This window comes from Arachis ipaensis, chromosome B3, assembly GCF_059453495.1.
Source record: "Arachis ipaensis isolate K30076 ecotype BB chromosome B3, ASM5945349v1, whole genome shotgun sequence".
Taxonomy (NCBI): Eukaryota; Viridiplantae; Streptophyta; class Magnoliopsida; order Fabales; family Fabaceae; genus Arachis; species Arachis ipaensis.
In genome coordinates this window covers 28,323,230-28,467,408 of record NC_142438.1, presented here as the reverse complement: position 1 = coordinate 28,467,408, position 144,179 = coordinate 28,323,230, and the positions used below count along the sequence as shown (strand labels likewise).

Here is a 144,179-nt window from a genome sequence, read left to right as displayed (position 1 = left end):
TTTTAATACTTTTTCTTATCTTTGTATATATATACACAATACAACATATAATATTATTATATATATATAACAATTATTGAGCTAATTATATTAATAATAGAGTCTTCTATTTATACATCTTTATTTTATATATCTTTTATTTATTTTACAACAACAGACTCATAATTAACGTTAACACATCTTGTCATTTCTTAACGATATAATCATATAGTTTATTTTTTCACATTAAATCTTAAGGCAATGAATCAAAAGTGTTTTTTTGGTCAAGGAGACTTCGATGATGATCCTACCAATGAGTTTGAGGATAGCCAATATTTTGAGAACAAGAAAGAAGTTTTTATGATAGTTAAAATATCTGGTATTAGAAGGTCCATGTAGTATAGGATATTACAGAATAACCATTCGAAATTTGTTGTAAGTGCATTCAATTTTGAAGAGTTGTTAATGGAGCAAGCATATGCGTGAAAAATAGGAGGTGAGGAGATACACTAATCCACATTCTTCTATGCAAACAACAATCGGTCAGGATCATCGAAAATTGGATTCGAAAGTAATAATTCAAGCGATCTTCACAATAATAAAAACATATCCAACCAATATATAAGAGTTCTGCAAAGATATATTGAAAACTACTTCGGTTACAAAACATCTTAACAAAAAAATTGGATTGCAAAATAAAAAATAATTACTAGAATATACGAAAATTAGGAAGAATCATCATAAACATTTTGTAATTATAAAAAAAAAAGTTATTTGACATTATCTTTTGTTAGTGTGTAATATATATCCAAAAAATAAATAGTGTTATTACATGTCGTAATTAATATTATTATTAATAAAATTTATATCTAATTGTGTATATATAAAATTAATAATTAAAAATTATTAAATAATTTATTATATTTAATTAAATTATTATTTTATAATTTTTATTTATTAATTTTATATAAAAATAACTATGTGAACTTTTATAGTTATTGTAATTAGCTGACCTTTGAGACTAATTTTTTTTGGTAATAGATTAAATTTATTCATAGTTACAGAAAATTGATGTATTTTTTATGGATATGGAGATAATTTTTTTTAAATTAAATACAAATCGAAAGCTGAGATTTGGGTGGGGGTAAAAAACTGAAAGTCTAATTTTAAGTGGAGATAAAAAATTAAGGGTCAATTTTAGGTAAAAAAAATTAAAATATTCAAATTGAAGGATTCGATTTGCATATTTAAAAATTTTTTTAGCATTGAAATAGAAACCTAACTCTAAATTTTTTTTAAATAAAAATAAAAATTATAAATCTGACTTTTAAATTTATAATATCCATATAAAATAAAAATATACTAAATTTTTACATTATTAAAAAATACTACCTGTACTATAATAAAAAGAATAAAAAGCCAATCTTTGACTGTGAAATGTAAGTTAAAAAATCTACAATAATTTGCTGACTACTAGAGCGAGTAAGCAATAACCACAAATTTTTATCCGTGACACTTGCTTTATGTGTTGTTATTGTTTGATGTTGAGAATACTGGCACGTGGAAACTCTTCCATCGTTGCTTTGTGCGTATCATTGTTGGGGTCGTCCTCAATGTATATAACTGCGGGCCACCATGCTCCCCCTTTGTAACAGATGAGTTTCAGCAAGCACTCCTTTGAAAAGGATCGATCCCACTTATCCTTGTATGATGGAAACGAAGAGGGTAACAGTAAACTTTTACATTCAGTTACGAACAAACAACAGATAGATTTCTGATCTTTTTATTTATATATGAATATATTTTTAATTAATTAAAAATATAAAAAGATTTTTTATTTTTAAACGCAAAATATTTTAATTTTTATAAAAGATTATTTATTCTCATATTTTAGACGAAAAAATTATATTTTTTATTTTAAAAAATAAAAAATATTTTTATATTTTTAATTAATAAAAAATTTATTTATATTTAAATTTAAAAGTCAAAAATTTATTTATTTATTTATTTTTTTAACCGAGTAGAGGTGGAGCTGTATGTAGGAATTATATTGTCATTTCTATTTGCACTATAAAATGTATAGTTGCTTCCTGTGAAAGGTGTGTGATGCAAAGTCAGCCGTTATTGTTTCTCTACTACAAGAACAAGGGAGTACATATACACTACTCAAATGAGGGAAAGCATGCTCTGCATAATGCATGCTGACACACGATATCATATACTGGATTATTAAAAATGAGTCAAATTAGTTTTCGAACTATTTAGTAGCTCGAGTGAGCTGAGTTTGAGTTTCGAATTGAATTTATAAATTAAATTAGTCGAATTTGAGCTTGAATAAACTCAACTTATTAATTCTGAACGAGTTTAAATATATATATGATATTAAAAGTATAGATTAAATAAATAATTTAATATATATATAAAATAATAATATATATTTTTACATATATTAATATTTTTAATTATTTAAAATTTTATAATACTTTTTTATATATAATTTTGATGTAGGACATAAATACAAAATTTATAATTGATAGATAGATAATATATAAAATTTATTTTTTTTTAATATTTTTAATATATATAATTTATAATTTATTAATATAGAATCATAAATTATATTCCTATTATTCGAACCAATTTGTGAATTTTTGTTGAATCGAATTTGAGCTTACAAAATAAACTCAATTATTAATGAGTCAAACCATGAATCAATCTTAATTTTTGTGAATTGAACTTGTGGTTCCTAATTCGACTTACTTCCAATCCTAAACATATTCCTAATTGTTAACTAGTATTCTCTACACTTCCAGCATCATCCATATTTGGCAATAAGATGGACACCGTGGCAATCTTATTTTTAGATTTGTTACTTGTGGATGACAGATTAGGTTTTAGGATTTGTACTTCATGAATTGGGTCTATTTTAATACAGTAATTTTTTTTTATATTGAATAAGATGAATTTTATGGTGCCTTTGTTATAATATCTAAATTGCTTAACTTTTTTTTAAAGTAAAAAAAATATTTAAAATAATTAAAAATAAATCATATAAAATTTATTAAATATTATTTATTTACTTTTTTTAGTAACTTAGGTATAAAGTGATAGGCATCATAACATTCACCATTATTAAATAATTATTGGTGTAATGTTTTGTTATTGGATGTTGCGGTACGGTATTTTATAAGGTTCTAGGAGTTAATAATTCATGTCCGACAGATTGCTTTAGACAGATTTTTTTTTTAATTCAAAAACACAATACAAGAAGGGTGTATTGCCACATGTCAACTATGCAAGTATTTTATGGGAGGCGAATTGTCAGAAACAATATAAGGGGAGCGGATTCTTGTCCCATCAAAACGCCCCCAGCTAGGGCTGAAAGTGAGTCAAGCCAACTCATGAGCCAACTCGAGCTCGACTCATTAATAACTCGATAAGCTAAACTCGTGAATTGGTGAGCACAAACTTGAAATTGAGCTCATAAATTAAATGAGTCGAGTTTGAGTTTGGATATGCTCAACTCATTAACTCATGAGCTGGCTCGATTATAGATTATGTTCTTATTATTTGATTCAACTCGTGAGTTCGAGCCAACTCGTGAGTTCGAGCCAACTCGTGAGTTTTTAGTGAGTCGAACTTGAATTTAAGAAATAGGCTCGATTGTTAACGAGTTGAGTCGTGAGCCAAACTCATTTTTTGTGAGTCGAACTTAAGTTTGATCTAATTCAGTTCAGTTCAGCTCACTTCCAATCTTACTCCCAGCCTACTGATAAATATTATTTATAGACATTTTCAAGTAAAACTCCGTCTTCTCATCAATAATAAAATAAAAAATTTTGAAAATATATGTGGATAGTGCAAAAAGGAATTTTCCGTGTTTTGGGCAACAAAGAGCTTGTGGAAACCAAATCCTCGCCATTATCAGTTTTAGAGTGTTTGCTTTTTATTTTTCTCAAGGATATATTATTTTGCAAGTGTTTGTGATGTTTTCTCCATTCAATTTTATCTATGTACAAAATCATTTTATGCTTAATTAATATTTTAAACCAAAAATAAAAATACATAAAATAACATTGTTTATCGTTAAATTACTTTTGATGCACAGTAGTGATAACATTAATTAACATATTTTTTTAAAATTCTTTTTTTATCATATAAACTTCATTTTCTAATTCAAAATAAACATGACAATATCAAAATTTTTGGGTAATATCTATTTCAATTTCTGACAACTTTTTTAAAGGATTAGGAGACTTTTAATAAAAAAAAATATTCTTTTTGATTATTGTTTTTTAATTTTGAGACTAGTTAGTCTTTTTATTAATGATTTTTTTTGAGTTAACAAAACATATTTATACGACACGTTAATTAGTTAATCTGTCCATTAAATATTAACTAAAATTGATAGATTCTTTTTCTTAGGGGCTTTCTTGTCTTTTGAGATAATTGGAGAGGTTATTTAAGATTTTTTTTTCTCTATTTTTTGTTACTTTTTTATATATATTGACTAAATTTATTATGAAAGAACTGAAAAATATTAATAATTTTTAATTTTTTTATAAAATTTTAAATAGAAGATATATATATTAATAAAAATGACATTATTGATTGTTGTTATTAGTCTTATCTATTTGTTATTATTTATTCTAAAATGTTAAACTTTAAATCTTGCTTTGATGTTATATATACCTGATTAATTGACATAAGTATTTTTATTTGTTGTATTATTTTAGATAAATTATTGTGTCAATTTTTATTATCTATTAATAAAATAAATTATATACTTTTTTTAATAATAATGAGTAGTTTATGTGAATTATGATGGTTAATTTAAATTGAGTACCGCTAAGACTTAATTTAATTTTAATAATATAATATTTAACAACTTTTCTAAGTAACAGTGAAAATATTAAAAAATATATCTTTTATTTAATTTTTATAAGTAAAAAAAATTAAAAATCACTAATATTTTTTAGTTATATATAGTAAATTTAGTCGATGTATATAAAAAGGGTAATAAAAAATAGAAAAAAAAAATTTTAACAATCCTAACAATTACCTTCAAAAGATAATGAGGGCTCTAACCAAAAAAATCTATCAATTTTAATTGGCACTTAATTAATGGATTAATCAATAATTAAACGTACCACATAAGTTTGTTCCGTTAATTTAGAAAGAAATTTTTAACAAAAGGGCTAACAAATCTCAAAAAATAAATATTAAGGACCAAAAGTAATTTTTTTTTAAATTTCATTATTTTTTGAAATAATTATCCGTGTTCGTTTAGAGTTTTTTTTCCAAAAATTTTTTGGTAATACAAAATTTGATTTTAGACTTTGATTTATTGAGTAATTAAGTTCACGTTTATTATTTTTGTTAATTAATAATAGATTCATTTTCAAGTACTGATTTTCGGGTTTAATGCTTTTATATTAAATATTGATTTCGGTTTAACTACAATTTACCTATTCTTGATGTTTGAACAAATGATTAACATTCAAGTATTAAACTAAATATTTATTCACGCATGCACGGAAAAAAAATAAAATATTATTTTGGTCTTTAAATTTGGTCGAATTTTAATTTAGTCATTAACGCTTTAGACGTCCTATTTCAGTTCTAAAAAGTTTTAAATAAGTTCAATGTGGTCCTACTATTAAAATTGACACTAATAGTTAACGGAATGAGTAACGTGAACGTTAGTATCATTACTAGTTAAGTCGTATCTTCTTTTATGTGTTAGAAAAACATAACCAAAATCTTCTTATAATATTTTTTAACTCAATTTTTTTTTGTACAAAATTCTAAATCCGCTCCTAACAATCAATTATCAACACTTAAAAATTAAAGAAAAAACTTTTATATTAGTAATCATTGGTGGATCGATTTTACTTAATCAAATACTATTGGTTCTTCAATATATGAATTGTTTGTGTCAAATTTAATGGTGGGACAATATTGAATTCGTTTAAAACTTTTTGAGATTGAAATAGGACGTTTGAGATTTTTTTTGGATAAAAATAGACTGTTTAAAATGTTAAGGACTAAATTAAAATTCGGTCCAAACATTAAGGATTAAAATAATAGTTTACCGGATGAAAAAATATGTTTGCTACTTACTTAGCTTGTGTTTTTTACTTTCTTCAAGGATACATTGATTTTGCAGGAGTTATATTGTTGTGAAGTTGGTTAATTTTTCTTTAAAGATGGGGTAGTTAGAATTAGGGTTGGAAGTGAGTCAAGCCAACTCCAACTCGATTCATTATTAGCTCAATAAGCTGAATTTGTGAGCTGGTGAGCTGAGGTTGAGTTTGAATTTGAGCTCATAAATTAAATGAGTCGAGTTTGAGTTTGGATAAGCTCAACTCATTAGCTCGTGAGCTGGCTCGATTATATATAATATTAAAAGTATAGATTAAATGCATATAAGATATGCGTATTAATAATTTAATATATATATAATTGTAATATATAATTATATATATATATATATATATATATATATATATATATATATATGTTCTTAATTGTTTAAAATTTTATAGTTATTTTTTATATATAATTTGATGTAGGACATAAATAAAAATTTATAATTATTGATATAGAATTATAGATTATGTTCCTATTATTTGAGTCAGCTCGTGAACTCCAGCCAGCTCGTAAGCTTTTGTTGAGCCGATAGCTTGAGTTCACGAAATAGACTCAATTATTAATGAGTCGAGTCATGAGACAAACTTAATTTTCGTGAGTCGAGTTTGAGTTTGGTCTAGTTCAACTCAGTTCAGACCCGTTTCCAGCCTAGTTAGAATGATGTAAGTATTGGTGGTAAATGAGTTGTTAACGTATGTGCATGTATATATGTCAAATGTGGCAACTACATACATTAAGATTGAAGCAGAGATACAAGTATAAATAAGAGCATAACCTAAACTTATAAATACACAACATAAACAAAAAAAATACATCATATTCAGTATATATCTTCTTGTAATTTTTTGTGAGAATTTTGTTGTTTTAGTTACTCTCATTGGTGAGGAATTAAATTATACACTAATTAGTTTAGTATGGTGATATATTTTGGGTGTATTTATTTAGGATTTAGGTTTGAATATTGTTTATCACTTTGGTATCTCATTAAAAATTTTTAATTTAGATAAAGTTATCACGTATTTTGTACTTCTACCTTTTATAATGAAATATTTTTATTGTCTTTGTCAATAATTAATAAGAAAAGAGAATTGTATAAAAAAAAAATTAGTCATACATTTTGACTTTTGATGACTTTTGCTGGATGTTTAAAGAATGAGATTTGATGGAGTTATCATTGGTATTAAAAATTGAAAAATACTTAAAAAACACAAAAATCAATTAAAATAATCAACTTAAATCAATTTTGACTTTCAACTTAACCAAGTTGGACTCGAGAGTAATATTAAATCTTGCAATCAGTAAATAGGAACTAAGTTGAAGGATTAGAACACACTAGAAATTGAAATAAGACTTGGAAGAATTGAAAGGGAATATGCATTATTAGTTTTTATGCCATTATATGAATTCATCAGTTGAAAGTTAATTTTGAAGGGAAATAATTTGGACTTGTTCGGCTCTAAATAATTGGTTTGCTCATCAACAACGTGTATTTCTTATAATTTAAGTAAACATAAATGTATTTGATACTTATGAATTGTTGTAAAAAAATTACTATTGATTTTCTATTTGTAACATCTGCATCAAATGGATAAGTCATACACTAAATAAGTTGACAATCACAAAGTATTTCTTCTTTGGAAGTTGGAATACAATCCATTAAGGAATTAAGGCATAAAAAATTTTTCTTCTTTAAATAATTAGTCATTTTGATGCTCATGTCTCAACTTTAAAGCTGGCTATTTTAAAATAAATTTATCAATGTTATATTTAACCAAATAAATTATTTCTGGCAACATTTTTTGAAGTGCTTTGCGATATGTACGGTTTTTAAATTCTCTCGTCTAGGGAGCTGAGTTGATGTTTCTCTCTCTTTTAGTTTGGATTTACTTATTTGTTGATATTTAATGCTGTAAAAAAATTTTTCTTTTTAATTTGATAATAGTATAAGTGATATTTTTGGTGGAACCCAATTTATTAAGATATCCAGGATAGGTCGTTACATGAAGAAATTAAAGTTAGACACAGCATGTCAACAACTTCAAATAGGATTTGGTGCGGCTTTATCCTCGCATCAAGTGGACTGCCCAATTCCTCCATCCAGTGGTGCTGGTGCGCATTACAAGAAAATAGAATATTTGTGACAAAAATTTTATATCAAATTTAAAATTATTACGAAAAAATATTTTTTTGTAATAATAATTGGTGGTTGTTACAGAAGAATAATATTTTGTAACAACTTGATTTTTTTTGTTACAAATTATATTAGTTTTTATAACGAACTGTTGTTTTGTTACAAAATATTATAATATTTTGTAATAAAGAATAAAGTAGTTGCAAAAATTTAAAATATTTTATAACAAAATATCTTTTTGTTTTAAAAACTTCAATTATTTTGTAACAAAAAATTAATTTGTCACAAAATTCAAAACTCCCGTAACCTCATCTTTGCGCCTCTTTCATCCGCCCCATACCAAACCACTGCTTGCTCTACAGACTTGCATGAATGGTATTCAAAACTCGGAGCTAGACGATGAAGACTTAGACCCAGAAGCAGATGACGTAGATTCTTTTGAGCAACACATTGACAACTTGTTTGTTGCATCGGAGGCTCAGAAGTGCAAGCGATGCAAGACCACCGAATTTTGGGTTGTTAAAACAATTGGTATACAAGAATTTAACGAATAACATTTTTTATGCTTAATTTTTCTATGATTTCATCGCATCTTGGCCACAATGGTTACTCACACAGACTAACTATGATTTACAGAGTCCGATGGGACATTCAATTAATTTTGTCTGAGTATGAAGGAGGCTATGAAGCCAGCTAACGGTAGAAAGATCGTACTCAGGTTCAACGAGAACCTACAACCAGTTGGAGATGAAGCTGGTATACTGAGCGGCATTCTCGGATTGCTAGGATCTGACTACACCAAATTTTCAATCTGCAAGAAAGACTAGAAAAAAGTTCGCTCCAAGGACAAGATCTATAATGAATGTATAAAGGTAAAAAGTTATATTATATTGTTGTAGAATTCGAGAATCTTGATTTGATACCTACTAACAAGTTAATTTTACTATTGCAGGAAATGTTCCATTTTGATAAATATAGTGGAAGAATTATCAAGCGTATAATATTAAAAATGCTAGGGAGGGCTTGGAAGGAAATGAGGAATAGGTTGTATCATGATTATTATGACCTAGAACTGACTATTGAACAAAATATTGAAGGCCGCCCATTAGGAATTACTGTGGATCATTGGATATGGTACCTTGATTATCGCAATACGAAAGACACAAAGGTAATATATTTTTATTTCATAACAGAAAAAGTCTATTTACGTTATATTTAGTCAAAAAATTGTGTCTAGTAACCTTTACTTTTGATGGCATATAGGAGAAGTGTAGGAAAAATGCTATGAATCGATCGAAGCAGCTATACACTCATACTAGCGGATCAAAAAGCTTGGCAAGGTTCGGAAAAGAAGAGATAATTTACGTTTGATTCACTTTTTCAACTTTCTCTTCGTCTACATATTCACTATTAAAACTATATTGTTACAGTCGAAATGACAAGGGAGGAGGGTTGTGGACCTTAACGCACAAATGACCTAATGGCTCCTATCTCCATGATGCAGCTTGGGCTATTGGCGTAAGTAATGTGTTGAGAATCGCTAAGTTGTTTCTCGTAGGTTTTATTTTTTAAAATTATGTTGAAAGTCTATCCGGTTAGCAATTAGCTAATAAATGCTTATGTTTGCTTATCTATGTGTGTAGAAAAGAATTACGGAGATTGAGCAACATGATAAATCATCTAGACTGTTGTCTCAGAATGATTCGCTTGCTCTCAAGCTTTCGGAAAGGAGCACTCAGGTAGAGTGTGTGGCATGGATATCGGACCGACTTCTAGTCAAGTCTCCAGTACGAATTCCTATCAGCTGAGTAATGGAGCTCAAAGAGAAGAGACCAAAGGGTGCTGCTTGAGCTACAAGTAGAGCTGGCGGCCGAGAAATTAAAAAGGAAGGCAATGGAGGATGAAGTAGCAGCTGAGAAGACAAAAAGGCAGGCAATAGAGAGTGCTCTGAGATGCCTAATTCAAGGGCAAGGTGGGGAGCATGGATGAATTCATTTGAGAGATAGAGTAGAAAGTAAATCTTAGGATTGAATTTTTTTTTGGTTAAATATACAATTTTTTATTGTTGACTATGCAACTCTTAGTAAGGAATACACTTTATTAATATTTAGATAAATATATGAATTACCTTTATAGTTTTGCTAATGTCGTTTATCCATCAATTTATTTTTTCAGATACAAAATAATTAAGATTTATAACATTATGAAAAATTCTAAAAATAACAAAAAAATAAAAAATAATACCTAATACATTTAAATTAAAAAAAGCATTGATTGTCGGTGCAAAATACAGTATTTTTGCGGCCATTTAGCCAGGCAATTAGCAACATTTACAAAATGGCCGAAAATAAATTTAAAAATACTGAATATCAGATAGCGGTGATTTCTAACCGCCACTAAATAAATTTAAAAAAATACAATGGTAAAAAAATAGCAACGATTTATGACCACCGAGAAAATGTCGTCGAATTCAAGGTTGGCCAAATAGCTGCGGTTTTAAACTGTTGCTAAATAAACCGACACTATTCCAAGAATTTTGCTGCGGTTGTGCTAGCAATTCATCGAAACCGCTGCAAAATCAAATCTCTACACCCTATTCTACAACGTTTCTTGAAGTGCTGATAATTCGCTTTGCGACAAATCCGCATAAAAACCGTCGTAAATTTTCGATTCTCTTCTAGTATATTTTGTATATATTAATTATTATAAATATTATATGTAAAATTATGAATATTAAATTAAATAAGATTATTATATTAGTGTAAAATTTGGATTACAACATGAAAAGCTAATTAAATCTTAAACGTAAACTCAAAAAGAAAGAGGAAAAATTAAAAAAAGATAAAAAAAAGTTTTATAATATATAAAAAACATAAAAATAGTCAGATAATTAGTAGCTTATTTTTTTAATATAAAAAAGATTGGTGAAATATTTACAGGTGTGTAAACATTGTAAGAAGAACAGGTCCAACACGTAGGTAGTGTATTGAGCCAGCACGTAGAATATGTGTATCAACACACACTAGGAGAGTTGTTTGAACATGTGACCTGTGTATCGAGTGCTCTTTGTGTTATCCAAAAATTCTGCCTATAAATATAAAATTCATTATTATTTTACTTCAATATGAGGAGAGTTGTTTTAACTACGACTTTCTAAATTAAAATAATATAATATTATCCTAAAAATGATTCAAAAAATAAAATCCAAAATATATTTTTTTATTATTTGCAAGATTAAAAAATTCTAATTATTCATTAAATATAATATTTGCAAATTATAATACCATAAAGAATATTTTAAAACTTATGAAATATTTTTAAAATATTATAATTATTTAGTTATTATAATATTTATAGATTAATTATAATTATACAATTATTTATGTGATATTAATAGATTTAAAAAATAAAAAATTCTAAATATTTACAAATTAATCATAATATTATAATTTTTATTTAATAATAATATTTATAGAATATTTATAATACTAATATAATACATTAAGAACAATGTTAACCAACTAATGAACTCTAAACAAGAAAAAAATAATAAACTTACATAATTGGGATGACTCAAATGATTAATAATATGTTTCTGTTCTCGATGTATAATCAAGTATCATTTCTTAATCAATAAAACTAGCACTAATCATTCTAATATTTAAAAAAAAATTATCATTCTTAACCACTCTTTTTATTTAAACTCTCGGCACTTTCCTTTTTTCTTTCAAATAGTTCTGAATGAATGCGATGTTGAGAGATTTTGCGGGACTAAATTTTCATTTTGGTCTTTAGGATTCACACGATTGCTCATTTTGGTCCTCGAAATTTAAAGTTACCTATATTTACCTATACTGGTCCTCTAGATTCATATCCAGGTATCAAAGTGGTCCCTCGTCCCTTTTCGGTGATGACTCAGTAAATGGAATGCTAAGGTGGCACCCTCTCTGCCACGCTGGATGATGAATGAACGACGTCCTTTATCCTTTGGTACCCAAATAAGTAAAAAATATCGTCGCTTTGTATATAAAGCAAGAAGAAACGATTTTGACCGAAAATAAAGTATTCATCTTCTTTTCTACCTCCATCATTCTTCTTCATCTTTAATCAATGGTATCAGTGAAGGGTTTCTGAAATCATTCGTCACCCAGGTTGAACTAATGCATGGCTAGGTTAGAGTGAAAATCACAATGTTTTAAAGGAAGGAGGTTGTTTCCCTCTCATTCTTAGTCAAGGTAATCGTTAATGTTGGGGTTTAGTGATTTTAATTTTTTTTTTATTTTTAAAATGCATGTATGATTGTGATCTATGGTGCTGATGTTCTTGTCAATGGAAAAGCTTTATGCTTTGTTGCTACTATTTTTTCTAGGATTTCTTTAATTGCTTATACGTTGGGTTGGGTTATTGGGGGTGCTCTGTTTTTTTATAAATGGAACAAGAAATGATATTGATGGAGTTAGGACTATACAATTTTAAACTGGTTCTTGAATTTTGGTTTTCATTTTTGAGTTGTTTTGAAACTTACACTGAATATGTAAGTGGATGGGGACATTTATTAACAAGAGTATATAAAATGGAAACTAGAAAGTGCTTTGCATTTTTGAAGAAAATAATTGCAGTTAAAATCTTAAAAGAAAATCATTGTTCATTATTATGATTAGTTACTATTGCACTAATGCTTAGATGCAGTAAATTTTGATAAAAATCAAAATTTGCATAACAAATTTGGCCATCAAGTTTGTTGCACTTATCTATAAAAATTTTTACCACAAATTTTATCCATAACTAAGCATGCTGCTATATTGTCCAATTAAAACTATATATATTTTCTTCTTCTATTTGAGACAGTTCTATTAGAAAAAAATAACTAAATGTATACTGAAAAAGAAAAGAAAAAATACTTCAAGTAGTAAAAACTATGTGTATACCTAAAGAACAATGAAAATTTAAATAGTAATACAATTATGCACAAGTTTATGTTAGAACTTTTAGCAATATTCTACTTTTTTTAAGTACTAATGTGCAATAATCTATAGAACTTGCACCAACATATATCGAAAAATTATATTAAATGTTTTTAATGTTCATCTAAAATTTAATTTTGTCCAAAGTTTTAAAAGATTTAATTGTGCTACTTACATTTCTAAAGCATTTCAATTTCTAAAATAAGAGTATCAAATGAATACTTAAAAAAGAAGCCAGACAAGATTTTATCTACAATTTCATGTAAACCTTAATTACGTTATATTCAATTTCCAACAAATGGGTACTTAAAATGTTAAAACCTTTATGGAGAACCTTTATATTTTATAAGAAAATATAAATCTCTGTTTGTTTTTATTTATTTATTTTTCTTTATTTTAGGGTTATGCAATTTTAAACTGATTTTTAAATTTTAGTTTTCTTCTCTGAAGTATGCAAAAAATAGTGTATAATGTATAATATTTGTCTATGACTCATGATGTTAATGATACATAATTTTAATCTAAGGTTATATTCTCTCTTTTTTTATTGTGTAGATGACTGAATTGATTAATATCATGATACATCACGGGGTAATTTCCAAAAAAATGAAGACGACAGATTGGTTTATTCTCCAGATAATAGGGCTTGTCCGGGTTATTTTGATGTGGACACTCTGGATGTATTTTATGTGAGGAACTACCACAAAGAACTTGGTTATGATGAGATACAGAAGTGCTGGTGGTTTGTGCCTGGAAAAAATCTATAAGTTAGTTTGAGGAATCTAGACATAATTTTTACTGTAATGTATATGATTCTGAATATGTTTGGGCTATACTGTTTGTGCTTCATACATATAATTCTTAATATACTTGCTGCATGGATATATTTTTGGTATTATGTGTTGCTGTTGTCTGATTTGACATGGACTGACGTGATGTACGATAATAAAAATTTAAGAACTTTTATATACTTAATTGTTGAATGTGAGGGACCTTTATGGGGGAGTCTAATTGAAAGTGAGGGACTGTTATGGGGATCGATAATATTAATTAGGGACTGTTCTGGCGAGTTTTATGCATATGAGATTACGAAAATGATTTTTGTAGCAAGGTCTATTCCTGCATTGCATTAGGTGATGCCTAGAGTGCATCACCGATTTTGTGTCTAGCATTTGTGGAGAAACTTCAACAAGAACTGGAAAGACTTGGAATTAGAGGGTTTACTATGGGAATGTGCTCGGTCCACCATATTTCAAGAGTTTAGGGACACCATGGACAAGATCAAATGGATCAGCGAGAATGCTTGGGCATATCTAGCCAAGTGGCCAAGAGACTTGTGGACTATATGCAAATTTAGTCATAAGCCAAAGTTGGACAGCATATGCAACAATGCATGTGAGGTGTTCAACTCTAAGATTAAGGAAGCAAGAGCAAAGCCCATCATTACTCTTTTGGAAGAGGTCCGAATGTTTGTCATGAGAATCATCGCAAGAAATAAGGTAAAATTGAGCAGTCATGTTGGGAAACTACCACCAATAATCAAGAGTAAATTGGAGAAAATGAGGAAGGAATCCAAGAATTGGCATCCCATATGGACAGGAGATAATGGATATGAAAAATTCGAGGCTCATGGATATCTCACAAACTATGCTGTTGATTTGAAAAAAAAATTATGTACATGCCAATGCTGGATGCTAACAGTTAATATTTATAATGTTGATCTGCTTCATTTTCTTTTAGTATTATTATCTCAATATTTTTATATTTGTTGAATTGTTGTAGAAATTCTCTGTGTGCATGCATGTGCTGCATTGTCTAAGGTGAACAAGCCCCTAAAAGATTTTTGTCATCCATTGGTGACCATGAAATCATACAAGGCAACATATAACCATCCGATAAATTCAATACCTGCACAACCGCTATGGAAAATTTCAGAATTTAATAAGCCACGTGCACCAAAGGTTAAGAGGCCACCACGAAAATTAAATATGAAAAGAAGAATGGATTCTGATGAAAAATATGGAGGAGGCAAGAGATCAAGCCTTGACACTAAGGGCAACAATAACACTCATTTGAAAAGGCAGCTTGAAAATTTTACTTCAGTTATTGTGGTGACAAAGGTCACACTTTGCAAAAAGAAGAGATTGGTTGATGCAGCAGTTGTTGCTACTGTTATTGTTGTTGAGGCTGAGGCTATTGCTACTACAACTGAGGTTGTTGCAAAAAACAAAGAAGACGAAGGGAGAAGGGAGAAGTGATCCACCAGCCGATCAAACATGTGTTGCTACCTCTAATGGAATGAACCAACAAGGTGAAGGAGGAAATGTGCCACCTACTGATGCAACACCTATTGCTGCAACAGCCAATGATGTCCAACCAATCGAAATTGAGTTGTCTCAACCTACCTGTTCTAAAAAAGAGGACTTTTAGCAGGTAAAGATATAATTGACATTATTATATCATAACCTATTACTGTATTTTGATTTTGAAATATGAATATTTTTACATGATATAGGTTGCTGAAAATATAAGACCTGCAAAGTTGTCGGCAAGAAGAAGTTCTCCACTACAAAGTTCTGCCACATTCAATCCGTTGCAGTGTGCTAGCTCAGGAACAACATCAAGGATGGCAAGTTTAATAAAGTTTGTGCCTACTCCCGGTTTCAAGACACCAAGAAAAAAGACTTGAAGAAATTAATTAAATGTATTTAGGGAGGTTATGAAAATTAGTATGTGGCATTAGGCCTTTAATATTTTGTAAAAATTTAGACAATAACTACTAGGATCAGTCCTAGTTATTTTGATATCACACTGGATCTTTTGATGCTAATACTTATTATGCTTGGTTATACATCTTTTTTGTTCAACTATGATAATTACTTTAATATAAATCAGGTTTGTTGGTTTAAGTTTTTTATTGCAATCTTATTTAAATATAACTCAGCTTTGTTAGTTTATATATCTTTTTTTCCATGTTGTTGAATCATGTGTGAGTCACAGGAATAGCACAAATTAAACTATTCATTATATTCAAAACTCCATTATACAATATACCTTCCATTACATTACATTACACATGAATTCATCCATAACTTTTTCTTCAAAATTTGTAACACATCACTAACAAAAATACTACCATCATAAACACAGCTACCAACAACAAATGGGTCATGAACTTTTGACTTCTTACATCATTTTTCAACCTCCCAAACCTCCATACTAGGTTCATCTTTATTTCACCATTGACTCTACCAAAATCTGCTATTCCAACACCTTCATCTTGTCCAATGTCAACCTAAATAAGCATACTACACCAAGTCTTCTCCCTTGTCTGAAATGAACCAACAAAAGATGAAATAAAGTAAGAAAGAACAAACGAACAAAATGATCATATCTTTAACTTACATTATAATTGGGACATCTAAAAAATGGATTGTTTAGATTTGATTATGTTCTAGACCATCTCAGAACTGGATGGTAACTGCACCTACACCATTTCGGCACCCTCGCACTTCTGTTCTGGCTTTGCGACCTGGCATAGCTACCACTTGAAGGAGAGCGAATCAAGCTTCCAACTACGGTGCTTCCACCACCCGCCATGGTGTCGCAACTAATAACGATGAATGACAAAAATTTAACAAGGAGAAGAGCAACAAGAAGAAGAAGATAAAAAGGAATAAGAAGACAAGAGGAAGGAGGATGAAAGTTGAAGAAGAACCTAACTTAGATAAATGAGAGAAAATTAAGGATTTAGGGACTAAATTGGGTACAAATATAACCCTCGTCACGTCAGCTAGCCGTTGTAGTGTCCAGCGTGGCAGAGAGGGTGCCACCTTAGCACTCCGTTTGCTGAGTCATCACCGAAAAGGGTCGAGGGACCACATTAGTGCCCGGATCTAAATCAGGAAGACCAGTATAGATAATTTTAAATTTCGAAGACCAAATTGAGTAATCACATGAATCTCAGAAATCAAAATGGGGATTTAGTCGAGTTTGCAGAGTGCCAATTTAAAAACCTAAGTCATGTGTCTCCTGTTTTCCATGCACGCATCCTACCCCTACTTGCAGACACCACTAGCCCGCGGCATACGTGTTGTCAGTACACAACTGGCATGTTGCAAAAAACTGGTAAAACTGGTCCCAAGGCTCCTAAATCATGCATCTTGTGTATTGCGCATAAGACGTCGCACCATGTAAGTAAAACCAGCACATTACCTGCATGTTAGCTAGCACGAAACTTGCATATTGTGTCAGGAATACATGAATCTTTCTACATCTGATCTCTACAATACTGTATATCACCTCAAAAGCCAATATAAAAAAAAAGTACACCAATTATTTTTTATATAATAAATAATTTCTGGCAATTAGCATATTATTCAAAATTGTGCCGCCAAAAAGTACCATTTAAAATTGGATAAAAAATTTTATAAATATATAAATCCAAAGTAGTCAAACAACCAAAAATGGTAGACAAAATATGCTAATAATAATTAATAACACTACAAGAAAAATTACTTTTAGCGACTATTATTTTGCTTTTAGCGGCAATAAAAATAGCAACTAATACATTTATCGGCAATCAGACATTAGCCGTGTTATGCTTTGTTGCTAAAAGGTTTTAGTGGTAATTATAACATTTACCGGTAAAGGCCATTTTAATGGCTACAAAAAGTATATAACTTTTAGCGGCTATATTCTTGGCAATTTATATGGCCACCAAAAATAATTCTAAGATTGCAATGTTATAAAAATAATTTATATGGCCAAAATCCATTTTACCAGCAATTTATATGACTACTAAAAATAATTATAAAATTGTAATGTTATTCATTTTTAGTTGCCATTACTATTGCCGCTAAAATCTTAAGACTTTTTTAATTATACCCACTCTTTCAAAAATAACAACCTATCCTTTTTCGAAAATTTTAAATTATTTTTACCAACAATTATTATTATTGTACATAATATAAATATACTAAAATTAATTACTACAAAATATAATATTTTATTAAAATCAAAATATTTATACACAAATTTCTCTAGAAAAGTAATAAAGCATTAAACAACACAAATATTACAAGTTTATGTTATATCAATGATTAGCACGTAGCTAATGATCAAAAGTAGATGACTATTTTATATCATGATCCGTACTTGATTTGAGGAACATCAACTGGCGAACTGCTGCAAACTGCAAAAAGATTGACAGATATATAATAGTGCACATTTCTCCTCAAGCAACCTCTGCATCCTCCACGTTGAACTTGGTTCCTACCAAGTTCAGTGTGAATTGGAGAACTTCCAGGAAAGCACTTGCTACCTTCTCCACGTTGAACTTGAAAAAAGCCAAGTTCAGCGTGGAGCTTAATGAATCCAATGTCCCCATTCACTCCAACAAAGGCTACACGAGAATCTAATTTATTTTTTATTAAACTTTTATTATTTTTATAATTAGGAAAAGATATTATTTAGTTTTTAGGAAATATATTTTACATTAATTAGGATTAGATATAAAAGAGAAAAGAATCAGCCCTTCGGGCCTTCTCCTCTCTTCTACCTCATTCCATACTTTACAGTATTTTTCAGAATCCTTATTTTTTCTCTGAACCATAAGCAACTAAACCTCCACTGTTAAGGTTAGGAGCTCTGTCTATTTGTATGGATTGATTTTATTGCTTTTTCTATTTTAATTCATGTACTGATTTATATTTCAAGAATTGTTTCCGTTCTTTATCTTATGAATTTGGGTGGAACGGAAGTATGACCCTCTTTCTAATTGAGTTCTTGTATAACTTGAAAAAGCTCTTTACTTGAACAACAGCTTGAAAACATATTCTCCTAAATTTCTAATTATCTGGACTTAACGGGATACGTGACATATAATCCTCTTATATTTGGGTAATTAGAATTTTTGTGGCATATAAACTAGAATTGAACTTCATCCTCTAATTGGAATTAAGTGACCAAGGAATTGGCGGTTGATGAAAGTTAGAGTAGACTAAGAAGGTCTAAGGAATTAGGGCTTAGTCATATATAGTTTGCCATGAATTAAATCTTGCATGATTAAAATAGTTAGTAAGAAAAGTCAATCCGAAAAATAGATATCTCTGAAGCCTTAACTGTTTCTCCATATATTATTCACAACTCGTTTACTGCTTGCTTTCTAATTTACTGAATTTACTGTTTAATGCTTTTGAACTCTTAAACGCCATTTTCTACTTGTCTAACTAAATAAATTAATCAACCATTGTTGCTTAGTCCATCAATCCTCGTGGAATCGACCCTCACTCATCTGAGGTATTACTTGGTACGACCCAGTGCACTTGCCGGTTAGTTTGTAGTTATAAATTCTGCACCAAGCATCTTGCATAATGAACTAATATTTAAACTTTCAACAGTTGTGCCAACAAACTCCATAGCTTTATAAGGTGCATCCACTGTAGTTCATTTATCAATTACCTGCAAGGTAAACCATTCAATCATGTCATGTTGTATCAGCTACACGCAATCAAAGTAATTAGACACCTCATGATTGCGATATATGTATAAGTATAAAAAATCCCACAAATATGGAAGTATGGGATCAAGGTTACTTACCTGCAAAATCAGATCCTTTGTGTAGTCAATAGCCAAGTCAGCTCCCAAACTTTTCAACAGCTCTAAATTTCTGATACTTGAAGTGGCAGCAACTCTTGGAGCCCTAAAATCTTGCTTAGCTAACTATTATTAATCATTGAAGGTACACATAAAGTATAAAATTTTAGTGTGTAAACCTTGGAGTAACTACAAATTATCAACTATAAAACTTCAATAAATTCAGATATCAGGAAAAGAATGTTCCAACATGGAGTAACTCATGGTATATAATACCAATGTGACAAAATGGAGTCAATAAAAAAATGAAGCAAAATCCAGGAAAATAAAAAAGATATAAGGCCAAAAATAATGAAAAAATTTTTCAAGAGAGGAGCACACTTATCAATAACTCATGGATTTCTCCACACCCAATGCAAATTCAGTGAAACCACTATCGGTCAAGCCTTCGCAAAATCAAAGATTCAAGTCTTCAAGTTGCTTGCAACACTGTCCAATAGTAGCCAGACCTTGATCTCTAAAAAAAACAACCCTAAAAATTCTCAGCAAATTATAAACTGTATTGATAGGGGAAATCAAATCAACATTAATTGAATTAAAGAAAAACATGATGAGAAATTACCTGCAAGTCCAACGATTTTAAGAAGGTGCATTTGTAAGTAAGGAATTTCAAACAGTCGCTAGAGATGTTAGAGCACCAGATCAAGCTCAAGTGCTCAAGACTAGAAAGGCCTTCGCTGAGAGCGGCCAAACCGGCATCAGATAAGCAGAACAAATTGGGATTGTGATGGGAGAACTATCGTCGGTCTAGAATTTCATCAACAGAAAATCATGTCATAGTATAATCCTAAACCAACAAATAATTCTCTTGGTCAAATTTTGATATGGTTGTCACAAAGTCAACCCCAATAAAAAGTAACTGAGAGTATTGGTCTCGGGTCGTCCTCAAGAGAATGGGCAAACATGTGTATCAGTATTGGTTAGAATTTCGGGGTTGGGAGTCATGAGCAAGGATTTAAACTACTAAACTTAACATGCAAGAAATCTTAAAGTGCAAGAAACTAAATCAAAGCAATTAAAGCAAGGTGTAAGTAAATGCAATCTAACAAGATAACATATAAAGCTACTTCTATTCTAAGGCTAAGTGAACAACTAAACTAATTATAACAAGAATCAAGCAATTGGGATTTTTGGGTTTCAAATATGATTTATAAAAAGGAACTCTTGGCTAAGCATAGGAATTGGGGTCACTATCTTGGGATGATCCGTGACAATCAGCTCTGTTCTTCATACTAAGACCACGTGCCTGACAACCACCCGTGTCTTCTTGGGTTCGTGTGAATACGTAACTGGAAAGCATCAAACCGCCATCTTGATTATACATCTCTTAGACGGCTAATCCACGACTTCGTTGGGGACTTCTCGAGACACCAGTTTAGCCGAGGTATGGGGAGATTAGGGTCTCTGTGGTAGAGGCTAGAACCCAAAGGTGCAGCATTCTCTGATCCGGAAGATTCGACCTTGTCTGTGGCGTTTTGAGTAGGATCACCAAGGGAATAGACTGCTAGAGCTTCACCCCCGTTCAGATTGGATGACCGCGGCCATACGGCATTTTATCCGAAGCAAAGGAGATTGGCGACCGCGGCCATACGGCGTTGATCACATACAGCCTGCCATAGAAGAAATCATTCATAATTGAAAAAGACAGTAAGACCAGAGTTAATCCAGAAGGACAAAGCAACTCCAAGCCTTAACCATCTAAGATTTAAGATTTTCATTGTAAACATATCAACCTAGTTCAGATCTAACAAATCCAACAACTCTTCTATCTGCTTGACTAAGACCAGTAAGATAACCATAACTTGCTTCAAACCACAATCCTCGTGGGATCGACCCTAACTCGCTCAGGTATTACTTGAACGACCCAGTGCACTTGCTGGTTCAGCTGTACGAAGCGTGGGATTCTTACACCAGCGCTCGTTGATGTGGAGGCTGCAGAGATTGGAGAAATGGGAGGGGAGGAGATGGAGGAAGATGTCAAGGGAGGCGGAGGCGTCAATTCGGAGGGTGGAAATGACCTAAGGCAATGATAGCGGTGACGACGGTAACAGTGAGTTTAGGATTTCTGCGATGAGCTCTCCTTTCCCTCTGGATCTGTTTCTCGTACTCACTCCCTCTGATCCCATTTCCCCTCTATTGCAATTGACCAACAATTATAAATAATACTGGCCATAGTACTATAATCACTAAAAATTTCTCACTAAAAAAAAGTTTTTCTTATAATTTTAGTGGCAATAATAATAATTGTCATTACAATATATAGTATTAATGGCAAATATATAATGGCCACAAAAACATAACTAAAATTAAAAAATAGTGGGCATTATATTATTGCCGCTAAAAGTTTATCACTAAAACTATATATTCTTGTAGTGTAAGTGCCTAACGAAAAATACTAAATGTGGTGCAACGAGAATAATAACTAATAAGTGACAAACGAAAAATCCTATCCGTTTAAAAATAAAACAATGGCTAGATGTGGAGTCAATAGTGTGCTGGACATGGGAGGACCGGCCATACCCCTATAATTATTGGACTTTGCTAGGTAGACAATGGCTTTTGTGAATAATATGAACAATGGGCTCTAAAATTAGTCCAATAAAGTAAAAGCACACTACACCCTCAAATTATCCACCTAAATCTTAATATTAGGATAACTATCCGCACACCTAGTGAATTGAACATTCGATATATTCATTGTTCACATTATTTAATATTTTCATTGTCTACCTATACTTTTCGATAATTATTTTTTGGTTTTTCACGGTATCCCCCAACCCGACAAGCCAACGACTAACCCATCGCAAATCGGAGCTCTATTTAAGGATTTGTCGTAGGCCAATAGATTGTTGTATGCAAAAGATAAGATTTAAACTCTCGACACTTATTTAAGCGGAGTAGTGAGTAATCAATAGATCAACCCAACTTATAATTATCAGCATAGCTAGATTATTTACTGAAGTTAGTTAGAGCAATTGTATTTAGTTAGAATTCAGTTACTGTTCTGTACTTGTATATATACCATCAGCTAGAGTTTGAATCAATATAATTAACGCCTTTGGATAAACAATCTAATTAAGTTGTTTTTGAAAAAGAGTTTAAATAATAAATAATTATATTAAAAGTAGCTTATAAATAAGTTATTTTGTGTTTGGTTGTTTAGTTTTTAAAATATTTATTTTAAAAGAAGAGTAATAAAAAACTTTTTATTATAAGAAAAATCATTTTTTTAATTTCTCCATAAATATTTAAAAAAAATTTTAAAAATTATAATTTAATTTTAAAAATTATACCAAACATTAATACTATAACTTTTTATAAATTAAAAGTTTAAAAAATTATTTATAGACTTATTCAAACTTATCCTAATCCATTTTCTTTCCCTTAATTCTTCAATCTCTCTCATCTTCTAACAATAATTATAAATATGCAGAAACAATAGAATACTAGATAGATAATATTATATAATTATTTTATAAATTTAACTAATATGTATTCTTAAGATATATATTAAAATTATTAATCAAAATATTTATTGTAAAAAATTATGTAAAGTGTCATTTTTAATATAATTATTGTATATTATTAAAACAAAATATTTAAATTTTTTTATTAATATTAATTTTAATTTGTATCTTAACAATATATATTAATTAAATTTTATTTTATTTAATTTAATATTCATAAGTTTATATATATGATATTTATAATTATATATTTATTATATTTAAAATTATTTATTTATTTCAGTAATAATTAAAAAATAGGAAATAAAAAATAAAAATATTAAAAAAGCAAATTATAGCTCTCTATAATTTTTAAATTATTGCTCCCACGTAAATATTAGGGGCACGGCAAACAACACCTTAACTGTTTCGCTAACTTTCATCATGATTTTACAAGTACCGAGAATTGACTAATGGATTGGGTTATTTACTAGTTTGTCTGGGCAGGACTCATGAGTAACCAAGGTTCTGAAAACCGAACCGGTCATCGAACCGCTCTAGCTACTGGTTTACTGGTTTATAGGTTCAACCAGTTTAACCGTAGTTGAACCGAAAAAATCGTTTTATAATAAAATAATAAATAAAATATAAATAAACACATTAAAATATAATTATAGTCTAATATAAATCTTGAAATATCATCCAAATTAAAAGTATTACATAAACCAAAATATAACACCCTGGTATTTTCAGAAGACTCGAAACAAAAATATTAGTGTAACACCCCAAGAATGAACAAACACATAAGCATAAAACAACATGAAGTTAAATAGCAGAAAAAGCTGACTCTTACTCAAACCAGAAAATTAGTTGCAGAATTTCAATTTCAATTCAAGAGAAATAAACAAACAAAACCTACCTATCAATTAGTTGCAGAATTTCAATTTCAATTTCAATTATTCAGTTGAAAAATCAGTTGAAACAAGCAAACAATTATTCAATCAATTACTCAAAAAACCCCTCATGTAAACAATGGAAACAATGTTTATTCACGATGAGTTGCTTGCAAGAAATTAAAATGTGCATATACACAGATAGAGTAGGTAGAAAGAGATGTAGAGAGTAGACTAAAAGAGTTTAATTTGGTGATTAAACTGCAGAATTCAACAAAGTAGCAAGACCTCTTCTGCAATTAAGCTCACAATCTAAACTCATATCTAACAAATAGCTCAAAACTTCAGGCCATCAACACACACCAATACAGGCAACAAAGATCAAACAAATCATCAAATTGCTGTGTGTAATAGTAACAATGCATGTTGCAATTGCTCAGATACATTCTTTTAACTTTGACAAAAACTTCATTCAACTCAAGAGAGGGATAATAAATCTTGAATCTTCCTCAGCAAATCCAAATCAGCCATAAATTTTTAGCAAAAAAAATTTGTAAATATTTAAACTATGTACAGAAATACTGGCTTATAACACAGCATCAGAACAAAATGAAACAGGAATTCAGCAAAAATCCTCACTGCACAAGCAAGCAACACGAATCCACACAAATGCTCCTAACTGAATCCAGTGATTAGGCTCAAATTAAAACAAGACTCAGCATCAACAGACAGGACAAGGCAGCAATAAATCAGTATGCAGCAGCATCAATCAAGCCAAATTGGCACAGGAGCAAACCATACAGCACAAACAAAGCAAGAAAATCAATAGAACAGCAACACTTTCAGTCATCATCATTATTCAAAACAAACCTAAATCCACTATCCAGCTCAGATTCGCTAATCACTTAATCAACTAACATGCATTTCTAACTAACTAAGCTAATCAAAATTAACTAGCTATAGCAACAAAATGAATAGAACAGGGGAAGGGCAGAGACCTGGAAGACAGAGAAGAAGCAGAGATGGGGGAAGGGAGAGTGAGAGTGAGGCAGTGGGAGACAGCGAAGGCACCTTCTCAGTTCTCCACGGCTGCTGCGGTGGCTCGACGGCGGTGGCTCGACCCGTGTGAGAGTGAGGCGTTCTCACTTCTCAGTTCTCGATGGCTCTAGGTGGCGCGACGGCGGTGTCTCGACGGCGGTGTCTCGACGGCGAGCCCTCGACCCGTGTGACGCGGTGACGCCAGTGACTTCAGTGAAGCAAGCTTGCTCGAAGAAGAATCATCAACAATGGGAACCACTGAAGCAGAGAGAGCAGCGAAGCCAATTAGGGATCTCAGTCTCAGCCTTGGGAGTTTTCCTAATTTAGGGGCAGCGTTTTGTTGCTAACTTAAAAACCGGTCGGGTCACGGTTCGGTTCGACCGACCGTCCGGTTCACGGTTCGACCGGTCCGATTGGCCGGTTCGAACCGGTTTTCAAAACATTGTGAGTAACATACTAATAGTTCCAATTGCGCGCCACGTATATACGTAAATAGCTAAAACATAAAAACCGGAACAATTGTACAAAATAATTAAAAAAATAGAAGAGCGACGTGTGTACATAGTTCATATATTTGTATTCTCAATCATACACTTTTTTTGTTTAAAAAAAAATTGCAATTGTTTTGTGTATCTGTCAAAAAGAGTTGTTTAAACAGGATTAAGAATTGGCCAATACTCATTTACAGGATATTAATTTTACATATATATATATATATATGATACAAAAAGAACTAAAGAAGACTTATTTTGAGGTAGAACTATATTTTATTTAAAAAATGGTAAAATTCACGCTACACTTATCATTTATGTTTATTTTTTTATATTTTCTATTCATTTTTATTTTGAGTTAGGGAGACTACAAATTTAGTATATAAAAATATGGCTTCTAGCCACCAATAAAACCAGCTATGTATTACTTTATCAAACGATATATATATATACACACACGAATATATATAATAAAGGAGCAATAGAAACTCCGTTGATACTATTCTTTCACTTTCAAAAACATATATTTTATAAGACAAAAATATTATTCAGGTAGAGATGAAGCCTTTGATGCAGGGGTAGAACTAGGTAAAATTTTAGAAAGAAATCAAAAATAATTTTTGTTTCGATTCGATCCAATTGGCATAATGTTTCTATTCGGACGGCCGGTCAAACAAAATCGCCGAACTTGATCCGAAAAATCGACCCGGCACTTCCACCCCTCCAGCGCAGCATCTGACAGCTGGGGAAAAAGGAAACTTCCTAAAAGGTGGGTCTGTTTTTGTGGGACCCATCCTAAATATAGGGTATATAGGGGGAGGGTTCTATCCCTCTCCGAGATATGTCACTATCCCACTTTTACTGTCATCTATACAGATTTTTGACTTGAATGTCGGAATCCTTTTTGCAGGTGACTCCCCCTCCAACACTACAGCCTGTGAGATTGCAAGGTCCCAGCTTTCCACTCTCCTCCTACAAAAACCCGGGAGGTCCGTTCGTTCACCAACAACCAGGTCTAGGCTCCCACCATCTCTCACCCATTTCGCTCGTTCGACCCATTTGGTACTCGGCATACTGAACAATTTTGTAATAAAAAAAGTAAAATAAAATTTTTAAGGGAATTAAACTAAAATTTATACATTATTTATAAAAAAAATTTAAAATTTAGTAGGAATCATTGTCCCTCTTTTATTGTATGAGACTTCGTCCCTACTTTGACAATAATGATATCTAGACATTAATAAAAAAATTACAATTATTTATTTTGTTTTTAATAGTAATAAAAGTATGCTAATATATTTATTATAATTAGACATTAGTCATCTTATATTTTATCGCTAAAAAAATTTTAATAACAAATATATAATTATTAATAAATTAAAAATATATTTAATGACTGCAAAAAAATATAATTACTATTATAAAATGTAATAATAATAACAAATATATAATTTTTATAAAATTATAAATTAAATAAAATATATAATAATTATTATATTATTGTCACTAAAAATAATTTTTATTATAGTGAAAAAGAAGTTATGAACATTGTGTTCATACATCACTTCTATATCAAAATTAGCTTGGTTAATAATATTAACCAAAGATTAATTATACGACTTTGCCTATGTACTACAAATTGATAATATATATGTTATTTTAATTATTAATAGAATTTATTTTTGACAAAATAAATTTTAAAATAAGAAATAATATCTCTTGACCATTAGACATTATTTAATTACTCATGCATATGATCATTTTTTTTCAGACGTTTGAATCTATTATATATAATAAATAACTAGTAGTTATTTAAAAGATGAATACAAAAATAAAGGCAAAATTTGATATCTGAACTAATATTCATTTTCTTTATTTGAATAAAAAAAACTCGTCAAAAGATAAATCAACTTATATTAACGTACAATCATTAAATTTAGAGAATGAAAAGATTTAATTTTTTCGAATAGACCTGTAAAAAATGGTATCGAAATTTGATTTGTATCCAGAACGTTTTAGGTTATATCTCCTTATATTATTTGTGCTTTGATTTTTATTAGAGAAAAATAATTGTTAAATAGGCAAGTTGTTATTTCTTTCTCTTGAAATTTATTTGGTTAAAAATTAAATCTTTTTGAATTGCTTATATGTGTTCTGTGGATTTCTTTTAAAATAATTATATATGTAAGAGAGAGAGAAAGATATTTCTTTTTTTTTTTTGGTTGTCTAGAGAGAGATATCTCATATCACTAACAATACTGAAATTAATATGAGAAAAAAAATAAGGGAATTAATTAACTATGCGTGCTCTTTAATTTCTCCATTTTTTATAAAAAGTAAAAGTAAAAATGAGATTGTTATTTAAATGATGCTAAAAATTGTTAGTTAATAAATATTTTTAAGAATTTAGCTACTTTGTGTTCTAATAGGATATTTTAATATTACATTAATAATTATTTTTTAAGTTTTTTATTTTGAGGTATTCAATGTAGTAAAAATATAAAAAATTTACCCTTTTACAAACTTTTACTAAAATATTCATTTTATTGTATTTTTAAAATATTTCGTTAACACATATGTTAGGAAGATTTATTTTTTTAATTATCCACTACAAAAAAAATGTTGAGTACCGTCGAAAAAATGAATAAAATCTGACAGTAAATTAATTATTGACGGAAATAATCTGACGATATAAATTTTGCTGGTAATTATTTACTGTCAAATTTTTTTATCCGATGATAATTATCATTGAATTCTACGACAGATTACCTACCCGAAAATGTAAGGTCCCACATAGGTTAGGGAGGGGAACGAAGCATGCCTTATAAGGGTGGATACCTCTCCCTAGCATGACGCGTTTTGACGAGTGAGTGTGGGGGGCTTCGGCTATCAATCTATCGTCAAAGGAAAAACCGTGAGGTCTTGTGTGCCAAAACGGATAATATCGTGCTAGCGGGTGGTCTGGGCTGTTACAGATGGTATCAGAGGTGAGGCCTTGTGTGCCAAAGCGGACAATATCGTGCTAGCGGGTGGTTTGGGCTGTTACAGAAAAACTATTTGGTTATCGACAGATGTTTCTGACGATAACGTTGGCACCACAATATACTATTTTTCGCACTATTACCCTTGGATTATGCCTTCGGTAAATCTGACGGTAATGTCAATTTTTTTTAAAAAAATATTATAACACAATTTTTTTATTTTTCCTTTTTAATTCTAATTTTTTATTTAAACTTATCTTTTACACAATTAGTGGTCAAATTATAAATAATAGAAATCAATTATGTAATATTATTAAATATCAAATGTCCAAATAAATTAAAAGACAAATAAATCAAATACAATGAAATAGTAAAACAAAGCCCTAAACCCTAAATATCTTGGTAGTCGTCGTTGTCATTCCCGTGGTCCTGCTGAGGCGTCGAAGAAGTCAGTGATGTCTGTGTCCCACCAGCAGCGCCGCTTCCACTGGCGCGCATTTTAGCCTGGTACAATGCCATCTGTTGCTCCATCCGTTGAAGCCGCTTTAGCCGCTCCCTTCACTCCAGCCCGAGCTCATCCGTGTCCGTCACGTGTGTAAGGATCTCGTGATACCTCTCCCGAGTCTCATTCAGCTCCTGAGCATATTCATGAAGGCTCCGGGTGAGCTCCTACACCTGCAGCTCAAATCAACGCCTTCCTCGGGATCGACGGTTCGACTGGTGGCAGAGGCAAATGTGGAGGTGCGGAGGCTGCTGGCGAAGAACGATCCCAGCCCGTATACGTGGTTTTTGTACGGCGCTAAGGCGGTCTCATACCAAACTGCATCGGGATCGATGATTGAAGCAGCAAAGCCACTGGCATCCTCCCCACTTTGCTGAGATTGTTGAGTTGTGGCCTCCAGTCTCTGCATGTAGGACTCCTGTGTAATATATGTTATTATGATTAGGACGACAACTGTACAGTTAATTGAAAATTTTATATAACAAGATCAGATGTTTACTCACATAATGATCTGCAGACCGCTGATCAGCATATCTCTCTTTGTTCTCCTTCAAAGTGTGGGTGTACTTGAAGGTCTTTGCCAATGTCGCATCGCGATCCAACGACTTCGACTACATATGTTGCATTGAAACAATATGTTAGGATGCCTACTATTGATATGTCAAAGAATATAACTAAGTTAATAACAAAATTAGAGAAGCTACATACCAGCCTGGCCTTAGTCTTCATGAAGGTCGCTGAGCTGCCGATATACTTGGATGACCTGGCCGATGCCATGTTAGCTCTATTTGTGAGATGCTGATGTAGAACCCCTCATCAGTCTTCCAATGAACGTACAGAGCCTTCTTGATTTCGGGCGGAGCCAAGAAGTGAGGTGGTCGCGCCTCTCACGTACATCCTCCAGCATCTGTTGTATCCGCCTACCCATACGATGGTCGTGTATCTTCTTGATGATGAGATCGTGCTCCTTGTCTCATGTAAATTTCAACTGCAGAAAGAAACTTTAAAATTAGTTAATCAAAATATATCGTATTAAACAAGTTAGAAGATATAAACTAGCTAAGAAGGTTTGACTATATTAAGTTCTTATTGCCCACTTCTCGCTCTCTGGTCTCATAGGGAATTTTCTTGTAGCTCGGCCATAGATGGTCGTACATCAGCTTGATGATGTTGGTCATCTCCTGAGTACATGCGTTGTTGTTTGGTGCAAACTGATGAGCGGATATTTTATACGCTTTTTGGGGATAATTTCATATAGTTTTGAGTATGTTTTAGTTAGTTTTTAGTCTATTTTTATTAGTTTTTAGGAAAAATTCATATTTCTGGACTTTACTATGAGTTGTGTGTTTTTCTGTAATTTCAGGTATTTTTCTGGCTGAAATTGAAGGAGCTGAGCAAAAATCTGATTCAGGCTGAAAAAGGACTGCTGATGCTGTTGGATTCTGACCTCCCTGCACTCAAAGTGGATTTTCTGGAGCTACAAAACTCGAAATTGCATGCTTCCAATTGCGTTGGAAAGTAGACATCCAGAGCTTTCCAGCAATATATAATAGTACATATTTTGCACAAGGATAGACGACGTAAACTGGTGTTCAACGCCAGTTCTCTGCCCAATTCTGGCGTCCAGCGCCAGAAAAGGATCAAAAGCTGGAGTTGAACGCCCAAACTGGCATAAAAACTGGCGTTCAACTCCACAAATGGCCTCTGCACGTGAATTGCTTAAGTCTCAGCCCAGCACACACCAAGTGGGCCCCAGAAGTGGATCTCTGCATCATCTATCATAGTCTACTCATATTTTGTAACCCTAGGCTACTAGTTTAGTATTTAAACAACTTTTAGAGACTTATTTTGTATCTCATGACATTTTAGATCTAAACTTTGTATTCTCTGACGGCATGAGTCTCTAAACCCCATTGTTGGGGGTGAGGAGCTCTGCTGTGTCTCGATGAATTAATGCAAGTATTTCTATTTTCCATTCAAACACGCTTGTTCCTATCTAAGATGTTCATTCGCGCTTAACTGTGATGGAGGTGATGATCTGTGACACTCATCACCTTCCTCAATTCATGAACGTGTGCCTGACAACCACCTCCGTTCTATATACGATTGAATGAATATCTCTTAGATTCCTTAATCAGAATCTCCGTGGTATAAGCTAGAACTGATGGCGGCATTCATGAGAGTCCGGAAAGTCTAAACCTTGTCTGTGGTATTCCGAGTAGGATTCAAGGACTGAATGACTGTGACGAGCTTCAAACTCCTGAAGGCTGGGCGTTAGTGACAGACGCAAAAGGATAGTAAATTCTATTCCAACCGGATCGAGAACCAACCGGTGATTAGCCGTGCTGTGACAGAGCACGTGAGCGTAGTTTTCACTGGAAGGATGGAAGGTAGCCATTGACAACGGTGATCCACCAACACACAGCTTGCCATAGAAGGACGTGCGTGCGTGAACAAGAAGACAGAGGAAAGCAGAGATTCAAAAGACAAAGCATCTCCAAAACTCCAACATATCCTCCATTACTGCATAACAAGTAACCTTTAATCCATGCTCTATTGTTTATTTGCAATTCAACTGATAAACATAATTGCCTTCCTGACTAAGATTTACAAAATAACCATAGATTGCTTCAAACCAACAATCTCTGTGGGATTCGACCCTTACTCACGTGAGGTATTACTTGGACGACCCAGTGCACTTGCTGGTTAGTGGTACGAGTTGTGAAAAGTGTAATTCACAATTCGTGCACCAAGTTTTTGGCGCCGTTGCCGGGGATTGTTCGTGTTTGGACAACTAACGGTTTATTTTGTTGCTTAGATTAGGAAAAATTTTTCTTTTTTGGTTTAGAGTCTTTTATTATTTATCCCTTGTTAAAACACTTTAAATTTATAGCTCAGTTAGTTAGAACGTGGTGTTTATGTTCATGGTAATTGGCTATCATACTTTTCAAAACCTTCTTTTTCATAAATAATATTTTCTCTATTAAATTTTGTGCCAAACTTTAAGTTTGGTGTTTTCCTGTTGATTTCCCTTGATTTTCGAAAATTTTGTTTTGGTTTTCTAAAAATTTTAAGTTTGGTGTTCCTTGGTGTTTTCTCTCCAAATTTTTCGAAAACAAGGAGCATTAGATCTAAAAATTTTAAATCTTGTGCTATTTTATTATTTTTCTCTCTCCTCACTAAATTTAAAAATATCTTTTTTCTCTAATTTTAAAACAAATTTTCGAAAATTAATTTTTAAAAAAAAAATAAAAAAAAAATTTAGATTTTTTTCAAAATTTAAAATCTTTTCCAAATCATATCTTTTTCAAAACTTCCTTACCACTTTTTCTCTCCTCATTTTTTCGAAAATCTTCACATATTTTTATTTATTTTATTTTAATTTATTTTCGAAATAAATAAATAAATAAAAATAAAATTTTTACTTGACATAATCTCCCTTTCTCCATCATGGATCTAAGTGGAAATGAACAGTCCAGAAGGACTCTGGGGTCATATTCTAACCCCTCTACTGCTTCATATGGGAGTAGCATCTACATACCCTCCATTGGAGTCAGTAGCTTTGAGTTGAATCCTCAGCTCATTATCATAGTGCAGCAAAGTTGCCAGTATTCCGGTCTCCCACAGGAAGAACCTACAGAGTTTCTGGCACAGTTTCTACAGATTGCTGACACAGTACATGATAAAGAAATAGATCAGGATGTCTACAGACTATTACTGTTTCCATTTGCTGTAAAAGATCAAGCTAAGAGGTGGTTGAATAACCAACCTAAGGCCAGCATAAGGACATGGAAACAGCTGACAGAAAAATTTTTGAATCAATATTTCCCTCCAAAAAGGATGACACAGCTAAGGTTGGACATCCAAGGCTTTAAACAGGGAGATAATGAATCCCTTTATGATGCCTGGGAGAGATACAGAGAGATGCTACGAAAATGCCCCTCTGAAATATTTTCAGAGTGGGTCCAGTTAAACATCTTCTACTATGGGCTTGCAGAAGGAGCTCAGATGTCTCTAGATTACTCAGCTGGTGGATCTATCCACATGAGAAAGACAATTGAAGAGGCTCAAGAGCTCATTGATACAGTTGCCAGGAATCAGCATCTGTATCTAAGCAGCAACCCTTCCATGAATGAAGAGGTTAAAACAGCAACTGCTGAACTCAGTCCTGTAGAACAAGCTGCTGAATTCAATCAGCAATTGGACTTCCTAACAAGGCAGTTAGCCGAATTCAAAGATAGATTACAAGAGACAAGGATGGCTAATATACATATGGAAGAACAGTTTAAGCAAACAAAGCAGCAGCTGTCAAGGCAAATAACAGAAGAATGCCAAGCAGTTCAATTAAGAAGTGGAAAAACATTAAATACCCCACCTCAAGGCATCAAAAAGTCAAGAAATGAGCAACCCACCAAAGATTCACCTGAGGACAGTAAGAGCCCAGGGAAAAATAAGTCTGGCGCTAAAACGACAGAGAATTGGTGGAAGGCTGGCGCTGAACGCCCAGACCATGCCCAAAACTGGCGTTCAACGCCAGAAACAAAGCAGGATTGGCGTTCAACGCCAGAAATGGGCAAGAATCTGGCGTTGAACGCCCAAATAGGGCAGAATCCAGCGTTGAACACCCAAAATGGGCACAGTTCTGGCGTTCAGACGCCAGAAGCAGACAAGGAGCTGGCATCCAGTTTCACTCCAGCTTCTGACTCTGGCACTCAATTGCCAGTGAGGGATCAGACACACACAAGTGCTGATAACAACCCCTCTAAAAAGGCTTCTTTAACCACTAAGGTTGAAGGATATAAAGCCAAGATACCTTATCCTCAAAAACTCCGGAAAGAGGAGCAGGATAAGCAATTTGCTCGCTTTGCAGATTACCTCAGAACTCTTGAAATAAAGATTCCATTTGCAGAGGCACTTGAGCAAATACCTTCTTATGCCAAGTTCATGAAAGAAGTCTTGAGTCATAAAAAGGATTGGAGAGAAACAGAAAGAGTTCTCCTCACTGAAGAATGCAATGCAGTCATTCTAGAGAGCTTTCCTGAAAAGCTTAAAGACCCTGGGAGTTTTCTGATACCATGCATATTAGAAGGTAATTGCACCAAGACAGCTTTATGCGATCTTGGGGCAAGCATCAACCTAATACCTGCATCCACTATCAGGAAGCTTGGCTTAACTGAAGAAGTTAAACCAACCCGGATATGTCTCCAACTTGCTGATGGTTCCACTAAATACCCATCAGGCGTGATTGAGGACATGATTGTCAGAGTTGGGCCATTCGCCTTTTCCACTGACTTTGTTGTGCTGGAGATGGAGGAGCACAAGAGTGCTACTCTCATTCTAGGAAGACCCTTCCTAGCAACTGGACGATCCCTCATTGACATCCAACAGGGGGAAATAACCCTGAGAGTCAACGATGATGAGTTCAAGTTGAACGCTGTCAAAGCCATGCAGCATCCAGACACATCAACAGACTGCATGAAAGTTGATCTCATTGACTCTTTGGTAGAAGTGATCAACATGGCTAAGAGTCTCGAATCAGAGTTGGAAGACATCTTTAAAGATGTTCAGCCTGATTTGGAGGATTCAGGGGACATGAAAGAGCCTCTGAACTTTCTTCTGAAAGAGGAAAAACCCCCTAAACCCGAGCTCAAGCCACTACCACCATCCTTGAAATATGCATTTCTGGGAGAAAGTGACACTTTTCCAGTGATCATAAGCTCTGCTTTAAATTCACAGGAAGAGGAAGAACTTATTCAAGTGCTAAGGACACACAAGACAGCTCTTGGGTGGTCCATAGGTGACCTTAAGGGCATAAGCCCAGCTAGATGCATGCACAAAATCCTATTGGAGGACAATGCCAAACCAGTGGTTCAACCACAGAGGCGGCTAAATCCAGCCATGAAGGAAGTGGTGTAGAAAGAGGTCACCAAGTTACTAGAGGCTGGGATTATTTATCCTATTTCTGATAGCCCCTGGGTGAGCCCTGTTCAAGTCGTCCCAAAAAAGGGAGGCATGACAGTGATTCATAATGAAAAAAATGAACTGGTTCCTACAAGAACAGTTACAGGGTGGCGCATGTGTATTGACTACAGAAGGCTCAATACAGCCACCAGAAAGGATCATTTTCCTTTACCATTCATAGACCAGATGCTAGAAAGACTAGCAGGTCATGATTATTACTGCTTTCTGGATGGCTACTCAGGCTACAACCAGATTGCAGTGGATCCCCAGGATCAAGAGAAAACAACATTCACAAGTCCATCCGGAGTGTTTGCTTATAGAAGGATGCCATTTGGGCTATGTAATGCGCCTGCAACCTTCCAGAGATGCATGCTCTCTATTTTCTCTGACATGGTGGAAACATTTCTGGAAGTCTTCATGGATGACTTCTCAGTATATGGAGACTCATTCAGCTCCTGTCTTCATCACTTGAAACTTGTTCTGAAAAGATGCCAAGAGACCAACCTAGTTTTAAACTGGGAAAAGTGTCACTTCATGGTGACTGAAGGAATTGTTCTTGGGCATAAAATCTCAAACAAGGGAATAGAGGTGGATCAAGCAAAAATAGAGGTAATTGAAAAATTACCACCACCTGCCAATGTGAAGGCAATCAGAAGCTTTCTGGGGCATGCAGGATTCTATAGGAGGTTTATAAAGGATTTTTCAAAAATCGCAAAACCTCTAAGCAATCTGCTAGCTGCTGACACGCCATTTGTGTTTGACACAAAGTGCCTGCAAGCGTTTGAAACGCTGAAAGCTAAGCTGGTCACAGCACCAGTCATTTCTGCACCAGACTGGACATTACCATTTGAGCTAATGTGTGATGCCAGTGATCATGCCATTGGTGCAGTATTGGGACAGAGGCATGACAAGCTTCTGCATGTCATTTATTATGCCAGTCGCGTTCTAAATGATGCCCAGAAAAATTACACAACCACAGAAAAAGAACTACTTGCAGTGGTTTACGCCATTGACAAGTTCAGATCATACTTAGTAGGATCAAAAGTGATTGTGTATACTGACCATGCTGCTCTTAAATATCTACTCACAAAGCAGGATTCAAAACCCAGGCTCATCAGATGGGTATTGCTTCTGCAAGAGTTTGATATAGAAATAAGAGACAGAAAAGGGACAGAGAACCAAGTGGCTGATCATCTATCCCGGATAGAGCCAGTGGAAGGGACGCCCCTCCCTTCTCTTGAGATCTCTGAAACGTTTCCTGATGAGCATTTATTCGCCATTCAGGAAGCACCATGGTTTGCTGATATTGCAAACTATAAAGCTGCAAGGTTCATACCCAAGGAGTACAACAGGACACAAAAGAAGAAATTAATTACTGATGCAAAGTACTACTTGTGGGATGAACCTTATCTCTTTAAGAGATGTGCAGACGGAATTATCCGTAGGTGTGTGCCTAGAGAAGAAGCACAGAGGATCCTGTGGCATTGCCACGGATCTCAATATGGAGGCCATTTCGGAGGTGAGCGAACAGCCACCAAGGTCCTCCAATGTGGCTTCTATTGGCCCACACTCTATAAAGATTCCCGAGAGTTTGTACGTAATTGTGACAGTTGCCAAAGAGCTGGTAATCTGCCTCATGGTTACGCCATGCCTCAACAAGGAATCTTGGAAATTGAGTTGTTTGACGTATGGGGAATTGACTTCATGGGACCTTTCCCACCATCATACTCAAACACTTATATTCTGGTGGCAGTTGACTATGTATCAAAATGGGTTGAGGCTATTGCCACACCCACCAATGATACTAAAACAGTGCTGAAGTTCCTCCAGAAACATATTTTTAGCAGATTTGGTGTCCCTAGAATACTAATCAGTGATGGGGGCACTCACTTCTGCAATAAACAGCTTTACTCTGCCATGGTTCGGTATGGAATTCGCCACAAGGTGGCCACTCCATATCATCCACAAACCAATGGGAAGGCTGAAGTCTCTAACAGAGAATTAAAGAGAATCCTGGAACGGACAGTAAATACCCGTAGAAAGGATTGGGCAAGGAGCTTGGATGATGCTCTGTGGGCTTACAGAACAGCATTCAAGACCCCTATAGGGACCTCTCCATACCAACTGGTGTATGGTAAGGCATGTCACCTGCCCGTGGAACTGGAACATAAGGCCTACTGGGCAACCAGATTCCTAAACTTTGATGCCAAATTAGCAGGAGAAAAAAGATTGCTCCAGCTAAATGAGCTAGAGGAGTTCAGATTCACAGCTTTCGAAAATGCCAAGCTATATAAAGAAAAATAAAAAAAGTGGCATGACAGAAAGCTGTCATCTAGAATCTTTGAACCAGGACAGAAGGTTCTGTTGTTTAACTCTAGACTCAAGCTATTCCCTGGGAAACTGAAATCCCGGTGGAGGGGACCATACGTGATTACAAGTGTATCACCATATGGTTATGTGGAGCTTCAAGATATTGATTCTGATAAGAAGTTCATTGTCAATGGACAGAGAATCAAGCATTATCTAGAAGGCAACATTGAGCAAGAATGCTCAAGACTGAAGCTAGATTAAAAGCTCAGCAAGGTCCAGCTAAGGACATTAAAGAAGCGCTTGTTGGGAGGCAACCCAATTTTTATTTACTTTCATGGTTTTTCATGTTTTATTAGGTTCATGATCATGTGGAGTCACAAAACAAATATTAAAAATTGAAAACGGAATCAAAAACAGCAGAAGAAAAATCACACCCTGGAGGAAGCACCTGTCTGGCGTTCAACGCCAGAACAGAGCATGGTTCTGGCGCTGAACGCCCAAAATGGGCAACATCCTGGCGCTGAACGCCCAGAACAAGTATGGTTCTGGCGTTCAACGCCAGAAATGGCTAGTAAATGGGCGTTGAACGCCCAAAATGGGCACCAACCTGGCGCTGAACGCCCAGAGTTGTGTGCAAGGGCATTTTGCATGCCCAAATTGGTGCATGGATGTAAATGCCTTGACACCTCAAGATCTGTGGACCTCACAGGATCATTTCAAGATCTGTGGACCCCACAGGATCCCCACCTTCCCTCCTCATAATCCTAGTTTTTTTTCTTTCCACATCTTCTTTTTCATCTATTCCCTCTTCTTTTGCTCGAGGGCGAGCAACATTCTAAGTTTGGTGTGGTAAAACAATTATGTGAAGGATCTATAGCTCAGTGGTAGAACATGTGGCTGCAAATCAAGAGATACCTCAGGGGATGCACTTCCCTCCACATAATTATTGGAAGCAACTGAGGATAGAAATACCAAAAATCACTAGGAATCAAGCCACAAAGGCAAGGAAGAGACATAAAAGAGCTCAAGAACATCATTGGTGCCTCAAGAAGGAAATGCCATCATCACTAAGGTGGACTCGTTCCTTGTTCTTACTTTCTCTGTTTTTCGTTTTCTCTATGTTAAGTGCTTATCTATATTTGTGTCTTCATTACATGATCATTAGTAGTAATTAGTGTCTAGTTTGATTTTATCCCCAATTAAGTTATAGTCTATTTTTCTCATCATCAGCAAACATGAATAAAATAGTAGATCTTTTGAATAAGAGGCAATAAAATTTCGAGTTTTTAATAAGAAAAATTCTAATTAGTAACATGTGGTGGCAACGCTTTCTGTCTTCTAAATGAATGCTTGAACAGTGCATATGTCTTTTGAATTTGTTGTTTAAGACTGTTAAATATGTTGGCTCTTGAAAGAATGATGAACATGAGACATGTTATTGATAATCTGAAAAATCATAAAAATGATTCTTGAAGCAAGAAAAAGCAGCAAAGAACAAAGCTTGCAGAAAAAAAAATTAGAAAGAAAAAGAAAAAGCAAGCAGAAAAAGCCAAAAGCTCTTAAAACCAAGAGGCAAGAGCAAACAGCCAATAACCCTTAAAACCAAAAGGCAAGGGCAAATAAAAAGGATCCCAAGGCTTTGAGCATCAGTGGATAGGAGGGCCTAAAAGAATAAAATCCTGGTCTAAGCGGCTAAACCAAGTTGTCCCTAACCATGTGCTTGTGGCGTGAAGGTGTCAAGTGAAAACTTGAGACTGAGCGGTTAAAGTCAAGGTCCAAAGCAAAAAGAAGAGTGTGCTTAAAAACTCTGGACACCTCTAATTGGGGACTTTAGCAAAGCTGAGTCACAATCTGAAAAGGTTCACCCAGTTATGTGTCTGTGGCATTTATGTATCCGGTGGTAATACTGGAAAACAAAGTGCTTAGGGCCACAGCCAAGACTCATAAAGAAGCTGTGTTCAAGAATCATCACACTGAACTAGGAGAATCAATAGCACTATCTGAATTCTGAGTTCCTATAGATGCCAATCACTCTGAGCTTCAATGGATAAAGTGAGATGCCAAAACTGTTCGGAAGCAAAAAGCTACTAGCCCCGCTCATCTAATTAGAATATGAGCTTCATGCAAAAAACTCTGAGATATTATTGCTTCTCAACCTATTAGTCTTCTATTTTATTTGTCTAGTTGCTTGAGGACAAGCAACAGTTTAAGTTTGGTGTTGTGATGAGCGGATATTTTATACGCTTTTTGGGGATAATTTCATATAGTTTTGAGTATGTTTTAGTTAGTTTTTAGTCTATTTTTACTAGTTTTTAGGAAAAATTCATATTTCTGGACTTTAATATGAGTTGTGTCTTTTTCTGTAATTTCAGGTATTTTTCTGGCTGAAATTGAAGGAGCTGAGCAAAAATCTGATTCAGGCTGAAAAAGGACTACTGATGCTGTTGGATTCTGACCTCCCTGCACTCAAAGTGGATTTTCTGGAGCTAGAAAACTCAAAATGGCATTCTTCCAATTGCGTTGGAAAGTAGACATCCAGGGCTTTCCAGTAATATATAATAGTCCATACTTTGCACAAGGATAGACGATGTAAACTGGCGTTCAACGCCAGTTCTCTGCCTAATTCTGGCGTCCAGCGCCAGAAAAGGATCAAAAGCTGGAGTTGAACGCCCAAACTGGCATAAAAACTGGCGTTCAACTCCACAAATGGCCTCTGCACGTGAATTGCTTAAGTCTCAGCCCAGCACACACCAAGTGGGCCCCAGAAGTGGATCTCTGCATCATCCATCATAGTCTACTCATATTTTGTAACCCTAGGCTACTAGTTTAGTATTTAAACAACTTTTAGAGACTTATTTTGTATCTCATGACATTTTAGATCTAAACTTTGTATTCTCTGACGGCATGAGTCTCTAAACCCCATTGTTGGGGGTGAGGAGCTCTGCTGTGTCTCGATGAATTAATGCAAGTATTTCTGTTTTCCATTCAAACACGCTTGTTCCTATCTAAGATGTTCATTCGCGCTTAACTGTGATGGAGGTGATGATCTGTGACACTCATCACCTTCCTCAATTCATGAACGTGTGCCTGACAACCACCTCCGTTCTATATACGATTGAATGAATATCTCTTAGATTCCTTAATCAGAATCTCCGTGGTATAAGCTAGAACTGATGGCGGCATTCATGAGAGTCCGGAAAGTCTAAACCTTGTCTGTGGTATTCCAAGTAGGATTCAAGGACTGAATGACTGTGACGAGCTTCAAACTCCTGAAGGCTGGGCGTTAGTGACAGATGCAAAAGGATAGTAAATCCTATTCCAACCGGATCGAGAACCAACCGGTGATTAGCCGTGCTGTGACAGAGCACGTGAGCGTATTTTTCACTGGAAGGATGGAAGGTAGCCATTGACAACGGTGATCCACCAATACACAGCTTGCCATAGAAGGACGTGCGTGCGTGAACAAGAAGACAGAGGAAAGCAGAGATTCAGAAGACAAAGCATCTCCAAAACTCCAACATATCCTCCATTACTGCATAACAAGTAACCTTTAATCCATGCTCTATTGTTTATTTGCAATTCAACTGATAAACATAATTGCCTTCCTGACTAAGATTTACAAAATAACCATAGATTGCTTCAAACCAACAATCTCCGTGGAATTCGACCCTTACTCACGTGAGGTATTACTTGGACGACCCAGTGCACTTGCTGGTTAGTGGTACGAGTTGTGAAAAGTGTAATTCATAATTCGTGCACCACAAACCTATCAACAATTCACAATCAAACCAATATGACAATATAAATTAAAACTTCAGAAGAAAATAATAATATATAGAGAATTTTTTAAAAAATTTGGCAGAGTTTCATCTATAATTGGAACGCGCCACAAATTCAATCCATCAACAATTAACTTAAACAGCACCAGTTGTCAACAATCAATGAACATGATATATCAAACACTTTTAGCAATTCAAACCTACAACCCTAAATCAAGTAAAACTAGAATTAACTATCAAGAATCACTAATCACAATATATAAAACACTTCAGTAGTTCAAACCTACAATCCTAAATCTACTAAAACTAGAATCAACAATCATACATTTTCAGCATACAGAAGACTTAAAGTAGTACTTACATCGTTCCGCCATTAGGCCAAATTGTCAACCATACGATCGGAGGTGGTGGAGGGACATCAGTTGGGTTACTTTCATGAGAGGATTCCGGGGTGACGGTGTCCGTCGCTGGAGGCAGCATCGCCGAAACATTGGGTTACTGAGCGGATGGAGGCGGCATTATCGCCATAGACGTAGGGACGTAATTGGGTTAAGGACCATGATAAACGGCTAGTCCGATGCACCCACAACCTGTGACATCATCGGGGTAGTCGGAGTAGAGGGAGAGGATCCAGAATTCTCAGGAGTACTGGAAGAAACCCTCCCTCTACCACCATGATGACCACGACCACTAGGCTGATCCACAACACCTCTACCTGTCGTCATGTCTGCAAAGAGCATACCAATTAAACAAGGAGAACTAAATCGACAATAAGCAACACAAATCAACAATAATCAGAAATTCAGAACAACAAATCAACCTTATAAATTATAATAACTAATTCATAACAAATCAACCATAATCAAAACATGTTTTAATTAGAATCGGAACAAATTTAGTACCCTATGTTCAAAACAAGTTCAGTACCCTAAGTTCAAAACTAGATAAGGAACACAAATCTGCCAATGTTCTAATTAAAATTGAAACTACACAAGTTCAGTACCCTAAGTTTAGAATTTTAGAAAAGCATAAGTTCAAAACAACTTTATTACCCTAAATTCAGAACTAAATCTATTCTATTATATAAAAATTGGATTTCTGCACTTAATGATGGAGTTGACGTGGCATGCTTCGGAGAGTATTTCCCGATTTAATTATTTTAACTCATTCAATATAATTTATTGCAATGACTTAATGATTTCAACTAATTGATTTGATTAAATATTTAAATATCAATATAATTTAATATAATTTATATTACTTAATTAATTATACTACATTAATTGTAATTCGTTATATTAGTGAATTAGTTTTTTTATTTATGAAGTCTAAAATAAAATAAATAATTTATTATTTATTCTAATTAAATTTATTAAATTTAATTATATATTATATATGAATTAACGTTAATTTATAAATTATTTTATATTATAATATTCAATCAAATAAATTGTAAATTACTTTAAATTATATACGCACGGAAAAATAGATTTAAATGTGGTTTATATAGTATAGATAGTATTTAATTAAGAACAGTGCATTTTTAAGTGTTTTGATATGACTTAATTATATCAACTAATTGATTTGATTAGATATTTAAATATCAATGTAATTTATTATAGTATATAATACTTGATTAATTTTATTATATTAATTGTAATTTTTTATATTAGTTAATTGGTTTATTCATTTATAAAGTTTGAAATAAAATAAATAATTTGTTGTTTATTCTAATTGAATTCATTAAATTTAATTATATTATATATAAATTAAAGATAATTTATAAATCACCTTATTTCTTTAGCCTTTTATATTTCATAGATTGTTAAATTTTAAGTTTTATATTTCTATAAGCAAAAGTAATATAAGGCAAAAAAAAATTTCATTCTAAACGGAATTATTCTATGTATTATTAACTAATATCATTAGATTTGATTTATTAAAAATATAAAATAATTTTATATAACAAATTATTAATTAAACTCATTCTAAAACATAAGAAAAATAAATTAATTTTTTAGGCGGCCCAATGTAGATTTATAATTTATACAACAATCAAACAAAGCATAGAACTTGTGAATTGTAATAAAAAGGGAATGAAAAAGTAGGGCCTACACCATGTTGGCTTGCTTGCCTCCATTGCATCTTAACAAAACATGGGCCTATGGAGACTAATCCCGATTCTAAACTGGGTAGATAGAAAACCTACCCAAATCTCATACAATTAATTTCAACCCGCACCTAAACTCATGTTTTAGTCTTTTTGGGTCTTCTCTCTCTCAGCAAGTAAGCATATACGCCAGCAATGGAGAACGGCATCTTGGCACTGGCAACTTCAAAATGGCAAAGATGAGAAGACTGGTTGCTTATACGGCGACGGGATGATGATGGAGTTGTGCCGGTGAGGAGGTCGACGAAGATCAGAGATGCTAATGTGACCAGAGAGGTTAGATAGTGGACCAGCAAGAGAAGACTTTCACTGATGTTATTATCGTTCAGATCGCTGTCGCACCGGGATGCTCCCTATCTGTAACTGATGGAGGTGAGCTGCTGTAAGGAAGGCATGGATTCAGATCTTATTTTAATTATTGTGTTAATATATAATTAATTTTTTGTGTAAAATATAATGATATTATACATTAAAGTATTAAATATTTGAATCCATTATATGTATATTCTTCCTTTTGGGTGAAAATAAATCTGTTAGTTAATACTTAATACTTAATATTTTGGAATTAAATCATATTTTTAATTTATTCAGTTATTTTTGTTGAAATAAATATTTTATAGAAATTTTATTTGTTTATTTAGTTGGACATTGGTACTGTGTGTAGAAAGTGAATAATAAAATATTTTGCTTTGTAAAAAAAATAGGGAACAACTATGCATACTTCTGTATATAAGGATCTGATATCTGTATTCAAATCATTGATATCGGAGGGGGCTATGTATGTTTTTACATACTTTGGAGTTAGCAATAACTGTGGGTTGTACCGCACAGCATCACATCATTTTCGATTATTTTTTCAAAAAAGAACTACTGTCTTATCCTCTTTCTGTGATGCAATACTGTTATATGGTATTAAGTTGGCTCCTTTTAGAAAAATTATGGGATATTCTCCTCAACATCATTTTTTGGTTGGTAAGTGTATGATTTATGACAAGTACATAAGTTGATTTTTCTTTTGTTTTTATGACAAAATATCACTAAGACGGGTGATTTGTGCACAATCTTCTGTTTGATATTTATTTTAGACGTTGCTGGAGTTATGACCGGTGTAGAGGGTGAAAGGAAATATGTGAAGGATGGCAAACTTATTGACATATTGGTCATTCATATTGAGAATGAGGAGTGCATTTTTTCGATGCCCTTACTCAACACTTAATATGTTTATATAAGCAATTTTTTATTTTCTAAATAATTTACATTTTCTTTGCAGTTTAAAGCTTAATATTGTTGTTCTTCGAGAGATAGTAGACCGGATCAAGGGTCTTGTAGCAGTGGGTGAGCAACAGCTACCGGTAGTTATTTTTCAATTTGCAAAAGTAAATAATTTTTGAGGTATGTGAGGATTTTACTACTATCGAATAGTTATATCTTATTGTAGCTATTTCTACTAATTATTGAGATACGATTCAATAGGTATTTTTAGTTTTAAAATTTTATGGTGTGATGTTATATATGATAGTAATTTTTTTTATTTTTAAATTTTAGAGTGTGATACTAGATGTCATAGAAGCAAAATTATAAGTACTGTGTTTTGTGTTTTAAACTTTTGATCATATGAAATTACAAGTGAAATTATAGAAAATAGTAATAACAATTCCGGCAAATGACTGGCGTTCTAGAAATTAAAATTTGAAATGATAAAAAATATTATTATATACACGTGGATAAATTGTATCACCAGTTTTTTATTTTTTTATTGTAAATTCTATGTTGAATTACTCAACAATTAATTAATCAATATATAATTTTAAGCTATATTTTTGTTATTATTTTATATTTACAATAAATATTTTTTGTATAGCTCATTGCTAAAATAAAAAAATTTTACTAATTAATTAGGTTCATAATAGATTATAGTTGGTTTTTTAAATCTAAGGACACTTTTGGTTACTTTCCATTTGATAATTTTTCTGTCATGTATAATTGTACAACTCATTTAAGCAATAATTATTGTACATAGGTACCAATATTTTACAGAACATTATATATGGTACTAGGCTCTTGATAAATCCAGATGTTCTTGAGATTGTGATGCTTCGAAAAAAGTATTGTACCAATATTGTGAATTATTTATGGTTGTGTATATTGACTGTATTTTTATGGCATTGTGATTGATAAGTAGCGTGTACTATAGAGAGATCTCGCAGTATCTGTCTGTGCTTTCTAGCAAACTGGCGTATATTAATGAAGATAAAGTTTTATATTCCACTGAGAGGAAGACAATAAAGGAGTTACGTGCGGCTGTGGATGTGAGTGCCTTATAGAAAACTACTTTTTTATGTTTGGTTCATTGTTTGTTTTTTGGACTTTCAAACTGTTCCTATGTAGGTTGGATTCTATGTTGTTCTGGCCACTATTCTTAATGTTAGAACCCGTTCTAAGTTGGTGGTATAAATCTTGTGTTTGCAGCGTGAAGGAAGAAGCTAATGCGGATACATACTTCATCGATGGCTGTAATAAGGACGTGAATAATGTGGTTGATAGGTACGACTCTAATTGGACTTATTTGTGCAATCCTTTCATAAAAAGCAATAAAGTTATGTAATTGATTATGTCTCTTTTTAATTTATTTAGCAATATCTAGCTTAATACCAACAATTAGTAGACAATAAGAGAATAATTTATTAAAAACAAAAACTGCTTTGATTGATGAAAATATTGTCTATCCATATAAAAAAAATGACAAAATGAGATAGAGTGCATAGAAAAAATTCATATACCTACAACAATTTTATACCAAAGTCTCCTCTACTAGACTAAAATCTAGAAAATTGATAAGCCTAAAAAGATTGTGTTTAAGCATTTAAATTATGTTGAATATAATTTTTATGATTTTATTGTAACTAAAGGGTGACATACCAAGTGTTAATTGATGTTTTTGAAAAAAAAAGCACCTAAGTTGAATTTATTGGTTTTTTATGATACTGCTACAACAACTTTTATTGTGTTCGATAAGGAGACCGCAGTTCTACTCGGACGGACCTGTACTGAGACGGTGAAAGAGTTGAATGTATGTGGTTTCTGCTGTTGAAACTATTTGAATGGTTATGATGATTCAATGTCGGATGTGAATATAGAAGATAATTTTATACCATCCTCAGAAACTTTAGAGTTTAGACGGTATGTAAAAATTTTATCTATATGTTTATTTGCATCTTTGTGTACATCATGGACTAAATTGCATCGGTATGAAAACTGAGTATCTAAAGAGAGTTCATTCGGCAGATGTGTGGGATATAAAAAATCCTATTTATCAATGTCAACACCGTAAAGCATGGATGTGGTCTGAAGAAAGGCTTGCTGAATTCAAACAGTCGCCCCAACCAAAGTTTTCATTATGTTGTATGGAAGGAAAGATCGAGCTTCCTCTACTTTCTGTGCCTCCTGATGAGCTCATTCAACTTCATACTGGTGGAGATCAAAGAAGTATTCATTTCCTAAAAAGTATAAAGACATTCAATTTAATATTTTGTTTTACATCAATGGCCGGAAAAATTGACCGTGGGAGTGAACAATGGGACTGCTCCTCCAATTTTTAAGCTTAGGGGTCAAAACTACCATAGCATTGGTAGCTTACTTCCTCCGGATAGTCTGCGACCAACATTTGTCCAACTATATATCTATGACACAGAAAATGAGATTGATAATCGGATAGGCACACTTCGGTAATTTTCATGCAACCAGTCAAACATTTTAGTTATTTTTTATCTGTGAGAAAAAATAACATAAAATTTATTGTGTGTTTTTTTTTTTTTTGCAGTTCCAATAAAGCTATAAATGAGCAGGATAAGAAAATTGTGGCAATATTAAGAAAAATTCTAGAAAAATATAATAGTTTGGCAAAGAATTTTTGCTATGCAAGAGATAGGTACCAACAGAAAAATTTCACAAACATAAAACTTAAGTTGATTAGTAAAAGGACTACAGATGGCAGGACATACAACTTACCATCTGCATCTGAAGTGGCTGCATTGATTGTTGGCGATGTTAAACAACTAAGCAAAAATAGAGATATTATTATAGAGAGTCAAACTAAAAAACTCCAACAGATTGATATTTTTCACCCATCTTATTTAGCCTTGCAATATCCATTGTTGTTTCTATATGGGGAGAATGGATTTTGTTTGGGTATTGCAACATCAGATTCTATCTCCGCTAGGCCTACAAAGAAAAACAAAACAATCACTGTGTAACAATTCTTTGCTTTTCAACTACGTACAAAAAAGGACGGGTGAATCTCTGTTAATTATGATATCAAAGAGATTATTCCAACAGTTTCTGGTAGATGCCTACACAATGGTGAAATCAGAGAGGTTAAAATTCTTTAGGTATAAACAACCACAGTTGAAGGTTGATAAATACAAATGTCTACATGAAAGTCTTATAAACGGGGATGTAGATGCTGCAAGGCTTGGCAAAAGAATCATTCTTCCCAATAATTTTTTCCGGTGGACCTAGGTACATGATGAATAATTGTAAAGATACATTTGCAATTTGTAGATATACAGGATACCCGATCCTAACTATTTTATCACTATGACCTGTAACCCTGAATGGGATGAGATAAAAAGAGAAGTGACTCCCATTGGATTGAAGGTAGAAGACCGCCCTGATATATTGTGTCGAGTTTTCAAGATCAAACTTGATGGTTTGATTGATGACCTAAAAGAGGGAAAAATCTTTGGCAAAATTTTGGGATATAAGTCTGTGTTTATGCAACACCTTATTAAAATCTTATGTTGTAATGTTTTGCTCATTTGTCTTTTTCAATTTTCAGATGTTTACACTATAGAGTTTCAAAAGAGAGGGATTTCGCATGCACATATTCTTTTATTCATGAGTATCGAGTTCAAGGCACAAACACCAAATGACATAGACAAACATATAAGAGCTAAGATTCCTGATAAAAATGAAAGGCCAAATCTACATGGAGATGTTCAAAATTACATGGTACATGGTCTATGTGGTCCGTACAACAAGAATTCACCTTGCATGAAGAATGGATCCTGTTCAAAGTTTTATCCCAAAGAGTTTAGACATCGAACACTCATTGATGAAGCCGGATTTCCCAAATATAGGCGTACGGATAACGGCCGAACAGTGAAGAAAAGGGAATGTATACTAGACAATAAGTTCATTGTTGCTTATAATCCAGAATTGTTGCTCAAGTTTGGGTGTCATATAAATGTGGAATACACATGCCAAACAAGTTCTATTAAGTATCTGTTTAAGTATGTACATAAGGGCAATGACCACGTAAAAACTACCCTATACAACACTGGTGATCCGTCAGAAGCCACACAAGTGTTGACAAAATTAGGAATTACTATGATTGTAGGTACATTTCGGCATGTGAGGCAGTCTGGTTTATTTGGATACGAAATCCAAGAGAAAGAACCATTTGTGATTAGACTTCCATTCCATTTGGAAGATGAGCAACCTGTGGTTTATAGTAAAATTTCTAATGTGAATGATATCGTCGAAAGAGCAATATCTCAAGTCCATGTTTTTAGGATGGATGGCGGCGAACATGTCATATCCCTATGTTCGAAGTCTGACTTATGCTGAGTTTCCAACCAAGTTTGTTTGGAAGGACGATGCTTCAAAGTGGTTTCTTCGAAAGCAAGGCTTCACAATTGGAAGGTTGACTCATGTACCTGCAGGTAATGACGAGTTTATATTCAATTTCGATCTTATTTATTTGATGATTTAAATTTAAAATCTTAACAGCATGTACCCCATGTCCATTTTATTCGATTTATCTACACTAGAAAACAAATGTTCAAATAACTTTTAGCAGTTATAATCTGTAGATTACACAATTTTAGAATTGTTCTATATTTTTTAGAAAAATTAATCTTATGTGGATGTGTAGCTACATAATAATTGAAATCGCGTAGCCTAATCCATTTAGCAATTTAAAAGTTGGATTTTAACCAAGTTTTTTACAGCAAATACCGAAAAATATTACCAACGACTTCTCTTGAATACTCAAAGAGGATGTATGAATTTTTGAGATATAAGAACAGTAGGAAGAACAATTTATGCTACGTATAGAGATGCATGCTTCGTCCTTGGACTCTTGCAAGATGACAGAGAATTCATGGATGCAATTAAGGAAGCAAGCTCGTGGGCCTCAGGATCATATGTTAGAAGGTTATTTGTTATTCTATTAACATCCAACAATATCTCAGGACCAGAACATGTCTGAAATAGATGTTGGCATGAACTCTCAGATGATATTTTGTATCGACAGAGAACCGTGATGAACATAAGGGGTGAGTTTTTATAATTGCAATTATAAAAGTTCTTCATTATTGATCATTTTTAGTTTGATTGAATTTTTACAGTATCATATAATATGCAGAGTTAACCATGTCAGATGATGAGATTAATCAGTTGTGCTTAATGGATATAGACAAGATCTTACATTCTTATGGTAAAACCTTGAAAGACTATCCTCCTATGCCTTTAGCAATTGACGTTGATAGTTCATTGTTAACCGAAAGGGTTATCAGCGAAGAGCTAAACTTTAACAGGGATGATTTAAAGAAAAATGCCTCAAACATGTTAGCCATCACAATACCTGAGCAGAAATATGCATTCGATAAAATTGTTACAGTTGTGTATTGTGATGAAGGGATTTTTCCTTTGTGTATGGTTATGGGGGTACTGAAAAAATATTTCTCTGGAACCTTATGTCTGCTGAGATTCGCTCAAGGGGTGATATTGTGTTAAACATTGCTTCAAGTGGTATTGCATCTTTACTTCTTTCCAATGGAAGAATGGCACACTCAAGGTTCAAAATACCGCTGAATATAACTGAGGATTCTGTATGTAACATCAAACCTGGTTCCCCTCAAGCAATGCTGCTGTCGAAAGCCAAACTTATAATTTGGGATGAGGCTCCAATGGTTAGTAGGTACTACTATGAAGCGCTTGATAAATACTTAGGTGATATAATGAGATTTTCTCCAACATATAACAAAGATTTGCCCTTTGGAGGAAAAGTGGTTGTACTAGGTGGAGACTTTAGACACATTCTTCCTGTCATTTCACGAGAATCGAGACAAGATATCATTCATTCAACCGTGAATTCGTCTTACCTTTGGAAGTTCTGTTAGGTGCTCAAACTAACAAAAAACATGAGACTCTCTGTAGGGACGACTGCTTCAGATCAAGATGAGACAGAGCAATTTGGTGAGTGGTTATTGAAAATTTGTGATGGTCTAACATGTGACAATATGGATGGTGAATCTGAGATATGTCGTCAAGGAGATATTGTTATTCCTTTTTCGGACTAGGAATTTGATGAGTTGGTTCATTTTTCTTATCCAAATATTTTAGATAACATGTCCTCAAAGGATTTTTTCAAAGCAAGAACTATACTGGCTCCCACACTGGACATCATTGAAGAGGTCAACAACCATCTGATGACTATCATTCCTGGAGGGAAAAATTATATTTTAGTTCAGATTCGATTTGTATGGATAAAGGGAATATGGAGAGTCAACTAGATCTTTATGGTCCTAAATTACTGAATAGCATAAATTGCTCTGATTTGCCTCGACATAAATTAATACTCAAGGTTGGTGATCCGGTGATGTTACTGAGAAATATTGGTCTTTGTAATGGTACAAGGCTACAAGTTAGGAAGTTTGAAAATCATGTCATAGAATGTGAAGTCTTAACGGATAACAATGTTGGTCATATTGCTTTAACTCCAAGAATGAATATGGTACCGACAAATGAAACTGTCCCAGTTAGATTCCAACAAAGACAGTTTTCCATAATAGTATCATTTGCCATGACAATTAATAAGTCTCAGAGACAAACTTTATCTCATGTTAGATTGTACTTGCCCAAACCAGTTTTTACACATAGCCAACTATATGTGACACTTTCAAGAGTTAGGAGTAAGAGAAGTTTAAAAGTTTTACTTATGAATCACGTAGGAATGTCTGCAAATTCAACCATCAATGTTGTTTATAGAGAAGTATTTGAAAAAATAGAATTCTAATATAAATATTTTGATTTTATTTTAAATTCTGTATCAATGTATAATTATTTTACTTAAAAAAAGTGTAAAATAATTATTACTCACTATTTTTAAGTTAAACTTTGATTTTGATAATAATTTTATAAATTTCATAACAAAAATTATTTTGTGTTTTTTTTTTTTAAATATCCAAACATATAATATTTTTTTTACTTTTATAAATTTTTCCGTGTTGAGCACGGGTTCATACACTAGTAAGAAACAAAAATCGAAACATGTTTTAATTAAAATTGAAACTAAACAAGTTCAGAATTTTAGAAAATCCTAAATCCAAAACACGTTCAGTGTCCTAAGTTCAGAACTAAATAATCAACAATAAATTCAAACACCAATATAATTCTTATAACTAATAACACAAAATTAATTTCAACATTTAAAATTCGTTCCTAATATAACCCAAAACTAATTAAACTTACAAAGTTGATATAATTGGGTTCAAAAGAACCAACTTAATTAATCTTGTACTATTAAATAAATGCCTCGATCATTCAAAAATTCAAAAGTTTTAGTCAATTAAAAATAAATCAAATTCCAATATTAATGCATAACAATAATAATAATAATAATAATAATAATAATAATAATAATAATAATAATAATAATAACAACAAGCATTGATTTTTAAGAATTAGACGAAAAATTATATTAAAACCTTTGAGGTATATTGACGAACACTTGGCATGCACAAACATAAAATATGCAAAATCAAGATCAAATAGCAATTCACAGCTCTAATTTCAAATCAACAATCAACACCAACAACAAATAATTCAAAACCAATAACAACCAAGCATAATCCAAATAATCCGGCAATCAAATCTCAGTAAAACCAGTCGTAACATAGTGAATCAATATAATTCAGACAATTTCAAACAACTCTAGCAATAATATTCAGCAATTCAGTTCAATAATGCAAACACTTTTCAACAATTTAGAATCTAATAACCTAATCTAACCACCTAAAATCCACTAATAGAAAATTAATTCTAACTAACTAGAAATCAGATTAATGAAACTAAAATTAACTAAAATAGAAATTAAAAATAGAGTAGTAAGCTGGATTGCCAAAATAGAATGGAACGAAAAAGAAAAAATGAGTTGTAGCGGCATTATAATGTTGCCGATGCGAAAAGCGACAAACGAATGGTCGCCGGAGTTGGAAGCTAGTCGGAATAAGGAACAGAGGCTGTGTTGTTGCTCTGTTCTGTGAATGAGAATGAGAGACAGGGGCCGAGCTAGAGTGGGTTAGAGAGAGAAGGGAAGAAAGAGAAGATAGCTGCAACGACTTAGGGTGGCCGGCGGCGACAGGGAAGGAGGAGAAAGAGAGAATGGGTAGAGGGTTATAAAGAGAGACAAATTCGAATGAGGGGGGAAGAGAGTTCGTGCTTCAAATTTATGACACAGTTACTGTCGAAAAACTCCGACGGTAAACCATTGCGAGTCACCAAAACGCAGCGTTTCACTAAGTGGATTTGCTGTCAGATTTTTCTGATGATAAATCCAACCCTAAAAGACGCGCCAATTTATTTTTGTTTCTCTCTAATTATTACCAGTAAATTTACCGTCGGAAACATAAATTCGTCGGTAATTACTTAACCTTATGTATTCGACGCTGTTATCACCTATAAATCCACCGTTACTTTACGACGCTAATTAAATTCGAATACTCAACATTTTTCTTGTAGTAATCCCAACTATAGTAGTACATAGCCAACTAGTAGCCAAGTAATTTAAAAAGTGAAATTTAGGTTTTGTTCGGTTAAAGTATTTAAAAATTAGAAAAATTATTATAAAGGACCATTATGAAGATTTAATTATTAAAAAGAATTTTTAATATTAAAATTATTTAGCAGGACTAATTTTACAATATCTAAGAAAAGGACCAATTTTTTTTTTTATGAAGAGACAAATATATCTTTAGATTATTTTCTCATTTATTTCTTTTTTTTGTAAACATTTTTTTCTAATTATCTATCATACTCAAATCCTTATCCTTCATCTATAACTCATAGAGACATTTGTTGTTGCTCTTACTATTATCATATATAGAGTAGTCAACAATGAATTTCAAACAAATCATTCAAAACTTATGGAATTTGTCTCGAGAGATCTCTTTCTTCAATTATTCAAGGCTTAACCCTTGAATCAAATGCAATAATTGGTGCTGATCTAATTAGTCTCTGGCGTAAAATATTTGTATACTTTTGTGATAGACACCCAGCTCCTGGCAGGTAAGTTGATTTTCGAATGCTGCATTTGGTATACCTTGCAGAAACATTGCTATTGAGTAATATCAAAGAATTTGAATTCAATGTTTTTTTTATGCATGTTTAATTTTTTTATATGTTATTTATATAGTATATTTTTAGTATTCTTAGTACTCTTTTATAGTACGCCATAAATTTTTACTATTATTGTTGTTTATAGTTAATTTTTTTTGTTTAATTTATTTTACCTAATGGGATTAATAAATCATATTATAAAAAGATAATAATAAATATAATATACAAACAATTATAAAAATATATAATATCAAACAAAAAATTAATAAAAATATAAATAATAAATAATAAAAAAATTCATACAAAGAGAAATAATAAAAATTTCATAAATAATACAATAACATATATAAGGGATAAAGTTGGTAAAAGAAAAAATAAATGTTGAATATCAATGGCTAAAAAGCTGTTAGTGAAACGCAAAAGCTCAAAATGGTTGCTTCTTGTAAACGTGATTTTATATACAAAATCACTTCTGTGTTTATAAAGAGAAAAATTAGCCGAACAAAAAATTGAAACTTTCATGAAGTTAGAACATGCTTTTTCTCTTCTAATGTGTTTGCCAAACACACTTATACTTCTTAACACAGTTGGAGAAGGAAAAGTACGTTCCAACTTCTTGAAAGCTTCCATTTTTAGTTTGCCTAATTTTTTGCTTTATAAACGTAGAAATGATTTTGTACACATGTTATTGTATTATTTATAGAATTTTTATTATTTCTCTTTATATGAATTTTTTATTATTTATTATTTATATTTTTATTAATTTTTTGTTTAATATTATACATTTTTATAATTGTGATTTTTGTATATTATATTTATTATTATTTTTTTATAATATGATTTATTGATCTCATTATGTAAAGTAAATTAAACAAAAAAATTAACCATAAATAATAATACTAGTAAAAAATTATAGCATACTAAAAAAAATATCAAAAATACTAAAAATATGTTATATAAAGAACCTATAAAAAAAATATAAAAAAATTAAACATGCATTAAGAAATAACGTTGTCAGATTTTTTGTGATAGATGATACATTGTTTTTTATAAAGTGGTTATATATCATATAAATCATACTAGGGTGTTGAGATTATAGATTTGCACGTAAATCGTACTAGGGTGGTGAGAATTAGATAGTTACACATAAATCGTGCCAGAGATGTGAGTTTTAGGTGACAAATATGATGGGGTGCAGGGATGGTGGGCATGGTTTGGATTTTTATAAATCCAAACTGGATCCACTTCAGAACCAGTTTTATGGTTCATGAAACCAAACCAAAACTGGATTGAAATGAGAAATCGGTTCTAAACCGGTTTGAAAAATAAAAACCAATTTTAAACCGATTTTAGAATTTAAATTCGGTTTTATTTATAAACCGATTTTAAATTCGGTTTTACGTACAAACCGGTTTTAAATTCGGTTTTTTTAAAATCCAAATCTAAAATCCAGTTTTTTTTTTTAAATCCAAATTTAAAATTTAGTTTTTTTTTTTATAAAATCCAGTTTTAAAACCAGACTTTTTAACTAAAAATTTAATTTTAAAACCAATTTTTGAAAATCCAATTTTAAAACCAATTTCTTAAAAAAAATCTAATTTTAAAATTAGATATTTTAACAAAAAAATTATATTCTATTTTGTCCTTAATTAATTTAAAACAAAACACAAACGTATGTCCAAGTTCCTATAACATATATGTGACTGTATATAAGAGAGAAAGCTTTTGTTTGTAGTTCACTGTTTGGAAATTAAATAAATCTGCATAAAGTGGTGGGGATCTATGAATAATGAACATGATGCATTATGGGGGGCCGGCTAAGGTAGCAGAGTATGGTGAAAAAATAATATATAATTAATTTCATAGAGAGTTAAAACTACTAAAGGGGCTGTCCTACACATACATTATATTGTGTGATATTGTTCTTGGGAATCCACGGTGTGATAATATATAATGAGATAGATGAATTCTTATCCATGGATCCACATAAAATTTTTCAACCTACATTAACACTTTTAATCATGAAGCTGAGTAAAGAATCAAATATCCATAGCCGTCCACTCATCTTAATTTCTCTTTCGTTATTATGAGCCAGGTCCCACCGTAATAACTTTCAATTTTCAAATTCGGATCCTAATTTGGATTTGGATCCGGATCTAGATTTAAATCGGTTAATTGGTTTGGATTAAAAAACCAAACCATAAAATTGATGCAATGTAGTTTAGATTTTAAAAAAAAAAAATTAATTTTTTTAAAATAGTTTGATTTGGATTGGGTTTAAAATCCAGAATTTGGATTTTTTTGCCCAGTCCTAATAAGATGTGCGATTTATGTATATGTTGTGAAGCACACGAACCTAGACGATTTATGTGTTTTTGTCCAATACATTTCAAGTATAAATCGTCTTAACGTAACATATTTCATGCATTATATAACACATATCACCTTGGGACGATTTATATATTATATGATTTAGGAGATTTACGTTTTTAAATTTCATTTAGGAGATTCAGGTAATTTCGACCTCCTATTATTTTATTTAAATAAAAAAACCTTAAAAACATATAAAGTTATACATCTAAAATGCCAAAAAATTGATTTTTTTTTTTCAAAAGACAAATTTTATTGGTGTAATAAAATAAAAGGCCCATTTTGGGCTTACAGCAACAGAGAAATGGGAATTCCCCAACTAAGTAAAAGTATTAGATGTTATCTCCTCATTAAGACATAGAACTTGAAAAAGGGTAAAGTGAAAAAGGAAGAGTTTTTGGAGAAGGAGTGTCGTTCTTGGAGTTTCATCAATGGAGGTGAGTCACTGCTTCCAAAGTTCCGGATCTTGCAATAGCTACTACTTCTTGAGGAGAAATGACTTTGGCTTCAAAAATTCTCAAGTTCCTCATCTTCCAAATCTGCCAGGTTAGTATTGCTGCCAAATGAGTTTCTTTTTGCATCTGCCTACGCTCTTTGAGTTGTTCTTGGAGCCATAACCACCATCTCCATGTTTCTGTTTCTTGGTTTGTCCAGGGAAGGTTTGCTATTTTCCAAGCATTCTCTGATTCCGGACACTGGGTGAGACAGTGGAGAATTGATTCTACTGTAGCATCACAACGATTACAGATTGGGTTCACCATTTGGATTCTAGAGTGCAATCTTTCTTTAACTGGTAAGCCTTCATGCATTACTTTCCATAGAAACATTTTAATTTTGGGCTGGCATTTTAACTTCCAAATTGAACTCCAGACTTCTCTTCTTCTACATTGTTCCGACAAAAATTCAACTGGTGCATGGTAGAACTGAAAGGCCAACGTATATCCAGAGGCAACCGAGTAGCATTCATTCTTCTCTTTACTCCAGGTAACGATATCTTCTGTTGTTCTGATGCCTGTGTTCATGATTGCCTGCGCTACTTTTTGTGTGAATGTTGAGGTGATTAGCTCTTGATTCCAATTTTGATCTGGTAGGAGTAGTTCAGAAACCCAAATCGGGTGATTGTGTGAATGGTTGATAATTTGAATTTCATTTGGTTGAATTTGCTTTATCCAGTTGTCCTCTAAGATTTTAACTGAATGTCCCCGTCCAATCTTCCAAAAAATGCCTTTCTCCAAAACTTTTCTACCTTCCAGAACACTTTTCCAGCCCCAAGATGGATTATTACCTGTTTCTGCACGTAGAAAGGTTGAAAATTTAAAATATCTGCTTTGATAGACCTTGTAAATTAGAGAGTGAGGTCGAGAGATCAGCCTCCATCCCTGTTTTCCTAACATTGTCAAGTTAAAAGCCCTGAGATCCTTAAAATTCAGACCACCTTGGTTCTTTGGTCTACAAGCAATCCGCCAATTAATCCACTGCATCTTCCTCTCTGCGTTCTTTTGGCCCCAGAAAAACTGCATTATTGACTTTTGGATGTCCTCTAATAGTGTCTCGGGGAGTTTAAAGCAGCTCAGTGTGTATAGAGGCACTGCAGTTGCCACTGCTTTTATTAAAACCTCTCTGCCACTAGCCGACAGCAAAGCTCGCTTCCAATGCTGTAGTTTTTGCAAAACCTTGTCTTTGACGAAGTTAAATGTCTCTTTTTTTGATCTATTGACTACTGCTGGAAGGCCTAAATACTTGTTCTGGCAGCCAACATGTGGTATAGACAACAGGGCAGCTAGCTGATCACGGACTGATAGGGGAGTGTTCTTGCTAAAGAAAACAGAAGACTTATCTAAATTTATCACCTGACCACTCACTTCTTCATAGTCTCTAAACAACTTTAGTAAACTTTCGCAATCTTTCATTGTCGCCTTACTGAACAAAATAGAATCATCTGCAAAGAATAAATGACTGACCTTAGGGCATCTGGGGTTCAGTCTCAAACCAGAAAATTCTAGCCTCCGTTCTCCTCTGTGGAGCAGACGGGAAAAACCCTCTGCACAGAACAAAAATAGATAGGGAGAGAGAGGATCACCCTGACGTAATCCTCTACATGGTTTAAAAAAACCATGAGGTTGACCTTCCACAGTAACAGAGTAAGAAACCGTTGTCACACACTCTTTGATCCAGTCCATCCACTTTTTGCAAAATCCCATCTTGCTCATAATCTCCCACACAAAAGTCCACTCAACCCTGTCATAAGCCTTGCTCATATCAAGTTTTAGAGCCAATTCATAGTCTCCATAACTCTTATTCTTCAGAAAATGCATAAACTCATGCGCAATTAAAATATTATCGCTAATCAATCTTCCTCTAATAAAAGCGCTCTGAGTATCACTTATCACCTGATTCAGTACCAAAATCTTAGAAATGATTTTATAGAAAACACTACTAAGGCTGATTGGTCTAATGTGCTTCATAGTGTTAGCATTTTTAATTTTCGGAATAAGGCAGATATTTGTATGATTGAAAGCTTTCAACAATTTACCTCCTGAAAAGAAACTCTTGACTGCACTAATTACATCCTTCTGAATTAGCTCCCAATAAAATTGAAAAAACTTTCCTGTAAACCCATCATCTCCCGGAGCTGAAAATGGATTAATAGAAAACACTGCTGCTTTAATTTCACTGTCTGTTACTGTTCTAGTGAGCATTCGGTTTGTGCGAGCATCTACCTTCGTAGGAATTTCTTCTAAAACTTCCGTAGGTTCCCTTGGGTTGTCAGAAGTAAATAGATTAACAAAATATTCCTGAACTACAGCCGCAATACCTTGTTGATCAGAGGCCACATTACCACTGTCATCTACGAGTTCTTGGATTTTATTCCTCCGGCACCTTGACTGAAATTTAGAGTGAAAGAACTTTGTGTTTTTGTCACCCCAATTTAGCCATTGCACCCGAGATTTTTCCTTCCAAAATCGTTCCTCCTGCTCCAAGTTCTCTGCTAACTCAGCCTCCAATATCCTTATTACTGTGCCATCTGCAGCTGCTCCTTTTTCTTTTTCTTCTTCCAATTTCCCCTGCACTCTTCGGATCTGCTGTTTTGAATTTGAATCTGCTGATTTTTGCCATTCAAACAGTTTATGCCTGCAATGTTTTAGTTTTGTAGCCAATTTGAACATGGGTGAGCCCACTACTTCCAAGTCCCAAGCATGTTTAACAATATTTGATACCTCTTCTTTATCGCACCAACGCTCTTGGAACCTGAATCTTCTTCTTGACCTTCTTTCTTCCTTTTCTGAATTAAGGAGCAAGGGGCAGTGATCAGATCCTGTACCATCCAAATGAGACACGAAACCGTTTAGATATTCTGCTCTCCATTCCGTCGACACAAGTGATTTTGGACGTGTGACTTTTAATTTTTGAATTATATAAAATTATAAATTCAAAATCTTAAATGTGTTGTTTTTGGATTTTGAATTTATAATTTTATATAATTTTTATACAATATAATTAACTTAGTCCTATGAAGCATAGATACTTCACCGAGTTATCATATTCATGTATCGGACACATTTTGAACACGACACTCATTGACATTCGTCTGATATGTGTATTTTTGGTGGCCAACCGTGTCTTAATAAAAATGACATTTTTGAACACATTTAAATATCATCATGTATCAGTGTGTCCAATTTTATTCTTAATCTGTATTTTTAAAATAAATTTAAAAATAATATATATTATTATTTATTAAAATAAAAAATTATTTTATATTATATATATATATATATATATACTAGGTCTTATAAAAATTTAAAATTCATATGTCACTCCACGTCTTGTGTTAACCGTGTCCAAATATGTACTGTACACCTCTAATAATGAACTGGTATCACTATAAATAAGTGAGTTCATTGCAAGCATCGATCATTCCCACATCCATTCTCTTGCTTATTATATTATATATAAAAATGGAGTTCCGATGTGCTGTTGCTATGCTTTTCTGTGTAAGTTTTCGTATTCTTTTGCCTTTTAATTTGGCTTATATATTCGCCAAAAAGAGTATAATAGTCCTTCATTCACTCGTATTTTACCCTCACTGCGGGAAAGTATCTATATTTCACTTTCTATGATCTCTTACCACAACTTTAGACCAACTTTCTTCATCCAAAACATTTATTTAATTTGGCTTTCACTGTTAACAATATTATAGTCAAGATTAAATAAAATCAAGTAAAATATTAAGGCAGTGATGAGTTAACAAGAACTGTAGCAGGCTGATTCCTTAAATAAGGAGTATATATGTATGCGTATATATAAGTAATAATTGGCTTTTCCAAAAATACAGTTTAAGAGAGTTACGTTTATATGCACATGCTATCTTGCATGTAATGATGGTGATTACAGGAGCTATATAATTTTAGCAACATTTAAAAAGTGTTATTAAAATAAATAATATTTTTAACTAAAAGATAAAAATAAGAAAGTTATCAAAATGTAAACAATATAACTTTAATTTTAAAAATAATTTTTAAATATTACTTAAGTTGTTTAACCATCATAGGCATTATAGTTATAGCCACCGTATAATTATATATGGTTTGAGTTTCGTTGATTTACGTAAAGTAAAATAATTATATAATAGAATTATGATATCTTATGTTTGGAAGACATGGTACGGTGCAGCTTGCTTTTGCAATAGGAAGCCATGGGCGTGAATTGATACCTGACGAAGATTACTGGCAAGCAGTTTGGCCAAACACTCCGATTCCTAACACTCTCAAGGAGCTTTTAAAGCCTGGAGCCCAAGGTCCATATAACTCCTTAATTATACAGTCACATATTAGAGTTGGATATGGATTATGGTTATGAGAACCAATCTTAATCCACTGATTCAATTCGATTAATTAAAAATTGTTTGTCAAATTAGTCGGATTCAAGATAAAAGAATAAACTAATTGATGAAACAGGTATGATTTTTTAATTGTTAACCTACTAAAATAATACATTATAAATTATTTTATTATATTTAATTTAAATATAGTTAAATTTTAATTAAATCTTAAACCTTTAATTATATCGATTCGGTGATACCACAGGTGTGGTTTTTAGAACTTGGTATAGATCTAACAAATTTCCACCTATTCTGCTCCACATGGACATTCGGTAACCAAAGAAAATTAGCCAAAAACAGCCATAACTTTCCTTATTTAGCATTTATTAATTGTTACGACAATTAATGAATGCTAAATAAGACAAGTTTTGGCTGTATTTTTTGTCTCCATAGCATTACCCATATAATACACCCATCTGCAGAGCAATAATTGCAATTCTTTTATAAAAAACATTAAAAAAAATGTTATAATTATTATTATTATTATTATTATTATTATTATTATTATTATTATTGTAACCGCAAGCGTAATTTAAGAGTTTGATCTTATGAATGATTAATAGGGTAGAATTATCCTAAAATAAGAGTTTTTTGCATGATACTGCGTGCAGATTCTGAAATAAATGATGTTCCGATGAAAGTGGACGACACACAGTACCCAAAAACCTTCTTCTTCGAACATGAGCTATTTCCTGGGAAAAAGATGAACATGCAGTTCAGCAAAATCCCCTTTGCTCAACCATACGGAGTATATACATGGGGCAATGTAATTAAAGACCTCGAAAAAGAGTCCTTCACCTTTGAGGATGCTTGCATAAGAGAAGCCGGCAAGGGCGAGGACAAGTACTGCGCAAAATCCTTATCAACTTTGATCGGTTTCGCCGTTTCCAAGTTGGGAAAGAACATTCAACCGTTTTCAAGTTCTTTCTTGGACAAGCAGAGTGACTACACCATAGAAGGAGTGCACAATCTTGGAGACAGGGCTGTTATGTGTCACAGGCTCAATTTTCAAAGCACCGTGTTTTATTGTCACGAAATCCATGGAACCACGGCATACATGGTTCCAATGGTGGCAGCCGACGGCACCAGAACTCGGGCGTTAGCGGTTTGCCACCACGACACTTCCGGCATGAATGCGGAGGTTCTTTATCAAATGCTCAAAATCAAGCCTGGAACAGAGACTGCTTGCCACTTCCTTGGAAACAAGGCAGTTATGTGGGTTCCCAACATGGCTGTCAATAGTGTCTACAATAATGCCAATGTGGCAAGTTAATTAACTATGCCTTTGTTGAAGCCTTTTGGGTTGTACTATAATTAAATAATAAACCCATGTAATGTTGAACTGTCTACTTGTACTGTTGAAGCTCTAAACTACATGTGCGCCAATGATTATGATGTAATGGAATTGTGCAGTATATATGATTATATGCTGCTCAATTTTAATGTCTATCTTCTTGTTTGATATGAACTTTCAATATCATATCTACATGGTAAGTAGTCGACATCCAGAAACAACTCTTTTTATTGATTTTTAACTTTTATTAAATGTTCACAATGGATAAAAACCTGGTTTAATAGTTTGATCTACAAGAAAAAAAAATATTCTATAAAAGTTATAAAAGTTAGAAGCAAAAATAGTGCACCAAGTTTAACAAGACCCTGGTTGTTAAAAATTCCTTTGTTATGGTTGGATTCTTTCACCAGATCTGATGGCTCAAGTCTTGTTGGTAATTTGTAAAAGAGAAAGTATAAGAATCAACTCTACTGTGAGTCAATTTGAACAATTTTTTTAAAAATTAAGATTTAAAAAAAAAATAGGATTAGAATATGGGGATGCTCCCATAAAAATTCACTTTGATGAACGGTTGCGGCGGAGGGTATAGCGGCAGTGTGATAAACGGTTGATGACGAAGTACCACGACATAATGAGAGAGGATAAGATGGAGCTTCACGTTAATGAAGTGGTTACAAATTAAAAATTCTATTTTTAAAAATTCAAAATTTTATTTTGAAAAGTTATTCAAATAAATTAGTTAGTATTCTAGTTGGTCATCTAAGGAAATTGTTTATAAAAAATAAATTTTGACTAATTATTAATTGTGAAAAAATTAAGAACAAAAATAGAATTGAATCTTATTTCAAATATTAAGTGTAAATTTAAATTAAAATAAATATTAAAAATAATTTTAAAAAATTTCAAAAATATCAAAAACGAAAAACATACTTAACTCATTAAAATAAAAAGGACTAGCATTAAAACGAGTTAACCACAAATCATATTAAGTACTATTGTTTAAAATGTATTACTACTCTACCTATGATAGCCTGAACGAAAATTCTTCAAAATTTGACGTAGATGATCATAAATGAAATTTATATTGATATTACGGGCAAGAGCTATGGAAGATGTTCAACAAAATAAGGATATTGCCTTGTATTTTTGAGACAGAAAAACGTGTCAGAAAGGAAGAGAAAATGACTAAACGAGAACTGGAGAGAAAGAAAAGAGTGCTATGTTACTATTACAAATGTTGGTCAGCACCAATCACACTAACCTAATTTCATATTCAACCGCTCGTTTTTGTGGTTAGCCCAACTTTTAAAAAACACCAGTTTCTTAGTCCAATTTCAATGCTTATGTTTTTTTTTATCTTCATGGGCTCTTGAAAAATTTTGTATCCTTTTAATATTTCACATTATCTATCGCATCTTGTTTCGATATACGAAGGCAGAGAGGGTTAATACCCAAAAAAAAGGCAGAGGTTAATGTATAGGACTGGAAACTGTTCAATTCAGTACATGAAACTGTTCAATTCATCTAAAAAAACGCCGAAAATTTTATTGCTCATTCAATCTGAGATTTTCTTATTTTATTTCACAATACACGTATAAATACTAGACTTGATTAACGTCTGAACAAAATTATACAAACATAAGGGATTAAGGGCTACAAATCAAAGCCCAAACATGTTTTTTATCAGTCTATTTTCCATTTGTTCCAATACATAAAGGCTTTTAGATATTCACCGTTCCTTCAACAAGGGACTTAAAAATTGAATTGTATTTAATAAATAAATTTTATTAATTTATGTGTATAAATTTTAAAAAATGTGATATAAATTATATTGATTCATATGTATCAATTTTAATAAATATAGGTATAAATTAATTTTTTTGTATAAATTTTTTGTAAATATAAGTGTAAATTATTGTTAATTAAGTATAAATAAAAAATAATAATATTTGTTGGTCATTTAATATTATTCCATTTACTTATTCAGCTAATCAAATCAATAAACAAAATATTGATTGTATAAATAGAAAAACACACGAGTGAGTACAAAGCGCTTTCTTTATAATAAGAAGCAATTATTTCTATGTAATAATACAAACTCAATACATTACATGACAAATAACTACTAGTGGACTCATCAGGATTCAATATCCTAATTTATGGATAGCTTCATTCTTTCTTAAGCTTCTTAGTGATGGTGGCAATATACTTACCTTGGTGAAATGCTTGCTCCAACTCAAGTTTAGTTGGTTGTCTTGATCCATCACCACCAGCATAAGTTCCGGCACCGTACGGATTGCCACCCTTCACTTCATTCATCTCGAACATGCCGCTGCCGAATGTATATCCGATTGGGACAAATAGCATTCCGTGGTGAACCAACTGAGTGATAGCAGTGAGCCTATCATTGATTCCACAATTATTATTATTGGTACTTCATTCATGAGTCCTATTAATTACGAATTGATTGATAATAATTTCAAAAATACTATGTGTACATCAAAATCATTTATCAAATTAGTCATTATATATTTGTATATAAATATATATATTTAATTTATTTTTGATATATATATATATATATATATATATATATATATATATATATATAGTAGATTTAGTAGCTGATTTTTGATACACAAGTAACATGGTTGTAATAGTTGAAAATAAAATTCTTACGCTGTTGTCTCCTGTCCGCCACCTTGAGAACCGGTGCTATAGAAGATTCCGGCTGGCCTGCCAGCGAGCTTTTGTGTCTGCCATAGGCTTCCAGTTGCATCTAGAAAAGATTTGAACTGAGCAGCCATCATTCCAAATCTTGTTGGGAAGCCGAAGACGAAACCGTCACCCTCCGGCAGTTCTTTCGGGTTAATGAGCGGTACATCACTCTTTGGTGGTGCTCCCATTTTGCCAAGCACCTCTTCCGGCAAAGTCTCCGGTACCTGTTCATTAAAACAAATGAATGTCAAACACTCTTCCATTACTAGTAATGAGGTAATGCTACTGAGAATGAATTAACTTGAATATATAATATAGAATACTTAATCAAGAACATGCCTGCCATAGAGTGGCCTCAACACCGTCTACAGAATCAGCACCTTTCTTTATTTCTTCCGCTAGTCTCTCTACATGTCCGTATAGCGAGTAATACCTGCCAATGAAATCATATGAAAAATTATTTATAATATAACAAAATGAATATTGTATTTCATCAAAGAAGATAATAATAACAATAATACAAAACTGATCCAGTAGAGAAGCTAATCTAGAAAGAGGGACATAGCCCAAACATGATTAGAATTTTACAAAGCAAGTGAATTATTATAACATATGGTAGATAAACTTTGGCAATGACATTATATGTATTGAAGAGTGCTTACACAATATAAACTTTTACAGCCATGAGGTCGTTGATCTTCAAAGGAAGTATCTGTGTCTCTGTCTCTCTCTGTTTTTCTATTTATGTATAGAAGAATGAGTTGTTGATGAATGAATGAAAGATGGGGAAGCGAAAGCCATATATATAGTTGCGTATGGGAGAGGATTATTTGATATTGATATGGTAGTTGACTAATGTATATAATTTTAAATTCCTCTAACTTCCTGATTGACGACCCTTTTTGTTTCCTTCCTTTATTTTATATTTCATGACTCCGAAAAACCACTGCTGCAAAATAAAATTGATGATGATAAGATGGTGTCACGCTTACATCGCACTATCTAGCCTTGAACTATTTCAAAATGCAGTAGAAGTTGACAATTTTATTAGAGAAAAAATTGAATGTTTTTAAATCTATCTATTTATTGTGCGAGTTTAAGAGCAATGTGTAATTACTAATTTTGATGCACTATCATTTACCGGTTATTCAATTATATTTATGTATTAAATAATTTTTTAGATAATAAGTAAAATAATAATTAGGTCTTTAAAGATTTTGTCTTTGAATTAATTAATTTTTTTAAAAAAAATATCAATCGCATTTTCCAGAATAATAGACATTGAACTCGTTACATTCTTTCGGTCGGCTTATGTAATGAAACGGAACGAAATTGTTTAGGTGTCCTGTCATATGTATTGACGTGGTCGTTGCTGCCACATCTGTTGGATACCATCGTTTTCAAATATTTTTTTCCTCATTTTGTTTTCAAAGCAATAACAGGTCTTTAAAAATTTTGCTTTTGAACTAATTAATTTTTTTAAGAAAAATATCAATTGCATTTTTTAGAATAATAGACATTGAACTCGTTACATCCTTCCGTCGGCTTATGTAATGAAACAGAACGAAGTTGTTTAGGTGTCCTGTCACGTATATTGACGTGGCCGTTGCTATCACATCTGTTGGATAACATCGTTTTCAAATATTTTCCCCCTCATTTTGTTTTCAAAGCAATGACGTTGTTTGATCCCAATACTACTAATTTAGAAGTTGGTTTGCACTTTATTTTTTGAGACTCAGAAATCAATGCTTTAAGGTAGTGTTTGAAAGTGAGACTGAGAAACAGAGATTGAAATAAATCTCAGTATTGTGTTTGGTGTAAAGTGGAAGACAAAGATTAAAATAAGAATGAAATTCTAATTTAATTTGCACAAAGGGTAAAGTTAGAATTAATTAATTGAAATAAGGGTATTTTAGGTATTAAATGTTATTTAAATTTCAGTCTCCGTCTCCAAAAATTTCAGTCTCCTATATCCCTACTTTTTGAAGGTACTGAAATACTAAAATTTGGGGATAAAGACTGAAATTTTAGTACCAGTCTCTAGATCAACAAACATAATATTTAGTCCTAGTCTTCTAGTCTCCATCTCAATACCTCAAAACAAATGCTATCTAAGAGATCATAAAATGAAAAATAAGAAATGTTTTTGAAGTTCTATATCTATTTTGAACATCTTATTTAAAAATTAAATATTTTTAAATATATTTATTTATTTATATGTGTTTAAAAATAGAATTTAATTTTAATATACTGTAATTAGTTTTATAGATCATTTAATCATATTTAGGTTTTAAATGACTTTTAGATAATCAGTTTAAAAATTAATTATATTTGTTGATAATGAGTTTAGGTAAAACTCTTTTAATATTACCGGTATATAAAAATTAAATTATTAAAACTAATTATAATCATTCACTTTGATCTTTTAATATATTTTTTATTTTTGTTATAAATCAAGTAGAATGATTTTAGTTACTATTAGACAATGCATTAAACGTATTTTAGAAATGTATAAAATTTGTTTGGTTCGTAGGTCTTTTTGATGTGTTTTTATTTGTAAACTAGAAAATTATCAAGTAACATTAGAAGGGTAGCTTTTCCTAAGATATATTTGCATATAAAGACAAAGATAAGGTGTTTTTATAATTGGTTCTCATTGTCTTGTATTATTTCGGCAAATGTGGAAAAACGTAACGAAGAGACGTGCTGCCAAACATGACTCTTGAATTGTTGACCAAGATACTCTGGCTAACAGCAATCTAAAATAAAGATGATGGGTTTGTTAATTTGTTGCGATTATTTTATATAGTAAAAAATTATGTCGCACAGATTCGGATACGACATGATCAGAAATATAGAGATACAAATTTTAAATTTTTATAACATACGAATATATATTATAAAATATTTTTTAGACATTTATAATAATATTTTAATATTTTATTAATATTAAAATATAAATTAGTTTTTTAAATTTTATTAATATTTTTTTAATTATATAAAATATTTAAAGTATTTTTTATTTTAATAAATAATAATATATACTATTTTTAAAATATATGTTAAAAATAAAACTGAACATACTGAGATAGTATTTAAATATGTCTAAACGTGTTCAAAAAATTTTTTTTTATTTTTTATTAAGATACAGTTAAATACAAAAAAATAAATGTATTAAACTCATGTTAATAAATATCGTATTAAAAATATGTCTAACAGTTAACCTCAAGCTTCATAAGTAAAAAAATTAAAAATTAATCTTCATCAAAACTTAGTGTATGCAATATATTGTGAAATTTTGGTTTAATCCCTAAGAATTATCTAAACTAGTATTGTTAAAAATTTTATATTTTAGTTTAGGTATCAACAAAGTATTACAATATGCATATTTCTTTATATCGCTATGTTAACCTTTCATATTTTGACAATAGAGTAAAGTATCGTTTCCAACGTTTGGGATAAATTTTATTTGTGTTCCTAACGTTTAAATCGTCTTATTTGTATCCTTAACGTTTGTAAAAGTGATTCAATGTTATCCTGCCATCAATTACACGTCATGAGCGTTTTAGTTTGAGTTTTAAAAATCTCTTCTTGAAGTTAGAATATAAATGTTTGGGATAAAATCGATTATCTACTCTGAAAAATAGCTCATCAAATGTTGAAACTAATTCCTACAACATTTACATAATTCACTTTTCTAGGGATATAATTGAATCTAAACACAAATAGTGTGTATAATATAAAATCAAACACATCCAAGTGAGACCTAATTGAGAATGAATACATACAAGTGAGAATAATTGAAAAATATAATCTGATTTGTTAGTATAATTGATAGTAGGATAACATTGAATTACTTTTATAAACGTTAAGGATACAAATAAGACGATTTAAACATTAGAGACATAAATAGAACTTATCCCAAATGTTGGAGACAAAAACGATACTTTACTCTTGACAATATTTCTTTCTATCCTTACGATAGCAATTTTAACTTCTTTAAATACTATGCATAATCATTTTTTGACAAAGAAAATGATTATTACTAAATCACTCAATATTTTATATTTATTTTTTTTAAAGTGACGATAATAAAATTTCAATTTAAGAAGGTGGATATACTACTCAAATATTTCATGCAAAAATATTATGTACATAATAAAAATCAGTTATATATATATATATTATTGTTTAACTTAACTTTAATATATATTTTATATTTTATAATTTTTATTTACATCTAATATTATCATATCTCATGCATGATGTATACTAGTTTTTTTTTATTTTTTTTTTTGTTTTCATATGCAATAATAGTTATAGATTAAGATGCATTTGATACAACCAATAATCTCGTCTATATTATGATTATTATTTTCAATTATTATTATTCGGATCCATTCAGCAATTAGCACCAACATGATGGCCGTTCATCGTGTCTGACTTTTGATTTTGTACTCTTTAGAATATAATATTGGGATCAAGACGGCTACACGTGGGAAAAGCCCAACATGTCCAAAGGAGCGAGGGGCTGCTTAGATTTTTGGTTTGCCTCCTAACCAATAAACCAATGAACATAAGATATTAGTTAACTAACACCAATAGAAAAGAGGCAATAATTTAGGAATTCTTTTGAATACCCCCGAAAAGTGTATGTTTCTTCTTCCCCCTACTTTTTAACCACAAAGAACCTGATTTTGGGGGGGGGGGGGGGGGGGGGGTAATTACGATACAAAATCCGAAAATAATGATGAAAATGAATATAGGGCCGTGAATTTTCATTTCTGCCTAAATTTGAGAATTGTAACTATAAATATGAATGTCTATTCTTCTAATTAAATTATGTTGGACGATCCAAAAATTTAATAGTGAACAGTGCAAAAAATTTTAAAGTTGGACTCATATTTATAAAATTATGAAAAGAGAATATTTTTATATGTATAAATAAAGAAGGTGTGGCCTGTAAATGATGACATACAACAGAAATAATAAAATCACTTCTCTCCTTCTTTATATATTCCTCTCTTTTTGTCTTTTACTAAATTATTACATATATTTTTAAATATATGAATCATCTCTATTATATTGAGTAATTATAGTGGTGAATATTAATACTAAAGTTATCTATTTATATTTCTTTATTTTATATCTTTTTTCTCTTCCTTATTTATTTTACAACACGTTATCAGTACGAGACTCTGATTAAATTTTAGGAAGACTCAGGTAATAAATTTTCATTATGTCGAAACTCTCTCATCTTGAATTTAATGTTCTTGATATATCCGGAAACAACTATTTATCATAGATACTAGACGATGAAATCCATCTTGATTCAATGGATCTTAGAGATACCATTAAAGCTGAAAATAATACATCTCAGAAGGATAGAACCAAAGTCATGATCTTCCTTCGTCGTCATCTTGACGAAGGATTGAAAAATTAATATCTCACATTAGAAGATCCTGTAGATCTGTGGAAAGACCTTGAAGAAAGGTATAATAATCAAAAGACGGTGATCTTTCCTCAAGTTTGATATGAATGGACGCACTTGCATCTAAAGGATTTTAAATCCATAAATGAATATAATTCAGCAATGTTTCGAATCACCTCACGAATAAAATTATATGGAAAAAGATAACTGATAATGACATGTTAGAGAAAACTTTCTCCACCTTCCATGCTCACTATAAGAGACACGCTGAATAACGGCGGTTTTTTTAGGGATTTGCGGCGGTTTTTAACGGCCGCAAAACGAAATTCCAGCGGTTCCACAAGCATCGCCTGTAAGGGGGTGGAGATTTGATTTTGCGTCGGTTTTGAGAAACCGCTGGCATAACCGCAGCAAATCAGGTTGGTGATTTTGCGGCGGTTGCAAAACCGCCGCTATTTTGGTTAGTTGATTTAAAAAAATCTGCAGCGGTTTTACAACCGCCGCAATTTTATGTGGGTCTTTTAAAAAAATTGCGACGGTTTTGAACCGCCGCAATTTCATGCATGAGCTTAAAAAAAAAAACTGACCAACTACAATAGTTTATACCATATTTTTTTACTATAACCTATTTTCTTTACATCATATTTATTAAACTTTAAATATTAACATAGAAAAACACTAAATAAACAATATCATGATTAACAAAGCGTAAGGTTAATCAATTTGAGAAGTGAAATAGCACAAAGAATTTTTAAGTAGAAAATCATTGTTAACAGATGAGCATCAGCCAATTGCATGAGATGTTTTTGCAAGCAAGTAATTAAAAAGAACATGTTGAGCCTTATCTTGCAACTGTACTGCACTCTACAGTGAAGGATACAGAGAACTATATATTAAAACCCCAAAAAATTATTCATGTGATTCTAAATTTTCTCACATCACAATAAATTTTGCTAAGATTTTTGCAGGGAGTACAATACCTTTTCATATATCTTTGATGCTCTTTCATATTTGCCAGCCTTGAACAATGTATTCCCTTCTTCCTTCTTCTTTCCAGCTGCCTCTATATTCTCTGGTGTATTCAGATCCCACATTCCTTTTCCTGCATTCCATTTTTATTAAATTAGTGTTATTTTTAATATTGTCAGAACCATAAAACATTAGGAACATAAGACAATTCTCTCTCACCTTTACAAAGGAAACCAGCTCAACTTCATAGTACACGTTGGAGTTGGGAAGAACGGTGGCCAATTCCTGAGTTGACCCAGATGAGCCAAAAGCATACTCAGGATGTATGGTCACCAATGCAACTTCCCCTTTCTTCATGTTCATCACAGCTTTATCAAGTCCATCAATTACTTGCTCCTCGTCAATTTTGAAATATTTTATGCCATTAATTTGGATGACTAAGCATTTTTTATAAAGAAACATGATGCTCAAATACTAAAGCAGTTTGTAATAAGAAGTGTGGAATTGAAAGTTGAGCAATCGAGATATTTATATATATAAGTCAATAATTTCAACTATATCCTTGGTAAATAGAATGAAGATACCTGAATAATAGTGGACTCAAAAATTTCTAACATTGCTTTATGCTTAGAAGACTCATCTGCTGCCAATGTTGTAGGTTCCTTAATACCATCGATGAAGCAAAGCAATTATTGGGTACAAAAAAATTAGCAAAATAAGAAGGTATAATTAAATTGTTGGAGCTCTAATATTGTTAGGTAGTGTGCAATAAACAACCAACCAAGCAGCTATACGGAACAATTCTCAACCTTGAAATGGAAAAAATAATTAAATTTTAGCTTTACACAGAGAAGGTCCATCTAGTACAAATGTATCACTTCGTTGAGGCATTTTATCAAACAACATAAGGACATGAGCCACAATGGGGCTCCCCATGTCACAATTCACAAACGCAAGAAGACACTAAAAAAAAAAAGAGAAATTATATACGAACTTAATGTTCCGATCCATCAGACCAACCCAAACACACAATAGTGGTACCTTCAAATCCTTTAACTCTATACAGCAACAATTAACTTGAATTATAGAATATATAAACAAAATCTATATCAAATTAACCTGAGCATAATCTAAATCAAGAAGATATAGAAAATTTTGATGAAAATAGAGAACAAATATGGATGAAAGAATGAATATATCAACACAAGAATAAAAAGTGACTGTTAAATGATTTAATAACAAGATGTACATAAATAAACACTTGCAATGATTTCAGCAATTGCCCATCTTATAAACAAATTATGCCAATACCTTTGATAACTTCAGCTAACAACAGCAGATTAGATGAGATATAACAATTATACCAAATATAAAAGAACTCTTACTTGATTGCTTGAGGTAGCATTAAATCTATCATTACCAGCAATTGCATGAAGGAGAATCCCAGCATTAACGATTGATGAATCAAAGCAACCAATAGTATCAAGTGAAGACGCATACGCCATAAATTGGCTTCAAACCTACAACACCGCAAAAGGATGCTGGCTGTCTCACGCTTTCACCAGTATCACTTTCCAGTGATACCACACACTGCTTGGCAGAAACTGCAGCTGCCGATCCTCCTGATGATCCTCCTGGCACCCTAGAAAGATCCCATGGATTGGCTGTGACCTATTGAATGAACATACACATCAACTGATTAAACTAATCTCAGTTATAAATTGGCCATAGCAAGAACACTAGAATCCAGACCTCATAAAGCTTAGCCAAATTTATAACACATCCATGAGTACCAGCAATGCAACCATGGTTTTAGAACCATGTAGCAGGTGCATAGTATATAAAGATCTATCAATTCGAAAACCTCAACAATAAAATTGAGCTTAATTTCTATCTGCAGTGAAGTTTACACTCACTATCTCAAAATGAATCTAAAAAGAAAATTGTTTTTAGAAAAAGTTACACAATTCATTTCACCCAAATTAGAACATGGAAAGAACAGACATAGACTTCAATCCACACAATTAAAACAAAATGCAATGCAATACAATACAATATAATTAAGTATGCTTAGCACAAAATTAACTATAAGCTAGTTTTAGAAATAACAGAATCGCAAATACTTGAAATTAAACATTAAAGAAAATTGAAGAACCTGAAATGCAGAACCTTCAGTGGTGCTACCCATTAAGTAGCCTTGTAATAAAATGAGGACCTAATAGAAACAAGAATGTGCCTAGAGTAAATTATCAAAATAAGATCACAAGTGGGAGGGTGAGAACGAGTACTTCATGGCATGGGAGACAATTTAATGGCAAATAATGTTTCATGGTTGCAAGCCATTCACAGCAACAGCAGCTAATACAAGGAGTATCATTTATAAGGTGAAATTAATTAAGATAGGGGACAACCGTATTCACTTTTTTTATTCTAAGTAAACTAATAATATGAAACAGGTTTATCACCCAAGTACATGATACTAAAGGGGTTATTAAGATGTTTTGGTGGCTATAATAATTATATAGGTATTTATTTAAGAAAATCTATTAGGAAGAATTTACTTTTCTCAGACTCAAAGGATTATATTTTCAAATCTTGATTAAGAGAATTGATAATAAAGAAAATCTTGTTTAATCTTGATTACAGCTATCATTGACTTCAAACTGAAGTAATTAAACTTGTTGCTTTCCATCTACAAAACTTATTTAGCACTTAGATTACTAATTTTATATTATTAACAAAATTAGCTGCTTCTTTTTTAATCAACGAAAGCAATGTGAAATATTCAAATGAATATAATTTGGTCATTTGTGCATTTACAAATTTTATTTAAAAACAAAAAACAAATAACAGAGCCAAATTAAAAGGCATGCCTTTTGGAGAAACTCAAAGCCATCATTATGTGGCTGGTACAATACACCAAATGCCAAGAATGTCACACGGTGGGCCACAAATTAGAGAATGTAAATAACATTCTTAATGAATCAATTTATAATATTGAATCAATCTAAGATCTTAGTAAAAGAAAAATAGTTTTAGGTAACATATATTAAGCCAACAAGTGGTATGTATGTTTTTAATAGTTAAAATAAATAGCACATAAAGAATTTGTATTTTTATTTATTTCCCTCTCAGAATCATAGTTTGAACTGCCACGACAATTTTATTTCATGTCTATAGTGAATATCTATCATTCAACTATCATAGAGCATCATTATGAAAATAGTTAAATAGTAGGACATTCAAGTGCATGCTTTTTTCTAAAACCAATATAAAATTTCTTGATCTTAATGCAGAAAATTAAAATCATAATGGTGTTTTAATTTGAGAAAAAAGACACACGCACGCACTTAGCTTCTACCGTTCAATAAATCATGAAACACTTTGAGATCAAAGTAATGATACATAACTTTGAAGAAATAAAATTGGAAGAATAATGTCAATATTGTCTTCTAGTGTAGAAAGCTAGATTGCTTAGTACTTTCTGCATATCTATATTTATGTATTGGTGGTGAAATTCGAAGAAACATAATAATGATGGGGTGTTCTTCGATTACACAGCACATAAAAAAATAAGTTTTGAAAAATTAGCATCTAACTTTGTTTTGTTTTTACCTTATTCTGTCATTTGGTCCAACCTTTCATTCTAAAGCACCAAACTTTTTTTTTAATGTGAGTATTAAGGATGTGTTACACTTACACAGATGCTAATTAATTACTCATTTGACACAAGACATATATCTGCATGATCCTATTTATACCTTGTTGTTACATATTATAAATCACCACTCTCTCAAGACTATTGAACTCAGTAAATAAAACAGAAGGAAAACAAACACATGCTATTATGAAAGATTAATTAACACTTTAAACAAAGCTATTTCCATTTCCATTTTACACCTTGTGGACCAATTTTACAACCATATTCACTTTTTTTATTCCAAGTAAACTAATCATATGAAACAGGTTCATCATCCAAGTACACTATACTAAAGGTAATCATATTACAATGAGTATATATATATAAACGTAGCTTCAATGCAGTATATTGATCTGTGGTTTAATCACTAAAAATAAATATAGAAGTCAGAGACATGATGCGGGGAGGAGCACATCTCAAATCACTTTATTTCAATCGAAATTACAACCTCCACAGAAAAAAAAAATACTAAACTAAGGTAGTTACTGTCAATTAAAATTTCAAAATAAATTAACACTACTTATAACATGAAGATAAATGTATGTGCAAGGGGTAAGTCACTAGCATGAAGTTTTCACACATCACCATTCAACACCAGATCAACCCCTTCTTTCCGTTTATCCCTGTATTCCCAAGTCTCTGTTCTTTCAGAGATTGCTTCGTTGCTGATTGTTTGAGATTCCATAGATTCCGCACTCACCATAACTGCCGGATACATTAAAGGATTATCCGTTCGCGTTTTCAAAAAACCCTCATGCCACTCATCCAAATCCTCAACAGCAAATACCTTTCTATCCTTGTCATGTTCTACCTCCCGTAGCCCATGTGACATCATTACCACCGCATCCCATCCCACCTCCAACAGTTCCCTCTGAATTTCTAGTTCTTCACTTCTGTGGTGTTCCAAGACAACTCTCTCTTTCTCGTTCACCTCAATATTCTTTTCTTTGATTTTTTCTTATTTTCCATCAAGAGACTCCCTGACATCTTCATCGTGTGTAGTGATTTTTTCCCTGACATCAATCCTCCTCCTGTACTTAGCCTCACCCACAAAGATCTCTTTGCTCCTTAATCACATTCCATTCATCTCCCTGATGGCCTTTAATGTACCTCCTTTTGTAGTATACCTGATAAAAGCAAACAGATGGATCCGGCCATACTTTTCCTTACATGCCAAATAGACGTCATTTATCCTTCCTGTTCACTTGAACATATGAAACAATTCATTCTTCGAAACATTGCCAGGTAAATTATCCACAAAAATTGTGAATGATTCACTTTCCAATCGGAGATACGCTTCCCAATTCCAAATCCATGGATCTTTTCCAACATGAGGCTATCTAACTTTATCCCACCTTACATTAGACATAGTTAGATTATAGAGTACCAGGAGTACTTACTCTCATACTTTTATTGAAGCACCATTTTGCCAGTCTTTTTCTCTAATTGTGTCGCAGACGGGGTTGTGCGGCGTGGATGTAGGATCTGGAAGAGATTTTATATAGATAAGTCACATCCATTACGTACCCCAATTATCGTAAGGTCTTTGGATGTGAAAAATGATCAATTCCATCCTAAAGAAGAAAATGAAGATATCCTTGGTTTTGAAGTACCATATCTTAGTGTTATTAGAGCGCTAATGTATCTTGCTAATAATACACGACCTGATATATTATTTGCTGTGAATTTATTAGCGAGGTATAGTTCCTCTCCAACCAGAAGACATTGGAATGGAATCAAACAAATATTTTGATATCTTCATGGAACGGTTGATACGGGATTATTTTATCCATATGGATCCAAGTCACAAGTAGTTGGCTATGCAGATGTAGGATACTTGTCTGACCCACACAAAAGGAAAAGTTCAAATAGGATATCTGTTCACATATGGTGGTACAGTTATATCATGGAGGTCCACGAAACAGACGATAGCAGCAACCTCCTCTAGTCATGCTGAAATACTAGCGATACATGAAACTAGTCGCGAGTGTTTTTGGCTCAGGAGTTTGATCCAATATATTCTATCATCATGTGGACTAGTTGATCATAAGATAGCTCCAACTGTCTTATTTGAAGATAATACAGCATGCATTGCTCAACTTAAGGGTGGATACATCAAAGGTGATAGAACAAAGCATATTTCTCCCAAATTCTTCTTCACTCATGATATTCAAAATCAAGGGATAATTGATGTCCAACAGATTCGCTCAAGTGATAATTTGGTAGACTTGTTTACAAAGTCACTTCCAAAATCCTCCTTTAAAAAATTAGTACATCAGATTGGGATGCGCCGATTTCGATATATTAAATGATGTTGACAAGAGGGAAAGACTGTACTCTTTTTTTCCTTAGTCATGTTTTTTCCCATTGGGTTTTTCTTGATAAGGTTTTTAACGAGGTAGTCCCCATCACAAAGGATATTGTACTCTTTTCCCTTCACTAAAGTTTTTTCCCATTGGGTTTTTCTTTAGTAAGGTTTTAATGAGGTATAATCCTAAATGGACATTCAAGGAGGAGTGTTATGATAAATATGAATATCCATTCCTCCAATCAAACCATGTTGGGCGGTCCAAAAACTTAATAGTGGATGGTGCAAGAAGTTCCAAGGTTGGACTCACATTTATGAAGCTATGAAAAGAGAATATTTCTACATGTATATTGAGTAATTATATTGGTGAATATTAATATTAAAGTTATCTATTTATGTTTCTTTATTTTATATCTATTTCCTCTTTCTTATTTATTTTACAACAAGAATGTGATATTACTACTATTTGGGTTAATACTCAAAATGGCCCCTGAAATTTGACTCCCGACGTAATTTAGCCCTCAAACTTTCAATTGACTCAAATTGTACCCTGAAATTTGATCCCAACGCAATTTGACCCTTCTGTCATTTTCCGTCACCGGAAAGCTAACTTGGTGAATTTCAGAGGCCATATGATCAACAATTTTTTTCAGTTTTACCCTTCTTTTATACCCACTACCACTATTATCATCACACTACTCTCTCTCTCTCCTCTCAGCCATTGAAGCAACCATCACTGGCCAAACAAGCCATTGGAACTAAGAGTCATCACTACATCAAAAGAAGAATCCAAAAAAAAAAGTTTTAAGCTTTATTTTCCCAATTTTCACCCTAATTTGTTCAGATAACAAAATTAAGTTTAATTTTTCTTTTTTATTATTTTTTGATTCTAGAACAAAGAATGAATGGGTTGAAAGAAAAATTATTGAGGAAGCTGAAATCAATCAAGCCAATTGGGTCTCAGGTAAGATCAAATCCTTCAAGTGAAAGTATTCGTACATTGATTTTTTCCAAAAGATTCCAACTTTTAACCTAAGTTCCCTCTTTGTTTTTCGAAAAAATGTTCCCAAAAAAATAGTTGTTGTCCACCCTTTCCAGAGAACTTTGCTACAATGAATTTTTATGGTGGCTAATCCAATTAAAAAGAATCAGAATCCCATGACACCAAAAAAAAGAGGGTTAAGTCTCAAGAGTCTAATTTCAGAAAGTGGGTTTAAGTCTCACCGATGCTCTGCGCACATGGTGTTGCTGTAGGCCAAGTTGAAAGCTTTTCACACTTGTTCACCCAGTACTATGCGGATCAGGGTCACCCAAAATTTCCTACCACAAGCAGCAGAAGATTCAGAAGAGGAGCAGAGGCAGACGGCCAACCCGAGCACCGCAATGGCGAAGAAGATTTAGAATACGCTGAGCCAAAGTAGAGGCAGATGCCGACCCACAACTGTGATGGCGACGATGACTCAAAGGCAGAAGCAAAGGATGGTGAAGGCTAATGGAACAAAAAAGCACAAGAAGAGGCAGATCCAGAGGACATGCTAGAGCTATCTGAGGCTTGCTCCTGCTCCCCACTTCACCCGAAACATAATGATTTGGAAGAAATGCGGGTTGCTAGGTTTTTTTTTCAAATTATTGGGGGCTAAATTGATGCATACAAAAATTTTGTCACATCAGACCACCGTTGAGGCTGCCAAGTGTTAATTACACATGCCACGTCAGTTTTTCGGTGACGGAAATAGACGGAAGGGCCAATTTGAGCTACAGTCTTAAAATTTTAAGGTGCAATTTGAATCAATTGATAATTTGAGGGTTAAATTAAGTCGGGAGTCAAATTTTAGGGATCATTTTGAGTATTAACTCTTTGTTTTGGTATAACAGTAAATTAATATGTATTGGTACGGAAAAAAATGAACACACAAAAATTGGCATGTGAATAATAATATTTTTATAAGCATTTATTATTTGTTTATTTTCGAAAAATATATTATACCAAAAAAGATTGAAATATTATTTTGATTAATTTTATAAAATGACTATAGTATCATATTTAATTTTCTCACAAAATATTCTTTTAGTTCATTTAAAAAAATAAAATTGTCGTTTTAGTTCATTTATAAAGGACAAAAATATAATTTGGAGTTAATTTTGTTTAATAATATTTCAAATAATAAAATTTGATTTTAAAATAACAAAAATACACTTTTAGTTAATTCTTATTCTAAAATACCCCATTAAGAATTAATTTAAAAAGAAACTACATAGCCTTTTAAGGATTAAATTTAAAAACGCTAAATTCAGAATTAATTTTGTTTACTTGTATATAAATAAAACTTGAAAATTTGATTTTTTAAAAAAAAAAACTAATACAACTTTTTTGTTAATTTTAAAAGGTCCAAAATACCCTTTTCAGCATTAAGGTTCATTGATTATATTAGAAACTAAATATACATTAAATTTTTATTATAAAAGGACTAAAATGACCATTTTGTTAATAAAAAAAAAACCAAAAATCCCTTTTATAGTTATTTTAAAAACACTAAAATACTCCTTTAGAATTAAGGTGTTTGATTTGTACTACAAATTAAAGATTGAATTTAGTTTTGAAAAGACTAAATTACCCTTCCTTGTTTAATTGTATTAGATAGTAGAAATTTAAATTTTATTTTAAAATGACTATTAACAATTTGGTCAATTTTCAAAGACTAAAATATTCTTTTCGTCAAAATTCATTTTAGAAAATTAAAATATTGTTGCAAACTTTGTTTAAATGAATTAGAAATTATAAATTTGAATTTTGATTTTAAAATACTAAAATATCCTTCCATCAAATTTTACAATACTGAAATATCCCGTTTAGGATTATTTTTAAAGACTAAAAATTCCTTTTTAGATTAATGTTATTTTTAGAAAGTAAAAGTCAGAATTTCATTTAAAAGACTAAAGCACTCTTTTGGTTAATTTTAAATAGACTAAAATACTCCTTTTAAACTCAAGGTTGTTTAGTTTATTTAGAGACTATAAATTTGAACTTAAATTTAAAATGATTAAAATACTCTCTTTGTATTAAATTTAAAAAGAGTATAATACCCTTTTAGGATTAAGGTCGTTTAATTGTGTTAAAAATTAGAAAGACTTATTAAGTTTTTTCTCCTATATACTCAAGAGAACAATTTGGACATTCAAATTTCAAACCCAAAAGAAAAAAATATAAAATTTATAATGCCTAACGATGTTATCACTAAAGCATGCACAAAGAAGATCAAGAAGAATTTTAAAAACTTTGCAATACTCATACAAAAATATTAATTGCTAGCCCAAAAAAAAAAGATTAAGTCCATTGGGCTAAATTTAGAGAACAAGAAACTCAAGAATTCATCTCAAGTTCATGGGGCTAAATTGAGATGCAAGTTCAAAATTAAAATTAAAATTAAATTTGATTTTGATTCTTATTTTTGTTCAAATTTCAAGTAGAATAGTTTAGATTTAATTTTATTTGCTTTTGGCCTTGTCAAAATATTTTATTTGGTTTTTATTTTTTTAGCATGTATATTTTTAGGAGTTTAAAATTTAAATAAAATTAAATCTAATTTAAACAAATTAGCATATCTCTAGAAGAATTTACAATATTGATGCTCTTGAATGAAGTTTTGGTCCGTTTTTTCATTATCACAATAATGAATAATCACATGTGAAATTCTTTTCATAAGAGTTTTTGAAAAGAACCTTCACATGCCTTTTTTGAGATAACTCATAAATGAGTTTCATATCAGCATGACTAAACTTCTTGTGTCACAATTATTTGTTGTCAACAATTGAGGAGAGACATCTTACATTTTGATATAATAGGTTCTCGAGGTACAATACATAAGTAGCGTCCACTTTTTTAGCAGTGAGAATAGTAGACTCATTTGCTTTGTTAATAACTTCTCACTGATCAGTATCAAATACTACTTTGTAACCTTGATCACAGAATTGAATGATACTGAGCAGATTGTGAGTCAAACCATCTACTGAAAGAATTTGAGATAAGGTGAGAACCACCCAAATTAGCTTGGGTCCCAATTGGCTAGTTTTTTAAATTGTTATTAGGGTTTTTGATAACCTATCTTTTCAAGATTCTTAGGATTTCTCTTTTAAGGTTTCTTAAATAGCTTCTTCTTGATTTTATAGCCATTTTGTTTCTTGAACTAGGAACATTGATCTGTGTCATGTCCAAGTTTATAGCATATTTGGCAAACTTTCTCATCATTACTTTCAAATATCGTAGACCAAACTTTTAAAGATATAGTCTTTTACTACCAAGTATTAGATCCATATTCTTGAGGCATTTAACCATTTTTCTATGTTAGCAGTGAGAACTTTATTAACTCTCACCAGCTCATAAATCTCTTTTCTTTTAGTCATACTATCTTTATGTGATAACTTCTGAGATTGTTTCTCGTGAGATTTTTTCTTCTGAGTTTTCATTTTAAGAATTCATGTCTTCTGAGGTTCAACTCCGCCTATGTTACACTTGTGGTACATAGCCGGTCCCAAGTCCGGATAAAGGAGGAGGGTTGTGTTAGGTCTTCGACAACCAACATAAAAATATAGTCGAACTCCCATGACATGAATCGAAGACATTATTGCGCTAAAGCTAGGTCGTTGCCCGGAAGCAACGCGCTGTATGACTCGAGTACGGTGTCAAATGAGCAAGAGCCGCTGCATCGGTGCCCGGATGTAGTGTTAAATGAGTAAGGGTTTTCACATTTTCGTGAACGGACGAGTATAAATAAGCTAGTTCACAAAGTAAAAGGTAAAGGTCGGAGCGACAGAAGGTTGAGATTTGGGACATGGAATATAGGCACCCTAACAGGAAAGTCCATGGAGGTGGTGGACACCATGACAAGGAGGAAGATTAACATTATGTGCCTACAAGAAACAAAATGGGTTGGTGCGAAGGCTAGGGAGTTGGATACTTCTGGTTTCTAACTTTGGTATATAGGAAAGGTGAAGAATAGGAATGGGGTTGGAATAATTGTGGATAAGTAGTGGAAGAAGGACGTAGTGGATGTTAAAAGGGTAGGAGATCGGATCATCTCTATCAAACTTGTGGTGGAGGGAGGTGCTTTCCATGTGATTAGCGCCTATGCACCGCAAGTGGGTTCGGACGAACAACACAAGATAAGATTTTGGGAGGATCTAGAGAGTTTGGTTCAAAACATACCTTTGGGAGATAAGATTTTCTTAGGAGGAGATTTAAATGGCCATGTTGGGAGAGAAGTGACTGGATATGGGAATATTCACGGAGGCCATGGTTTCGGGGTGATCAATGTCGAAGGTAAAACTATTTTGGACTTTTCCTCAACCTTTGATCTTCTCATCACAAATACATGTTTTAAAAAAAGAGACGAACATCTTATAACCTATAAGAGTGGCATGACAAGCTCTCAAATTGACTTCTTCTTATTGAGGAGAGTCGACCAGAAATTTTGCATTAATTGTAAAATTATCCCGGGAGAGAGTTTGACAACACAACATAGGGTGCTCGTCATGGGTTTTCGCGTTGAGCAAAAGTTGAGAAAAATACATCATACGAAGAACCCAAGGACGAGGTGGTGGCGGATGAAAGGTGAGGAACAAAGAAGCTTCCTAAGACGGGTAGGAGAAGAGGCAAAGTGGGATGAGAATGGAAGCGCGGAAGAGATGTGGAGGGAGATGACAGAAGTTATTAGAAGAACAGCAAAAGAAAGCTTTGGTGAATCTAAAGGAATATGACCAAGAGACAAGGAGTCCTGGTGGTGGAATGCGAGTGTATAAGATAAGATAAAGATAAAAATGGAGTGCTTTAAAAAGTGGTCTCTATGCTGCAACGCAGATAATTGGAAAAAATATAAAGCGGCTAAGAAATAGACAAAAGTGGCTGTAAGTGAAGCAAGAACAGGAGCATATGAGGGTCTCTACCAGTCTTTGGGCACGAAAGAAGGAGAAAAAGGTATATATAGAATCGCAAAGAACCGTGAAAGAAGAACGAGAGATTTGGATCAGGTTAAGTGCATAAAGGATAAGAATGGAGAGGTATTGGCTCAAGAGGAGAAGATTAATGAAAGGTGGAAAAGCTACTTCTACGAGTTATTTAATGAGGGACAGAAGACTCTTCCGAGCCTTGGTCGGTTATGCACAAGGGAAGAAGATCAAAACTTTGACTACTATCGGAGGATCCGAGACTTCGAGGTAAAAGAGATTTTAAAGCAGATGAAAAATGGCAGGACAGTAGGACCTGATAATATCCCGATTGAGGTCTGGAAGGGTTTTGAAGAAAAAGGCATCAACTGGTTAACCAAGCTTTTTAATGAGATTTTAAGGTCAAAGAAGATGCCTGATGAGTGAAGAAAGAGCACCTTGATACCTATCTACAAGAATAAGAGGGATATACAAAGTTGCGGAAACTATAGAGGGATCAAACTTATGAGTCATACCATGAAGTTATGGAAAAGGGTGATAGAACGGAAGTTGAGAAAAGAGACACAAGTAACAGAGAACCAATTTGGATTTATGCCAGGCAGATCTACCACTGAAGCGGTATACCTTTTAAGAAGGATGGTGGAGAGGTATCGTAGTAATAAAAGGGATCTACATATGGTGTTTATTGATTTGGAAAAAGCGTATAGAATACCAAGGGAGGTCTTATGGAAGGTTTTAGAAAAGAGAAGAGTAAGGATCGCATATATTCGTGCAATTAAAGACATGTATAATGGGGCCACAACTAGTGTGAAGACTCAAGGTGGTGTGACAGAGGAATTTTCTATTGGTATAGGATTACACCAGGAATCATCCTTAAGTCCATACCTTTTCACATTAGTCTTGGAAGTACTCACAGAGCACCTCCAAGAGCCTGTGCCATGGTGCATGCTTTTTGTCGATGATATCGTCCTTATGGGAGAGTCAAGGGAAGACCTAAATAAGAAGTTGGAGTTATGGAGAGAAGCTCTAGAAGTGTATGGTCTGCGCATAAGCCGTAGCAAGATGGAATATATAGAATGTAAGTTCAGTCTGAGAAGGGAAAACCCTAATATAGAGGTGAAGATAGGAGAAAACAGCCTACGAAAAGTTAAAAATTTTAAGTATCTTGGGTGCATCATACAGGACAATGGAGAGATTGAACAGGATGTAAATCATAGGATCCAAGCAGGTTGGTCAAAATGGCAGCGTGCATCTGGTTTTATATACGACAAAAAAGTGCCTTTAAAACTTAAAGGTAAATTCTATCGCACCGCTATAAGACCGACTATGCTTTATGGTACGGAGTGTTGGACGGCTAAAGGGGAGCACGAACATAAGCTGAGTGTGGCAGAGATGAAGATGTTGAGATGGATGAGAGGTCATACGCGATTGGATAAAATAAGGAACGAAGATATAAGGGAGAGAGTTGGAGTAGCACCCATTGTGAAAAAGATGGTTGAATCGCATCTCAGGTGGTTTGGACATGTGAGAAGAAGACCGATAGAACATCTAGTCAGGAGGGTGGATGAGATGGAAGATGGATAAGGGGCGAAAGGCAGAGGAAGACCTAAGAAGACCATCCATGAGGTGATCAAACGAGATCTACATGTAAACGGTCTCTCTGTAGACATGATACATGACAGAGCACAATGGCATCGTTTGATTCATGTAGCCGACCCCACTTAGTGGGACAAGACTTTGTTATTGTTGTTGTTATTGTTGTATATCTTCTGAGGTTCAGAAGTATATATCTAACTTTAAATGTACTCGTTGGTAGCTATAAGTTCTAGATGTCCTTTTCTAAGAACAATTATCTCATAAATTAGTTATGTGTTTTTCTCTTTCAAAAAATCATTTATTTTTTGTAGATCCTCAGATTTAGTTGATCTTAGAAGATTCAATTTTCTAAGTCGTTTGAGCTTAAAGTATGCCTTAGATATCTCTTGAAAGTTTTCCAAGAGTTCCTCATATAAAATATGTAGTTTAGAAAATGAAAGCTCAATATCAAAGATTATTACCACTTGTTCTGACTCACAGTCAGCCCTAAAGCGCATGATGACAATATTGTGCAGATCTCTGTCATTCTCAGCATCATCTTCTAAGTCTACTTTCATTTTTAAAACTCTTTTTCTCTGTTTAGGAGACTCAGACACCTTTGGACACTCTGGCTTGATATGACCTTTTTCACCATAGTTGTAGCAAATAACACCATCATCTATATACTGTTAGGAAATTATTATTTCCTAATTTTATTGAGAGGACTATTGAGAGAAGTCCTTCAAGGTGATTTGATATAGGATCTGCCGTGGATCTTTGCTTCTACAACCGTTAAGATGCTCAAAGTCTTTCCCATTTTGGTTGTAGCGGAAATATATGTCATTTGTTTAGATTGCAACCTCATTTTAAATTTGTTTAAAAAGGATTCAGAGATGCAAATATTTGAAAGATATCTTTTTAAGGTCTATGGCTGACTATAGACAGCTTTTTAAAACGATTTATAACAATCTCATATGCTTTTAGAAAAGGTTAAACTTTGAATAAACTACTTAGTAAAAGATAAATAGAGTTCAAAGTGAGAAGCACAAGTGATATACTATATTATTTCAGCTCAAAATGCCTATGTCCAGTCCTCAAATGACTTGCTATTAGAATAAGTGTATAAAGATATTATTTGCAAAAAACCTTTTCAGGCTACAACTTTGACTCAGATTCCACCACAGTATAACTTAATAACCTTTGATATTATTATTTGAAGTCTTATTAAGACTATAATTGACTTTATCAGATATTCCAGCGACCAAGAACTTCAGATATTCAGCAGATCATCTCAAGTAAGACTCAAATTGAATACCTTACTAAGTTAAGAACGTTAAATAATATTGTTGCTCAAGCCTTCTCCATCTAAAAAAAGGGACTTAATTGGATACCCAATTAACCAAGAGTCTTAGATATTTTCCTGCCTTTCTCAAGTAAGACTCATACCAAACCGCAGCTTGACCTAAGAATGTTAGATATTCTATCTTTAATACTTCTCAAGACTAGAATCATTGAATGATTGAGGGTGTCAACACTAAAGACTCACTAGGTGAACCAGTAAAAAGACATTTTCAACTTCTACAACTGATTTGATGAATCCTTTATAGATTCTTTGAGACTATATTATGCAAACATGTCTCATATTCACAAAAATGTAATATGGTCTACAGATGTGAGTGAAACTCTATTCAAATTATAATTTGAAGAACAAAAATTTCTTCTAAAATGGAAGAACAAGAAGAAAATAAACTAAGAACAAAATATATGAAAATGTTTGCTGCACTTCTTTTTCGGATATATTCTTCTTGTTTTTCTAGAGTATGGATCGACTTTATATAGCTAGGGAGCATTGAAGATTAGTTGAAAACTCTTCTTCTGTCTCTGTCTCCATATTCCTTAAAGTAGTGTAGAAATCAAATCATTTTTAGCTTATTTTATTACCTTTTCCTAAGAATCATAGTTTCGTACTGTACTGTATTTTAATCATGAGAGAGTTTTTCCAAAGGGCTTAACCTCTTGGGTATGCTTTAAATTTGAACATTAGAAGCTTTGGTTCTTTTCTGAGGTAATGGTTTTGTCGCTTTCATTAATTTTGCAAGTGGAAGTGAGATGATCAACAATCTGAGATGCATAGTCTTGCTTTTTAAGGTAGTCAGCCCACTCAACTTATTTTTCGAGGTTGTTTCTCATTTTTTTTTGACTTATTCATATTTCTCATTGACACACTTGAGCAAATATTAGTACATTAATAAAATTATTAAATTATATTTAGATTTATTAATCATCAAAATTCTTTGTAAAATTTCATGGAGCTAACAGTTACAAGACTAACGTGTATGTTACACATTAAATCTATTATTTTGCATGTACACACGAGGAAAAAGACCACCTTTAAAAGTGAAGTCACCTAAGTGTATATTATTTGAATTTAATTTCTAGATTAAGAACTCTTTTATCAATTCATCTATTTGTTATGATTTATTATTTTCTATATAAAGGATATTTTCTATTTTTTTATATTATGTCTTGTAGGATATAGATATCTTCTAGTTGGTAAGCACAAGACAGTTGAAGAGGGAGAGAATTGAGTATATAAAAACAACGATAATTTTTCAAAATTGCATAAGCATGCTTGAATTAAATGAAAAAATGAATTAGTACTTGTACTTTTTCAAGAGGTTCCAAGCATAGTTGTCAAAACCGAACCGATAATCGAACCGATCAAGTCACTGGGTCACTGAGTTATTGGTTCAACCGGTGGGTCACTGGTTGAACCGGTTGACTCGATACTATGCAAATAAAAAATAAAAATAGTCAAAAACCTAAAATTAAATTTTGAAATACATATTTTTACTAACATTTTAAAAACAATTAAGTCGAATTCTATAAATAACTAATACAAAAATAGACATATAATTAGTTCATACTACTATATAATATCTTAATTAGACACAATAAGAATAACAATCTATAAATTATATCCAAAGAATAATTTCAAAGTCTAAATATTTTTATATAATTAAATAATTATATAAATTTATTTTTTTCTCAGAATAAATAAATTTTATTTTATTTTTATATTCATTATTATTTTTATTTTAAAATTAATTAATTTGTACTTCAATAAAAAAATAATTAATTTAAAAAATATTGAGTTAAAAGACCCAAATTTGACTCTTACTCCCCGCAATATATTTTTCCAAATTTCACAACCTACATGCTGAAGTCATCGGCACGCAGGTTGACCGTTGACTGCGTTGTTGACTGGATCGGTTCGGTTTTGATCTGTGTTGGTTTTGACCAGTTTAAGCCAATTTGATCGGTTCATTTTTTTAAACGGTCAATATATCAAACCGAACTGGTACAAGATTCGGTTTATCGGTTTTTTAGTCGAACCGGCCGATCCGGTCCGATTTTTACAACTATGGTTCCAAGACAACTTCAAGCATTTATAAAGAGTTATACTTTATGCACCACTTTGTTTAAACAAATTAAAAGCGAATGGTAACGCTCTACTACTTTAGTTGAAAAATATTTTTAGACAACTTAACTGCAATCAAACAATCTCGTATTGTTTTCCGCCAACAAAAAAAAAAAAAAAGAAAAAAGAAAATAAAAGAAAAAGTTAAGCATTAGAAAGACAATTTCACTTATTTTCACGTTCAAATGTTACACAATATGTAATAAAAGGCTAACGACACTTCCCGCCATCTTCACAATCATTAACTTGAAGGGTTTTCGTTTTCATTTAGCCTACGAAAGAAAGAAAGGAGAAGCACAGAGAACTTGAAAGATCATCAATTCATCATCCATCAATAATGGCTGTCAAAATTTACATCGTGTATGAACTTTTTTATTCCTTTTTGTTTGTCTTCTGCGTTACGTTATCTGTATCATTGTTAACCCTGTTTCTTGCACACTCTTACTTTCTTCTGTCATGCATTGTGCCTCATCAAATGGATTGGTTCTAATTTCGATCTTCTTTGAGCTTCTTGAGTGCTAATTGAATTCGGATTTTCATTTCGTTCTTTAATGGATTTCTTAGTATGCTTTTATTGTGCTATATGTATTATTTAATTTTTTTTTGCAGGTACTACGCGCGGAGTTCGTGCATATACAGACTAGCCGAAAAAATAAGAACAGGTGCTGAATCTGTAGAAGGTGTTAAAGCCACACTGTGGAAGGTATGTGTATTCATATATGTTTTCATGTGCCACGTTGTCCATAAAATTTGAGAAGAGAAGAAAAGGGAACTAATTTTTAGATCATCAACATCAGCCAATCTTTTCTTTAAATTTAAAATTTTTATCTTTTTTTGAGAATTTAAAATTAAAGATTTATGATTTAGAGTTTTAAGATAAATAAAATAATTTTTAAAAAATTAGTTAATACTGACTGAAAAAAGTTGGCTCTTTGTCATTAGTAAATTAGCAATAGTAATTCTGCTTTATATAGCCAATAATTATTGCAGTGTTATCATTATTGTTCATGCCATGATTGTTAACCTGTATTGGATTCATACTTTGTTTTTGTAAAGTTCACTTCATTCTTGCATTGTTAACAAAGTCACTTCTTGTGGCTCCAGTATTTCGTTAAACAAAAATACTATGCACATATTAAAAATCAGCCACTAAATTTGTTATTTATGTATAAATACATGTGTTTAGTTTATTTTCAATATATATTTTATACCTAGGTCTAATTTGGTGACCAATTTTTTTGTGTACACATTTTGTAATCATCTATACAACTCTGCCACACCAACATACAAAAGGAAATAAGTAAGCAAAATGCTTCTCTTCTTGAAATCTAACAATGCTCTGTGACCAAGTTCTCTTCAGCAGGGGGAAACTAATTGCCTTTTGATTTTTCCAATAATTTCTAAATGTTGATTTCAATGAGAAAATAAACTACATAGTTAATTGCTGAATGAGGTATGAGCAGGTACCTGACAAACAGATGATAGATTGGCCAAAAGGTTCATTCAAGACTGAGATGGACATAGACATACCAGTGATTAAGCCTGATGAGCTCCCTAAAGCCGACGGATTCATCTTCGGTTTCCCATCAAGATTCGGAATGATGGCGCCTCAGTTTAAGGCTTTTCTAGACGCAACCGGATGCCTTTGGAAAACACAGGAGCTTGCAGGCAAACCAGCTGGAATCTTCTGCAGCACGCACCACCAAGGATGTGGCCAAGAGACTTCAGCGTACCAAGCGAAAACTCTTACCTAGAAATAATGCTGTTTCTTTAGCAAATTTGAATGTGGCTGATGCATTTCACTACTTCTTTTGACAGGCTTAGTGCTATCACTCAACTTGTTCATCATGGAATGTTGTTTGTTCCTATTGGATACAATTTTAGGCCTGGAATGTTTGAGATGAAACAAGTGAAAGGCGGAACACCCTATGGCGCGGCCAGTTATAGTTTTGAAGAGCCAACTTTCCTAGAGTTGGAGCAAGCATTCCACCAGGGGAATTATATTGCAACCATCACAAAGAAGCTTAAGGGATATGCAATATAAACACAGTGGATACAAAATTTGTTAGATTGACATTGTTATTGGGTTCTATTACTGTTTCTATGGTAATATAGGTTTAAAAGAACTAGTGCCATGTTTTTACTTCTATTGTTCTGTTACATTGTAAAGGAGTAAATTTATTTTTGACATCAATTTCATACTTATGTTATAATCGTTAGTAATTTCTGCTGGTAATTAAATATCTTAAAGGGTATGGCTCTTATTCTGAATCAAATAGTGGTCCTTTATCATTAGATACTTCCTCTTTCTCATGTTTCCAATCATTCAATTTTAATGTAACAAAACTTAACTGATTCTGTTCTCCTCATCTTTACTGTTGCTTATTGGGAACTTATGAATCATGAATAGGTTTGGTTCTCTTTATAAAAGGCAGCTTGAATCTGCATAAATTGTTGGAATAGGTCTTCCGAATTCGGCGTCCTGTTTGGAGGATTTTGGTTGAATTGTTGTGCAAGAATTCTCTGATTACTCCATAAAAATATTAGACAGAAAAGAGAAAACCCAAAATAAATAAATAAGAACACTCTACTACTGAACTAACTCCTACCAAACTCTCTAACCATGAAATACACATGCAACTTCATGATAAATATCATTACTGCTGATAAATTCTGATGGTTTACACACCTTGCCTTGCTGTCATAGAATCTGAATTCTTGTTGCATTCCATATCTAATTCTCCGCTAAATCTGGGGATGGATCAATACTACCCAGTCTACACTTACAATTGGGATTGTTCTTACCACAAAAGCCACAACTCACCATACACAGCATTTTTTTATGTACATATAAGGTTTAAACAGTAATTAAATATTTATCAATGTCAAACTATCATATTAATTTGTGTTTGAAGTATCCCTGAAGTAAGGAAACAAAAATTAATTAGTCAAATAAAAATTATTTATAAACTTTTTTTTAACTAATAATTAGCCAATAAGACAGTAATTGAAAAAGGACTAAAAGTTTGAGTTGATATTATAGAGATAAAAAGAAAAATTTTAAAAGAAAAAGATTAACAAATTATTAGTTAACGAAAATTGGTTCCTAACTATAAGAGCTTAATAAATATCTCCCGTGCAGTTGCCACTACTATTCTTCAACCATCAACGACGAAGAAACACATAACAACACACAATCATCAACTGAAAGAGAACATTAAAGATCATCAATGGCAGTCAAAGTTTACATTGTGTATGCCACTTATTTTTCTTCTTTGTTTCGTAATATCATGTTAATTAATAATTAGTGATTAGTCTTTCTTCTTTTTCAAATTTATCGTTCTCTCATGCATGGTCTTTCATTATGGAAAATTCAGAACTGATCTTCTTTCACTTATTCAAACGGGTTCTTCTTTGTTTGTGATATTGATTTGTAAAAAGAAAATGGATCTTTCTAAATTTTCTTGGGCTATAATTATCTTCTAGTGAGAGCGCAGTTTTTATGATTGTTTTGACTTGAATTGGAAGCATGATCAAGATATTTAGAGATGAAGATTTTTTGTGCTTGTTTGTGTTAGATTACTACTTTTGCCATTAGAATAGATGCTTTTACATCTGAAATTGATATATAAAAATTTCAAGAATTAAGTATTTTCCATTAAAGGGGTTGATGTCATTTTGTGATCTGTGATCATGCAACTTTCATCTTCTTTTCAGCTATCTTATATTGCCAAACTTGATTCTGCACTGTTTATAAGAAAGTGAAGTCAGTTTTGATCTCATACTTTAAGACAAGATTGATGAAATGGAACTTTCTTTTTCAATACAAGATTAATTTACAATGAGAGTGATAAAATCTAGACCTTGGTGCCTTCAGTTTTGCATTTTCCCCTTTCTTTTTTAGTTTTACAGCTTTATTTACAAAAAAGAACAACATTATTTCTTTTATTTTGACAGTTACTACTCAATGTATGGGCATGTGGAGCAACTAGCAAGACAAATAAAGAGAGGTGCAGAATCTGTACAAGGTGTTGAGGCCAAACTATGGCAGGCATGTATTAATTAATTAACTAATATTTTTGACTTACCAAATAAATATATGATATCATTCCTAAGCATATGGATTTCCATTTCCAGTATATCCAAAATATCCATTTGAAAAAAATCATATTAATATGAGCAGGTACCTGAGACACTACCAAATGGAGTGCTTCATAAGCTGAATGCACCACCAAAGAGTGATGTACCAATCATTGAACCTGATATGCTCAATGGAGCTGATGGCCTTATCTTCGGCTTCCCCACGCGGTTCGGAATGATGGCTGCCCAGTTCATGGATTTTCTTGACAAAACCGGACCTCTTTGGTTGCAACAAGACCTTGTAGGCAAGCCTGCTGGACTCTTCTACAGCACCGGTTCGCAAGGTGGTGGACAAGAAACAACACCGTAAGAAAACAAGCTTCTATATCTTAACTCTGTTCCTTATTAGACATCACTATGTACTTGTTAGTTGCTGATCAAAGTTGTCATGATTTATGTATAGCCTTACTGCTATAACAATGCTGGCACATCATGGAATGATATATGTTCCAATCGGATACACGTTCGGCCATTGCATGTTCGAGATGGAAGAAGTGAAAGGTGGAAGCCCTTATGGAGCAGGGACTTATGCTGGGGATGGAACAAGACAGGTTTCTGAGATTGAATTGCTGCAAGCATTCCACCAGGGGAATATTCTTGCCACCATCACCAAGAAGCTCAAGGATGCTGCATAAAGCATATAATGTTTTTGCCAATTTTTTCTTTTCAAGGTGACATTGATTTGTATGGAGTTCTATTCTAGTACTTCTTGTCTTCTTTTGCATTCTGTGTTTATCAAGCCACACAAATAGATTAAAGTTTTATTTGAGTCCCTAGCATTCAAATATTAACTTTAGTCTCTCAAGTTGAAAAGTATAAGTCATATTAGTGGTTTTGCCTCAGAAAGCACACTATTAAAATGTATACCAGAGTTGGGAATTTCTTTGATGAAGAGTTGAATTGGGTGAAAAGAAATTTTTTTTTCACCAAATTTATAAAAAAAAGTGATAAGATGCAAATAATTTGTATTGAATTTTATTTGTCTGCTATAGAGTGTAGTTGTTAGTGGTACATTCACTGAAATGAAGAAAGTTTGTTTTAATTAATTATTTCTTCTTAGGCATAGAAGATACTTGTTGGTTGTTACCTTCTTTTGTATCTTACTCTTAACATGTATCTTAGTCAAAAAAGTTGTCGTATCTGATTTAGGTGATATATCAAATACATAGTTATGGATATTTTTAAATACACTTAGTCATAATATATCGAATATATACTGTATGCCAATGTATGTATGTAAAATATAAAAGTTTGAACTACAATTTATCAAAATAAGATACATGCATTCTAACTTAAAACAAATCGAAGAAACTAGGAAAACGAATGACACACAAACAGTCCCAAAGAGAAGTATAATTATTTCATCCTCACCATCCACATAGCACCACATATTAAAAAAAAAAACAGCCCAAAAAAAATTTACAATTTTGGTCTCTAAAGTTTAGGTCAAAAATTTTTTTCGTTTTTAAAATTTTTTCCATACAAAATCGTCCCTAAAATTTAACTTGATTTTAAAATTGTATTTTTTATTTAAATCTTAAAATTTTGGATCAAATTACTCCTAACAAAAAATTATAAAAAAAGAAAAAAAATAAGAGAAAGAAAGTGTTTGAAATTGAGAGAGAAAAAGAGAACCACGGAGAAGTAGGAGAAGGAGGGAAGGGAAGAAGAAGAAAGGAGAAGGGAAGAAGGGGGAAGAGGAAGGTGGTGACGATGCTAGCGAGGGAGAACGAACGTCGCATGCCGCGTCGCCGTTTCTGCTCCTCCTCCTTGCTCGCTGGCTGCTCGCCGCTGCTTTGCACTACTGGCCGCTGCTCCTCGCATGCTCGTTCTGTAGGGTTCTGATTCTATTTTTTGTTTATTTTCTTGATTCTTTGATATTTAAAATATAGAGTTTATTACATTGTTGATTCTTCTGTATTTGATTCTTTGATATTTGTTGATTTGTTAATTATTGTTGATTTTTCTGCTTCTATTTCTTTTATTTATTACATTATTATTTATGTTTCTGATTTCATTGTCATTGTTGCTGATGCTGTGATGAAGAAAAAGAAAAAGAAGAAACGAAACTAAGTATTTTGGTGAAGAAGAGTTGTTGGAGAAAGATATTTTAGTCCGAAAAACGATTTTAAAAGCTGAATTTTAGGAATAATTTTATATGCAAAAAAAATTTTGACCTATACTTTAAGGAAAAGTATAAGTAACCAATAAGATTTTTGAATAATGTGAATTAATAGGGTTAAAAGAGTAAATTTAATTAGTAGCATTAAATTAGGACATAGTGTATTTTTATTTGATTGATAATTGTTCATATTATTCAAAATTTTCATTGTTCCCTAGCACTTGAAACTGGTACCAATATCGATTCTTAATTGAGAATAATATTATATATGATCCAGCTTTTAGATTAGGACTAAAATGACAATTAGATAAAGAATATTTTTTTAAAAAAGATGTCAAACCATAAAAAACAAAATCTAGATCATATTCATATAGAAATAAGAAATTTGCATATATTTCACAAGATATACACGGACTACGAAATTTTCCTCCAAACAATATAAATAAAAAGAGATAGAGAGTAGAGAATGGAGGGTGAGAATGATCTGGGCCACTTTCTCACTTCCACTTAGATATTTCAAAGAAATATAAACAAATGAAAAGTGAAATTTCCAATCAACCAACATATCCCCTACTAGCTCACTCACTCCCGTATTCTATATTCTCAATTATTATTCCTCCAAATTAGTACATTTCTTTTCCTTGAACTAATTAACGGTAGTGCCAGCTCTATTCACAGCATAACAAGATTTTTTTTTTCCTTTTTCTTTTTCTTTGAAGAGAAACAAAGTTCAATTTTTCTTCCTATTACTAACATCAATTTTCAATAATTTCCTCAAAAGTTTAGACAAACAAAACTCTATAATCAGCAAACTCTCTGAATCCTAATTAACCCCCACCCTTTTGAGCATAATTCATCAATTATTACGAAAGCTTATATTAGTAATGCTCTTGAATATGGTCCCAAAATTGTACCAGAACCTCACTATTAGCCTTATCCCCACACTTTTTAAGGACCATTTTCTTTTTCTTTCTCTTTCAACGGACTTTCCCACTTCCCAACTTTCTCCCATTCTTTCTTTTATGTTTTCTTTGTTCCTTCTTCCTTTCCTTTTCATTTTTTTTCAACCCAACTTGGCCATGTTTTGATAAAGATTTGTCCTAGTTGCTGTGACTCAATATTCCACTAGTTAATATTAAAGTAATGTTATTTTAAATTTAAAATGGTTGGACAACTTATTATAAGAGGGTTTGACTAAAAAATAAATGTGAGACCAACAAAATTCTGTGTCTTTGTTATTAGAATTAAAAATTTTACTAATAAATATTCGAAGAACGCTTATTAAAATTTCAAAAGTACAAATATTTTCATAGAGAAAATAAAATTCAATATCATTGAAATCTTCAAATTTTTTTTTTCTGTAAAAACGTAACCTTCCATCTATATATTCTTAACTTAGTGAAACATTAGAATCTAAAGTTGTCCAACAATTTTGAATTATAAAATTAGGGACGATTTTGTATGTAAAAAAAGGTTGGAAACAAAAAAATTTTTGACTTATACTTTAGTAACCAAAATCGTATTTCATCCTAATATTAATATTATCTATAAGTTCCTCCAAATGTTGGCGTCCAAAAATCAACTGTGGGTTCATGAGTCACTGGAAATGTACTTGAAATTGGCACCAGACACAGCCCTCGGCTTCTTAGATCCTGTTTTGGTCCATCAGCTTCCTTTGATTTACCAGAATTCTGCATTAATAGAAAAAGATGAGTGCATGCCGTGAATTACAGCTTCATTATGCACCACATACAATAATGATAATTTAATACGTGCTTGAGAAATATTTTTTCAATGAATAATTTGGTATTCAATACAATATAAGTGCATATTGAAAGTGCATATTTCTCATTTAAAATGGTCTCTCAAAATTCAATACAATATAAAATTAAAGCACAAAATACAAGTAATATTATTATGTAGATATCGCATTCTTGAAATCAAAATACGTATTGCGTACGTACGTACACTACCTGGTGATGCTGTGTTTGAGCTCCACTCTTCATATATGGGGTGCTTAAAACCTGCATATTTAAAAAAGAGAAAATAAATAAGATGAACTTTTATTAGTATATATTATTAGGCTCATGAATTTAGAAAATATTAATTAATAATGAGAAAATAAGATGAACTTACAGTCACTTGCTCATGGAGGAATTTGATGTATTCAGTGGCCTCAGAGAGCACCGATGCCGTATCAGTCTGACACAACATAGCACACTTATTATAAAATTAAAAGATAATAACAGTAATTAAATTAAAATAAATTAATAATAATATTCTTTCTCAAATGTTTTCTAATTATCCTTCTAATTAATAAGAAAACTGTTCAAAATATTCAATAACTTGAAAATATAGGAAGTATTTAACATGTATTTATTTAAAAATCAAAATATATTAATTAGAAAATAATTTAAAAATATAAAATTCAAATAACAAATATTTTAAATTTAATTTTGATAGACCAAAAATCTATATCATTTTATGCAATAATTCAATCATGTCCATTCATTTAGATGATTATTCATAATTATTAAAAATAATTATTTAATGTGATAAAGTCTAGATGATTTTATGCCGTGAATATATCAAAATTAAGTTTATGTTTTATTACATTATGCACCAAAGAAAAGGAAGATATAAATAGTTTAATTTGTTAACAAAAATCAATAAACACAGCACAACACAATATTCCCGTAATCACACATAGAGTGTTATCATCATTCCCTTTTTGTTTTTATTAATTAAAGGAAGAAACTAGATAGATCCCTGTCTATATATCGGAATAAAAACTCACCTTTCCGAAAGGCGAAACCAATTGCTGTAGGGCAGTGATTCTGTCTCCCATCTTCTCTTTTCTCACCTATATATCAACATTTATTTGGAAGAGCCTCCCATATCATATCCATATTTAATTTATGGACTAAAAAGAAAAAAACAAAGATATATATAAAACTAAAAGTACATAAAAATCAAAAGGAATAATGAAAGATATACAATTAAAGTGTAAAGCTTGCATTGCCTCTTCTTGTTTAAAAGGTTAGTTACATTTATTGTACCTTAAAAGCTGGCAAAGGTGATGGAGGTGTTTCGTTTCTAGGCCTTTTTGATGATTGCTCATTCTCACTTTTCTTCAACATGCTACCTCCTGAGTCCCTTACTTCAGATATATTCTGCAAAACAACCATATTCTTCTAACTCATAAAATTAATTATACAATAACGTTAAAAGAGACAATAATATTCATAATTTTATATATATGATATCCATCATTACATACTTGTTATTCAATTATTTCAGTGATAATTAAAAAGTTACAAAATAAAATAACTTTAAATTATTTTAAACCGAATTTTTATTTCTTTTAATTTTTTTTAATTACATAACCCAAATCTCAATGCACTTCAAGTCTTCGATGCTTCTTTCACCCTAATTAATTCGGGGAATGTTTTGGTTTAAGTATTGGACTATTGGTATAGCCACTTATTAAGCGTATTTTATTTTTACTATTTATATATATCAATGTTAAACACACAATAAAAAAATTAATTAAATGAAATATTTTCTGAGTAAGTTTGTTATTATTAGTAAGTGAAGTTAACAAGAACAATTTTATAATTAGATTTTGATTTTGAATTCTTTAATTATTGTGAAAATGATTGAAATGATACATATTATAAGTTTAAGACTTAAGCTTATAAAAAAATTAAAAAGTAATAAAAAATAAAAGAGTAGTGTTAGGAAGCCAATGGCCTAAGCTTACAATGTGTACAATGGGCTAAATCTTTGGTTTATGAACAAAATGAACATCACCTATACTATCCAGAATAAACAAAATGAATATCACCTATACTATCCAGAATAACCATCCAGATACCAAGGATAATAAACATCTCATGTTATAAAAAACTAATTTTGAGTTCACCAAAGTTTGAACTCTTGTTCTTCCGAATCTGGAATTCTAATACCATGTCCTAAAACCCCTCATCCAAAAAACACAATGTAACACTAATAATCATATCTCTAATACTTTCTAAACCTTCATTGTACACATTGTACGCTTAAGTCATTGGCTCCCTATACTTTCTCAAAATAAAATAGTATGTAGCACAAAAATTCATATAACGAACATCAAATATAATTTAAGAATATATAATATAATATATGTTCAATCAACAAAAGATTGCATAAAGGAAGAGAATAATGTCACTCTAGAACTAATCATGCCATTTTAATATAAGAAAATTTTGTTACGAATATACTTTTATTAAAAGTAATACATCTCAATTAAAATGATTAATTTGACAAAATCCAGTCCCTCCTCTATGCAACATACCTTTGATTGTTGATCGAAGCTTGGCGCCGAAAATGGTTGGTGCAATGAAGGGAAGAAGATGGATCGAGCATCTTTAATGGAAACCGGCGCAGGCTCCGAAGCGTTCCAGAAGGGGGCGTTATTAGTGAAATGCAATTGGTTGTTATTATTGTTGCTGTTCAAACACGTTGAGTATGGAAAATTACTGATAGGTCCTTGGTGTGCTTGATTATTGCTTTCAGGTCCTAATAGTCCTTGTAGCATTGAAGTGTTACAATATAAAGGCGCTGAAGAAGAAGAATCCATCTGAAAATTAGAGGATAATAGTTGTTGGCTTGTGATGTTGCTGTCTCCGGAACAGGAACTGTATTGAGGACTGAACTGTGTTTGATCCAACGAGAAACCTCTATTTGACAATCCCATTCCTGTTTCTTGCTGCAACATCTCGGATGTCTTTTCTGCTCTCCTGCAAAATCAGAATCAAATACTAGAAACATGAAAGTAACAATTTGGAATCTTAAAAGGAGAAGTGAGAGAGTAGTGAATAACTTTAAGCAGAGTCTATTTTTACTCTTTTTGGTCATTCCTTTATGATATCTTTTGTTAAATATCTTAGATGAATAAAATATAAAATATATAGACAAATACTTAATGATTGATTTTTGGCATGCACATAGCATTTTTCATCTTTCGAGGCTGATCTTAGCTTGTGAATGCACACTTAACGTCTTTGTGTTGACAGTCTTGACACAGACGACTCCATGGTATCCACTTACATGAAAGATGCTTGATTCCAATCCATGGATGAGTGAGAAGAAAGCCCCAAACCCATCATCATATGCAAGTTGGGGTCGTTGCTCAAATTTGGGGAATCCAAGTTTTGTTGTTGTTGAAGCCTCTCATGGAACACCACAGAGGACCTACCTGATGAGGCGCCTGCAGAAGAAGAAGAAGACATGGAATTTTCCATGGTGGAAGATCTTATTGGTAGCTTCATTTCATCATCACCAACGCCATGCCAAGGTCCAGATTGCGATTCCCGGCTTTCAAACCTCACAACGTTTCTTGATGAATCCCACCAATTTGCACTTGCTCGAAATTGATCATCTGCCATGGTTGATGTATAATCTATGATGGCCTATATCCATGTTAAGAAATAGTAGTTAACTAAAGGTTATGATGTTGTTTGTCTTGATCATGATTCACCCTTCAGTGCTATATACATACGTGTATGTGATGTGTGAAAGAATGTGAGATTATTAATACAAATGAATGCCAAACGTTGCGGTTCTAGTTAGTATTTATATTGGGGAGTTGGATAGAAAATTTTTGCGACTCAATTTCCTTTTAAATAGAATAAACATCTAATTCGGGCTTTATTTATTTTTACGAAGAATAAGAAGATCTTTGTTTAAAAAAATAAAATAATTTGATTTTTAATCTTTTTATTTTGGAATAATATGATTTTTTTATTAAATATTTTGTTAAATAATAATTGTAATTACTCTTGTGGGAGGGAATATATTTGCATTTTGTGAGGACTTTAAATTTTTACAAATTTTTTTTACAATATAATCAACTATGATCACTTCTATTATTATCTTTTTCATCTTTATTATTATCACTTTTATCTCTACTATGTTTATTGTGTAACTATATTTTATCATCGTTATTATCTCGTCTATCGTCATTATTACTTATATTAATATTATTAATATTAATGTTCCCTTATTCCGTTTCTTGTTTGATGCTATTTTTTTTTAAAAGGTATTTATACTACAATTATTTTTCTTTCTTACGACATCATTTTCAGCAATGGTCTTTTCCACTTAACTATCACATGTGAAAAAAAATTTAAAAATAAAATTATTAATAATTTGTAGAAATTCAAAATTTTTCATAAATTATAAATAAAATTTTTACAAAACTAATTTTTGTTATTATTTAACAGATTTTTTAATATAAAAATTATATCATCCCAAAATAAAAAGATTGAAGATCTAAGTGTTCCTCTTTTTTTAGACGAAATTTATTTTATCTTTCGTAAAAATAAATAAGTTCGAATTCGGTGTTTACTCTTTTAAATATAAAAGACTGAAATTTGTTATAACGATAAAAAGACGTGAAATTTTTTACTAATTTTATTATTACTTATTAATATGAAATAAGAGAGGCAGAAATAATTAGTCAAATAAAAATAATTAAATTTTTGATTTTTTTTATATTAATCTTTAGTATTTAAGAATTTTAAATTTAAGTCTTTAATTAATTTTTATGTGAATCTAAATGTTTAGTTTTTTTAAGAGAATCTTAAGTGTTTAGCTATTTTTATATTATGAAATGCAATTTTTGAATTTTTTTTTAATGGAAAAGTTTTCTTTTGTTCTCATGTAGAGAATAAATGCAAATCTTATCAAAGTAACTTGTAACAATTATTTTAATTTTATCAAAGAATTTTGTGACAGTCATGTTAAAAATTTGGGAGGATTATCCTGATCTTATCAAAATAATTTATGTGTCAATACCAAAATTTATCACTCATCTCATTATTCTTGAGTGTGGCATCTAGTTATATCCTTCTCATAATAAAAAAAATCTAAAAAAAAAAAAAATACCGTTTCGTTTGTTGTGATACTCATTAGTTGGTATTAAAAGTTTAAAACCACAAGCTCTTGATATTATTTGGTATTCAAGAGCATAAAATATACACATAAAAAACTAATCTAAATCGCATGTGATTTGAGGACGAATTATATTCAAAAAGGGAAATATATATGAGCATAAAAGGGGTAGAAATAACTGGTCAAATAAGAATAATTAAGAATTTTGGTTATCTATTTTTATGATAATCTTTAATTAACGTTTAAGAGTTTCTAAGTCATTCTAACTATTAGTGGGTCTTCGATTATATTTTCAATATTTAGTGGGACTTTAATGTTTAGTGGATTAGATAAAAGTTCTATTTAGTTTTTTCAATATAATTTTAAATGTTTAGTGATTATTTTCAAGAAGAATACTAGATGGTCATTAGAATTTATTATTTTTTGTTATTAATTAGTCATCAATATATTTAAAAGTGTAAAATAAAATATTTTATTAAATTATTAAATTAAAAAAATTAAACTAAAAAAATTGAGTTGATAACTAAATAATGACAAAAATTAATAAATTTTGATAATTTTTTAATATTTTTCTATTTTCAATATAGTAGAATAATAAACGTAATGGAACAATAAAAACTTAGTGAATTGCTTATTAGTAAGCTTGTCATCTACTTAACATTATATATGAAACTCTATGAAATATGTAAGATTATGATTATCATATTATGAAATATAATTTTTGAGTTTTCTTCTCAATGGAAGAGTTTTCTTTTGTTCTCGTGTAGAGAATAAATTATAATCTAATCAGATAATTTATAGCGATTATTTATTTCGATCTTACCAAAAAATTTTGTATGCAATCAAAACTAAACTTATTGCTCACTTTTTTTTTTTCTATTCTTAGATATCACGTCTATATCTTTTTTACAAACAATAATTCAAAACAAAATTTGGTCTGCCTAAGATACTCATCACTTACAAGTAAAAAAAATCAAAGTAAAAGAATTATATTTTTTTATATAAAAATCAAAACAAGTTAAAAAGTTAAAAATTTAAAATATAAAATTGTAATATAATTTAAACTTGTCACGACGATAAATAAAATTCAGGCGGTTCATGTTATTTTGGTTGAGTATTACGAATGTAATTCTCATTTGAAGTATATAAAAAAGAGGAAGTATAGAGAGCCAATGAAATATCTGTACAATGTGTACAATGGAAGTTTAGGGATGTCCGATTCAATATTAGAGATATAACCATTAGTGTTACCGTTTCCTATCAGCTTAAGCTTTTGGAATGAGAAGTTTCATAACATGGTATTAGAGCTCTAGATCCGAAAGGTCAAGAATTCGATCCTTGATAGATTCACAATTAAAAAGAAACTTTGAAGAGTAAGAGACGACAAGATAGGAATATGGTTCACAATTTGACAATTAACGGGATGATTAGACCGTGAAATTAATTAACTTCAATTTTTGAGATCGAATTTTTGTTACAGTAATATTAGGATGACAAAAAAAAAGTCAAAATATGCTAAATAAGGTAAATTATGGCTGTTGTTGGCTAATTTTCTTTGGCTACTAAATATTTTTCTTTTGCTGTTTATTATTCTATCCATGTTATTACTCATTAAAGAATTTATTATCTTTTTCATCTCAACTTTAGCCTAAAATACTTCGCATTTTGTTTTGCCAAAAGAAGCTATTCACAGTTTGCTTTACCATTTCTAAAGCGAAAAAGAACCATTTTTGTCTTTATTTATTTACGAAAGATAAGACGATTTTTGTCTAAAAAATAGAACAATTTGATTCTTAATCTTTTTATTTGGAGACAATATGTTATTTTGTTAAAAATTCTGTTAAATAATAATATATAAACAGTAATTATTTTTGTGGAAAGGAATTTATTTGTATTTTGTGAGAGTTTTAAATCTTTACAAAAAAAATTTTTTAACAATATAACCAATTATAATCACTATTATTACTATCTTTTTTATCTTTATCATTATCACTTCTACCTTTATTATTTTTTTTGTGTAAGCATACTTTATTATTTTCGTTATCTTGTCTACTGTCATCATCACTTATAACAATATCATTAACATTAATATTCTCTTATTCCATTTCTTATTTGATTTTAATTTTTTTCCTTTAAAATGTATTTATATTGCAATTACTTTTCTTTCTTGCAACATCATTTTTAGCAATGGTTATTCTCTACTTTAAAAAATTTTTTTAAAAATAAACTTATTTATAGTTTATGAGGGTTTAAAACCTCACAAATTACAAACAAAATTTCCATAAATCTAATTTGTTATTATTTAACAGATTTTTTAATATAAAATTGTATTGTCTCAAAATAAAAAAGGTTGAGAGACAGAAATTACTTTATCTTCTATAAAAATGAATAAATATCGAATTTGGTGTTTATTTTAAGTATAGAAGACTTTGAAATTTGTTATAATAAAAAAATGTGAAATTTTTAGCTAATTTTATTATCACTTATTGATATGAAATAAGAGAGGCAGAAATAATTAGTCAAACCAAAATAATTAAGTTTTTGTTTTTTTTTTTTATATTAGTCTTTAGTATTTAAGAATTTTAAATTTATGAGTCTTTAATTAGTTTTTATGTGAATTTAAATGTTTAGTTTTTCTAAGAGAATCTTAAGCGTTTAGTTATTTTCATATTATGAAATGCAACTTTTGAGTTTTTTTAATGGGAGAGCTTTATATCTTTTGTTCGCATTTAGAGAACAAATGCGAATCTTATCAAAATAACTTGTAACGATTATTTTGATCTTATCAAAAAATTTTGTGGCAATTATATTAAAAATTTGGGAGAATTATCTTAATCTGATCAAAACAATTTGTGTCAATACCAAAATTTATCACTCATCTCGTTATTCTTGAGTGTGTCATCTAAGTATAACCTTCTCACAATAAAAAAGATCTAAAAAAAAATACCGTTTTGTTCGTTGCGATACTCATTAATTGGTATCAAAGCCACAAGCTCTTGATATTATTTGATATTCAAGAGCATAAAATATCACATATCAAAAATTAATTTAGGACGCATGTGATTTGAGGACGAATTATTCAAGAAGGGAAATATAATATATGAACATAAGAGGGATAGAATAACTGGTCAAAAATGAAAATAATTAAGACTTTTGATTATCTATTTTCATGATAATTTTTAACTTCTAAGAGTTATAAGTCATTCTAACCTATGATGCACGGACACTGACACTGACACGGACACGGGACACGACACGACACGGTACACGCCGACACGCGAATTTTAAAATTTTACATGATACGGGGAGACGCATATATATAAAATATAAAGTATTTTTTAGATAAATTGTAATGATATTTTGATATTTTATTGATATTAAAATATAAATTAAAATTTTTAATTATTTTTAATGTCTTATTTTAATTATATCAAGTATTTAAAATATTTTTTTAATAAATAATAATATATACTATATCTAAATTTATTTTAAGAATATATGTTAAGAATAAAATTGAACACGCGGACACGTGATGGTATTTATGTGTGTCCAGGCGTGTCCGAAGAAAAATTTTTTATTTTTTTATTAAGACACGGTTAGACACAGCAGACACGCGTATCGGATGAATGTCGGTGAGTGTCGTGTCCGAAATGTGTCCGACACACAGACACAATACCTTAGGAAAGTGTCTGTGCTTCATGGATTCTAACTATTAGTGAATCTTTGATTATTTTTTCATATTTAACGGGGCTTTAATGCTTAGGGATTAGATAAAAGTTTTATTTAGTTTTTCTAATAGAATTTTAAATGTTTAGTGATTATTTTGAAGAAGAATATTAGATTTCAAAATTTATTATTTTTTGTTATTAATTAATCATCAACATTTAAAAGTATAAAATAAAATATTTTATTAAATTATTATATTAAAAAAATTAAATTAAAAAAATTAAGTTAATAACTAAATAATAACAAAAAATAATAAATTTTAATAATTCTTAATATTTTTCTATTTTTAATATAGCAGAGCAATAAATGTAATGGAACAATAAATACTTAGTGAATTGCTTATTAGTAAGTTTGTCATCCACTTAATACTATATAATAAAATTCTATTAAATATGTAAGATTAATATTATCATATTATGAAATATAATTTTTGAGTTCTCTTTTTAATGAAAGAATTTTTTTCCCGTGTAAAAAATAAATTATGATCTTATCAGATAATTTGTAGCAATCATTTGTTTTGATCACCTTTTCTGCTATTCTTAGATATCACATCTATATTCTATTTTACAAACAACAATTCAAAACAAAATTTTAAGATACTCATCCCTTACAAGTAAAAAAATCAAAGTAAAAGAATTTCTATTTTTTATATAAAATAAAAAAAATAAGTTAAAAAATTTAAAATTTAAAATATAAAATCGTAATATAATTTAAACTCATCACGACGATAAATAAAATTTAGACGGTTCATGTTATTTTGGTTGTGTATTACAAATGTAATTTTTATTTGAAATATACAAAAGTTTAAATTTTTTGCCAATTTTTTAACCTATCCAAGAATCTAACTATAAATTAAAAAGAAACTTGAAGAGTATGTAAGAGACGACGAAATAGGAATATAATTCACAACTTGACAATTGAGGGCATGATTAGACCGTGGAATTAATTAAATTTCGATTTTTGAGATCGGATTTTTGTTGTTTATTATTTTATCCATGTTATTATTCATTAAAGAATTTATTATCTTTTTTATCTCGGCTTTAACCTAAAATGCTTTGTATTTTGTTTTGCCAAAAGAAGCTATTCACAGTTTGTTTCACCATTTTTAAAGCGAAAAAAAAATTGATGAAAGAAAAATCAAAGCTGGAAAAGTTATGTCAATCATGTTTATTTGTATTATTGATTTTAAGTATATAAAAATATATGTAACATCGATAATTTTGCTGCATTATTTTTAGAGGGGGATATATAATTTTGTTTCGTGGATTAAATCTGAAAATGTAATTAGAATTTTCTTTTTCTTTTCTTTTTTTTTTTTGTGACAAGAGACACTAACATTCGTTTCAGTTAGAGTACGGTATAGTAGATTTTTTTTACGAGACGTATAGTCGGTGTTTTTTTTCCTTTTTTGGGATCTCGACTTAAGCTTAGGGAAATTGACAGCTTAACGTAATTTATTACATGGACAAACACAAATTAGAATTTACATGCGTAAATGTTACTAAAACACATGAATTGAATATGAACAAATTAATACTCATGGTGTCTGAGGTATAACTCATCCGATCCAGAATTAAATATTTCTGTTTGGACTGGACGAGATATACGACAGACTTTCAAAAATAATAGTGATGAGCACTTGCAAAGACACTCCAATATTTAAGTAAAAAAAAATGAGATAAGTATAATGCAATACAGAGTGAATAGCATACTTTTTTTTTTTGTTTAGGTTTTCTTATTTAAAGTGGTTGTGCTATACGCAGTTATTCGTATTTGCATAACTAGAATATTGGCCAGATTCTGTGGTAACTGCTCCTAAGTGGTATTTGACCCTATACGGATAAGTCCGTTAGAAGAAAAGATTCACTATTTTTAACTTGGCACATGTTTTCTTAGTTTTGTTCAGATTCTGATTTATAGGTAAAATTGGGCCGAATTATATCTAACGGATCACAGCCCTCAAACTTGACCTGTAAAATTTTTCAATTAGATAAGTTGAGCTTCTGACCTATAACTCAGAATCTGATAGTAGCAGCCCCCAATCTCAACTTGTTGGATTGAAAAAATAGAAAAGTAGGTTTACAAAAAATTATTTTTAACAATAGTGGTTGGCCAAAAAATAGGTTGGGGTGAAACGTGAGAATTTTATTTTCCATTTATTGGGCTGAGTTACGTGGTAAGTTTAAACACAAAAGTTTAAAAAGAATATGCAAAGTTTTAAAATAAATAATTTAAAACCTTGGAACTGACAATAAGAGTGAGTGAAATAATTGAAAAGACATGTGTAATGAATACTCCTGGATAAACTTAGACAATTACCAATGCTGTAATGACCAGTTATATAGTTGATTGTCACGATTGACGGCTCTGATTGAGTGGGATATAGAAAGTTTCTTTTGGGTTCGTTGATTTGATAAGTGAATAGGTTTGATTTTGTAATCATGGTGTAAAAGTGTGGAGTTACGGTCTGTTTTTCGTGTTTTTGCTATCTATTGAAGTGTTCAAGAATCTTTAAAGATGAGTAAAAAATGTTAGTGTACTTCTATTCTATTGTTACTAGTTTTTAAAAAATAGGGGAAGAAAAAGAGGTAGTGAAAGGGAAGGGGGAATAGAAAATAAAAGAAAAGTCAAAAAGCAAAGGGAAAGGGAAAAAGAAAAAAGATACGAGTGAAGAATGGGATAAGATTATTAAGGAAAAATTTGTTTGGGACCCAAATGATCCGTTTTCATGGGTTGTGAAATCTGTCAAGGGATGGGTATCTATTTTTTATGATGAATGTAGTGTATCCCAATCAGGTTATTCTTCTTGTTGGTTTAGGAAAAGTGAAGCTGTGAAAATTGAGTTCTTATCATGTACTACTACTGACCGTGTATACTATAAGGGTGATAGATTCGAATTTTTCTTTATATATAGATGTGTATTTGTCAAACTTGATGCTAAGTTTTCATTTTCAGAATTTGATCATAGTGTATTGATGTAGTTAAAATGTGCACCCTCACAAGTGCATTTTAATTCTTGGACATTTGTGAGGGGTTTCGAAATATTGATAGAATATCTGGAGGTAGAACCTTCGTTGGAAGTATTTTTTTGCCTTATTTCAGACTACGGGTGTGAAGAGAGGGTGTTGGTTAAATTTGGCTAGTGCACTGAATCGAGTTATATTTAGCTTGTATAAGTCGTCGTTTAAAGGTTTTAAGTCGATATATATTAAGGTAAAGTCATGTGAAAATGAGTTTCTGTTCTATGCGAATGAGTATTTGAAGGAGAAGTTTCCATTACATTGACATCCAGCCCCCGAGACAATTTTGGGTATGGAAAGGATGCAGTATGTGAATGGGATGGTTATTGAGTTCTGGTAAATAATATCTCAAAACAATTAGGTTATTGGTTATTTCAGAATTACTTGAATGGAAATCTGATAAAAATTGCATTATTGATATTTAGGTAACTTTTATAGACTAGAATATTTGTTTCGGAACAAACTCGTTGGCTTTGTTTGATGGTGTTCGTTTGTAATATTTGTAAGTGAAAAGGCCCCAAAGGTGACAGGTGACTTCTAGTAGCTTGCGTACTTTCTTTAAGGCGAAGAATGTTGATAAGGAGGGGTCGACGAATGAAGTGAAAGATGAAGGAGGAGATGAGGTGAATTACGCGTTTCCTCGGAAGAGGATTTGGTATAAAAGAAAAAGGGCGAACGCCGAGAAGGAGGATTTAGTAGATTTGATTGAAACTAAATTTATTGAGAAGGAGCTTGATCTACGAGAGGTGGAGAAGTTTATTGATAATCAGAGAGTACTTCACAGGTATAAGGAGAACAAGGAACTTACTTCTATGTGAAGTGGGCATTTTTCCTTCATGTTGGTGCCAGATGAGTATGGACAGTGTTCCACCGATGTAAAGCTTGTCCATGATGTTAGTGATGTCTGTATTGCTCAATATTTACAAGTAAATAGAAATTTGTATAGGCTTTTGTGTTTCTATTGGTTTTTGTTTGTTTTGTTTTCATTATATATTTATTGCTCTTAGCTCGGCATATGCATCATTGGTTACATTGTGTGTTCGGCTAGATTGAAGTGATGCTTCAATTAGTATCATGACAACACAACCATATACTAGCTTAAAAGGGGTCCTCTTTGGTTGATGATTGTTCTGTTGTATTATAGCCCCATAGAATTTCTGGAATGAGCTTGGCCCATTGTCCCTTAGAGTCGTCCAATTTCTTTTAAAGTACCTGCAATATAACCTTGTTGACAGTCTCGGCTAGGCCATTAGTTTGAGAGTGTTCTACAGATGAAAATTGATGAATGATTCTAAAATTTTATTAAAAATTTGTGAATTTTTTGTCTATGAATTGTCTGCCGTTATTAGTTATAATAGAGTGAAGTATACCAAATCTGCATATGATAATCTTCCAAGCAAAAGATATCATTTTTTTTAAAATTGATTTTGGCCAAAGGTATAACCTCTATCTATTTTGTGAAGAAGTCCATAGCAACAATTAAAAATTTAACCTGACTTGGTGCTTGGGGAAAAGGTCCGAGGATATCGAGCTCTCACTTACTAAAAGGCTAGCTCACCTCTGATGTACGTAATTGTTTGATCGGGTTATGAATGATCAGGGCATGACGCTGGCAGTGGTCGTAGTACTTGACTTTGTGTATGCAATCTCTTTGTCATGTAGGTTAATAATATCCTACTCTTAGTATTTTAGATGCTAGATTTCTGCTCCCTATATGTGTGCCGCATACCCCTTTATGGACTTCATCCATGGCGAGGTTAGCGTCGTCGTTGTTTAGGCACTTTAGTAAGGGTCTTGAAATTCTTGCTTGTATAACTCGGCTCCTATCATTGTGAAGAATTTTGATTGCCTCGAGTTTTCTTTTGCCATGGATATTCTCGGGTATTATTCCTGTTTGTAGATATTATATAAATGGTTTACGCGAATCTTCGTCCCGTGAGATACTAAAAACATTTGTTAATGTGATACTGGGTTCATCTAGTGTTAGTTGTGATAAGCTCGGATGATGGGTTAGGCTTCTAATAGTTGCCAATTTTAATAAGATATCATCTCGATAATTTTGCTCCCAAAATATGTGGGATATTTTGAATTTTGTAAAATAAGAGATAAGATATAAAATATAAAATATAAAATATAAAATCGTAATATAATTTAAACTCATCATGACGATAAATTCAGCCGGATCATGTTATTTTGGTTGAGTATTACGAATGTAATTTTCATTTTAAGTATAAAAAAGTTTAAAATTTTTGCCAATTTTTAACCTATTCAAGAATCTAACTATAAATTAAAAAGAAACTTTGAAGAGTAAGAGACGATGAAACAGGAACATGGTTCACAATTTGACAATTGAGGACATGATTAGACCGTGAAATTAATTAAACTTTGATTTTTGAGATCAAATTTTTGTTGTTTATTATTCTATCCATGTTATTACTCATTAAAGAATTTATTATTTTTTTCATCTCGGCTTTAACCTAAAATGCTTTGCATTTTGTTTCGCCAAAAGAAGCTATTCACAGTTTATTTTACCATTTTCAAAGTTAAAAAGAAAATTGATGAAAGAAAAATCAAAGCTGAAAAAGTTGTGTCAATTATATTTATTTGTATTATTGATTGTAAGTATATAAAAATATATGTAACATCGATAATTTTGCTGTATTATTTTTAGAAGAGGATATATAATTTTATTTCGTGGATTAAGTCTGAAATTATTATTAGAGTTTTCTCTTTTTTCTATCTTTTTTTTTTGGCGACGAGAGACACTAACATTCGTTTCAGTTAGAGTACGGTATAATAGATTTTTTTTCTTTACGAGACGTATGGTTGGTGTTGTTTTTTTTATTTTTTGGGATCTCGACTTAAGCTTAGGAAAAAGGACGGGTTAACGTAATTTATTACCTGGACAAACACAAATTAGAATTTATATGCGTAAATGTTACTAAAATGCATGAATTGAATATGAACAAATTAATACTCATGGTGTCTGAGGTATAACTCATCCGATCCAGAATTAAATATTTCTATTTGGGTTGGACAAGATATACGTTAGACTTTCAAAAACGATAGTGATGAGCACTTGCAAAGACACTCCAACGTTTAGGTAAAAAAATGAAATAAGTATAATGTAATTCAGAGTGAATAGCGTACTTTTTTTTGTTTAGATTTTCTTATTTCAGGTGGTTGTGCTATAGGCTGTTATTCGTATTTGCATAACCATTGAGAATATTGGCCATATTTTGTGGTAATTGCTCCTAAGTGATATTTGACCTTATACGGATAAGTACGTTAGAAGAAAAGATTCACTCTTTTTAAATTGACATATGTTTATTTAGTTTTGTTCAGATTCCAGTTTATAGGTATAATTGAGTCGAATTATATCTAACGGCCGGATCACATCCCTCAAACTTGACCTGTGAAATTTTTCAATTAGACAAGTTGAGCTTCCGACCTATAACTCAGAATCTGAATAGTACCAACCCCCAGGCTCAACTTGTTGGATTGAAAAAATAGAAAGGTAGGTTTATAAAAAATTATTTTTAGCAATAGTGGTTGGACAAAAAATAAGTTGGGGTAAAAAATGAGAATTTTATTTTTCATCTATTGGGCTGAGTTATGTAGTGAGTTTAAACTCAAAAGTTTAAAAAGAATATATAAAGTTTTAAAATAAATAATTTAAAACCTTGGAACTAACAATAAGAGTGAGTGAAATAATTGAAAAGACGTGTGTAATGAATGCTCCTGGATAAACTTATACAGGTGCCAATGTTGTAATGACCAGTTATATGGTTGAATGCCACGATTGATAGCTCTAATTGAGTGGGATATAGAAAGTTTCTTTTGGGATCCTTGATTTGATAAGTGAATAGGTTTGATTTTGTAATCGTAGTGTAAAAGTGTGGAGTTATGGTCTATTCTTCATATTTTTGTTATCTATTGAAGTGCTTAAGAGTCTTTGAAGATTTGTAAGAAAGGTTAGTGTATTTCTATTCTATTGTTACTAATTTTTTAAAAAAATAGGGAAAGAAAAAGAGGTAGTGAAAGGGAAGAGGGATTAGAAAATAAAAGGAAAGTCAAAAAGAAAAAAAATACGAGTGAGGAAGGGGATAAGATTATTAAGAAATAATTTGTTTGGGACCCGAATAACCCGTTTTCATGGATTGCGAAATCTGTCAAGGGATGGGCATCTATTTTTTATGATGAATGCAGTGTATCCCAATTAGGTGATTCTTCTTGTTGGATTTGGGAAAGTGAAGCTGTGAAAATTGAGTTCTTATCTTACGCTACTACTGACCGTGTATACTATAGGGGTGATAGATTTGAATTTTTCTTTATATATAGATGTGTGTTTGTCAAAATTTGATGTTAGATTTTCATTTTCAGAGTTTGAGCATGGTGTATTGATGCAGTTAAAACGTGCACCGTCACAAGCGCATTTTAATTCTTGGACATTTGTGAGGGGTTTCAAAATTTGATGGAATATCTGGAGGTAAAACCTTTGTTGGAAGTGTTTTTTGCTTTATTTCAAGCTACGGGTGTGAAGAGAGGGTGTTGATTGAATTTGGCTAGTGCACTGAATCGAGCTATACTTAGCTTGTATAAGTTGTCGTTTAAAGGTTTTAGGTCGATGTATGTTAAGGTAAAGTCATGTGAAAATGAGTTTGCATTCTATGTGGATGAGTATTTGAAGGAGAAGTTTCCGTTGTATTGACATCCTGCCCGGAGACAAATTTTGGATATGGAAAGGATGCAGTATGTGAATGGGATAGTTATTGAGGTCTTGGTAAATAATATCTCAACAAGTAGGTTATTGGTTATTTCAGAATTACTTGAATGGAAATCTGATAAAGATGGCATTATTGAATATTTAGGTAACTTTTATAGACTAGAATATTTGTTTTGAAATAAATTTGTTGGCTTTGTTTGATGGTGTTTGTTTGTAATGTTTGTAGGTAAAAATACCCCAAAGGTAAAAATTATCTGAGGTAGGAAACATGGTAGTGCTGATAAACAGCTAGTGAGTTGTTGGACTATTTTGATGGATTTAGGGCTCTGGATTTACAGTATGTCTTGGCATTTTTCTAGATTAGCTTCTATACCTCGGCAAGTTAACTTGAAACCTAAAAATTTGTTGCCATGTACTCCGAAAGCACGTTTTTCTGAGTTCAACTTCATGTTGTATAGTTTCAATTATTAGAATATTCCTTGTAGAATGTTTGTATGCTTGCTTCCGGATGTGATTTTTGCTAACATATCGTCTATATATACCCCTATATTTCATCCAATTTGGTTAGCAAAAAATTTTATCCATTAGCCTTTGGTAGGTTGGACCTGCATTTTTGAACCTGAATGGCATAACCTTATAATAAAAGTTACCATGGTTAATAATAAAGGCGGTCTTATCTTGGTCAGCCGAATACGTAAATATTTGGTTATAGCCGGAATAAGTACCCATAAAACTTAAATTTTGAAAACCAAATGAGCTGTCAACTAATTTGTCAATACAAGGTAGAGGATATGCATCTTTTGGACATGCTTTGTTGAGGTCGGTGTAATCTACACACATCCTCCACTTATCGTTGTATTTTTTGACCATGGCCACATTTTGCTAACCAGCTTGTGAATTTGATTTTCTTTATGAATCCATCATTGAGTAGTTTATAGGTCTCTTCTAACGATGCTTCCCTTTTGTCTATGTCAAGGTGGCGTTTCTTCTGGGCTATAGGTCGGATTGCTGGGTTGATAGCAAGTTTGTGGCAGATGACGTTTGGGTTAATGCCTAGCATGTCTGCTGGGGTCTAGGTGAATAAGTCGATATTTTGTTGTAGTAGTGTGATAAGTTGTTCCTTCTCTGGTCTTTGCAATGCATCTCTGATATAGGTAAGCTTGTCTTCGTTGTCTGTCAATTTTATTTTTATTAAGGTGTCTGTAGGCATAGATCGGCCTTGTAGGTTTGTCCGAGGGTCCAAATCTGCTAAGGTAGGTAGACTTTCCGAGTTATAAACTACTTGTATGTACTGCTGGTCAACTTGCCTTAAAGAATTTGCCTTAAGGCTCTTGTTATAGCATTGTTGGTGCGGAATTTATAACCCATAAACTAATCGGCAAGTGCACCGGGTCGTTCCAAGTAGTACCTCAAGTGAATGAGAGTCGATCCCACGAGAATTGATAGACTAAGCAACAATGGTTAAGTGATTTACTTAGTTAGACAAACAGAAAAGAGTGTTGAGAGTTCAATTGCATCAAACAGTAATTTAAAGAATCAAAAAACAAGCAGTAAATTGAGGTGAAGTATATATGGAGAAAACAGTTAAGGTTTCAGAGATATCTATCTTCCAGATTGACTTTTCTTAGTACCTATTTTAATCATGCAAGATTCGATTCATGGCAAACTATACGTGACTAAACCTTAATTCCTTAGACTTTTTTATTCTCCTCTAACCTTCAACTGCCAATTCCTTGGTCACTTAATTCCAATTAGAGGGTGAAGTTCAATTCTAGTTTATATGCCACAGAAACCCTAATTACCCAAATATAAGAGGATTATATGTCACGTATCCTATTAAGTCCAGATAATTAGTAGTTTAGGAGAAATTATTTTCAAGCTGTTGTTCAAGTAAAGAGCTTTTCCAAATTATACAAGAACTCAATTAGAACAAGGGTCATACTTCCGTTCCACCCAGATTCATAAGATAAAGAACAAAACTAATTTTTGAAATAGAAATCAATACATGAATTAAAATAGAAAAGTAATAGTATCAATCCATACAATAGACAGAGCTCCTAACCTTAACAGTGGATGTTTAGTTGCTCATGGTTCAGAGAGAGAACTAGGATTCAGAAAAACTGTAAAGTGTGGAATGAGGTAAGAGAGAAGAGAGCCCGAAGGGCTTATTCTTTTCTCTTTTATATCTAATCCTAATTAATGTAAAATATATTTTCTAAAACTAAATAATATGTTTTCCTATTTTTAAATAAAATAATGTTTAATAAAAAATCACTAGAGATCTTCGTGCAAGCCTTGATGGATGAAAGGGGGACCATTTTGCTTCTTATTGTTGGCGCCTAACTTGGAGGTGGTCGAATTGCCTTGATTGTTGTGGTTGATGTTGGCGCCTAACTTGGTTGAGAGTGGTGCCTAACTTCATGCTGGCCGAACCAGTTAGTGTGTGATCATTGCATCTGGCGCCTAACTTGAGAAACCTCAAGTTAGGCGCCACCTTGGCCGAACTATTTTGAGGCTTTTCTTTGTCCTGGTGCCTAACTTGGGATTTGCCAAGTTAGGCGCCACTCAAACAACTTGCAATTTGATGGATTTTGTTTATCTTGGCGCCTAATTTGGAGAATTCCAAGTTAGGTGCCACCCTTGCTGAGTTGCTGGAGAAGAAGTATGAACTATTATATATCGTTGGAAAGCTTTGGAAGTTAGCTTTACAACGCCACTAAAATCACATCAATTGGACTTCTCTAGCTTGAGTTATTCAGGTTAGAGTGCAGAGATGTTAGGGTTGACAGCATCATTCGCTTTCTTCTCTTTTTCTACAGAAACTCCATCAAATCCATCCAAATGCTACCTGAAATAAACAGAATTGCACACGACTCAAAGTAGCATCCATAGTTACTAAAATATAATTAATTCTTGATTAAACTTAACAATTTGAATGCAAATTTACTAGGAAAATATAGGAAAGATGCTCACGCATCAATTGTCTGGCCTCCTTCTGGTCAGCATGAATGGTGACGATTCTATTATCTTGTGAAGAAAACTTAACACACAAATATAAAGTGGAAATAATAGCATCAAAAGTATTTAAAGAGGTTTTGACCACAATGATATTGTACAGGCTTTTGCAGTCCACAACCAAATATTGAATATCTAGAGTTTTATAATTAGGGTAATTGCCTAGTGTTGTATGTAATCATTTATAACCTCGGATTAGAACGCGCTCTCTTGAGAAACCTAACAGTTCTCTAGTAGACAGCTATAGGGCTTTGTCACTTAGCTTCATTTTTTGGGTATGTAGAATAAAATAATACATTTGCTTGCTGCCTGGGTCCATAAGGACTTTTGTCTCCAATGGCTTGCCAACTTAAAGTGAGACAACTACAGAGTCGTCTAGATTTTTGTCTATCGTTTACAATCTAAAGAACTGAATGTGATGTCTGGGACATTTACGTTGGTGGTAGAAGTCGGCTCATAGCCAGTAACTGACATCATGGCCTTATAGGACCTCTTTCTGGCCGAGTTGCTACATCCTCCACCTGCGAAGCCACCAGAAATACAGTTAATAATTTTGTGAGGTTGGTTAGGGTTGTCGTCTACCTTTTTTCCTTTGTCTCTGTGACTGTCAGTTGTTTTGGAGTTTTGGCCGAGGTTTTATGCATTTCGTTGTTGTCCTCGACTGTCAATGTATTTCTCTAGCAAGCCTTGGCGAGCTAACTTTTCAAGGAGGTTTTTTGCTATAACACAATCGTCTGTAGTGTGTCCATATTTTTTTATGAAAGGTACAATATTTAGATTTATCCACATATCCTTGGTCTTGGTATCTCCCTGCTTTGTTTGGTGGTTTGATCAATTCGAAACGTAGGATATCTTTGAAGATGTCCTCTCTTTTGGTATTGAAAAGGGTGTACGTGTTAAATTTTGGTGTGAGTTTGAAGCGTTTTTGGCCTATCTTATTGCTCGGGTATTTGTTCTATTTTGTCCTTTCGGTGAAAAGTATTCCCCAGGACGACAGTAGTTGGTACCATCACGATTATCTCTCACCACAGCTATCTTCTTGGCACAGTTCTCTACAACCCTCGCCTTGTTTACTAGCTCGGAGAACCTTCTTATCTCCAAAGGAGCCACTACAATCATGATGTCATCCTTGAGGTCTCCTTGGTATTTGATGCATTTTCATTCTTCGTAAGACTTGGGAACACCCTGACAAATCCTCAAAAATCTGCAGAGTTCCTCGAACTTGCTTGTATACTCAGCCACAGACATAGAACCTTGCTTCAGCTACATAAGCTCCAACTCTCTAGCCTCCCTTACTAATTCCGAAAAATACTTCTTATAAAAGGCCATCTAAAATACCTCCCAAGGGATATCCGCATTTGGAAGTTGTAGCAGTTGGCACTCTCCTTGCCACCAGTGATGGGCCTCTCCCTTCAAATGATAAGTCGCGAATTCCACAAACTGAGTAGCTGGGACATGCTGAGCCTGTAGAGAACGTTCCATGGCTCAGAACCAGTTATCAGCTTCAGTAGGATTTGTTGTGCCTCTGAAAGTCGGCGGGTTAACTTTGAAAAAAGCAACTAGAGTCATTGGAGCACTTGGCCAAGTTGTTCTCGACCTTTCTCCATTTTCATTTCTCTTTCCATGTCCCATTCTCTCTATGGCATGAGTAGTTGCAACAGCGTTTGCTTGCATCACAGTGGCTACGTTAGTCATTGCTATCATAAACTCAGCATGGTTGTCAACTGACGGATTACCTTCACTCACTCCCCGTGTACGCGGTCGACCTTGTCTGTGAGGTGCCATTTGGAATTTTTGTCCACACCAAACAATCGATATTAAGGTGATCAATATCAATATCTCAAACTCAATGCTTTAATTATTCCAAAATTACTCACAAACAAGCATGCTATGCATATCAAGCAGATAACCTAAGTAGCATGAAAGAAAAATGACCCAGAGTTTGCAATGAAGCACAATTGGTCCATCCCTCATGCTCACGAGGATGAACCGCTCTGATACCACTAAATGTAACACCCCATTACCCTGAGCCTTACCTCATGCCGTAAAGCAAAGGATAACAAAATACCACGACAATTCTGAAGCTTATATATTAATATACATAGAAAGAAATTATAATACGAGGAGCCCAATGAAAGATTAAAGCTTAAAATAGAGATAGAAAAGCACGAAGCATTCACACAATAACTAAAAGTGTAAAACACAAGATACTACATGATAAAGATACAAGATTGCAAGGTACATAGATGTGTGTGTGTGTGTGTGTGTGTGTGTGTAATAACCAAAAGAGTACTAGCCTAGCCCACGGAGTTTAGGCCGACTAGTTAATACAAATATAACAGAGTTTTTGAATTAAAACAGCACATCCTCTCTCTCTCTCAAAGTTTTTAGAAATAAAGCCTCTAAGGCAACCAAATACAGTAATCCAAAAGTGAGAGAAATAATAGCAAAATAAAATATAAAACAAGCTGGATCATCCTCCACTCTGTCACCACGTTGCAAACTCACCGAGGTGGGTTGCAACTTGCATCTGAAAAATAACAACAACATATGGTATGAGAACCGAAAGTTCTCAGTATGGTAATAGTGCCTAGTATATAAGATATAAGGTTTTGGGATGCCAAAGGCAATCCTAGAACTTCACATTGATACGGATATAGCTTAACGAAATATGAAATATAAACCATAATTAGGGTATTCTAACTTAGGGATTTTCTAACTAATACTAGTCACCGTTGTCCCACAGCCTTCACCGACATATCCTCTATGCGATCCCATCGCGACCGCCTACTGAACCTCCTCAATCCCAGTAAAAAATACAGATAATACAAATAAGTAAAGTACAAGTACTATACATATGCAGCAAATAAACAAATATCAAGTAGGCAAGTGATTCATTTAGGCATATTGAAGTTAAACAAAACAAACAAACACATAGGAGATGCATATGATGAATGCCTGTCCTAATTGGCTCGTGATATCACTTGTCGATCCATCAATGCCAACTCGACACATCCTTTTGGATATAGCCTTTCTTCCATGTCAGGGATATATTACCATACACACTCTCGTGCACCCAGGGATATAGTGCCTTTCACACTATAGACCCGTAGATATAGTGCCCAGCATACTCGCATGCTTAACCCAAGGATATAGTGTCTAATACACTCTTGCGACAGAGAAGGTTATGCAAGCGGGATACCACCCCAACTCTCACATCTCGACATAAGTGGGATTAACCACCTTTCTTATGCCAATGCTGCGACCTCAACAATCGGGACTCACCACCGCTCTTTTCTGAGGCACAAAGTGACTCAACAATATCAATTTAAAACAATATAATAATGGTTCTCAGTAATCACTTTCAGTCCTCAGTAATTTCATCATTCAATTCTGATTTCTAAACTCATAATAAACATGATTAGTTCTTAATTTCACAGCACATCATATTCATTAACATAGTACTCCGCCATCTCACCCAACTAATCCATCCTCAGTACTTCAGAAACCTAGGGATTCATCTTCTAACTTAAAATAAAAATCATCAATTTAGACCAACTAATCTCATCTTCACTAGTCATATAGTCTAATTACTAGATAGTAATCTTAAACGGTAAATAAGGAAGTTTAGAAAGTTAGAGAACCTTTGAAAACAAAGAAAAATAATTTTTTATCAAAACAAGAGTCATGTGTACGCATGCCTTTGTCCAGCGTACACATGGGTTGAATTTTGGGCGGCTGCATACGCGGCACCCTGCTCGAGTACGCAAGACTCCCAGATAGTGGAGGAAGCCTGTGTCGCGTGTTTAAAACTCGCGTATGCATGCCTTGAAAATACATGCTCGCGTACGCATGCTAGTGTCGGGCATACGCGAGATCTCCAGACAGTGAAAAATGCCCGCGTCGAGTGCACAGGTCCGCGTATGCATACTGTATCAGACTTAGAAAAATTTTAAAGTTGTAGAATTTCAGATTTTTGCATCGAACTTCAAATACTCATAACGTTTTTGTTTTAAAATATTTCCCATCCGTTTTTTGAACGTTTTAAAGCTCTCGGACCCAACTTTTATTAAAATCAAGTTTCATAAAAAATGGGGGTCTGGAGGCCAAGTTTTTCCTTATCAAAGTTTGTTAAAATAAGATTTTACACAAAATCATCAAAGTTCTCTAGTTTCCAAATTTTAAAACCAAACCAAATCAAAACCTACTCAATTCCAGTACAAAACACTACCACATACTACACTTTACCATTCTATTACACTTCAATCACTTCAACGCCTATTTCACTCAATTTTGCCCATCTTTTTCAATCATAAATAAACAAAATCCATAATTTCTAAATTAAGATTTTAACCTTAACAATATTTCACAATTTAACTCTTCATAAACATCATTTATCATATCTCATCATAAATCTTCATAGTTATCATTATCCAATCCCAACATCACAATCAACATTATAAATCATCAAAATCATCATACATCATCAATTCTACAATTATCATCAACTAATTCAATCCTATTCTATGGTCTACTAGTCTAAGTTTTACGAAATATTACATATTACAAAAAAAAACTAAAACCATACCTTAACCAATTATCCTCCACGCATAAAACCACTTCACCACAAGCTTTCCAAGCCTCCACTCAACACCAAACAACACCAAGAACATTCTAGATCATGGAGAACAATAAGAATCCAAGCTAGGATTTATGACATACAATTAAACACAAGGGTTTAGTGATATCTTACCTTGTCTAACGAGTTTTGGGGTAAAATTCACTACTCACCCAAGCTAGATTACACCTAAACAACAAAAACACAAAGAAACTCAAAAATCTAAAGCTATTTTCGAATTTTGGATTTGGGCAGAAAACTGGAGCTAGAAAAAGAGTTTTTACCAAGTTTGATCGGTTAGAAAGGAAGAACTTGGCAAGAGTTTCACGTAGCCGCAAATGACTCACCAATCAGAACTCCATAGCTCAAGATATGGCCAAATGAAGGAGAAGATGAATAGTAACTTCTCTTCTCTTCTCCCTTCATTTCTGGCGCCCCTTCTCTTTGTTTCTTTGGTGAAATGAGCTGAAGGCTCATTAATTGGCAGTTATATATATTGAGCTTGGACCCAACTTGGACCCGATTCAATCCGTTAGCGTTTTTAGCCTATTTGGCCCACTGTGGGCCAAAATCTTTAAGAATAGCGTCCGGTTTTCAACTTCGATTATTTTCCTAATTTTTTCTACTGTTTTTATCACTCTCACACAGTATCGGACAAACTTAAGCCAATACTACCGGCTAATTTACCGGTATGCGTTTTTACCCAATTTTCGCAGAAAATTACATCTTCCTACTCAAAAAAATTTACTAAATTCAAATCTCATCGTTAAATTTTAAAACTAACACTCCTAAATTTTTCAACCTATTTCGGGCATTTAATTATTATTTTATATTATCTAAGCGGTCGATTTTAATCACGATTCTTACATAATTGATATCCAACAGATCCGCTCAAGCGATAATCTGGCAGATTTATTTACAAAATCACTTCCAAAATCTTCCTTTAAAGGATTGGTACATCAGATTGGGATACGTCGATTCTGAGATATAAAATAATGTCGGCAAAAGGTGGAGACTATACTCTTTTTTTCTTAGTCAGGTTTTTTTTCCTAGTCAGGTTTTTCTCCCTATTGGGTTTTTCTTGACAAGATTTTTAATGAGACAGTCTCCATCACAAAGAATATTGTACTCTTTTTCCTTCACTAATTTTTTTTTAATTGAATTTTTCTTTAATAAAGTTTTAATGAGGCATAATTCTAAATAGATATCTAAGGAGAGTGCTGTAATAAGAACAAATACATGGATGTACATTTATGATTTGGGCAGTTAACATTAAAGGAATCACTTTTTAAGATGAATTCAAATTAGTGATGGTTAAAGGTGAAGACATCTTACATGTTAAATAGAAGGCATAGTTGGAGACAATAGACATGAATATAAAAACACTTCTCTCTCTTTCCCTCTTCGTATACTATTAATATATGAATTATCTTTATTATAGCGTAATAATAATATTGGTGAATATTAATACTAAAATCTTCTATTTATTTTGTTATTTTATTTTTATTACTTATTTTTATTTATTTATTTTACAATAGATTTTTTTAATTTTAATGTGTTATTTATATAAGATAAATTCCTGGATATGCACATAAATAAATATAGGATTTTTTTCGGAAATAATTTTTTTTTTATATTTTTCCAGAAACTATTTTTAAACTTTAATTCCACAAATACAATTTTTTTTTTTGTATAAAGCAAGTTCGCCGCACCCCGGCGAACTCTATAAAAATTATAGAGTTCGCCTAACCCCGTCGAATTCCCTTTAACTTTTTTGAGATCCGCATTTTTAATCCATTATCATCATCTCCAAATAGCATATAGATCTACAAACAGTATATAGGAGTACACAAAAATATCTTCTTCAAGGATTTTTTTTAATTATAAATTAAAAAAATAAGCCATATTTAACAATGACAACCATTATCATCGTCTCCAAAAATACACAGGTATATCGGAATAAGCCATATTTAACAAGGATTTTTTTAATTATAAGTCGTATTTTATATAAATAAATTTTTTCAAAATAAAATACGACTTATAATTAAAAAAATCCTTGTTAAATATGGCTTATTCCGATGTACCTGTGTATTTTTGGAGACGATGATAATGGTTGTCATTGTTAAATATGGCTTATTTTTTTAATTTATAATTTAAAAAATTCTTAAAGAAGTCATAGTTGTTGTCTGTGTATTTTTGTGTACTCCTATATACTGTTTGTAAATTTATATACTATTTGAAAACGATAATAATGGATTAAAATGAATTAAAAAATACAAATTTCAAAAAAGTTAAAGGAAGTTTGCCGCGTTAGACGAATTTTATAATTTTTATAGAGTTTGTCGGGTGCAGCAAACTTGCTTAATACAAAAAAAAATGGTATTTGTGGAATTAAAGTTTAAAAGTGGTTTATGAGAAAATATAAAAAATTTTTATTTCTGAAAAAAAACCAATAAATATATATGTATCCGAAAAAGTATACATTTAAATACACCTATATGTATGAGATAAAGTATGCACTCAAATATACCTATTGGGAACGAACATAGACACGTATACATTCTGTAATAAGCGAAGCTGTAATATGGAAGACACCATAATTCTAATTAGGATTCCATTATGATTATTAGAATGATATAAAATATAATGGCTCCAATGAATGAAATGATTCATAAGATGCCACAAGAAGAAGCAACAATCTCGGACAAATCATCTTAATTAAGCACAACACAGTTCCCTCATTGCATGCATGTTAGGCAATAAGGATGCATTATTTTCAGTGTCTGGTTAATTATTAACAAGTGAGCATTGCATCAATTATATGACCATAGCATTCAAGAAACTCATTACTCATCAAACCATAATCATTTTGAATATATTCATTCCTTATTTCGGTGTTTATTATGGGGCTACTGTGGCAGAGGGAATTTAAACGAAAGAAAATAATTAATTAGTAGTAGTATATATGAAGTCATATTGAAGTAAGGATGAGGTGTACAAATGACAAATTGTGAAATAAAAAATAACGAAATAAAGAGAAAATAAAATAGAAGACACAAAGTAGTGAGCGGTCTGCGGTGACCTTCCCCACATGATGATGACAAAGCCACACGAGTGAGAGAATTTAATTTGAATAAAACAAAATGTTGCCACATCTGTCTCTCTCCTTGTTTGATTGAAACTTGAAAGCACAAACACAAATCAAAACAAGTAAAATGAGAGTGGAGAAAAGATTCAAATATCAAATTAAAATTAAAATTTTACTAAAATGACAATTAAATTCTTAAAAATTTTGATTTTAAATTAATTAGTTGTGAAAAAATATCAATGGCTTTTTATAATAATAAACAATGGATATGTAATTTTTTTTATTAATTTATCACGTAAAATTTGATAATAATGTTTATATATACCGTTATTTAATTTATTGTGATATGTTTATTTATGAAAGATCATGCAGATAACATCTTTTGAAATGAAATTTCACCTGTCTTACTAAGATTCATGATGATAGAGAACAGTTGATAAATATTATATAAAAGCTCAAAAGATAATAAATATTTTACTGTAAAAAAGTATATCGTTTTTATACTTATGTGACAGCAACGAAACACGCACTATTATAAATAACGAAATATATAAATAATTTTATTTTAATTCGTTTCGCACTATTCATCAATAAAATAACATATATACATGTCTACCATTTATTATTGTAAAAAATTTAATTAGTATTTTTTTAAAATATTAATTAGTCTAAAATTAAAATTTTTAAAAATTTAGTTATCATTTTACTCTTAAAATAAATAAAGTTGTTTTACTTTCTTGATATTTATGAAATTATGGTCCATGTGATTTCTTTTATTCCAACAACGTGTTTGACTTTTTGTCTTTTAATTTTCTTTTCGAATTCAACCACTACCTAGCATAGTAGCGTACTAGCGTTGGAGTTTTCCTTGTCAGAAGTTTGACAAATCTATTTCTTCGATTATACTAGAGTAGCATCAAAAGTCAAATAAAATAAAATAAGTAATAGTCTAAAACAATAATAAGTTTTTTATTATTTTTATATTCGCATTTTAGATTTCCTTTTACCATGTTAATCAATTTCACGTAATAATGTGTTGTACTTAATAGCCCTTTTATATATTTTACAAAAATATTTAAAAAAATAATAGAATATCAATTTAAAGTCGTCTAAACTTACTTTATTTTATATATCTTAATTAATTATTATTAAAATAATTAAATAATATTAAAAATAATAAATATATAATTATAAATATTATATATATAAAATTATAAATATTAAATTAAATAAGATAATTTTGATTTATTATTATTATTATCATATATTTTGTTTATTTTAAACATAAACTAGATTATGTGTACATTAAAATCAGCTACTAAAAATTAATTATTAATATAAAATATATAATAAAATATAAATATATATATTAAAAATAAATTAAAATATATATATATATATATATATATATATTAATTAATCTGTATTGACTACGAATCTCAATGATCAAGCAAGAATTGGAAATTAACATGATAAAGAACTCAAGAATATCTAGTAGTATTAGAAAATCTCTAATTCAATTCCAATTTGAAAATCAAATAAGTCGTATCTTATTCACACTGATAAAAAGAGCTGAAGTTATGCTAAAAGCCACTAGTAGAAAACCGAAATAATTAATTATAATGGGCTTAAAGAAGTTAAATGAAATAAGTTCTTTTTATATGTATGTTTACAAAGCACTTCCCTAAGTTTCTAAGAAAATACAATCGAATAGGAAAAGAAAAAAAAAATTTCTATATATATATATACAAATACATTAATTTTAATAAATAATTTTAGTGTACGAATATTACTTTTATTTAAACATTATCTAAGTCAGCCACAAACTTTGTAATCAGGCAAAACATTCACTGTTCTATGCACGCCAAAGACTCATGATGAGTTGGTTTACTTCTCAAATTAGCATCATCATCACCAAACTCTGTCTCCGTCTCTGTCAACGTAGTTAAGAGGTTAATTAAGGAAATTACTAAATGAACAACCATGGACCAACTTGTACGGATTTGATTTAGTTAATGAGACTACTTTTTTAAATATATTTTTTAAAGTACATTGCATTGACTAATGGAACTTCAATTAGTTCTCTCAACATTTGTTGTTAGGAATGGTAACGAATATTTATGGAATGGTTGGATATTTTTTTCCGTCTCCTATCTCTATTAAAAAGAATGCTCCCTGTCTCCAGTTTATTTTTATTATAGATTTTTTTTAATTTTTTCGAATATTTACAGATATTTATGAATATTAACTTTAAAAAAAATATTACAACCATAATATAATCTAATATAATTCAACCAAATTTGTTATATTAAAATACAATCTAAATACAAATTTAATATAATTTATGTATACATAAAATCTCCAATATATTTATTTAAAAAAATAAAAAAAAAAGTAATAATTTCACGTTCAAGAGATTTAGAGGATTTTAATGGAGTAACTACTTCTATTCCCGTCTCCGTCTCTATTTTCATTAGTAGGAATATATCTCTATTTCTGTAAAAATTTTAAAAATTTCTATTAAATTTTTTATTATAAATAATACTTATCTCAGATATTCATTTCTGTACACAGTTTTGCTATTTTTATTTTTTTTTTTTACCAAAGATAGGAGATTCAAACCCGCAACCTCTTAGATGAGTATGGGAAAATTATACCATTTAAGTTATAACTCATTGGCTTTTGCTATTCCTATTTGTTCCAAATTATTGTTAAGTAATTATATGTTGAGTAATATTAGGGAACTAATTTTTTTAGCTAACATCAATTAATTTTTTTAAAAATTTATTTATTTATCTTAAATTTTAAATTTTAAATCATAAACTATATATTAATTTTAAATTTTAAATTATAAAACAATTCTAAAATTAATTATTGTTGACTAACTAAAATTGGTCAGTTATACTTTTTTTTTATATATATTTTCTGACTTCTGAAGTAAAATAAAAGTCTCATACATTTATTATCTTAAAAATTAATATGTCTTCGTAATATATTCTTCTAATTATCATCTATTTACTAATTCACTAATTAACTATCGAAAAAATTACTAATTAATTTTTTTTAAGATTACAAAAAATTGAAACTACTTTTCACTTTTTGTTCATTAAGATGCATATGAATATTAATACTCATTATTTATGATTATACCTTTATTTTATCTTGAAAACTTAAAAGCAATCTGAATTAGCGAGTTTATTATTGTGAAAAATTAGAAAAATATGTTTAGAATAAGAATTAAGAATAATATCTTGTTGCTCTTTTATTTCATACATGTTTGTAATTCATTTTTTAGTGATAATAATTTAATTATTGTTTTCTATGTTACACTAAACTCATTCTCCAAACTCACACATACTAAAAAAGATACGTAATTCTTTTTCTTTATACATATACGGATACTTATGCTGTTTCTTTTTATTAGCCGCTTCTTTCTTTATTGTTATTATTGTCGTCGCTGTCACTATTGTCGTTGTTGTTGTCATTGTTATTATTGCTATCGTTGTTTTCTTTTCTTATTATCATTATCATCATTATTTTCGTTATTTTAATATTCTTCTCTTATAATATATGTTCAGAAAATTAGAGTATAAAAATTTTGATACCCAATACATAAATTTAGTATATAACACATATCTAAAATACTGACACTCAATCAACAAAATATGCACATCACATAAATTTTGGTGTATAACATAAAAATTTTAGTACATATATATAAATTTTTGAAGCACCACATATTTAAAATATTGTCTCACTCAACTAATAAAATATATTTTCCGTAAAAATGTATGTGTTATGTGCAAAAATTATTATACTATATTGTTAGATTTATATTATAAAAATTTTTATATTATGTCGATAAATTGTTTTGTTCTTTATAAAAAAATTCTGTGCTGTAAAAGCGCAAAAAAAAATGTATACTAGAGGTGAGCACGGATCGCGGGTATTCGATTACCCTTTCGAACTCAAACCGAACTAATTAAATTAGTTCTAAAATCAACGAGTAATTGGGTCTAATTCAAATCAAACCAATGACTCTCTCTAGTAATTGATTTGGGTAACGGTTCTGGAGGTGCAGAACCCGAACTAACTCGTAGATCTAATCATATATTAATTAAATAAAAAAATAAAAATTAAAACATATATGCCTTTTAATATGTTTGGATTTTAATGTCTTTAGTGTTTAATATATTTAGATTTTAATGTGTTTAGTTTTTAATGTATTTGATGTTAAATAGGTTTGGATTATTTCTATTAATGTTATACGTTTATTATACTTATAGAATTTTTAAAATAAAAATTTTATTTTTTTATAAATTTTTATTTTATTAGATACTCAATTATCCAAATAGAAATAATTCATTTTTAATATGTTTAGTTTGGTTCGAATATACATATAAAAAAAATAAATTCGAACCAACTCAAACCAACCCGACCATATTCACACCCCTAATGTATTCGTACATTTTTTTTATTTGACTTATATCAAATTTAATTACACTTAAAAAATATATTTCTACACATAAAATTACCGTGAGATTTAAAATCTGATGCAGTATGATAAGAGGCGTACAAATTCTCTATTCGTACCAAATCTCAATTGCGTAATTTAATTAGTTTGACTTGATATATTCTTGGTAGTGATCTTCCAATGGGACATCTCAATCTCATGGTTTAGTCATAAGTCAACAAACTACGACATTCGTAACACAATTCAATTGATATAATTTCGTAACTTGACTAGCGTCTAACAGCATATTGAATGGCCAAAACTTAAAGCCTTTGACTTTCAATTTATCAACTATGATTTGATCATTTAAAGTATTTTTTGAGTTTTGCAAGAGATCATAACGGAAACAAGACTTAAGGAGAGAACTCGAAGCTCTTGGATAGAATAAAGTAGAGGAGTGTAAGAGTATATATGCATCGGATTTAATATGTATATTTATTGTGTTTATTCGAATCTGATCTAAAAATTATGGATATAAATTTGATCCGCACACTAATAGAATCTTATTATAAATTTTGTGTAGATATCCACATATTCGATCTGCATATTCGCGTATCTGTAAAAATAAAGAAATAAATAAGTAAATACTTTTTATGTTTTATTTCAACTAATAATTATCATATATGTTGTATTATTTTAATTTATTATTTTAAAAAAATATGTTTAATATTATTTTAAGAGTAAACATATTTTAAAGAATAGAAAAAATGAATTTTATTGATATTTTTTAATAAAAATAACCTTTTAAAAATATTTTTGTATTTTGCAGATATATTCAATATCCGATGCGCAAATATGCGAATTGGATCGATTCCAAGTTTAAAACTGCGGATATTGGATCTAATCCGATAATTTTAGTGCGGATCGGATCGAAATTTTGGCCATATCCGGTCCGATCCGCGTTCACCCCTAGAGGAGTGTATGTATTGATTACTGTGAGGATGTGAAAGAGCCTAGCAATAAAAATAATACAAATATCCAACACAAGAATAATATAAAAGTATTCGCAACACAATATGATAGTAATTATAAATAAACAAATAAATCAAGTAAAACAACAAAAAAAAAGCAGAATAAGATTTTTAATGTGAAAAATCTCTCAATATACGAAGTAAAAACTATGAGTCATCCAAACCAATGAAATAGCTCCACTATAATCAAATATGAAGTACAAAAGAGTCTCAAACAAAGCACAAATTGTTCATACAATCAGCTAAAACACCAAAGCACCAAAGCTTATAAATGAGTAATAAGAAAATGAAAAATACCCAAAATTAGAGCTGTTATTCGAGACTAATGTCTCCCACTACAAACCTCCAATCTACATTTTCACTGTCCAGAATGAAGAACATGATGAGGTGAACTTGAAGTCCAAATTTTAGACCGATCTAATGGTGAACGAATGAGAAATCGCTATTTGAAATTTGCTGCTCAGTATAAAAACAAGAATTTTATTTTCCCTCTTCTCTCTCACTTTATGGCTGCTCTCTTTCATTCTCAAATTGCCCAAAAAAATTGATTAGGTTAGTGGCATAAGGATGTAAGAAGACACCCTCAAAAACTTGGACTCCTCACATACGAGAAAAATAAGCCCAATAAATCTCCACCTTCTCGACTAGATGGAGGCCCTCACCATCCTGGCGATCAAACAACATATTTTAAGTTTCTCTCTTGATAATATTTTTGTCATCATATCAACACCATTATCACCGATTTGAACTTTCTCAAGTTTCAACGACTTGGAATTCAACACATCCCGTATCCAATGATGCCTAACATCGATGTATTTAGATCTTGTATGAAAAGCAGAATTCTTAGCGAGATGAATAGCACTTTGACTATCACATAACAACATATAATGGTCTTGCTTGAAACCAAACTCTCCAAGAAACTTCTTCATCCACAACAACTCTTTACATGCTTCAATTGCTGCAATAAACTCTGCCTCTGTGGTAAAAAATGCAACACACTTCTATAACCTTGACTACCATGATATAACTCTCTCTGCAAACTTGGCCAAATAACTTGAAGTAGACTTTCGAAAATCAATATCTCCTGCCATGTTAGCATCAGTAAAGCCAACTAGTAAATGTTTCTCACCATCAAAATTCAAACTCAAGTTGGTTGTACCTTTGATATATTTCATAACTATTTAACATCATTACAATGTTCTTTATCTGGATTAGAGAGAAAACAACTCACAGTGCCAACCGCATAAGCAAGTCTGTCTAGTACACAACATAACATACATCAAGCTTCCAACAGTTGAGGCATAAGGAATTTCATACATTGCTTGTTTTTTCTCGTCAGTGGTTGAACACTACTTGGTACTCAACTTAAAATGAAGAACAAAAAAACTAGCAACACATTTGGTATCATTTATGCTAAACCTTTAAAGCACCTTCTTTATGTACTTCTCTTGTGACAAATAAAGCTTTTTAGAATCTCTATAACGAGTAATAGTCATGCCCAACATCTATTTGACAAGACCCAAGTATTTCATAGCAAAAAACTTACTCAACTATTTTTCAACTCATTAATCCTCAAAGTATTTTACCCACAATAAAAATATCATCCACATAAAACAAAAAAAATGATAAAATCACCATCAGAAAATTTTTGTACAAATACACAATGATCTGTAATTGTCTTATGATAACCGTGCTCTCCCATAATAGATTCAAACTTCTTGTACCATTGTCTTCAAGCTTGCTTTAACCCATAAAGACTCTTCTTAAGCTTGCACATAAGGTCTTTTTTTCCTTTAACAACAAAGTCCTTGATTGTTCCATATATATTTTTTTATCCAAATCAACATGAAAAAAAAAACTGTCTTCACATCCATTTGTTAAATCTCCAAATCAAAAGAAGCTGCTAATCTAAGTACAGCACGAATGGATGACATCTTCACAATAGAAAAAAAATCTTCTCAAAATCAATACCTTTTCTCTGACTAAATCCTCTAACAACTAATTTAGTTTTATACCGACGCTTAGAATTGTGTTCTTCATTCTTGATTCTAAATATCCATTTGTTCTTCAAAACTCTCATACCCTTAAGTAGCTTCACTAACTCATAGGTATCATTTTTAAACAAGGACTTCATTTCTTCTTGCATAGCTTCAAGCTATTGAGGTTTGCTTCCATCTTCAACAGCCTCTTTGTAACATTCAGGTTCTCCCCATTGGTCAACAAAATAAACTCATATGGAGAATACCTTGACGAAGGCTTCCTCTCTCTTGTAGACCCTCTAAGTACATTTGCAGGAATTTTTAAAGGTGGTTATTTTTCATGATCATCATTACCAACTTCATCAAGCGTCGGATCAACTATTTCATCTTCAGCTGCACCTGTATCATACTCATTATTGTGTGCTTCAATTCTACCATCTTCTACCATAGACATAGATGGAGTAATATCTAAGTTAGAAAAATCATCACTAGGCTGAACCATTGGCTTCTTTGTATTATCAGTATCCTTCAATATTTGGTCTTCAACAAAGACAATATCTCTACTTCGAATAACCTTCTTGTTAACAGGATCATAAAACCTATAACCAAACTCATCCATACCATAGCCAATAAAAATATACTGCCTAATCTTTATATCAAGTTTGGATCTCTCATCTTTGAAAATATGAACAAAGGCTTTGCATCCAAAGACTCTTAAGTAATCATAAGAAATATCTTTACCTGACCATATCTTCTCTGGAACTTCAAATTGCAAGGAAATAGATAGTGTTCGATTCAAGACATGAAAAACAGTGCTCAAAGCTTCACCCCAAAAGGATTTTGCTAATCCAAAACACCTAACTCTTTCAACCAATATTCTATTCATCCTTTCAGCCAAGACATTCACCGGAGGAGTCTTATGATGTCTTATAACATTATCTTTACAATAAGCATCAAATGAACCTGTGTACTCACCACCATTGTCAGTGCGAATGCATTTCAACTTCTTTCCAGTTTCTCTTTTGACATAAGCTTGAAATTGCTTAAACACGTCCAAAACTTAATCTTTGATCTTCAAAGTGTAAACCCATAATTTTTTAACATGATCATCAATAAAGGTTACAAAGTAGATAAAACCTCCAAGTGTTCTTGTCTTCATCAGACCACATACATCAAAATGCACTAAGTCAAATATATCCGACTTCCTTGCTTTCTTGAAGGTGGATAGCTCTTGAAAGAAATCCTATTTTGTTTTCCAGCAATGCAACCTTAGAACCAGATAAAAGGTTCCTCTTGGATAACATATTCATGTCTTTTTCACTCATATGACATAATCTCTTATGCAATAAGTAAGTTCCATCAACAAACTCAACAGCATTAGCAACATCTTTTACAATCTTTGCTTGAGTTAAATAAAGAGTAGAATGTCGTGTACTTCTAGCAATAACTACGGAATCCTTGGTGAGCTTCCAACTATCACGAGAGAATGAGCTATCTAAGTTTTCATCACACAACTTATCAATAGAAAGTAAGTTTAACCGAATGTCTGGAACCTACTTCACACGCTTTAAAATTAATTTGGTACAATTGGAGGTTTTTAGGCAAACTTGTCCAATACCAGCACATTTTGCAACACCTTGATGAGCCATTTTCATATCACCAAAATCACCAATAGTATAAGACGTAAACAAATTCCTCCTAAATGTAATATGAATAGAAACACCGCTGCCAATCACCTAACTAATACTATTATCAACAAGGTTAACAGATTCAAATTTCTCAACAAGAAAAAAATCATTATAAGTTACATTGACCTTGTCTTCATTACTACCATCATCTTTATTTGTGCCCTTGTTGTTACTTGTCTTGGCTTTTTTCTTCTTTAGGTGCCAACAAAATTTTTTCACATGCTCCTTTTGACCACAATGATGACACTCAATATTTTTATACTTTTCTTGAGACTTGCTTCTACTTTGATCTCTACTTTTAGGACCTTGACTTTTGTTTCTCTCCCTAGACTCAGAAACTAGAACATTTGAATGTGTAGCTAATACACCTTATGACTTTCTTCTCATTTCTTCATTCAAAATACTGCTCTTAGCAAAATCTATAGAGATTACACCATTAAGAACAGAATTGGACAATAAAATTTTGAGAATTTCCCACGAACCTGGTAAGGAGTCGAGAAGTAACAATCTTTGAACCTCTTCATTAAACTTGATAGCCATGGAAGATAGTTGATTCATTATTCCTTAGATGTTATTCAAGTGATTTGTCATTGATGTTCCATCTATATATTTCAAAGCCAACAAATGCTTAATAAAAAACATCTTGTTATTCCAATTTTTCAAGTATATAATTGTTCAAGTTTAAACCAAAGAGTCCAAGTATGTGTCTCTCCAATAATATGGTTCAACACATTATCGTCAATCCAATACCTAATATATCCACAAACTTGTCTATGCAACAAATTCCACTCATCATCCGATTTATCATTAGGCTTTTTGGTACCTAAAACTGGTTGATAAAAATTCTTGACAAAAAGTAAATATTTCATTTTTGACTTTCACAAATCATAATTAGGACCATTAAAAGTGATCATCCTACTAGATTAGTATTAGCTTCCATTGTTCACAGAATCACAAGCCTAGAAAAATACCAACAAACTCTGATGTCAGTATGAAAGATGTAATACCCGGTCTAACCGAAATTAATTAAATAGTAAATTAAATAGGAGCGAATATGGTTGGAGAATTTGGCAATTGGAATTTGATAATTTAAATATGATAATTGGATTTAGTGAATTTTTCCGAGTCGAAAAACATAGTTTTCTGCATAAAAGCGCGCAGTGGAATTTTGACCGGCAGTACCGGCCGAGATCTGTCTGGTACTGCAGTTGAGAAAATTGAGTATAAGTAAATAAGGTTAAGAAAGGAGGAATTTTAATTAGGGAAAGTAGAAATATTTAAAATGCGATTTGGAGCGCTAATCTTAAAGGTTTTGGCCCGAAATTGGGCCAACGGACAAAAATAAGTGAACCGGGCCTAAGTGGGCCCAAGACCCAACATATATAAACATTAGTTATGAGCATTTCAGCTCATTTTATCCTAAAGAGAAGGGTTGGGGCGCTGAAATTGAGAAGAGAGAAGAGAAGAGAGAAAACCTAACTCTCTTTGATCTTCAAACCACCATAACTTGAGCTACGGAGTTCCGATTGACGAGCCGTTTGCAGCCACACGTCGCTCTTCTCATCCTCTACAATTCAATCTAAGTTTTGTGGTGAGTATTTCATTCATCTCTGCCCAGTTTTCAAATTTCCCCACTGTTACACGTTTTTGGGTAGTTAGTGTTGAAATCTTGTGGTTTTGGGTGTTTAGAGATACTCTAACATGGATTCTAAGTGGGTTCTATCCCTATTTCATATGGGCTGAGGTAAGAAGTACTCAAACCCTTGTGATTTATCATTTTCATGAGCTCTAGGTTGATGTATATATGTGAAATTGGTTATGTTAGTGTATTGGTGATTTTGATGCACAATTGGGAGATTGGTGTTGCTTGAGGAGCTTTGGTGAGGCTTGGAGCTAAGGTTGGTGGAGACTTTCAAAGAAGAGGCTCAATTGATTTGGCTACAAGAGGTACAGTTTAAGTTTCATTTAAATACCGTGTGGTGTGATGAGAATTCCTAGGCTAGATGCTCCTAGGATTAAGTTTGGATTGTGTAAATGGTTAGTGCTAATATGCATAGTTGGTATGTAATGTGAATTAATGATTGGGTTGAGAATTGTGTGGCCTTGTATGCTTGGTGTATTGAGAATTGAATGTATTGGGTAATGAGTATTGATTTGTGGTTTATGCTTTTAAATTGTGAAATTGGGCCGGAGGCCGTGAATTTTGGGCCGGAGGCCGGAAAGAGGTAAGGAAGGTAAGTTGATGCGTGCATTGTATGATGATGCAAGTGATTGGATGAGTTTCAGATAATAAATATATGAATGATTGGGTTGGTTATTGAATAATAAGGTTTGAGGAGTTGAAGTGTGGAATTTGGTAATTTTGGGTGAAATTATATAGATAAGGTATGTTTGGTTTTGGTTGAGATATATTATGTGGTCATATATGTGACTATGATTATTGATGCCTTGATGGTATGATGATATTGAGTGTGTGTAATGATGATTAATTGAAAATGGTATTATTGGAAATTGGGATGAAAAAATATGTATGACATGTCTATGTGTTGTCTCTTAGCCACTTGATTAAGAAATGTTAAATTAGTGGGATGATGTTTTGTGAGTTGTGGTGAAGTGTTGATGTGTGAATTGAGGAGGCTTGATGTTGATTTTGGTACATTTTGATTGATTTCAAAAAGGGTTGAAATTGGCATGTTTTGGTTGATTTCGAAAAGAATTGAAATGGCTTGTTTTGAAAATGGCACCTTGTGGTTTTGTGTGAAAACATGGTTTTTGGGCATACTCTGACGGGACATAACTTGGACTCCGGATTTCCGTTTTGTGCGAAACTTGTTTAGAAAAAAAATTGGATCCGGGATGTCCATGCCGTTCGAAGAACGGGTGAAAATCGGTTTGAAATGAGAAAGTTATGTCCATCGGAAGATTGGGGGTTTAGTCTGTGAATTCTGCAGCCTTTTAACTTAGAAAATTTTTAGCAGAATGACCCTCCGCGCGTAGGCGCACTTGGCGCATACGCGCCAATCTTCAAGAAAGCACCATCCGCGTGTGCGCGTGCTGTGCGCGGGCGCGTCGATGCGCTGCACCAATTGCCCAGCCATTTTCCAGATAGTTGCGCCAGAGTTGTGCCAGTTTTGTGCCTGGGGCGCAAGTGCACCCACGCGTACGCGTGGCTAACGCTTGCACGTCGTTTGGCTAATTTTCAATCTACGCGTCCGCGTGCATGACGCATACGCGTCGATGAGTTTTGTGGCCATCCACGCGTGCGCGTGGAGTACGCGTACGCGTGGCTCTGTTTTCGTGCCAAAGTTGATTTTTGAGTTTTAAAAGCCAAATTTCATACTTCTAAGCCTCCGATCTCACCACTTATGTCTTAAATCATTATGATATGCCTAGCAATGAGAAAAGGAGCTAGTGAATGTGGTAACTTGCGAGTGAAGCAAGAGGAAAAGTAATGATCAATGATGATCAAAGATGATTATATGAGATATGGAGGATGACGGTGGAAGTACCGTGTATGCCATGAACCGAAGGGCTGTATTTATTGATAAATGGCTGGTTCTTGATTGAACCATGAGTCGGATGGCTGAGTTATTGCCGGATACGGCGGAGCCATGTTGATAAATTGGCTAGTTCTGGATTGAACTGTGAGCCGGATGGCTGAGTTATTGCCGGGTTACGGCAAAGCCATTATGGATTATGGCTGAGTATAAATGCATATATGATAAATGAACAAATATGATAAATGAATAATGATGGAAAATGTTGAATGTAAGTATGCTTGTGTTTTCTCTCTGGTTGTAAGGGTGACAGGGCACCGATACCCTCTAATGGCGACAGGGCGCAGATACCCTCTAATGGCGACAGGGCGCAGATACCCTCTAATGGTGACAGGGCACATATTCCCTCTAATGATATTAATGCGCAACAGAGAGACTGTGCCCGGGTTAGCTACCGGACACGTCGGGTTGGCTTGATAACCGACAGATGATATCATCAGCCATAGGGCAGGTATTCATCATTTGCATATGTTTGAATTGTTTGGGTTTGCTTATTTGTTTTAGACTTCTACATTATATATGCTATGTTACCTGATTATGTGCTAATTGTGTATTACTTGCCTGTATTGCTTGTGTTTGTACAACTGAGAGGCCCCTCATGTTGGTGTCGGTGGAGGTTGAGGGCTGTTCTTGATGAGATGAATTGGTGATGCGATTGCTTGAGGATGATGATCATTGGATGAGATAATTTGAGCTCTCTGGGTAGACGCAGTGATGTGGTTTCACTAGCTCCAGGTGAGGGTATGATGCATTAATATAGAATTGCTGAGACAAGACGACTGATGATGGTTTTGTTTATGATTCCAAATCTGATTCGTTGGAGAGTCAGTGAGTTGGGAATCATATGAGATATGGACCGGATTTAGTATCCCTTTACGACAGTTGCCTATTCATGGATTAGCGAGAATCTAGGATGAATAATTGGTGAAGAAGCTTAAGATGCTTAATGAGTTCTTATTGTAGTGCATTGTATTTATTTGGCACTTTTACCGTACTGGGAACCCATGGGCCCGGGGTTCTCATTCCGTATATATCTCTTGTTTTTCAGATACAGGTCCAGGTGCTCAGAAGTGAGTTGTGGGTCGTCTGAGAGATGGCGAAGATCTTCATTTTCTCTACTTTGTGTTTTGCTTAGAATCTCTCCACCTTTGTTTCGAAAAGATTATATTATGTATTGAACTCTTTTGAACTGGCCTATAGAGTCTCTCGTGTTTCCTTTGGGAGAGATTAGGACATACTGTTGTCAACTATTTTCATACTGTACCCTAGCCGGCCTAATCTTCGCGGGTCGCGTCTAGTGGCTATTTACTTATGTTATATATATCTATATGTTATCTATCTCTTAGTCTCCTTTACGCCTTGTCCGTATATCGTTTTCGGCTTCACGGTTTATCTTTTTGTTGTCGAAACGTGAGTGATACGTCTTCGCGATTTTATTTCTACTCTTTTCAGGCTTCTCGATTAATACTCCTTTCAAAATTACCTATATTTATATATTAAAAATCTACCTGAGAGTCGTACCACCGTAATATCATTGACTTATGACTCGAGCATAAGGATTTGAATATTAGGGTGTTACAAAAGAGCCCAACAACAAAAATAACACAAATATCCAACACAAGAATAATATAAAAGCACTCACAATATAATATGGCAGCAACTATGAGCAAGTAGGTATATCAAGTAAAGCAATAAGAAGAGCAGACTAAGATTTTAACGTGAAAAACTCCCTCAATATGAGAGGTAAAAACTAAGAGTCATCTAGACCAATAAAATAGCTCCACTATAAGTAAATATGAGGTACAAGAGAATTTTAAACAAAGCATAGATCGTGCATACAATTAGCCAAATACCAAAGCACCAAAGCACCAAAGCTTACAAATGAGTAAGAAGAAGATGAAAAATATCCAAAATTAGGCTACTGTTTGAGACTAATTTCTCTCACTATAGACTTCTAAATAACATCTCCACTGTCCAGAATAAAGAACAAGATGAGATGAACTTGCAGTCCCAATTTCAGGCCAATTCATTGATAAACGCTTGCGAAATTGCTATTTGAAATTTACTGCTCTGCGTAAAAATAAAAATTTTGTTTTTCCTCTTCTCTCTCACTTTGTGACGGCCATAGTTATCAGAACCGAACCGAACCTGCCGGTTCGACCGGAAAATCGATGAACCGGTAGTTTGACCAATTCGGTTAGTGAGTTGAACCGAATATGCAATTGAACCGGTCAACGGTGGTCAAACCCGTTGAAAACCAGCCGGTTCGAGCTCCAGACCGCATCAAACCCGTGCGGATCCACGGTACACATGCGCGCCGCTGAACCAGCGTAGGAGCTTCCGTCCACATCATGCAAAATTCGAACCTGGAGTGATGAGTATGCAGACCCTCGCTCCTGCCGCTACGCCATCAAGCACCTTTATAATTCTTATGACAAAAATTAAATATATAATAATCATAAATAATTTTTTTTTAATTCTTTTAAACATGAATTGACATGGATACCAAACAAATAACAATACCTAATATATAAATATATTGATATATTAATATTGATTTTGTTATCTTTTATTTTCTCTCGTTCATTTAAATTGAGAAAATATTTTATACTAGTGACTAATTTATTATCTATTTTTGCACCATAAATATTATCTAAGAATTGATATTTGATTAATGATAAATATATTTTTTGAAAACATACATTTAATTTTTTAGTTTTATTTTTATTTTTATAATTTTATATTTTTATTTAATTATGACCGGATCAACCGGATAAATCAGTAACCCACCAGTTGAACCAGTGACCCAATGACCCAGTCATATGACCGGGTCAATTACCGGTTCGATTCTGATAACTATGGTGACGGCTCTCTTTCACTCTCAAATTACCCAAAAATTATGATTAGGTTAATAACAAAAAAGAGCAAAAAAACATCTTAAAAAACTTGAACTTAGGCCTCATATAGAAGAGAAATAAAGTCAATAAAATAAATGTATTGATTAATTTCTATTACACACTAATAAACCAGTAAACCACTACAATATGTATACACACACTTTGTAGATAAAAGATACTGTAACAAACTTTTAATAAACTACAACAGTCACAACTAATAAAACAAACTAGAGTAACCCACCTTCCTTAACTTTTGATACACGTAACCACTCTATACTCACCATTAGGAATTTAAACCACTACTTAAAAAAATTATAGGCCAATATTTTTCTTATATAAAAATCAAATTTAAATAAATTTTAAATTTTATGAAAAAAAATATTTAACCAATCATTTAAATGTCAGATTTTTTTAAAATATAAAAAAATATTTAATTCCTCAAATCGTATTTTTTAACTTTAATTTCTCAAATACATTTTTTTTGGATGTAGGGCAAGTTCGCCGCATCCATCGGCGAACTCGGTAATTTTTATAGAGTTCGCTTGACTCTGGCGAACTCACTTCAAATTCTCAAAAAATCTGGTTAACTCACGTTTTGAAGCTTCACAACAGACAATAACAACCATTATCATCGTCTCTAGAGTACACATGAGTACACAAGAGTACGCATGAATAAGTCATATTTTTATTAGGGAAATAATGGTTTTTTTTTAATTTATAATGAAAAAATTATTGTTAAATATGGCTTATTTGCTTGTATTTGTGTACTCCTATGTACACAAAAAAATCCTTGTTAAATATAATAATGGTTGCCATTGTTGCCAGTAATGTTGAAAAAGATATGTTGTCTGTGTACTTTTGTGTACTTTTGTGTACTCCTATGCAAGAGCGGTGCTTAGTTGAGGCAATGGGGTCATGGCTCCTCAAATTTTTTTATAAAAAAATTAGTAGTACTTTTTTCAAAAAATAAAAAATAGTTCAGTTGGTTTAAATACTTTATTATGACTTAAAGCACTCAGGTTCACTAGCAGCTTCGCTATTGGCATTTCGCAGCTCTTTATTCAACAAGAAGCTCTCTTGATTGATAGATTGATTCGCCTGATATTAACTCTTTCAATTTCTACAGTTACTACAGCTACTACAGAAGCAATCATTTTCAGCAATAAAAATAATGAAGAAAAAAATTGTTGAAAAGTTTAGTTCTAATTCGATTATTGAAGATTTTAAGTCACAAAAAATTCGAAAAGTACCATTATAAACTATTTTATATTTTTTATTTGTAGAATTATTTATTTATTATTTTATTAGTAACAAACTTAAAGAATAATTATATTTATAAATTTTATTTTAATATAAATATTATTATTAAATTTTAATGTTAAATTTTTAGCCCCTCCAAAATTGTTTCTAAGTTCCGCCGCTGCTCCTATGTATTCTTGGAGATGATGATAATGATTTAAAAATTTGAGTTTCGTTAGTTGTAGAGAGAATTGGGGTAAAGTTTGCGGAGATTAGGCGAACTCTATAAAATTAATAGAGTTCGCTGTTCTGAGAATGTGACGAACTTGTCCTAAATAAAAAAAATCGTATTTGAAAATTTAAAATTGAAAAATAGAATTTTAAAAAATAATTATTTTTTATTTTATTGTAGAAAAAAATCCTTTAAATGTCAGGGTATGTCTAAAACGAGCACAACAATTATGTGCTTATTAGATAGATGAAAATTAAAGGCTAATATGAAAGAAGAGCATTGATGGATTCTAATAAATACAGAATATCCTATTACATAAATAAATACTTTAAATGGTAATACTTTAATACACAATACTTTAAAGGGTAATAGAATCTTTTATTCTTAAATAATTAAATATAAAATATATAAATACAAAAATATGAGTATTCTTTACTCAATAAGATTAATTATTATACAATAAATTTTTATAATATTAAAAAATTATATTAAAATAAAATTTTAAACTGTAACATAAAAATATAAAATAATTAAAATTTTATTTTATATTACTTGATAAATAATTAAATTATTATATTCAAAAATTTATTAATTAACTAATTTTGTTAAAGATATTATTATATAAAATAAATTTTCATCAAAATATTTCGAAAATATAATTTATTTAAAATATTATATATAATAAATAAAATATTAACCTTTTTTATTTTTTTAATATTTTTTTAGAAAAAGGAAATAAAAATAATATAATTCTAAATACATGCCTATCACATTATATATTTACTTATATTAGTAAGACCTAAACTAATCAAATTTAGATAATTAAAAATATAAAATATATAAATATAATAAAATAAATATTTTTTATTTATTAAAATTAACATTTAAAGTTTCATATATATAATATTTAAAATTATATATTTATAATAAAATTATTTTTATTTTTATTATTTTCAAGTATTTTAAAATAATATATAATAAAATAAAAAAATATATAACAATGTTATTTAAGGCATTTTTAAATATTTATATATTTTTTCTGTTTCTGGTTAAGACCATCACAAAGAATATGTTCAAATCATATTTTTGTTCAAAACATAGATCAACATTATATAAATTTCATTTTAGGATAGCACTCATTCTATATATTAAAAAGATAGAAGTTTTGAAAGAAAAAAAGGATGAAAGGGAAAAAGAATATGTAAACTTTATATTTTTATATGTGTGAAAATTAAATATAAAAAGCTAAGTGAGGTCATTTTTCATAAAATTAGGATCAAAATTCTAGGTTTAAATATTATTATATTCTAACATTTTCATTTCAGTACATCATACCAAAGCTGCGGCATTTTTCATTTAAACAAAACATTCAATCATTTTTAATTATTTGGTTAAAATTTTGTTATAAAAAATATTTTTATTTTTTTTATATTTATATGTTTTATATTTTTAATTACGTAAGCTTGATTAGTTTAGGTCTTACTAATATAAATAAATATATAATATGATAGGCATATTTTTAGAATTATATTATTTATTCTGTTTTTAAAAAAAATAAAAAATAGAAAGGTTAATATTTTCATGTATTTTATATATATATATATTTTAAATAAATTATATTTTTAAAATATTTTGATGAAAAATTATATTATATAATAATATCTTTAATAAAATTAATTAGTTAATAAAATTTGAATATAATAATCTAATTATTTATCAAGTAATATAAAATAAAATTTTAATTATTTTATATTTTTATGTTACAGTTTAAAATTTTATTTTAATATAATTTTTTAATATTATAAATTTTTTTTGCATAATAATTAATTTTATGGAATAAAGAATATTCATATTTTTGTATTTATATATTTTATATTTAATTATTTAAAAATAAAAGATTCTGATACCCTTTAAAGTATTGTGTATTAAAGTATTATTATTTAAAGCATTTATTTATGTACTAGGATATTCTGTATTTATTAGAGTCCATCAATGCTCTTCTTTCATATTAACTTTTGATTTTCATCTAATCAAATCTAATGGTCTATATAAATAATATGGCGTATCTAATAAGCACATAATTGTTGTGCTCGTTTTAGACATTCGCTAAATGTCATGCTTGTATTCGCCCACCATATGTATGAAAAATATTTATGGAAAAATGCAGGCTCTTTCCACCAACTTCCACACATTTTTCTGAAGACACCAGCTAAGATTTCCACTTTCCTCGTATATAATATAGCCGCAGACGAATATAAAAACCTGTTTGTCTATTTTGGAAAAGTTGGCTCACCAAATTAAAGGTGCATGTTGCATTGTGTTGTCTAAATAAAAATATTAAAGGACACCTACATACACAGAAACTACAAATTTTGTAAAAAGAAATAAAAACGTCGGTATCTAAAACTTAGGTAGATTTAAAGTTTCTTGTTCTGATAATATGATAAGATCACTTAATAATTATTTATTTATCTAGTGACTTCCTATTGGATTTATTTAATGAGTATCAAAGCAAAATTGAGCTTACGGGTTTTAATGGCCACATCATGATTATATGGTTGATTACACTTATTTTGGCATTTTGTTATTCTTGAAGTAGCTAGAGCTATAAATTTCCAAGTTTATTTCCATTTATAACGTGGTTCAATCTTTTTCTTTTGACAAAAATTTAAAATTAAAGAGAAGAAAGACAAGCGCCAGAAAAAGTATATATATATATATATATAAACAAAAACATATAGAAGATTAAAAAGGTAATAATCATATTTTATGTAAATGTGAATACAAGTTATATAATTCTTAAGAGCTTTTTCAATGTTATCGATGAAAAAAAAACTATTATCCGCCAAGTTAACGGAAGTTTATTCACTTATTCAGTTTTAGTTTGAGAAGTGTTTGACAACTTGGAAAATGAATAGTTCCAGTAGTGAAATATTGTTCACTTATTGTTTGTTCAAAATAAAAGAATTTTCTTAATAAAATTATTTTTTAAGAAAATTGTATTCAAATATCTTTAAAGTTATATAAATGTAACAGAATTTTTTTCAATAACAAACCAATCCAAACGGAAAATAAGTATAGTTGTTAAAAACTTTAAAACTAATCTTTAACTCTTAAGAGTTTTCATGTTTAGATCACCAAGATGAGCGCTTACTCACTTATAGAGTTATAGGATCAAATCTAAATAA

At 31.7% G+C, this 144,179-nt stretch overlaps 6 protein-coding genes and 1 pseudogene across 11 annotated transcripts; 4 read left to right on the top strand and 3 right to left on the bottom strand.

Annotated features, from left to right (window-relative positions):
* The first annotated feature begins 49,890 nt into the window (after window positions 1-49,890).
* On the top strand, window positions 49,891-50,639 carry LOC107632816 (uncharacterized). Its single transcript, XM_016336467.1, has 2 exons — window positions 49,891-50,084; window positions 50,156-50,639. Exons 1-2 carry the CDS (start codon window positions 49,891-49,893, stop codon window positions 50,637-50,639), a joined length of 678 nt encoding a protein of 225 aa, XP_016191953.1.
* Window positions 50,640-60,029: 9,390 nt separating this feature from the next.
* Window positions 60,030-62,557, top strand: LOC107630119 (unknown seed protein USP). The gene is made up of 3 exons (XM_016333160.3): window positions 60,030-60,221; window positions 60,901-61,024; window positions 61,720-62,557. The coding sequence occupies exons 1-3, from the start codon at window positions 60,186-60,188 to the stop codon at window positions 62,379-62,381; spliced, it is 822 nt and encodes a 273-aa protein (XP_016188646.1). The 5' UTR covers window positions 60,030-60,185; the 3' UTR covers window positions 62,382-62,557.
* Window positions 62,558-64,402: 1,845 nt separating this feature from the next.
* On the bottom strand, window positions 64,403-65,897 carry LOC107630120 (putative NAD(P)H dehydrogenase (quinone) FQR1-like 1). Its single transcript, XM_016333161.3, has 4 exons — window positions 65,783-65,897; window positions 65,460-65,553; window positions 65,082-65,344; window positions 64,403-64,803 (listed from the first exon to the last, which is right to left on the bottom strand). The coding sequence occupies exons 1-4, from the start codon at window positions 65,803-65,805 to the stop codon at window positions 64,572-64,574; spliced, it is 612 nt and encodes a 203-aa protein (XP_016188647.1). The 5' UTR covers window positions 65,806-65,897; the 3' UTR covers window positions 64,403-64,571.
* Window positions 65,898-71,632: 5,735 nt separating this feature from the next.
* On the bottom strand, window positions 71,633-73,018 carry LOC107634330 (peptidyl-prolyl cis-trans isomerase FKBP65-like). Its single transcript, XM_088508250.1, has 4 exons — window positions 72,941-73,018; window positions 72,105-72,182; window positions 71,740-71,916; window positions 71,633-71,653 (listed from the first exon to the last, which is right to left on the bottom strand). Exons 1-4 carry the CDS (start codon window positions 73,016-73,018, stop codon window positions 71,633-71,635), a joined length of 354 nt encoding a protein of 117 aa, XP_088364376.1.
* A 16,954-nt stretch (window positions 73,019-89,972) lies between these two features.
* Window positions 89,973-90,568, top strand: LOC107632818 (putative NAD(P)H dehydrogenase (quinone) FQR1-like 1 pseudogene; annotated as a pseudogene). The gene is made up of 2 exons (XR_015906996.1): window positions 89,973-90,253; window positions 90,343-90,568. The product of XR_015906996.1 is annotated as a putative NAD(P)H dehydrogenase (quinone) FQR1-like 1 pseudogene (transcript).
* A 1,100-nt stretch (window positions 90,569-91,668) lies between these two features.
* LOC107630121 (NAD(P)H dehydrogenase (quinone) FQR1-like) lies at window positions 91,669-93,727 on the top strand. The gene is made up of 4 exons (XM_016333162.3): window positions 91,669-91,777; window positions 92,482-92,575; window positions 92,708-92,970; window positions 93,068-93,727. The coding sequence occupies exons 1-4, from the start codon at window positions 91,755-91,757 to the stop codon at window positions 93,297-93,299; spliced, it is 612 nt and encodes a 203-aa protein (XP_016188648.1). The 5' UTR covers window positions 91,669-91,754; the 3' UTR covers window positions 93,300-93,727.
* A 2,269-nt stretch (window positions 93,728-95,996) lies between these two features.
* LOC107630122 (transcription factor bHLH123) lies at window positions 95,997-100,382 on the bottom strand. Of its 5 annotated transcripts, none has more exons than XM_016333166.3 (7): window positions 99,878-100,382; window positions 99,123-99,567; window positions 97,846-97,980; window positions 97,584-97,649; window positions 96,923-96,988; window positions 96,760-96,810; window positions 95,997-96,477 (listed from the first exon to the last, which is right to left on the bottom strand). In XM_016333166.3, the coding sequence occupies exons 1-7, from the start codon at window positions 100,213-100,215 to the stop codon at window positions 96,328-96,330; spliced, it is 1,251 nt and encodes a 416-aa protein (XP_016188652.1). In that variant the 5' UTR covers window positions 100,216-100,382; the 3' UTR covers window positions 95,997-96,327. The 5 variants fall into 5 exon arrangements, with proteins under 5 accessions (XP_016188652.1, XP_088366348.1, XP_016188654.1 ...); XM_088510222.1 differs by having other exon boundaries at window positions 96,751-96,810; window positions 97,846-97,959; XM_016333168.3 differs by having other exon boundaries at window positions 97,846-97,959.
* Window positions 100,383-144,179: the final 43,797 nt, after the last annotated feature.

Coding starts and splice junctions, on each gene's coding strand:
- LOC107632816 (XM_016336467.1), top strand. CDS start 49,891: ATGTCAGATGATGAGATTAATCAGTTGTGCTTAATGGATATAGACAAG. Junction 50,085..50,155: donor AAGAAAAATGCCTCAAACAT/GTTAGCCATCAC, acceptor ATTGTGATGAAG/GGATTTTTCCTTTGTGTATG.
- LOC107630119 (XM_016333160.3), top strand. CDS start 60,186: ATGGAGTTCCGATGTGCTGTTGCTATGCTTTTCTGT. Junction 60,222..60,900: donor CTGTTGCTATGCTTTTCTGT/GTAAGTTTTCGT, acceptor GGTACGGTGCAG/CTTGCTTTTGCAATAGGAAG. Junction 61,025..61,719: donor TTTAAAGCCTGGAGCCCAAG/GTCCATATAACT, acceptor TACTGCGTGCAG/ATTCTGAAATAAATGATGTT.
- LOC107630120 (XM_016333161.3), bottom strand. CDS start 65,805: ATGGCTGTAAAAGTTTATATTGT. Junction 65,554..65,782: donor GCTGTAAAAGTTTATATTGT/GTAAGCACTCTT, acceptor TTTCATTGGCAG/GTATTACTCGCTATACGGAC. Junction 64,804..65,081: donor GGCGGACAGGAGACAACAGC/GTAAGAATTTTA, acceptor AATCAATGATAG/GCTCACTGCTATCACTCAGT.
- LOC107634330 (XM_088508250.1), bottom strand. CDS start 73,018: ATGCGTCTTCACTTGATACTATTGGTTGCTTTGATTCATCAATCGTTA. Junction 72,183..72,940: donor TCTCCTTCATGCAATTGCTG/GTAATGATAGAT, acceptor GATGGTATTAAG/GAACCTACAACATTGGCAGC. Junction 71,654..71,739: donor AGCTGGTTTCCTTTGTAAAG/GTGAGAGAGAAT, acceptor AATGGAATGCAG/GAAAAGGAATGTGGGATCTG.
- LOC107630121 (XM_016333162.3), top strand. CDS start 91,755: ATGGCAGTCAAAGTTTACATTGT. Junction 92,576..92,707: donor TTGAGGCCAAACTATGGCAG/GCATGTATTAAT, acceptor TAATATGAGCAG/GTACCTGAGACACTACCAAA. Junction 92,971..93,067: donor GGTGGACAAGAAACAACACC/GTAAGAAAACAA, acceptor ATTTATGTATAG/CCTTACTGCTATAACAATGC.
- LOC107630122 (XM_088510220.1), bottom strand. CDS start 100,215: ATGGCAGATGATCAATTTCGAGCAAGTGCAAATTGGTGGGATTCATCA. Junction 97,650..97,845: donor CACCTTTGCCAGCTTTTAAG/GTACAATAAATG, acceptor GTTGATATATAG/GTGAGAAAAGAGAAGATGGG. Junction 96,478..96,750: donor AGCATCACCAGGTAGTGTAC/GTACGTACGCAA, acceptor CTATTAATGCAG/AATTCTGGTAAATCAAAGGA.